Source organism: Bos javanicus, chromosome 15, assembly GCF_032452875.1.
Source record: "Bos javanicus breed banteng chromosome 15, ARS-OSU_banteng_1.0, whole genome shotgun sequence".
Classification (NCBI taxonomy): Eukaryota; Metazoa; Chordata; class Mammalia; order Artiodactyla; family Bovidae; genus Bos; species Bos javanicus.
The window spans coordinates 83,748,683-83,872,026 of NC_083882.1; the positions used below are offsets into that span (position 1 = coordinate 83,748,683).

General features: G+C 42.9%; 3 protein-coding genes and 2 long non-coding RNA genes across 10 annotated transcripts; 3 read left to right on the forward strand and 2 right to left on the reverse strand.

The window, feature by feature from the left end:
• The first annotated feature begins 5,639 nt into the window (after positions 1 to 5,639).
• Positions 5,640 to 32,781, forward strand: MS4A5 (membrane spanning 4-domains A5). 2 transcript variants are annotated; one of them, XM_061381646.1, is made up of 5 exons: positions 5,642 to 5,926; positions 14,962 to 15,090; positions 17,886 to 17,942; positions 18,815 to 18,967; positions 32,633 to 32,781. In XM_061381646.1, exons 1-5 carry the CDS (start codon positions 5,774 to 5,776, stop codon positions 32,753 to 32,755), a joined length of 615 nt encoding a protein of 204 aa, XP_061237630.1. In that variant the 5' UTR covers positions 5,642 to 5,773; the 3' UTR covers positions 32,756 to 32,781. The 2 variants fall into 2 exon arrangements, with proteins under 2 accessions (XP_061237631.1, XP_061237630.1); XM_061381647.1 differs by lacking the exon at positions 17,886 to 17,942 and having other exon boundaries at positions 5,640 to 5,926.
• Positions 32,782 to 36,980: 4,199 nt separating this feature from the next.
• Positions 36,981 to 52,534, forward strand: MS4A1 (membrane spanning 4-domains A1). Its single transcript, XM_061381648.1, has 7 exons — positions 36,981 to 37,438; positions 45,561 to 45,734; positions 46,148 to 46,267; positions 47,423 to 47,479; positions 48,977 to 49,213; positions 50,160 to 50,261; positions 51,343 to 52,534. The coding sequence occupies exons 2-7, from the start codon at positions 45,576 to 45,578 to the stop codon at positions 51,577 to 51,579; spliced, it is 912 nt and encodes a 303-aa protein (XP_061237632.1). The 5' UTR covers positions 36,981 to 37,438; positions 45,561 to 45,575; the 3' UTR covers positions 51,580 to 52,534.
• LOC133227175 (uncharacterized) lies at positions 48,815 to 51,740 on the reverse strand. Of its 2 annotated transcripts, XR_009729743.1 has the most exons (3): positions 51,653 to 51,740; positions 50,139 to 50,217; positions 48,815 to 49,368 (listed from the first exon to the last, which is right to left on the reverse strand). It is a non-coding gene; the product is annotated as an uncharacterized LOC133227175 (long non-coding RNA). The 2 variants fall into 2 exon arrangements; XR_009729742.1 differs by having other exon boundaries at positions 48,815 to 50,217.
• An 18,596-nt stretch (positions 52,535 to 71,130) lies between the features above and the next one.
• On the reverse strand, positions 71,131 to 71,828 carry LOC133227171 (uncharacterized). Its single transcript, XR_009729741.1, has 2 exons — positions 71,576 to 71,828; positions 71,131 to 71,301 (listed from the first exon to the last, which is right to left on the reverse strand). It is a non-coding gene; the product is annotated as an uncharacterized LOC133227171 (long non-coding RNA).
• Positions 71,829 to 85,670: 13,842 nt separating this feature from the next.
• Positions 85,671 to 110,497, forward strand: MS4A13 (membrane spanning 4-domains A13). Of its 4 annotated transcripts, none has more exons than XM_061381649.1 (7): positions 85,671 to 85,982; positions 89,312 to 89,433; positions 90,586 to 90,726; positions 94,105 to 94,161; positions 95,129 to 95,248; positions 106,111 to 106,206; positions 109,920 to 110,497. In XM_061381649.1, the coding sequence occupies exons 2-7, from the start codon at positions 89,377 to 89,379 to the stop codon at positions 109,977 to 109,979; spliced, it is 531 nt and encodes a 176-aa protein (XP_061237633.1). In that variant the 5' UTR covers positions 85,671 to 85,982; positions 89,312 to 89,376; the 3' UTR covers positions 109,980 to 110,497. The 4 variants fall into 4 exon arrangements, with proteins under 4 accessions (XP_061237633.1, XP_061237636.1, XP_061237634.1 ...); XM_061381650.1 differs by having other exon boundaries at positions 85,674 to 85,970; XM_061381651.1 differs by having other exon boundaries at positions 85,674 to 85,898.
• The last annotated feature ends 12,847 nt before the right edge of the window (positions 110,498 to 123,344 follow it).

A 123,344-nucleotide genomic window follows, 5' to 3' on the forward strand; every position in this document is an offset into this window, starting at 1 on the left:
CTCCCCTTCTCCTCCCACCTTCAATCTTCCCCAGCATCAGGGGCTTTTCCAACGAGTCAGTTCTTCACATCAGGTGGCCAAAGTATAGGAGCTTCAGCTTCAGCATCAGTCCTTCCAACGAATATTCAGGACTGATCTCCTTTAGGATGGAGTGGTTGGATCTCCTTGCACTCCAAGGAGCTCTCAGGAGTCTTCTCCAACACCACAGTTCAAAAGCATCAATTCTGTGCTCAGCTTTCTTTATAGTCCAACTCTCACATCTACACATGACTACTGGAAAAACCATAGCTTTGACTAGATGGACCTTTGTTGGCAAAGTAATGTCTCTGCTTTTTAATATGCTGTCTAGGTTGGTCATAGCTTTTCTTCCAAGGAGCAAGCTTCTTTTCATTTCATGGCTGCAGTCACCATCTGCAGTGATTTTGGAGCCCAAGAAAATAAAGTCTCTCACTGTTTCCATTATTTCTCATCTATTTGCCATGAAGTTATGGGACTGGATGCCATGACCTTAGTTTTTTGAATGCTGAATTTTAAGCCATTTCTTCTCTTTCATCTTCATCAGGAGGCTCTTTAGTTTCTCTTTGCTTTCTGCCATTAGGATGGTATCATCTGCATATCTGAGGTTATTGTATTTCTCCCAGCAATCTTGATTCCAGCTGTGCTTCATCCAGCCTGGCATTTCCCCTGATGTACTCTGCATATAGGTTAAATAAGCAGGGTGACAATACACAGCCTTGAAGTACTCCTTTCCCAATTTTCAGCCAGTCTGTTGTTCTATGTCTGGTTCTAACTGTTGCTTCTTGACCTGGATACAGTGTTCTCAGGAGGCAGGTCAGATGGTCTGGTATTCCCATCTCTTGAAGAATTTTCCACAGTTTGTTGTGATCCACACAGTCAAAGTCTTTATAGCATAGTCAATGAAGATGAGGTAGATGTTTTTCTGGAATTCTCTTGATTTTTCTATGATCCAACATTTGTTGGCAATTTGATCTCTGGTTCCTTTGCCCCTTCTAAATCCAGCTTGTGCATCTGGAAATTTTCGATTCATGTACTGTTGAAGCCTCGCTTGCAGGATTTTGAGCATTACCTTGCTAGCGTGTGAAATGAGTACAACTGTGTGGGAGTTTGAGCATTCTTTGGCATTGTCCTTCCTTGGGATTGGAATGAAAACTGGCCTTTTCCAGTCCTGTGGCCACTGCTGAGTTTTCCAAATTTGCTGGCATATTGAGTGCAGCACTCTCACAGCATCATCTTTCAGGATTTGAAATAGCTCAGCGTGAATTCCTTCACCTCCACTAGCTTTGTTCATAGTTCATTCTCTTTCATTGCTGGGCAGCATTCTATGTATGGTTGTATGCTTGTACCAGATTTCGTTTAACCATTCGTCTGCTGAAGGACATTTGGGTGTTTAATATAGTTTTCTCTTATGCATAAAGCTGTGAGAAACATCCACGTGCCGGTTTCTGTGTGAAAACAGTTTCATTTCTCTGGGGTAAATGCACAGGAGTGCAGTTTCTGGGTTGCATGGTAAGTGTGTGTGAAGTTTTGTGAGACCCTTCCAAACTCTTTTCGAGAGTGGCTTTACATTTTACATCCCCCCAGCAGTGTAGGAGAGGTCCTATTTCTCTGCAATCGTCACAAGTATTTGGTATTATCACTTTTCTCTTTTAACCATTCCGCTAAATTTGCAGTTATATCTCACTGTAGGTTTAATTTACCTTTTCCTTAATAACTAATGAACACGCTTTCATTTCACCTGCTGCCTTTTCAGAAACAGCACATGGGTGATAAAATTTGGGACTGTGCCTGTCTGAAAATGTTGTAATTTATATGCTCTCAATAGTTGGATGGTTTGGTTGGCGTGTAAAATTCTAGTTTAGAACAATTACTCTTCTGAATTTTTAAAGGCTGATTGTCTTCTCATTTCCAGTATTGCTACTGAAAAATCCAAATACTAATATTTCTAGTCTTTTATATGTGACTTGACTTTTCTTTCCTCTTGGAATCTTCAAGGATGTTTCATTTGTAGCAACTGTTCTGAAATTTAGTTATGTGGGTCTATTTTCATCAATTTTTCTGGGTATTCAAATGTAAATTTTTAAATTATTTTATACCTCTGGTTTCTCTTTTTCTCTTTCTGTAACTGCTATTGAAACTCCTGAATTAGACTTATTATTATCCTACTTTCTTCCTTATCCTATTCTTTTTTCTATTTTCTGTTTTATTGCTCTTCTTTTCTGCATTATGGTTAATTTTCTCTACTTCTTATCAAAACTGTCTACTGAGGTTTTCTTTCTGACTTTCATTTCTATTTTCAAGAGATCTATCAATATTTATTCTCTACTTCCTTTTTGAATAGCCAGTAACAGCAATTCTTGGAGGCAAATCCTAGGACTAGGCGCAGGGGCAAAAAGAACAGGCCAGCTTAAGGGAAAGAAATTACCTGGTCAAGAAGAGACTGCTGCTGCTGCTGCTAAGTCACTTCAGTCGTGTCCGATTCCATGCTACCCCATAGACAGCAGCCCACCAGGCTCCCTGGTCCCTGGGATTCTCCAGGCAAGAACACTGGGGTGGGTTGCCATTTCCTTCTCCAATGCATGAAAGTGAAAAGTGAAAGTGAAGTCATTCAGTCGTGTCCAACTCTTAGCGACCCCATGGACTACAGCCTACCAGGCTCCTCCATCCATGGGATTTTCCAGGCAAGAGTACTGGAGTGGGGTGCCAGTGCCTTCTCTGCAAGAAGAGGCTATCCAAGCTATTATCAAGTAGGATGGATTAGAGTCTGGAACTCTCTGCAAACTCATCAATAATTTTTATCTATGTTAATTCCTGAATGGTCAGATCTCATAAGACAGCTGCTCTCTTGCTCTCTGTCCAACCCCTGCCTAACCTGGCCCTGCCTCACAGAAGCCAATCTTCAAGCCAATCTACAAACAACCCAGATATTGAAACCAACAGAAGAGTTATTTTAAAGCACTTTACAGTAGCAATACTGGAAGTGAGAAGATAACCAAGCTTTAAACATTCAGAAAAGTAACTTCTAAACTAGAAATGAAAAAAAAAAAAAAAAAAAGCCACTTCTGGACTAATTCCGTGTGACAAATCCAATGTTCTTATAAAAACACATAGGACATTTGGCTGATGAATAAAGCAGACTTAACTTTGGAAAGAAAGCAAATGTAACATAAAACCAAGCATCTGGCCACCATGAGTAAAGTGGTAATAATAACAGAAACAACATTTACTGCTATTGTTTTTATTACAATTTATATAACACCCACTGCATGCCAGATACTTTATAATTCATTCTCTATTATCCTGAGAGTGAAAGTCGCTCAGTTGTGTCTGACTTTTGCGACCCCATGGACTCTACAGTCGATGGAATTCTCCAGGACAGAATACTGGAGTGGGGAGCCTTTCCCTTCTCCAGGGGATCTTCCCAACCCAGGGATCAAACCCAGGTCTCCCGCACTGCGGGCAGATTCTTTACTGTCTGAGCCACCAGCCACTTAATATCGAATCAGGGTCTCCTGCATTGCAGGCAGATTCTTTACCAGCTGAGCTATCAAGGCAACAATTAGTATTCCCATTTTTAACAAGGAATGAAATATTTTAATGAACATGTGAGTTAATATGAATATGTAAGTTAATATCACTTGGCCAAGACTCCATAACTAGTAAATAAAAGGGCCTGGAATTAATTCTAAATTTCTATGCTCTAAGGATTGAGTTTTCCACTCAATATATCTCCAGAATTAACTTGCATGAATTAAAGCATACTAAAACTCAGCTTCCGCAATTTAGATAGCTATTACTACAATGTTCCAATCATCATGCTTAGAGAAGTGGGTAGGGGAGAAAGAGAAACTGGAAAAGGTCCAGAGGAAAGCTAAAACTTGAGTGATGAGGATGAAATGGTACATTATAAAGTATCTGGAATAGAGTTTGCCTACTTTCGAGAACACTAACTCAGCATCAAAGGATTTTCATAGAGGAAGATCTTCATTAGGATTCTATGTCCACAGAAAATTGAATGAAAAAAGGTAAATTCAGAGAAAGGAATTTTAAGGAGTTCTAACTGGCAAATGGCTAGACACTGCCATAGCAGCATTTTCAAAGTAGGCAGACCTGATATAAACAGAGGATGCCAACACAGAATGTATAAAAAACACAGTTCTTCCCTCCCCTTCATGCATGCACTGAGAGCAGCTCCTTCTCTGAAGATACGGGAGTCCATTTTTCTGTCCCTTGAATCTGGTTTGTCCATGCCAGTGATCAATGGGACATTAGCACACGTGATTCAGGAGACTTTCGAAAACCATTTGAGACGCAAGAGTCCACCAACTGCCAGATATGTGACTCGTGCATGTGCGCTAAGTCGCTTCAGTTGTGCCTGACTCTTCGTGACCCCATGGACCGTAGTCTGCCAGGCTTCTCTGTCCAAGGGATTCTCCAGGCAAGAATACTGGAGTGGATTGTCATGCCCTCCTCCAGGGGACCTTGCCAACCCAGGAATTGAACCAGCATCTCTTTTGTTTCCTGAATTGGCAGGTGGGTTCCTTACCACAAGAGCCACCTGGGAAGCCCAGATATGTGATGGAAGTCATACTAAATCATCTAGCGATGGTCTCTCCACTAGCTAACCACAGATGCATGAGAAAGCCTGATAGAGAAGAGCTGAGCTGGACCAGACCAGTAGACTCACCCAACAGAACCCAAAGAACTGTAGCAATATCAAATTGCTGTTTGAAGCCACTGAGTCTTAAAGCGGGTTGTTCACAGCGAAGCTAATAAAGGTCTGTCTAGTCAAAGCTATGGTTTTTCCAGTAGTCATGTACAGATGCCAAGAGTTGGACCATAAAGAGAGCTGAGTGCCGAAGAATTGCTGCTTTTGAACTGTGGTGTTGGAGAAGACTCTTGAGAGTCCCTTGGACTGCAGGGAGATCCAACCAGTCCATCCTAAAGGAGATCAGTCCTGAATATTCATTGGAAGGACTGATGCTGAAGCTGAAACTCCAATACTTTGGCCACCTGATGGGAATAACTGACTCATTGGAAAAGACCCTGATGCTGGGAAAGATTGAGCACAGGAGGAGAAGGGGACAACAGAGGATGAGATGGTTGGATGGCATCACTGACTTGATGGACAGGAGTTTGAGCAAGCTCTGGGAGTTAGTGATAGACAAGGAAGCCTGGTGTGTTGCAGTCTATGGGGTCCCAATGAGTCAGACGCAACTGAGCAACTGAACTGAACTGAACTGAAGCTAATAAAGTCAGCTGGCAAAAAACAAGAGTGACAGGCTAGACAGACACAACGTCTGCTTCAGGATGCAGCCAATTAATTCCGTGGCCTGAGAGGTTTTGTTTTCTGCCTGTCTGAAGATAGAGAACTAGAATAAATGGCCATAAAACTCATTTATTTGAGAACTGAAATGTCTTTATAGACCATTTAGTCCAACCTAATAGGTGCACAGATAAGGAGGCTTAAACCAGGAGGGGGCTATGACTTGCCCAAGATCACAGCGAGTTCCTGACTGAATCGGGTCTACTGGTCAGATCCTCTGAACCCAGATCTGGGCCTTTTACTCACTAACTTTCTTGAGATCATGACCAGTCCTGAGATTCCATGACTATGACTCAGCGGTTCTATAATTCCAAGACAAAGCACAATGGCAGTGCTCCAGACAGCCTTGGTACAGAAGAACATGATCTAGGCTGAAGCATCAACTGAACCATTTTCTTTGTTTCACTTCAAAATCTCAACTACACCATCATGGATTCAAGAGCTGCACACAGTCCTGTGTTTCTAGTATTTCCTCCAGACATCACTATGCCTGAATTTCAGTCAGGGGATATTACAGGCACAACCTATGACTCTAGCATGCCCTTTCCAAAATTACTTGCTACAAGAATGAAAATCTTAGGGGTGAGTAAGATTTTCCCCCATGTAAATCCTACAGAGGGTATGTTAGAGGCTTAATGTTTGTTAGCCCCCAATTTGTATCTGAAATCCTAAGCTTAATGTGATGGTATTTGGAGATGGGGTTTTCGGGAGGTCATATGTTTCCGATGGTGGAGCCTGCATGAATGGGGGATTAGAGCCCTTGTAAGGAGAGGCCAGAAAGCTAGCTAGCTTTCTTTCAACAACAGCACTCTGCAACCTGGCAGAGGACCTCCTTCAGAACCCAACCATGCCGGGAATCTGACCTCAGACTTTGGGTCTTCAGAACTATGAGAAATACATTTCTGCTGTTTGTAAGCCACTCAGTCCATGGTACTTTGTTAAAGAAGCCTGAACTAAGACAGTGGGTAAGAAGAGAAGGGGGAAAAAAAAAATATATATATATATATATATATAAGGTAGAATGATGTTTATTAAATTTATTTTATTGAAGTGTAGTTTATTTACAAAGTTGTGCTACTGAGTTACAAGGGAAGACCTATATCTTCTCTATTTATCTGTTGATAAAACATTTAGGTTGCTTCTGTCTTGCCTACTGAAAACAGTCTGCTATGAACATTGCAAGGGCTTCCCTCGTATCTCAGCTGGTAAAGAATCTGCCTGCAATGCAGGAGATCCCAGTCCGATTCCTGAGTTGGGAAGCTCCACTAGAAAAGGGATAGGCTACTCATTCCAGTGTTCTTGGGCTTCCCTTATGGCTCAGCTGGTAAAGAATCCGCCTGCAATGTGGGAGACCTGGGTTCAATCCCTGGGTTGGGAAGATCCCCTGGAGAAGGGAATGGCTACCCACTCCAGTCTTCTGGCCTGGAGAATCCCACGGAGTGTATAGTCCATGGAGTTGAAAAGAGTCAGACATGACTGAGCACCTTTCACTTTTCATGAACATTGCAGTGCATGTATCTTTTTGAATTATAGTTTTGTATGGATATATGCTCACGAATTAGATTTCTGGATCATATGACAATACCATTTTTAGCTTTTTAAGGAACCTCCAGTTTTCCACTCCCATCAACAGTGTAGGAAGGTTTCCTTGTATCCACAGCCTCTCCAGCATTTATTTTTGTATATATTTTTAGTGATGCTCATTGTGACCAGTGTGAGGTGGCACCTCCTTGTAGCTTTTCACTTCTTAATAATTAGTAATGTTGAGCATCTTTTCATGTGCCTGTTGACCATCTGTATGTCTTCTTTGGAGAAATACCTATTTATAGTCTATACATTTTTTGATTGGGCTGTTTGTTTTTTTGTTGAATTGTGTGGGCTATTTGTATGTTTTGAAAATTAAGCCTTTGTTAGCTGCATCATTTGCAAATATTTTCTCCCGTTCTCTGGGCTGTCTTTTTGTTTTCTTTATGGTTGGTGACACCATGTTTCAAGGTAGGAGCCAGCTCCAAAGTTTATGCTCGTAAATTCAGGAGATGTTACCACTTCTATATCAATCCTGTGTAAGATGCTATGGAAAGGAAAACATTAAACGAATAAGCCAAAATCCCTGGACTCTTAAAAGTCACATAGTAAAAATCCCCAAACTGACTACCTGTACGATTTTTTTCCAGTCAAGTTCAGAAAAAAGAAAGGAAGGAGGAAATTGAATAGAAGTCAACACACTAAATTCTATATCCCAGGTTGTTCAGTTCTACAGTTTCATATTTTCCCAATGAAAAGTCAAAATTCAGTCTGACAACAATGACATGGTATTCATGTATGTGGAAACTTTTGCAGAAAATCTCCCTAATACTGTAAGTCTTCATCTATCCATCCATCTATCCACTTCATCAACATTAATTATCAATTATTTAGCAATCTTCTTTTCAGACAATGTGGGGATTCAGATATGTTTGAGGCTATGAAAGTGAAAGTGTTAGGAGCTCAGTTGTGTCCGACTCTTTGCGACTCCATAGACTATGGCCCACCAGCCTCCTCTGTCCATGGAATTCTCTGGGAAGGAGTACTGGAGTGGCCATTCCCTTCTTCAGGAGATCTTCCCTATCTAGGGATTTAACCCAGGTCTCCTGCACTGCAGGCAGATTCTTTACTGTCTGAACCACTAGGGAAGCCGTTTGAAGCTATAATATCGCCCAAATCTTAGAAAATATCCTTTCAATACCCAGACCTCTAAGAATAGAAATAAATCAATATTTTTTTTCAGGAAAAATAAAGAGATTAGTACATAAATATGGTCCACTGACATGAGGAATGGGGCCATCAGTCTAAACTGCATTAGCACCTATTCAAATATAATGACATCCAAACTTCTGCTGAAGAGTGAAAATTATTTTTGAAATACACATTATTAAACTACATGCAGGAAACTATGTTTAACATTATGGGGCCTATAAAAACAAACACAATCTAGTTTCTCTCACTGAGGAGAGAAAATAAATAATTTAAAACTAATAGAATGAAAATGTTAATAACTGCATTTCAATGTAGCATTTACTAAAACTCATAAATGGTGTTGGTGGTGGGGTAGAAGAACCCAGAGGGGATGAGACAACATCATGGCAAATCTGAACACTGAAGAAGTGATGCAATTTTAGAAAGCAGAGAGGAGGGAGGTAGAATATTCTAGATGAAGAAAGCATAATGGACAAAAGTTCACAGTGGCACAGCTATCATGAATGGCAAAGGAGAGCTGGGAGAAAAAAGCTAGGCTTGAAAGATGTGAGAGGATTGAAAAAGGACAAAATAAGAAACAACCAGGATGGATAAGTAAAGTGTGGTACAGCCACACAATGGAATATTATTCAGCAGTAAAAAGCAACGAGCCATCAGTCCACGAAGGGACAAGGAGGCCCTAAAGCACACACTGCTGAGCGAAGGAAGCCGGCTTGCAGAGGCCACCAACCATCACATGATGCCAACTATACGACATCCCGGAAAAGCAAAATTTCAGAGACGAAGCCATCAGCGGCTGCCAGGAGGCGAGGAGGGGAGGGCAGGATGAGCGGTGGAGGTGGGGGACTTTTAGGGCAGGAAAAACTATTGTGTACAATAGTAAAGGATGGGTACGTGACGTTGTACATTTCCCCAAAGCCCTGGAACACAACACAGAGACTGAAAGTGTAAACTATGATCTCTGGCTGACAGTCGTGTGTCGAAGTTGGCTCATCAGTGTTAACAAAAGCACCATCCGGTGGGAGATGTTCATGTTCGGGTAGGAGGCAAAGGAAGGGGATAGGGCGATATATGGAAACTCTCTCCATTTTCCACTCAATGTTTCTGTGACTCTAAAACTACTTTTAAAAATAAAGCTTACTATTTTAAATAAGATGGTAAATATGGTAAATTTTATATGTACATTTTACCATGGTGTTAAAAAGTACAAAAAAATAGATACTAAGTGGTGAGGAGAAGTAACCAGGAAAGCAATTTGGAGACCTAATTTCCAGGAACCCTGTAAACCATCCTTACTCAGATTTTATAACATAGATAAGTATTAATATTTTCCAGTCTGTAAAATCAATAAAATTATCTAAGGAGCTTTATAAAATACACACCAAATCTCCAGACCTTGTTCTAGAACTACCTAATTACAATTTTGAGGGGATGGGGGCCGGAGACCATTTTCAACACTTCTCTGAATGAATTTGATGACCGCTGTGTTTCAAACAATACTGAGAAAAGTAATGGGATTGGGCTTCTCTTTTACACTGTCAAACAGGGAAAATGGATGCTCGTACAGAAAGGCCAGTGAGAAAACAATTTAAATCGTTTAGATGAACAGTAGCAGCCACTGAGCTGAACTTAATCCCCAGATATCAAGCTTTCCCACTGCAGGAGCAGTGACTGCCCGAGAACATTTAGGCCTTGAGAAGCAGAAGACGATGTGTGCCTGCTGGAAGACCTCCCGGCAAGGAAGGAAGAGAGAAGGGGATCAACTTCCCAACCACAGATGGAGAAAAGCTGAGAATATTCGCACTCACGCACTGACACATGGGAGGGGCTTGGGGTGCGTGAAACAGGTGCCCCGACACTGGTGACGACAAAAAAACAGAAAAGAGCAAGGCCAAATATTTATGATTTTGAAAACAGAGGGAAGAGGAAAGCTTGGTTACTTTCTGATTGCAGACGGTCAAGGGACATTCGAAGAGCAGAAGATGACTTTAAGCCTCAGAAAAAGATGATGCTAAAAACAAAGAAAGAGAGGGCAGAAAGAAGACAAGGCTCAAAGGGAGAAAAGGGAACTTGGTTCTGGCATATGGAACGCAAGGTGGCAGTGGGAGACTCAAGCGGTGGTGTTTGACGAGAGCTCAACTCGTGAGTGTGGAGGTGAGGAAGACGGCACCGTTTACAATGGACCTTTATAAACAGTACTTGCTATGGAAGTAGTGACATTGTACAGGAGACAGGGATCAGGACCATCCCCGTGGAAAAGAAATGCACAGAAGCAAAATGGCTGTCTGAGGAGGCCTTACAAATAGCTGTGAAAAGAAGAGAAGCGAAAAGCAAAGGAGAAAAGGAAAGATATAAGCATCTGAATGCAGAGTTCCAAACAGTAGCAAGGAGAGATAAGACAGCCTTCCTCAGCGATCAGTGCAAAGAAACAGAGGAAAACAACAGAATGGGAAAGACTAGAGATCTCTTCAAGAAAATTAGAGATACCAAAGGGAACATTTCATGCAAAGATGGGCTCGATAAAGGACAGAAATGGTATGGACCTAACAGAAGCAGAAGATATTAAGAAGAGGTGGCAAGAATACACAGAAGAACTGTAAAAAAGATCTTCACAACCCAGATAATCACGATGGTGTGATCACTGACCTAGAACCAGACATCCTGGAATGTGAAGTCAAGTGGGCCTTAGAAAACATCACTAAGAACAAAGCTAGTGGAGGTGATGGAATTCCAGTTGAGCTATTTCAAATTCTGAAAGATGATGTTGTGAAAGTGCTGCACTCAATATGCCAGCAAATTTGGAAAACTCAGCAGTGGCCACAGGACTGGAAAAGGTCAGTTTTCATTCCAGTCCCAAAGAAAGGCAATGCCAAAGAATGCTCAAACTACTGCACAATTGCACTCATTTCACATGCTAGTATGGAGAAGGCAATGGCAACCCACTCCAGGACTCTTGCCTGGAAAATCCCATGGACGGAGGGGCCTGGTGGACTGCAGTCCATGGGGTCGCTAGGAGTTGGACACGACTGAACGACTTCACTTTATTTTTTCACTTTCATGCATTGGACAAGGAAATGGCAACCCACTCCAGTGTTCTTGCCTGGAGAATCCCAGGGACGGGGGAGCCTGGTGGGCTGCCGTCTATGGCATCGCACAGAGTCGGACACGACTGAAACGACTTAGCAACAGCAGCACATGCTAGTAAAGTAATGCTCAAAATTTTCCAAGCCAGGCTTCAGCAATATGTGAACCGTGAAATTCCAGATGTTCAAGCTGGTTTTAAAAAAGGCAGAGGAACCAGAGATCAAATTGCCAACATCTGCTGGATCATGGAAAAAGCAAGAGAGTTCCAGAAAAACATCTATTTCTGCTTTATTGACTATGCCAAAGCCTTTGACTGTGTGGATCACAATCAACTGTGGGAAATTCTGAAAGAGATGGGAATACCAGACCACCTGATCTGCCTCTTGAGAAATCTGTATGCAGGTCAGGAAGCAACAGTTAGAACTGGACATGGAAAAACAGACTGGTTCCAAATAGGAAAAGGAGTACATCAAGGCTGTATATTGTCACCCTGCTTATTTGACTTATATGCAGAGTACATCATGAGAAATGCTGGGCTGGAAGAAGCACAAGCTGGAATCAAGATTGCCAGGAGAAATATCAATAACCTCAGATATGCAGATGACACCACCCTTATGGCAGAAAGTGAAGAGGAACTAAAAAGCCTCTTGATGAAAGTGAAAGAGGACAGTGAAAAAGTTGGCTTAAAGCTGAACATTCAGAAAACGAAGATCATGGCATCTGGTCCCATCACTTCATGGGAAATAGATGGGCAAACAGTGGAAACAGTGTCAGACTTTATTTTTCTGGGCTCCAAAATCACTGCAGATGGTGATTGCAGCCATGAAATTAAAAGACGCTTACTCCTTGGAAGGAAAGTTATGACCAACCTAGATAGCATGTTCAAAAGCAGAGACATTACTTTGCCAACAAAGGTCCATCTAGTCAAGGCTATGGTTTTTCCTGTGGTCACGTATGGATGTAAGAGTTGGACTGTGAAGAAGGCTGAGCGCTGAAGAATTGATGCTTTTGAACTGTGGTGTTGGAGAAGACTCTTGAGAGTCCCTTGGACTGCAAGGAGATCCAACCAGTCCATTCTGAAGGAGATCAGCCCTGGGATTTCTTTGGAAGGAATGATGCTAAAGCTGAAACTCCAGTACTTTGGCCACCTCATGCGAAGAGTTGACTCACTGCAAAAGACTCTGATGCTGGGAGGGATTGGGGGCAGGAGGAGAAGGGGATGACAGAGGATGAGATGGTTGGACAGCATCACTGACTTGATGGACGTGAGTCTGAGTGAACTCTGGGAGTTGGTGATGGACAGGGAGGCCTGGTGTGCTGCGATTCATGGGGTCGCAAAGAGTCGGACATGACTGAGTGACTGAACTTCACTGAACTGATGGAAGTAGGGGAGCTTAGTGTCTGAGAAGGTGGACTGGGAATACATGAAGACAGAAGACGCAGACTCATATATTACACCTTCTAATCACTGCATCATTCTCACCAACCAAAACAGTACTTGGTGTTGTAGGGCATCACAAATGTGGCACAGAGAGAAAAAAAATAGAAAAATGTAGAAAAGATGGGGGTGCTCTGGGCCCTGGGAGATGACGGTACCTCCACAGGCTCAGAGGACTGGTCATCAGCAGATGGGTTTTCTGACTGTCCACTACTTGAGGCCAGGCTGGTATGGTGATTTATTATTTTTTTATTGGAGTATAGTTAGCTTCCCAGGTGACTCAGTGGTAAAGAATCCACATGCCAATGCAGGAGACATGGGGGGTGGGGTTGACCTCCTGGAGCAGAAACGGCATTTTACTCGTGTTCTTGCCTGGAAAATCCCATGGACAGAGGAACCTGGCAGGCTGCAGTCCATGGGTCACAAATGAAAGTGGAAGTGCAGTCGCTCAGTCGTGTCTGACTCTTTTCGACCCCGTGGACTGTAGCCTGCCAGGCTTCTGAGTCCATGGGATTTTCCAGGCAAGAGTACTGGAGTGGGTTGCCATTCCCTTCTCCAGGGGACCGTCCCTATCGAGGGATTGAACCCAGGTCTCCTGCATTGTAGGCAGACGTCACAAATAGTGGGACATGACTCGGCGACTGACACACACACATAACTGCTTTACAAGGGTGTGTTAATTCCTGCGGTCGTGAACCAGCCATATGCACCCGTTTATCCCCTCCCTCTTGAGTCTTCCTCCTTTTCCACTCACCTAGGTCATCACCAAGCAGCTAAGCTCCCTGTGCTATGGTGATTTAGAATTAGGTGTTTTTCAGACTCTATCACTTATATGACAAAGCCTTTGAGGTTTCTCCCCCAGCTTTACTGAGACATAATTGACATATAACATTGTGTAAATTTAAGGTGTACAATGTGATGATTTGATACACATACGTATTGCAAAATGTTTATACAGTAAGGTTAGTTATCACTCCTTCGCCTCATACAATTACTGTTTTTATTGTGGGAGTGGTGGCAAGAACATTAAAGCTTGGCTCTCACAGCAGCTTTTAGGTCCACAATGCTGTCTTGCTAACTGCGGTCACTACGCTGGACTCTGGATCCCCAGAACATAAAACCAAACATCTGTTCCCTTTGACAAGCATCTCCCCATTTCCCTGCCCCCCAGTCCCTAGCAATCACCATACTACTCTCCGTCCCTGTGAGTTTGATGTTTTTTTAAAATAATTTCATTTATTTTTGGCTATGCTGGGTCTTCACTGCTGTGCGGGCTTTTCTCCAGCTGCGGTGAGCGGGGCCGCTCTGTGGTCGTGGTGAGCAGGGTTCAGCAGCTGTGGCTCAGTAGCTGTGGTTTCCCGGCTCTACAGCACAGATCAATAGTTGTGGTGCACGGGCTCCCTTCGTCCTCGGCATGTGGGATCTTCCTGGACCTGGGATCGGACCCATGTCTCCTTCGTTGGCAGGCGAATTCTTTACCACTGAGCCACCAGGGAAACCCCGAGTCTGAAGGTTTTAGATTCAGCATATAAAGGCCATAACGTGGTATTTGCCTTTTCTTTTGACTTACTTCACTTAGCACAATGCCCACAAGATCCATCAATGTTGTTGTAGAGCAGGATTTCTTTTTGTGATTGAATAATATTCCTGTGTGTGTGTGTCTTTATCCACGCATCTGCCAGTGAACCTTTAGGGTGTTTCTCTGTCTTGCCTACTGTGAATAATGCTGCAATTACCTCGAGAGTATAGACAGCTCTTCGAGATAGTGACTCTGCACATATACCCAGGAGTGGAGTTGCCGGATCACATACCAGTACTATTTCTCACTGTTTGAGGAATCCCCACACTGTCTGCGCAGTGACACAGCCGCACCAGGAGTGCACAAGGGCTCTCTCTTCTCAACATCCGCTCTAGCGTTTGCTCCCTTGTCTCTTTTATGACCGCCATCCTAATAGGTGTGAAGTGATATCTATTTGTGGTCTTTATTTGCATTTCCCTGATGCTTGGAGAGTTTAAGACAGACTTCTCAGCCTCACCTGGAGAGTCTTTTTAGTAAGTACAGGATATGACCTGAGAGTCTGCATTTCTAATTCCCAGGTGATCCTAATGTTCCCAATCCATGGACTACATTTTCAGGAGCAGGGAATTCGATCATTTTACCACTCATCAATCACTGGACAGAGGGATCAAGAAAATATCTGTAGAAGCTTCTACCGTCATCATAAAGAAGCGCCTACCATACTTCCTTCATTTAAAAATGGGGGTAATTTCCTTTTAAGCAGAAGGAGATCTCCTAAATTCTCCCAGGAAGCCCGCCACTCTGGTCTCTTCTCACCAGGACGTTCTCCTCTGCTTGCAGGCTGTGCAGATCCTGTTTGGGGTGATGAACTTCTCTTTTGGAACCGCTCTCCTTTTCACCTTGGAAGATCCATTCCCAAGGTTTCCCTTTATATTTATTTCAGGATATCCATTCTGGAGCTCCGCTTTGGTGAGTATAAGTCAGTCAGATTCAATTTGAAGTCATGTCAACAGGGATTTTAAGGAGTTCTTAGTAATGAAATGAACTATGCTGAGTTGCATGATATGGTTTGAAAAATCAAAATCAAATTTAACTCTGTTGAAATGATTTCCCCATCAACTCATCAGTTACTTGTATTCCATCATTGGGTCTTGAGGTTCCTTTGGGAGTATTTGCTTGGGTCTTGACACCATTCGTCCACTCATCCATTCAAAATGAATTACTATTACAAGTCAGATATGGAAGACCCTGGTGTAGGAAATGGCAACCCATTTCAGTATTCTTGCCTGGAAAATCCCATGGACGGAGGAGCCTGGAGGGCTACAGTCCATAGGGTCACAAAAAGTTGGGCACGACTGAGCAACTTCAGTTTCACTAAGGAAAACAGCATAGAGGGTTCACAAAAAGTTATTAAAAATAGATTTACGACCCTGAAAGTCCACCTCTAGGAATATACCCGAAGGGAGTAACAGCACTTGGTCAGAAGCCTCTCTGCACTTCTGTGTTCACAGCAATGATTACAATAGGCAAGGCATGGTGCAACCTAGGCGTCCCGCGACGGACGAACGAAGAGGCGGTGGCACGCCACACACAGCGAAACACCACTCAGTCTTGTTCGTAAGAAAATGAGGATATTCTGCCACCTGTGACAACACGAATGGACTTCGAGGGCATTATGCCAACTGAAACATCAGACAGAGAAACACAAGTACCAGATGGTCTTGCTTACATGTGGACTCCAGGAAAGAGGCCAGGGGGATGGGCAGAGGTGAGCAGGGAGCTGAGTGAATCTGCTCTAAAGGCACACACTTCCAGTGTGAGACACGTAACTGCCGGAAATGCAGTGCACAACATTATGACCACAGTTAACACCGCCATGTGATACATGGGAAAAACTTTAAGAGGGTGGATCCTAGGAGTTCTCATCACAAGGAAACTTTTTCCTTTCTCTTTTCCTTTATTTGATACTTATACGAGACTATGAGTGGATGGTAACTAAATGTATGGGGTAATCTCATGATACACGTAAGTCAAATCATTAAGTTGGATACCCTAAACTGATGCAGTGCTATACTTCCATTATATCTCAATACATCTGAGTGGGGGAGAGGGGCAAAGAAAAAGAATAATGCGTGAGCCCTTCCCTCAGAGGGCTCTCACATCCAGCAAGAGAGAAAACATGCAAACAGGTCATTTCAAACTGGTCGATAGATATCACAGAGCCACAAAAAGTGCTTATGTAAGCAGAGAGGAAAGATCAATTTCCTCTTTAGAGAAGTGGAGAAGCAGCTAGGATTTCTCAGATGTGCCTTTGAGCTGCACAGAAACATTTAATCACATTCAATAAGCATTGTTTTAGCACCTATTCTAGTACCAGAAAACTGGCAGTGTCTGGGGATTCTGAGAAACGGCAGTCCCCGGTCTCAAGGTCTCAGCTGAGTAGTTAGTGTCAGTCGCTCAGACGTGTCCAGCTCTTTGTGACGCCATGGACTCTAGCTTGCCAGGTTAGAACACTGGAGTGGGGCTGCCATTTCCTTCTCCAGGGAATCGTCCCTGCCCAGGAATTGAACCTGGGTCTCCTGCGTCTCCTGCCTTGGCAGGCAGCTGAGTCAAGTGTCGGAGAATTATCGTCTGGTGTGATGGGTGATGATAAAGGACACACAAGGTGCTGCTGTGCTGCTGCTGAGTCGCTTCAGTCACGTCCGATTCTGTGCGACCCCACAGACGGCAGCCCACCAGGCTCCCCCGTCCCGGGGACTCTCCAGGCAAGAACACTGGAGTGGGTTGCCATTTCCTTCTCCAATGCATGAAAGTGAAAAGTGAAAGTGAAGTCGCTCAGTCGTGTCCGACTCTTAGCGACCCCATGGACTGCAGCCCACCAGGCTCCTTCGTCCATGGGATTTTCCAGGCAGGAGTACTGGAGTGGGGTGCCATTGCCTTCTCCACACACAAGCTGACTCTGCAGAACAGAGGGCAGGTTCTCCAGAGACATCTGCAGCTTGACTGACAGTCAAAGGATGAGTGGTTCACCTGGCGGGAAGGAAAGGAGTGGGGGCGGTCGGGCGTTAGAGGCAGTGCTGCCTTGCCGCATACCAAGGGAGAGTCACAGGCAAAGGCTTAAGGTATGGGAGGGCATCTTCTCTTCTGAGAACCCAGTCCAGCCCAGACAGCGAGAGTGGCAGGATGGAGCTGAAGACTCCAGTCCACATGACTAGAAATTTAAAACAGATACACTGTAATCAGACTGGAAGTTTCCACCAGAGGATAACAATACACAGCATGGCTCACCTCCATGGAAACTGCCAGGATTTTTCCAGAATTTCCAGGGTATTAGCTGCACCTCCATCTATGTTCTCATCCAAGAGAACACACTGGACTGCAAACGGTTCTGAAGGAGGCTTCTTGTAAGAATGGTGGAGTCCAGTCTCACTGGCTGTAAACCGATGGGACACCAGGCTCTCGTGGCGTCAGAGCTGAGTCCACAACAGCTACGAAAGGAAGACAGATGAGAAAACAAAAGAGCCCAGTAAGGCTGAAAACTTCTCATGTTCAAATAGGCAGGACCAAAGCAAATTTCTAGTCCCGGATTTCCCCCACTATACACTTAGGACAATCATTAAGGCATCAGCGCCTCTCACTGCCTTGGGGACTGTGTGAACTAGGAAGGAGGGATGCAAAGGAAAGGGACAGCGGTCTGTTAACCACGAGAATTCTTTAAGTCGGTTCAACGTGTCCGTCACTAAGATACGTATTCTTTTTAACAGTTTGTTAATTCTGGAGCCTTTCTAGTTGCACTGGAAAGAAAAACCACAGAAACTCTGGTGAGTTATACATCCCCTTTTCTAAAGAATTTTAATGTTAAACAAATCATTCCAGCCTTGAAAACGAATTTGGAAAATCATTAAGCCACTATAACTCCACAAACTGCCAAGTCCTGACACCGGTCAATGGCGTTTACCCCCTTTTTCACAGAATCACAGAACACCAGTGCCATTTTCAGGGCACCTAGTTGAATTCTTAGACGCTGAGGCTTAATAAATGACTTGCCCGCATTACTCAGTCATATGGGGAGGACGGGCTTCAATGTTCTGGTAACTTCCTCATCCATTTTCTGTAATTCAACCTTGTAAGCAGAATCTCAAAATAAATAACCGTGTTAATGAATGCGAACTTCTAATTTACAAGTAAGTTATAGAGTATTTTCACTTTTCCCAAAGAAGCAAAGGCATGCGATACTAATTCATAGGCCAATCAATTATTTTCAGCAAAGGACATCACCTGGGGGCTTGTAGTTCTAGAAGAAAATAAAAATTGCAAAGAAATACAAGGTTTCATTAAACAATCATAAAATGAAAATGTCGACAGGCCACGACTTTTACTAGAGCATCAAAGGCAAGGTGATGCGGCTGCCCCCTAACTGTTAACTCCTCTTTTGTCTGCTGTGTGCTGCTTCCGGCGATTAAAAGGGGGGCAACTTAGGTACGGCTTTGGGGGCATGGAAGGGTCATGCCCAGTTCTCTGGATCCCCTCCTTTCTGTGGACGAGGACCTGAAGCCCACAGAGGTCATGTGAAGGCGCCTGAGCCGCTCTGGGGCATCTCAAGGCTGTGAGAACAGCCTGTTCTGCCGTGTCCATGGCTCTGTCCCTGCGCTGCACTGGGCTGTCACCGCATCCCGGCCTCACTCTCTTTCAGGTGACGCTGAGCCGAATAATGAACTCGCTGAGCGCCGTGGCAGCGGCAGCTGGAATCATCCTCCTCATCATTGGTTTCCTTATAGATCGAGACTTCTTGTGCGGCTATTCTGGAGAAGTTAGTGAGTGCCATGCGGTTACCACCCTATTCATTGTAAGTGTGCTGCACTTTTAGGGCGAGGAGAAATGGGTCTACTCAGGAGGGTTTATTAGCACCCGATTGGCATCAGCTAAAAAACACTGCAAACATGGGTATTGTCTTTTATTCACAAACATCTTACTGAAATCACAGTATCTGATAGACTGTTATGTCAGGCACTGTAAAATAGAGAATGAAGGCATCATAACCCCCACTTTTAGAAATTCACAAATAAAGAGATAAAAGAAGCATACCAGTAAATATAATCCACAAGATAAAGTGATATATTAAAAGAAAAGTGTGCATATAGCAATATGGTAATAGTTCACTCCTAGATGTACATATAGTCACATATGGAATATTTTTATGGTACTGGTTTTAATACTTAGACTGGACTTCTGATAAAACATGGTAGATAGAAAACAGGCATTTATTTCTTCTCTTTCCAAAATACCACTGAAGTTAGTGTGAGGAAATGGAAAAAAATATGAATCTACATGGAGAAAAAAATAGTGAGACTCCCAAATTGCTGAGAAAGCTAGAAAAGGGAGATCCTAATAAAAGAAAAAAACTTCATATGGCACATTCTAAGAAACACTGAGTGTCTGTACGTACGACGACTACAGAAAGCAAGGCAGAAGAGAAGGAAATAGAGGCTGGTTCTGGTAATTGTTAACGGAGCTATTTGAATCAAACCTTCTCTGAAAACAAAGAAAAATGCTACATTAAAAAAACCACTTCAAAAACACAGAAGAGCTGAAGAGTCAACTGAAGCTCCTAGATCAATTTTTACACAAAAGCCTAATCTAAAAATCTATCAATGAGATGCCAAAGACCAACACAGCTGCTTCTCCTCAAGGCCTTTTCCACCTCTAGGAATATACCCAAAGGAAATAAAAGCACTTGGTCAGAAGCATATCTGCGCTTCTGTGCAACACAACAAGGCCAATGTTGTCTAGCTGGAATCTGATTCCCAGCCTAAACGTAGGGCAGGAGAAAGAGGCCACAGCCCAGAGTCCACTCCAAGTATGAAGACTTAGAAAAGATCTCCACATTGAGAATAAAGATCTGGGTCCTTGATAGATTACTGTACCCTTCAGGTAAGGGCAAAAAGACATACAAACTCCTCTGCCCCATAACAGCAGAGAGAACTTACTGAACAGAATAAAGAAAGAAAGAAATCTCCTTGAGAAACTGTGGCCCTATACCAGATCCCCTGACAACCTCCTCCCACCCTGCACCCCGACCAGGACGTGAACCTTTGGTTAAAACAAACTGGGTGACCCCTGCACTGTTGCTGGGAATGCAAACTGGTGTGGCCACTACGGGGAACCTGGCGGCTCAAAGGTAAAGAGCCCGCCTCCAGGGCAGGAGGCACAGAGGCGCAGGTTCCATCCCTGGGTCAGGAAGATCCCCTGGAGAAGGAAATGGCAACCCACTCCAGTGTTCTTGCCTGGAGAGTCCCATGGACGGAGGAGCCTGAGGGGCTACAAGAGACACGACTTGGTGACTAAACACCGACAACTATGGAAAACAGTGTGGAGGCTCCTGAAAAACTGAAAGTAGAGCTTCCATATGAAGCAGCACTCCCACTCTAGGCTTGCACCTGGGAGGAGCTATGGCTCAGAAAGGTACCTACACCACAGTGTTCATAGAGCACCGTCTACTGTACTCAAGGCATGTTGCTTTTCCAAGCAGTCGGCTCTTCACATCAGGTGGCCAAAGTATTGGAACTTCAGCTTCAGCATCAGTCCTTCCAATGAATATTCAGGGTTGATTTTCTTTAGGATGGACTGGTTTGATCGCCCTGCTGTCCAAGGGACTCTCAAGAGTCTTCTCCAACACCACAGTTCAAAAGCATCAATTCTTCGGTGCTCAGCTTTCTTTATGGTCCAACTCTCACATTCGTACATGACTACTAGGAAAACCAGAGTTTTGACTATATGGACCTTGTCTGCAAAGTGATGTCTCTGCTTTTTAATATGCTGTCTAGGTTGGTCATAGCTCTTCTTCCAAGAAGCAAACATCTAACTTCATGGCTACAGTCACTGCCCAGAGTGATTCTGGAGCCCAAGAAAAATAAAATCTGTCACTGTTTCCATTTTCCCCTCATTTATTTGCCATGAAGTGCTGGGGCCAGATGTCATGATCTTCATTTTATGAATGTTGAGTTTTAAGCCGCCTTTTTCACTTTCGTTTTTCACCTTCATCAAGAGGCTCGTTAGTCCCTCTTTGCTTTCTGACATTAAGTGATATCATCTGCATGTCTGAGGTTGTTGATATTTCTCCCAGCAATCTTGATTCCAGCTTGGGATTCACCCAGCCCAGCATTTCTCATGCAAGTACGTTAAATAAGCAGGGTGACAATATACAGCCTGGATGAACTCCTCTCCTCATTTTGAACCAGTCCATTGTTCTATGTCCAGTTCTAACTACTGTTTCTTGACCTGCATACAGGTTTCTCAGGAGGCAGGTAAGGTGGTCTGATAGTCCCATATCTTTAAGAATTTTCCAGTTTGCTGTGATCCACACAGTCAAAGGCTTTAGTACAGTTGTACTGCTGATCCTGTTCGTGACACCAATAGCCCTGCTGTTCACGCTGTCTGCACTGTTTGCTGAACCCAGGGTAGGCAAAGCGTGAGCCAAGAGGCTGGAGGAAGACTCCAGGGGCCTTAGGAATTGCAGACACATTTATCCTCTCCCGCTGACACAGCAGCCATAACGACATACTCTGTAGCTCTCCTCTCGTGGCTGACCGACGGACGCAGCCGTGGCGCAGCCATGATGCTGCCGCCTTGCAGGTGGAGCCCGTGCATCCCTACAGCACAAAGCAGCTCGCGGCCAAGCGAGTCCCTCATGGCTCGTGTGGGCAAGACTGTCAGTGATCTCAGCTGTTACATAACTATTATTTACAAAACATGGGGTGAGACAGTCTTCTTGGCTAATTTGCTTTCTCCCCTCACTCGTCAGAGAAGCAGAAGTAGATGTTTTGCTGTAATTCCCTTGCTTTTTCTATGATTCAACAGATGCTGGCACTCTGACCTCTGGTTCTTTCTTTTCTGATGTACATATGGAAGTTCTCGGTTCACATACTGTTGAAGCCGAGCATGAAGGATTTTGAACTCTACCTTGCTAGTATGTGTAATGAGAGCAATTGTGTGGGAGTTTGAACATTCTTTGGGATTGGAATGAAAACTGACCTTTTCCAGTCTTTTGACAACTGCTGAGTTTTCCAAATTTGCTGGCATATTAAATGCAGCACTTAAAGAGCATCATCTTTTAGGATTTTGAATATGTATATATGTATACACACACACTTCAGTCGTGTCCGACTCTGTGCGACCCCATAGACCACAGCCCACCAGGCTCCCCGTCCCTGGGATTCTCCAGGCAAGAACACTGGAGTGGGTTGCCATTTCCTTCTCCCAATGCATGAAAGTGAAAAGTGAAAGTGAAGTTGCTCAGTTGTATCCGACTCTTAGCGACCCCATGGACTGCAGCCCACCAGGCTCCTCCATCCATGGGATTTTCCAGGCAAGAGTACTGGAGTGGGGTGCCATTGCCTTCTCCAATACACACACACACACACACACACACACATATTTATATATATAATTATTTGTTGTTTAATCACCAAGTAATGTACAACTCTTTTGTGACCCCATGGGCTGTAGCCTGTCAGGCTCCTCTGTCCATGTGACTTCCCAGGCAAGAATACTGGAGTGGGTCATTATTTCCTTCTCCAGGGATCTTCCTAACCCAGGAGTCAGACCCACATCTCCTACATCCCCTGCATTGGCAGGTGCCTGCCAATGCAGGAGATGTGGGTTTGACCTCTGGAGGAGGAAATAGCAACCCACTCCAGTATTCCTGCCTGAAAAATCCCATGAATAGAGGAGCCTGGAGGGTTGCAGTCCATGGGATCCCGAAGAGTCAGGCACAACTGAGCACGCACGTGCTTATATGTATATAAAACGTCTTTATGCATGCACCTGTTTGTGGCCGTTTCAGTTGCCTCCGTGGCCTGCCCGTTGGAAACAGTGCTGCGGTGAACGCTGGGGAGCAGCATCTTTTTGAACTTCAGTTTTGTCTGTTAATATCCCGGGACTGGGACCCCTGGATCACATGGTAACGCTGGTTTCAGTATCTTAAGGAACCTTCATACTGTTTTCCGTAGTGGATGCAACAATTTACATTCTCACCAAAAGAAAACCACTGCGTCTTGATTATGGCAGTTTTGTAATAAGTCTGAAAAGGGGAAGTGCAAGTTCTCAAGCTTGTTTTTCTTTTTCTGAATTGTTCTAGCTGCTATGGGCCTCTAACTGCTATGGGCCCTCTTCCACATGAATTTAGGCTCATCCAGTCAATTTGGGGGAAAGAAAAGCCAATTGGAATCTTTATAGGTATTACATTGAATCTGTAGACCATTATTGACGCCATAATATACACAGTTGTTTGATCCATGAACCTCTTCATTTGATTAGTTCTTTAATTTCTTTGTCAATGACTTTCAGTATACAAGCCTGTACTTCTTTTGTTAAATTTATTCCTTATTCTTTTTTTATGCTATTACAAAGTTAAGGTTTCCCAGGTGGCACAACCCACCTGCCAACGCAGGAGACTTAAGAGACATGAGTTCAACCTCTGGGTCAGGAAGGTGCCCTGGAGGAGGGCATGGCAACCCACTCTCATATTCTTGCCTGGAGAATTCCATGGGCAGAGGAGCCTGTAAGGTTATAGCCCATGGGGTCACAAAGAGTTGGACACAACTGAAGTGATTTAGCACACATACATGCACAAATGGAATTGCTTTCTAAATTCTATTTTTGCAATATTCATTGCTACTGTGTGGAAATACAGTTGATCTTTATATTAATAGACGATATACTCTCACTCTAACTTATTATTTGTAATACTTATTAGAGGATTCCTTAGGCTATTTTATATACAAGAACATCAGTTCAGCGCAGTCGCTCAGTCGTGTCCAACTCTTTGCAAACCCATGAACCTCAACACACCAGGCCTCCCTGTCCATCACCAACTCCCGGAGTTCACCCAAACCCATGTCCATTGAGCCGGTGATGCCATCCACCCATCTCATCCTCTGTTGTCCCTTTCTCCTCCTACCTTCAATCTTTTCCAATGAATCTTTTCCAATGAGTCAGCTCTTCACATTAGGTGGCCAAAGTATTGGAGTTTCAGCTTCAACATCAGTCCTTCCAATGAACACCCAGGACTGATTTCCTTTAGGATGGACTGGTTGGATCTCCTTGCAGTCCAAGGGACTCTCAAGAGTCTTCTCCAATACTACAGTTTAAAAGCATCAATTCTTCAGTGCTCAGCTTTCTTTATAGTTCAACTGTCACATCCACACATGACCAGTGGAAAAACCATAGCCTTGACTAGACAGACCTTTGTTGGCAAAGTAATGTCTCTCTTTCTTAATATGCTGTCTAGGTTGGTAATAACTTTCCTTCCAAGGAGTAAGCGTCTTTTAATTTCATGGCTGCAATCACCATCTGCAGTGATTGTGGAGCCCAGAAAAATAAAGTCTGACACTATTTCCACTGTTTCCCCATCTATTTCCCATGAAGTGATGGGACCGGATGCCATGATCTTAGTTTTCTGAACGTTGAGCTTTAAGCCAACTTTTCCACTTTCCTCTTTCACTTTCATCAAGAGGCTCTTTAGTTCTTCTTCACTTTCTGCCATAAGGGTGGTGTCATCGTATGCAAATTCAGATAGCTTTCCTTCTCTTCCAATATGGATGCTTTCCTTTCTTTTTCTGTTCAACTGCCCTGGCTGGAACATCCAGCACAATGTTGGACTGAAGCTGCAGGAGCAGACAGACGTCCTTATTTTTCTCCTCTACTTTGGGAGAAAACATCTAGTCTTTCACCCTGAAGTAGAACGTTGTCTGAGAACTTGTTTCTGGTTGAGGACTTTCTCTCCTCTTCCTACTGTGTTGAATGTTTTTGTAATGGTGATAAATTAGTTACATGCTTTTTCTCAGCTTACCTATTGAGACGATCATGTGGTTTTGTCCTTTATTCTATTGATATGGTATATTGCATTGATTTTTTTACCCTAAATAAACCTTAGGTTCTTGAGATAAATCCCACGTGGTCATCGTGCAGAATCCTTTTTAAGTGTTGTTGGATTCAGCTTCCTAGTATCTTGTTAAAAGATTTCTGCATCTGTATTTATAAAAGATCTTGATCTATAGTTGTCCTTTTTGTGTGATGCCTTTGATTCTGTGTCTGGTTAAAACTGGCCTTACAGAATGAGCTGGGAAGTATTCTCTGCTCTTATATTTTTGGGGGAATTTGTGAAGCAATGGTATTGTCAGTAAACACTTGGAAGAATTCACCAACAAAGTCTCCTGGCCTTGGGCTTTTCTCTGTAGAAGTTATATAATTACTTGTTATAGATATACTCAAATGTTCTCTCTCTTCTTGGGTTAATGTCAGTAGTTTGTATCTTTTTAGGAGTGTGTCTCTCTGTTGGCATTAGTGAATGAAGAATACGCCAGTAACAATTTCCAAAGATGACCCTGGCGGTCCTATGTGTGTAGGACCATCTACCAATAATCGAGAACTCTGAACTAGCAGCGAGGGGAGGAAAGGGCCAAGACGAAGAGCACATCGCCATCAGCAGTGTCTGTCACTCTGAGCCAGGCGGGGGTGGGGGGAGCTTTGTTTCAATCATCTTGAGTGGAAGCAGTTTACTTGGTAATTCTGAGGCACTTGCACCCCCTGTCTGCGAGTTGTCCTGTCTTTTGGACCATTTACTTCTGGAGAAATGCTAGAAGAGTAGAGCTTAAGGTCAGGAAAGGTGTGTGGGGTAGTGGTGGTGGTTAGCAAGGTCTTACTGAACAAGGCTCAAGTGTATTCTTTCTCTGATGAAGTTTCTGAAATACCCAAGCTCCTGCCTAAGTTGGCAAAGAATGATAAATAGCTGTGAAAGGAAAGTAGTCTGTATCAGAGGGGAAAACTGACAAATTTATTATATCATCCATGTTCTCAGGATGGGAGTCAAATCCATTGAAATACTGATTGAAATATAACACAGAATTAATTTCTAAGGACTCACAATGATTAACTGGGAAGTAAGAAGTTTGAGGAATAGTGACAGCCTTGGAAAATCCATCCCTCCCTGCTGACAAAAGGAATCAGCTGCCTCTGACAGGTGGAATTTGTCAAAAGGAATCTATCCCATAGCAAATTTCTTACACATAAATAAAACTAAAAAAAAAAAATCTAATATTTTAAGGAGGAATCCAAGATAGTTGTTTCTAGAAGGGATATTGCTCAAAGAGACCTTTTACACATTAGTCTCTGTGGCTGGGTAAGGATGACAAAACCTGAAATGACTCCTGCCCTGTGACCTATTCTTACACACGTAGAGAAACACAGATAGGAGGCAGATGGGCAGACAGGATGGCTAGTGGCAAAGCTTGGGCAGGCCTTCACCGAGAAAAAAGAACACAAGAACAAATCTGGAGAGATAATGCAAAAGGACTCTGGGAGACCAGCGTCCTGGACAAATAAATAAACCCTGCTCGATGAAAAGGGCTACAGTCACCTCACCATCAAGGACAGTCAAACCCTGGGCAGGGAAGCTCACGGGATCCAGGGACAAGCCACCAGATGAGTCACAGGACCGTAATGGTGAGGGGTCTGGCCGGGCACCTTCCAAGATTACTAGCCAAATCTACGACAGTTAAAAGCTTAATTTGTTACATTTGTTAAGCAGAGGAGAGCACAGCTTCTCAGGCCCAACAGGCGAGAATAGAAAAGGGCGCCAAGAGCAACTTAACTTCCCTTTCACTTTTCACTCTCACGCACTGGAAAAGGAAATGGCAACCCTCGCCAGTGTTCTTGCCTGGAGAATCCCGGGGACGGCGGAGCCTGGTGGGCTGCGGTCTATGGAGTCGCGCAGAGTCAGACACGACTGAAGCGACTCAGCAGCAACAGCAGCCCCAGGGTTTCATCAGCTGGAGTCAGTCGTGGGGTGGTTTAAGGGACAGGACAGGAAACAGTTAGACTTGCAAAGCAGAAGAGTTGCAGGGACAGATGACAATCTTATTTTCGGAAAATACGAATTAACATAAAGTTACCATTAAAACAGTTCTCCGTGGGTTTATCTTGAATAAAATAATGAGGCTCTGAAAAGCCTTATGATAAAAGCTTGAATTTAGGCGGTAGTCCTTCTCATCAGACTGTGGCACACTTTAACTATTTGCTGAGTTATTTTCTTTTCACTTCTCAATTCTCAGCAATCATAACTAAAACTAAAAAATAAAAATAAGGATTCTGATAATTACAAAAAAGGAAAAAGTAGAAGCAACTGAATGGACAGCTAACTTTCCAAAAGCATCAATAAAAGAAGAAAACAGAACAACATCTTCAATATGCTGAATAAAATAACTGCCAACCTATAATCTATCATTATCCATTAGAATATCTTACATGAAGGTGAAATAAAGAATTTTTAGAGATACAAAAATTGATTTTGCCTCCTGTACACCCCCACTAAAGGAATAATGAAGGATGAATTCCAAATAGAAGGAAAATGATAGCAAATGAGGTACCAGAAAAAAAAAGGTCAAAGGACAGAATAAACACATGGACAAATGCAGTAATAACACTAATAATACACACTAGGACTAAAATAAAGCACTTAGAATACCAGGCAGCTTTAACACATGTGCAGAAATGGGGAGCAGTGGCACTTTTGCTGCTGCGTCTGCTGCAGGCTTTAGTTTTACAGGCTTCCCTGGTGGCTCAGACAGTAAAGAATCTGCCTGCAGTGCAGGAGACCGGGGTTCAGTCCCTGGGTGGGGAAGATCCCCTGGAAAAGGGAATGGCAACCCACTCCAGTATTCGTGCCTGGAGAATTCCATGGACAGAGGAGTCTGGTGGGCTACAGTTCATCGGGTCGCAGTCAGACACGACTGAGCAACTAACACTTTAGCTTTACCAGAGACGAGGGTAAAGGTTTGAAGAACTTGAGACTTTGGTCTGTTTTAATGCTTGAAAGTGAAAGTGTTAGTCACTCAGTTCGACTGTCTGTCTCTATCACCCCACGGACTGTAGCCTGCCAGGCTTCTCTGTCCGTGGAATTCTCCAGGCAAGAATACTGCAGTGGGCAGCCACTCTCTTCTCCAAAGGATCTTCCCCACCAGGGATCAAACCAGGTCCCCTGCATCGCAGGTGGGTTCTTTCCCTTCTGAGCCACCAGGGGGCCCTGCAGCTACACAGGGGCCCTTAATATTGCAGAGAGGGGCTCCTTCTACTTATTCCTTTCTAGGCCTGGCTCAGCTGTCCTATACCCTGCGCCGTTCCACAGAGATTGCAGAGCAAGCTTGTGCCTGTTTATCGATTTTGTATCTTGCAACTTCACGGAATTTTTGTTTATTAGTTTTAATAATTTTTGGTGGATTATTTATCAATAAACAAAAGTTAAGTGCATTCTAAACACTAATAACAAACTATCAGAAAGAAAAATTAATGAAACAATCCCATTTGAAATTATATCAAAAAAGATAAAATATACAGGAATAAATTTAACCAAGGAAGTGAAAGATTGGCATACTGAAAAATATGATATTGAATAAAGAAAATAAAGAAGACACAAAGAAATGGAAAGATAACCTCTGCTCATGGATTAAAGGAATTAATATTGTTAAAATGTCCATACTACCCAAAGCAATCAACAGCCAATCAATCCCTACCAAAACTCCATGGCATTTTTCACAAATATAGAAGGAAAAAAAAAAAAACACTAAAATTTGTATGGAACCACGATACACCACAAATAGCTAAAGTAATCTTGAGAAATAAAAAGCAGAAGATATCGCACTTCCTGATTTCAAAGCATATTACAAAGCTACAGTCATCAAAAAAGTACAGTATTGGCCTAAAAACAGAAAGATGCATCAGTGGGACAGAATAGAGAGCCTGGAAATAAACCCCAGATCAATAGAGAGCCCAGAAATAAACCCACACACACATGGTCCGTCAGTTTATGACAAAGGAGCCAAGAATATAAAATGAGGAAAGGACAGTCTCTCCAATAAATGGTGTTGGGAAAAACCAGGTAGTCACATGCAAAAGAATAAAACTGGGCCACTATCTTTTACACCATACACAAAAATAAACTCAAATGGATTAAAGACATGAATGTGAGACCTGAAACTCCTAGAGGAAGACACAGGAAGTAAGCTCCTTGACATTGGTCTTGGCAATGATTTTTTGAATTTGACACCAAAAGCGAAGGTGAAAAAAAACAAAAATAAACAAGTGGAACTACTAATATCAACCTAGAAACTTCTGTATGGCAAAAGAAACCATCAAGAAGATAAAAAGTCAACCTATAGAACAGGAGAAAATATTTGCAAATAATATATCTGATATGAGTCTAATATCCAAAATAAAGTTTAAAAACCATACAAATCAACAGCAAAATAAAGCAAATTAAAAAATGGGCAGAGGGTCTGAATAGAAATTTTTATGAAGGATACAAAAGGCCAATAGATACAAGAAAAGATGCTCAACATCATGAATCATTAGGAAAATGCAAATCAAAACCACAATGAAATATCATCTTACACCTGTGAGATGGTTATTATCCAAAAGGCAAGAAATAACAAATGTTGGCTAGAATGTAAAGAAAAGGGAACCCTTGTAAACTCTCAGTAGAAAAGTAAATTAGTGCCATCACTATGGAAAACAGTATGGAGGCTGCTAAAAAATTTAAAAATGGAACTATAATATGATCTAGCAAATCCACTCTGGTATTTAATCCAAAGCAAACTGCAACGCTAACTCGAAATATGTGTACCCCCCATGTTCACTGCAGTAAGATTTACAATTGCCAAGACATGGGAACAACTGTCCACTGATGGATGAATGATAAAGAAAATATGAGATACACATACACACATACATACACAGGAACAGTATTCAGTTATAGAAAAGAAACCTTACCATTCTCAACAAAATGGATAGACCTTGAAGAAATTATGCTAAGGGACATAAGTCAGATATTGAAAGATAAATGTTGTATGATATCACTTATACATGGAATCTAAAAAATCCAAATTTATAGGAACAGAATAGAATGGTGGTTACCAGGGGCTGGGCAGTGGGTGGTTTGAGGAGACGTTAGTCAAAGGGTTTAAACTTCCATTTACAAGATGAATACGTTTTGAAGACCTAACGCGTGGCATAGTGTTACTGTTAACACCACTGGATCACGTACTGCAGTGTCACTAGGATATTAGGTTGTAAATGTTCTCATCATAAAGAAGAAAGGATGATTACATGACGTGATACAAGTGTTGACTGATGAACATTATGGTGGTAATTCCACCGTAATATATAATGTGTTACATCAACATGCTGTACACCTTCAAGTTATACAGTGTTATATGCCACATATCTCAATTTTTTTAAAAAGTAAGTGAAAATGCCAGGCACAGAATGGGAGATAATCTCCTCAATACATGTAACTGATAGAGGACCCACATCCAGAATACATAAGCATTCCTGAAAATCAGCAATAAAAAGACCAAAACATACAAGTAAGGCCTGCACAAGCAGCTCACAAAGGAAGGCGTACCAATAACAAGGGAGCGTGTATCTGTTCAACACTGTTAATTACCAAAAAAATGCAAATTAGAATCACAAGTAAGATACCACTGCACATACACCAGAATGGCTTGAATTAAAAGAACTGGCAAAATTGAGTGCTGGCCAGAATATGAAGAAACTCGAATTCAACCACCTTGGAAAACCACTTGGCAGTTTTTAACAAAATTAAGCATAGACCTATTTATATATCAGCAATATACCCAACAATGTTCTTGGGAAATCTATTCATAGCAATTAAAAACTTGAAACAATTCAAATGTCTATCGGCAACAGAGAGGCCCAACCAACAGTGACTATTCGCAGAACGGGACACTGATGCCCGCAGCAACACGGCTGAGATGCAATCCATCTGCTGAACACTCAGATACAAAATTAGCAGGTGAATTTACCCAGCTGTGCTAGAACTCAGAAGAGTGGTTTCCTCTGGAGGGGGTAGGGGAATTGACTAGCAAAGGACACTAGAGAACTTACTGCATGATGAAGTGTATGGTTCTGATCTAGAAATCGCAGAAGGGCAAAGAAAACACATTTATGTTAAAACTCTGCAACGGTAAAAGAAATGGAAGAATGTTTTTAAAGCAGGTAACAGCGAAGTTTTAAGGTTTTTATACACAGAGAGAAAATAAAAGTGACCAGAAAGTCAAGAACACAAGGGAAAAAATAGACAAAAGTTTATGAGTAAGGACCAAACACGCGAATGTAGCAGCCAACGACACTCAGAGTGACACTCACGTCCACTGGCGGGAAATGCCAAGCAAATTAGCAATGGGAGAATCCCAGGGACGGAGGAGCCTGGTAGGAGGCCGTCTATGGGGTCGGACACGACTGAAGCGACTTAGCAGCAGCAGCAGCATTTATATACACTCGACTGGCAAAAATCAGAGTTATAAAAGTTATGACTGGCAAGGAAATGGTGAAACGGATGCTTTTGTGTACTTAAGCAGCAGAAATATGAAATGTTCCTAAGACTCTGGAAAGCAAGGAAACATTCACTTATATGAAAGATGCACACACCTTAACCCAGAAGGCAGTCCCCACAGCACTGAGTCCCCTGCACATAAGGACATGTGGGCAAGGGTGTTTATTGCAGCATTTTTCAGAATGGTAAACACAAGGAAAAAGACAAAAAACAAACAAAAAGCAGAAAAGAACAGGAGAAAGAAGAAATAAACTATTTCCAGTCACTAAAGAATAACAGAATCATAACTACGCCAAGAGATACTGTGCTTAGTCACGTCAGACTCTTGGCAACCCCATGGATTGTAACCTGCCAGGCTCCACTGTCCATGGGATTTTCCAGGCGAGAATGCCGGAGTGGCTTCCTATATGTGACCTGAGAACAATTTTTCAACCTCTAGTCAAAGCATGCAGACACAGACACTTGTAGCACAGAGTGTCAACCGCGCTAATCTTTACAGACCTTCACCATCGAAACACAGGTTGTGCCCAGCTACTCACAGGCGTGTGTCCCCACAGGCACTCTTAGTGGCCAGAATACAAAATATTTTAAAGGTCCTCAGTGGTAACAAAAAGAACACAAGAAGTTACTATTAGCGTTACATTAAAAGTGTCTTTTTCTGCATGTTCCTCTTTTTCTTAGCCTGTAGGTTTTTCCCCCCTTTTCTTTCCTTTTCTATTTTTGCTCCTTTTTTGTTTCTTAACCTTCTTTCTCTTTCAACAAGCCGCTTTTAAAATATCTCTCTGTATTGCATGTTTATGAAGTGGAGTCACATAATTTAGCATATAATTTAGAAAGCAGATGCATATCTACCTCTTGCATAACTTCCTCCAGGAGAACAATGACGCTGTTCTGTACGGGGCTCTGCTGTGCCTGCTGTGTGAAAACGCCCACACTTCCTCACAGCCCTCCAGCAGCTCGCTTCCTAAGCGTTAGACACACTCGAGACATGGAGGTCTCATTTCCCGCCCTACCACTGCTGCCCCATCAGCGTCGGAAATCTCTATTACATGAGCATTACTGTGCCAATACCGTAACCCTTCATATGTTTTTCTTCTGTTATAGGGAATTTTGATTATGTTGATGGCCTTCAGCATCATTGAATTTCTCATTTCCCTGTCTTTCTCCGTTATGAGGGGACCCACTGAGTGTGGTGACTGTGAGGAATGGGATGGAGCAGAACTGTGAGAATAAAGGCTTGATATACAATGTGACTGAGAGGCGAATTATGCTTGTGAGGAAAAGCCAGCAGGAACACAGACTCTTAAGGCCGGTAATTCCTGGAAGCAAAGGGCAGTGACTCAGAGAGTTGCTTGGTGGGCGGTGGGGGAGGGTAGTGCGGGCAGGGGAGGGGGTCTGGGAACTTTTGGCTGACAAAACACATCCTGCCTCTTTGCAAGACCATCTCCTCCTCTCCCCACATCACACAGTCGCCTGGTGTCACCTCCTCTGTTAGCGGTCCGTTCACTGAACTGAAGGATGCACAGTGCGGGGCTGGTTGAGAAATGAGCCAGAGCCAGGGTGAGCTGGGCCCGCGGTGCCTCCCGCTGACTTCGAGAGACTGAGCCTCGGGGCTCCTGCTCCACTCGTGTGGGAAGATGGGCTGGCCACAAGGACGGCTAGGCCCACAGGGCACACTGACCGACGTCAGCCACTTATAACCACTGGCAGGTGATGGCAGCAGGCACTGCAGCTTTCAGGCACCACGCCACCTGCTTCAGGGGCATTGCTTATTCAACCTCACACACACACAAATCTAAAAGGCAGGCCTTATTATTATACTCATTTTGTGGCCCCAGTGAAGCTGAAGCATACAGAGGGTAAGTCAAGTACCCAAGGGCACAAAGTTTGCAATGGCAAAGTCATGTCTCAACAGATAATCCAGCTCCAGAGCCCAAAGTCTTACTCTCTAGGCCAACACACTGACATCTTTTAGATCCTTGGTCTCAGAACCCCTTGACACTCTGAAAAAATATTTAACTGATCATTACACATTAATACAGGTAATATTTTTACTAAAATAACTCTATTTTAAAAAATAAGAATTAGTGTGGACAGTAACATTGATATAGTTTTGTAAATCTTTTTTTTAGGGTTACGTGAGATTCTTTTATTTTTAGCTTTATTGAGTTACAGTTTATTCACCAAAAAACTGCACACATTTATGTGCACATATGCCCGGTACCATCACCAAGCCGCTCAGCCTACCCGTCACTTCCAAAGTGGTCCTTCTGTCCTTTGTGGGTTTTGGTTTTAGTTAGATTTTAGTGACAATGCTTAATATTAGGTCTATCCTTTTAGCCTATTTTCAAGTGCACAATACCATATTATTAACTATAAATACTCTGCTGGACAGCAGATCTCTAAAACTTACTCATCTTGTGTAACTTTATATCCATTGAAAAACAAATCCCCATTTAATTTGACTGCACATTCAAGGGGAACTTTCAGAAACCCCAATGCACCACATACCACCTCGTACCAATTAAATCAGAATGTGGTAAGAGAAGGACATCAGTATTTTTTGAAGGTTCCCAGGTAATTGCAATGCAGAGCAAAACTTGGAAACCACTGCTTCGCTCTTGACGGAGACAGTTAGATTCTCTCGCTGCTCCTGCATTCGACCTGTTGCAGCGCCTCACGTCCTGCAGCCGGTGGAGAATGCTGCTGTACATCCATGAAGAGGGGACACAAGGCCTTAGTATTATGATGAAAATTGTTCTGAGGTCACAGGCCTCCTACCAGGGTCTCAAGAAACTCCCAGAGATTCCCAGACCGCCCTTTGATGGCAGCTGCCTGGGAAGAGTTGGGGTCTCACCTCTGTCATCACTCGCTTGTCACTGACACCCTGAAAGAGGTCTAACTAGCCCACATCACAGACTGAGGCTCCGAGTGGCTAACTCTCAGACCACAAAAGGGAGCATGATTTAGTTCAGGATTTGAATCAAAATCCCTAACATTAAATCCTGTTATCCTCTGCTTCTTTAGGCATGGGGAAAACAGCATGCCTCAAGAACAAACAAGCAGGTTTTCATTTCTGCTCTAAGCTGGAAGGAAAAGGCATAATTGAGGGCAGAGGGCGGGGGAGTGGGGTTCCGAGGAAAAGTAGATGGTAGCCAATGGGTAGGGTTCTGATGGGTAGGGTTTAAGATATATTGGAGGAGGAGGGGCCTGTCATCTAATACTAAGGCTTTTAAGTCAGGCGTTGGTTTTGACCTTTAAAGCAAAGTGACTTGAACACATTTAACCTTTGTGAGCTTTAAATTCCTACACTAAAATGTAATGATACTACCTAACTAACGTGTTTACTGGGAGCCTTAAATGAAATGTGAGTGCATTCTATGACTGCTTGGAATGTAAAAATCGCTCAGAAAATGGCGGGCTTTCTTTGAAACGTATGACTGCAGTTATCTTGCTTCCCAAACATCACTATCACTTACTCTGTGCCTCAGAGTCCGTTTCCCCCATTTCCTCTGGACTTTGGTTCCCACAGTTAATAAAACGGAATCAATACCATAGGTGTTACATGGACAGTGTTTGGCATATAAGCAGATATGCAACTAATGTTTTTTTTTTTAATATAAAGTAGTCCCTCAAAGCAGAAGGAAGGGGCTTTCCTGGTAGCTCAGTGGTAAAGAATCCACCTGCTGATGCAAGAGCAAAAAGAAGCCAAAGTGTTAGTGACTTAGTCGTGTCTGACTCTTTGCAACCCCGTGGACTGTAGTGGATCTCGCTCGAATCCTGTCTCCTGCATATCTGCAGGCGGATTCTTTCATCGCAGAGCCACCAGGGAAGGCCTGGAAGGCCTCAGGCCTCACAGTCCTCCACGACTTCTCCAGAACGACTTTTACTTGGTGTTAATCATCTGACAGATCACCAATTGAACTGACGTCAGGTTCAGCCGCAGAGCTGCCGTGAATCTGATGAGATAAATTAACTAAAAGTGTGAACATACTGTCAGCATGGACACTGCTGATTTTCTGCGGGAGAAATGCCAAATGTGGAAACTATCAGGGAGACGCTCATGGTCCCACTAGAACTCACAGAGAAACCAAGGACCATCCACACCTGTACGGCTTAGTGGTATCGGGAGCCTCCCAGACCGGTTGTGCTCCACTCATCCTGAGGGGAAAAGAGGTCTAACTAGCGGCCACAGACACAGATTTGCTGCTCTGTTTAGGCATTGTGCAGGGCTAAGCCCATGTGAGTGCATTCTATGACTGCTGGAAAATGGCGGGCAACGTAACTGCAAAAGTAGCTCAGTGGTAAAGAATCCACCTGCTGATGCAAGAGCAAAAAAAAGCCAAAGTGTTAGTCACTTAGTCGTGTCTGACTCTTTGCAACCCCGTGGACTGTAGCCCACCAGGCTCCTCTGTCCATGGGATTTCCCAGGCAAGCGTATTGGAGTGGGTTGCCCTTTGCTTCTCCGGGGGATGGATCTCGCTGACCCAGAGAGCGAATCCTGTCTCCTGCATATCCCGCACTGCAGGCGGATTCTTTCATCGCAGAGCCACCAGGGAAGGCCTGGAAGGCCTCAGGCCTCACAGTCCTCCACGACTCAGACCCTGGGACGTTGCCGGCTGTCGAAGCGCCTCAGCAGATACGCGCAGACCCGCAGCCGGAACGGACGGGGGTCTCACGTGTCCACCTCCCCACTCTGCGACGTCAGTGAGAGGCGGCCGCGTGGCTTCTACCTGTGTGTGCTCCACCGCAGCAAGTTCCCTGTTCAAACGCCAGCCTCCAGAACGACTTTTACTTGGTGTTAATCATCTGACTCCAGATCACCTTAAAGAAAAGAGGGAGAAATAGAGAAGAGAGAGAGAGCAAGAGAGAGGGCGTGAACTGACGTCAGGTTCAGCCGCAGAGCTGCCGTGTTTCGGCCCTTTAGACTCGGCAAACGACTGCCCAACTGTAGCCCTGGGTCTCTGATGAGATAAATTAACAGATATGAAAATGTAAAAGTCAGGGAGAATCCAAACTATGAACAAAAAGGTTGTATACTGTAGGGCAAGGGGCACAGCATCTTTGGACAAAGCTCTCTTTGCTTGCTGCTCCATTCTGATTTGGTCTGATCCATCTTCCATCTCGCTCTCCCGGCCATCATCCTCCTCCACCCCCTCTGATCCGGCTCTGGGCTCCGGAGTCACACGGCTCCAGCCCCTGCTGCAGAGAGGACACGGGGACTAGACAGGCGGAGGGAGACGGCGGGCGTGGAGGTAAAGGCGCTATTTCAGTGACACCCCAAATGTGGAGCTCCCACCTAAGGCTTCCGGGGGCTCGTTCTATAGCACCGAACAATATTTTTAGGCCATCTCTACTAAATTCAACATGAGACGCTCATGGTCCCACTAGAACTCTACGTATGGGCCAATGAGGGTGCAGAGGGCACACACCCCTTCCACTGGAAGGGCTAGGTGACCCCGCATCGCTCTGCGCGGATGCCTCCTCCCACAGCAAATGGAAAAAGGGAGAGTCCTAACAGCCCTCCTTGGGAGAATTTCTAGAGCCCTTCTTGCCCTTGGGGACCATCCACACCTGCTTGCAGGGCGGGGGTACACAGTCCTAATTAAGGCAGCGTGAAGTACGCCTGGCAGTCCCTGGGGTCTTTTTCAAGAAGTGAAACCTCCTGGTATGGCGGAACTTCTTTGTATATCCTCCGGCTCTCATAACTGTGTATTAAACCCAAGCCATCAGCACAGAGCCCAAGGCAGCAGAAGCCCCTGACTTCCTGTCACCTGGTATCCCTCGGCGCTCCCAGGCCTGGCCCCACTCACTCTGGCCCCCGTGTCCTGGGGAAACGAGCTGGTGAGGTGAACTCGGCGGCCAGAACCCACACATCAGCCCTTGAGCCTTGAGACCTCGGAGACTCAGGTAAGGAATCCATTTGCTCTGTTTAAGTGACTGTGAGGCAGTGATGGATAAGACACAGGACAGTTCATGAGACAACAGTCTCAGCTTTGATTCTAGGGCTTCCCTGGTCGGGTTTTCTGGCAGTGTCTTCATCTGAGGAGGGGCAAAACCAAGACGTGCGGTCCACCTACCATCGTAACTGCTCTCTCTCTCAAGAATGGCCTGGGCCAGTCAACTCTGGGTCATTCTACAAAAGCAGCAGACTGCAATATGTAGATTAAAGCATGCTTACTACCTGCTGGGCTCCAACCTGAGCTCCACCACCACCAAGTTACTGAACCTCAATATTCCTCGGTTTCCTTATCTGTAAAATGGGGGCAGCAGTAATACCCCTGCACTATGAAGAATAAACGAGCTAAAGTCCCGACGCTCCTAGAATGGCCCTGTACCAAGTGAGAAAATAATCAGGCACGGCTATTATGAAAACAACACGCCTCTCGCTTTAAATGCTTTTGTCTCCAGAGATATCGCACTAAATGTGAATAGCAGTAGGTGTTGGTAAGCCTCTCGGGCTAGAAGTTTCTGGAGGGGCTTGGTGGACAGCAAACTGAACACAAAACCCTGCCTCAAATCCATCCCAGCCGCTGCTGGTGGGGTGGGTGGCGGTGCGAGAAGGATCTAGTGAAGGCTGAAAGAGATGACCTAACCCTGTCATGGTTCTTTCCTGAAACCAGCAACACTCCCATAAAACGGTCTCAGCTCACTGATCAACAGGTGAGGGGAAATGGTTGCCTTTTGGTCTGACACCTGAGTGTGTGTAAAGCTGCCCAGGAAAGCGATTCAGTTTCTTATTTATTAGCTCACAGTGTGTAGAAAAGGGAGAAGGCAATGGCACTCCACTCTTGCACTCTTGCCTGGAAAATCCCCTGGATGGAGGAGCCTGGTGGGCCGCAGTCCATGGGGTCGCTAAGAGTTGGACACGACTGAGTGACTTCACTTTCACTTTTCACTTTCATGCATTGGAGAAGGAAATGGCAACCCACTCCAGTGTTCTTGCCTGGAGAATCCCAGGGACGGGGGAGCCTGGTGGGCTGTGGTCTATGGGGTCGCACAGAGTCAGACATGACTGAGCGACTGAACTGAACTGAACTGAAGGAATGCAAAGAGCTGGGGGTTTGAAGAATTTCTGCCCAGGAAGAGCCTTCCATGTGTGTGTGCTCAGTCTGTCTGACTCTTTTGCGGCCCCCTGGGCTGTAGCCCGCCAGGCTCCTCTGTCCATGGGATTCTCCAGGCAAGAACACTAGAGTGAGTTGCCATGCCCTCCTCCAGGGGATCTCCCTGACCCATGGATTGAACCCACGTCTCTTGTGTCTCCTGCATTGGCAGGCGGGTTCTTTACCAGTAGTGCTGCCTGGGAGGCAGGAGATGTGTCCAGACCAGTGGCTTTGTGGGCAGTGTACGGATGTGAGTTTAAGAAACCATGTTGAGACCACCAGTGTTTCTAAAAACCAAGAGATGGGCAATGCTTCTTAAGCCTAAACTCTTAGAATAAAGCAAAGTCTGAAACTGTAAAAAAAAAAAAAAAAAAGAGTCATGTAGAGTCTGTGAGCAGCCAGGTGGAGGGTTTCTCCAGCAGGCGATGATGGATCAGAGATGAGTTCGAGTGCAGGAAAAAGTATAACTTCAGCAGGGATTTAGAGAGCCTGCTCTAGTGGCCACACAGAGGATGGATTAGGAAAGAGAGATGAAAGTCAGAAAAGTAAGATTTTTGTGCTAGACCAGGAAAGGAAACGAGAATCTCACTCATGGGGTGACACTGGCAGTAAAAAGAAAAAAGAAAAAGGTCCACCTGCAAACCAGGATCCCTTGCAGAGGTAGAAAAGGCAGGACTTGGCCACTGGCTCCACGTAGAGACGAAAGAGCTGGAGAGGAATATGGCTCCAGCTTTCCAAGCCAGGGAGGCAGGGATACGGACATGAAGCTGTCTGAGGGCTGGTGCCTGGCTCAACAGCACACTTTTTATCTCTTGGAGCTGTCTCGCCCCCAGCTCGTGGCATGCAGGACCACAGTGACACGCAGGATCTCGGTTCCCAGACCAGGGATGGAACCCGTGCTCCCTGAGGTGGAAGCGCAGGGTCTTAAACCACTGGGCCTCTAGGGAAATCCCTGCAGCACAGTCCTTGAAAAGAGCGGTTTCAGCCGAGTGGCTCCGGCAGGAACTAGCCGCGGAGTGTCGAGGAGTAAGTGGGTGGTGAGGCGGTGGAGGGAGACAGGAAGCGCTTGAGCCGCTGGGGCACAGGACTGGGGTGGGGCTGGGAAGTGGCCGGGGCAGGCCCGGGGTAGAGGAAGGGGCTTTGGGGCTGGGGGACACTGCAGTACCTGCTAATCCTAACGAAGGTTCTTCGTTCTGTTCTGAATGTTGTGGACATCGCGGGGGAAGGAGAGGGCGGGACGAATAGAAGCGGTAGCACTGGCGTATACACACGAGCGTGTGTACGCAGAGCAGACAGCTAGTGCGATGCCGCTGCATAGCACAGGGACGGGAGGCTCAGAGGGAGGGCATGTACATCTGTATACGGCTGGTTCATGCTGCTGTGTGGCAGAAACCAGCACAGCACTGTAAAACAGTTATCCTCCAATTTAAAAAAAATTAAAAATTAAAAAACAAAAACAAAACAAAAGGTTCCAGTGACAGTTATCCTCTGAGCGCCTTACGTTGAAATTATCCCATGTTCTCAAAACAAAACGCTGACTGGAGAGATCAGATCACCAAGGCAGCAAGCAACAGAGCTGGGGCCCACAAACAGCAGAGCTCTTTCCGCCTTATCCTCCATGAACAGAACGAGAGCCGGAGACGCGAGGGCAGATCTCTGAAGAATTAGACCGCAGTGAAAGGAGACGGGCGGAGGGGCACCGGCAGCAGGGAGGAAGTGAGGTCACGCTTCCTCAGAGACAGGCGCTCCGGAGGCCGCGAGGGGAAAAGGAAAACTATTTTGAGTGGCAAAGGAGGAAGCTGAGGTAACAAGAGCTGTGCAGCTTTGAGCTTCTGAGTAAAGGATGGGCTTATTGGACCTAAAAGTCATTATTCAAACCAAAACCCATAAAGGCTGTGGGATGGTCTTCAGTATAGATGGACAGGGGAACCGTGTGGGCGCTGTTCACAAACCCCAAACGATTTGCAGAAGTTGCTCTAATAACACAGGGCAGGGTCTGATCAACACAGTCCTGCTTTTAGTATAGTTCAGTGAGAATAAAACCCTCTTATGACCACATTTGACCAATGTGATCAGTCATCGCTACCAAGTGTACCCACTGGTCTCTGAGCCTAACCGTGTGCTGGAAAAGACACCGGCGGGGACAAAAAGTCACAGTGAACAATTAAAGAAAAAAGTGCACAGGGTAAGGCTGCAGGAATCTACAGTATTCTGATGAGCGCGTGGCCCAGTTTCATATATCCCCAGAGAATAAAATGAATAAAATCTTTTCAGTAGTCAGTCTACAATAACCTGCTATAAATATATATATATATATATATATATATATATATATATTTATATGGGCTTCTCTGGTATATATATAGTTATTTCCATGAAAAAATGAAGTAGCATAGAGAAACAAGTATGTCTGTGTTTATAAATTACCATTTACAGTAATATATGTGTTGAAGGTTTTGTAGAAATATACTTGTCAGAGTGAGACATCATTCTAAGAGAAACAAAATATTCCCCTCCAAAGTCATTAGTGCCATCAGTCATTGCTGACACAGCCCTGGCAGGACTTGTTCACATAAAAGGTTTATGTCACCAATAATATAACCTTAAGCAGCTGAGAAATAAGGAGACATTAAAACAACAGTAGTCCAGTCATCGCCTTCTGTCCAGATAACTGATGACCTTGGCTCTGGAGAGAAGCAAGGAGACCCCGGCTCACTCCATACTTGTTATTCTTGTTTAGTTGCTAAGTCATGTCTGACTCTTTGTGGCCCCGTGGACCCGCCAGGCTCCTCTGTCCATGCGGTTCCCCAGGCAAGAACCCTGGAGTGGGTTGCCATTTCCTACTCCAGGGGATCGTCCCGACCGAGGGATCCAACTCACACTTCCTGTATTGGAAGGCAGGTTCTTTACCACTGGGCCACCAGGGAAGCCCCTTCCATGCTTAACCGTGGGAGAATTAACTAAGTTCTCAGAACTCCCATTTCCATGCCCGCAGAAAGACAAAACGCCCAGTTAGTAGGAAAGGTGTGGGAGAGCTGGAGCCAGGTACCCAATATCCCTGGCACGGAGCAGGCGCTCCGTGAACAGCTCCATGTGGTCCAGCCTGCAGTGCAGAGAAAGGCACCAGCCTAAGGGCCCTGGGTTTGGCTCTGTCACTACATGCAAGGTCTTTTTTTAAAAAACGTGTCCATCATTTATTACTCATGGTAATTATGGGAGTACGTCAACATTTTTTTTGGCTGCACTGCACACAGCCTGGGGGATCTTAGTTCCCCAAGGGATCGAACCTGCACCCCCTGAATTGGAGGCACAAAGTCTTAACCGCTGGACCACCAGGGAAATCCCAAGGGCAAGGTCTCCAACAAGGCATGTCCCATCCCCGCGCCACAGTTTCCTCATTTGTCAAACAAACAGAATGGTTTCTGAGGTTCAGACTGGCGCTGAAAACTCCGCCTGCTCACCAGAAATGACTTTGTAAACTCCTTTAGTGGTCTATGTTAATATATTGCCTTTTGTTGGCGGTCTTGTGGGGAGGTTTGTGGTGCAAAGCAGGTCCCTGAGACCACCTGGCATCTGGCAGTCTAGAGACGGGGCAAACATCAGGTGTGACAAACCCACAGCCTCTCCTCGTTCCTTCAACCACGGCTCAGACAGCTATTCTGCTTTCAACTGATTTATAATCTCCCAAATCGTACATTTATATGAATTAGAAGGAAAAGCTTCACAAAGGAAAGGCTAAATTCCTGTTCCCCACGGGAGACAAAGCAGCCTGGTATCATAAATACTGTGTTGGGTAGGTCTTAGCCCTCATTTTCTAAAATTTTTATTGGCGTGTAGTTGCTTTAAAGTGTTGTTGTTAGTTTGCGCCGTCCATCCAAGTCAGCCAGCTATTACATAAACACACATCCCCCTCGTTTTCGGATCTCCTTCCCGTTTACATCAGGGAACACTGTGCGGGGCTCCCTGTGCCACAGCAGTGGCATTAGTCAGCTCCTTCACGCCTGGGCGTGTGCAGACGTCAGCCCCAATCTCCCAGCTCATCCCTGCGCCCTTCCCCAGCTTGGTGATTCGTATGTTTGTTCTCTGTAATGATGCCTCTATTTCTGCCAAGCCCTCATTTTCAATCCCTGGTGGCTGTGACTTTGAACAAGTTACTCACGCCTCTGTGTCCTTGCTGCCGTTTCTGCACAAGCGAGGCAATGCTTCCTCCCGTCTCCCCCGTGAGGCTCAGATGAGGTGCCAGACCCAGAATGTTTGTGTTACTGGGAAGTGGGCACAGGACGGGGCCTGGGAGGCTCCCGACACCTGTCCTCAGCACCCCGGCAGGCGCCCAGAGATAAGCACGCGGGATGCACAGCCTTGGCCTCCAAGGCCACTCACGTGACTCAGTCAATGAGGACAACACGAACTCTGTGTCCCTAAAGGAAGACTTCCAGGGCCCAGGAAAGGCTCCGCGGAATTCATGCCAGTAACTGACCCAAAGAAATGAATTACGAAGGGGGTCACACGATGAAGAAGGTAGAACAGTCTTAAAGTGTCAGAACCGGAAAGGGACATTTCTGTTCAGAACCCAGAGATCAGACCACATTTACTTTCTCCTATGTACGGGGCATTTTCACTTACGTTAACATACTTATTTATCACAACCTGTCTGTGAAAGGTGTATCGGTCTCATTTTTCAGATGGGAAAAAAAATAGAAACAAATGCTCCTAAAGGAAATCATGGTAAGGACAGGAGCAAGAACAAAAGAAGCGAAGGCTTCAGACATGGGTGCTTCACCTGCATCCACTTCTTCAGTTACCTTCACGAGGACACTTCTCAACCCAGGCTCACTTTCATTACTTTTAAACGTACTCGCTTACTTGGCCGACTATCTCCGGGTCTCGGGGCGGCACGAGGCCCCTCCCTCTTCACCGCGGCATGCGGGGTCTCTGGTGGCATCGTGCAAACTCTTGGTTGCGGCAGATGGCTCATCCCGGATGGGACCCGGGCCCCCTGCAGTGGGAGAGTGGAGTCTTAGCCACTGGACCTCTGGGGAAGTCCCAGGCGTGCTGTGAATAGTAAAGAAGAAACGCAAGGGATGTATGCTCTAGTAGGGAAAGACAAACGATAAAGAAGCAGGCAAACACAGCAGCTACTCACAGTGAGTGACCACGAAGCAAAGAAAGGGAGCAGCTGCGGGAGAGTCATCGGGAGGCCGCGCTGTGGACTGAGGGCTCGGGGAAGGCTTCTTCGCGATGCTGAGGTCTGAGCTGCCCCCGGCTGAGGCACACAGGCCATAGGGCCACTGAAGTCTTAAAGCAACCGTACGAGACCGGAATTATCACTGCCCCTGTTTTATGGCTGAAGAACTTGAGGCCCAGAGTTTGAAGAACTTGCCCAAAGTTTCACAGCAAACAGGGAAATCATGATCTGAACCTAGGCAGTCTGATGTATGATTCAGGAGGCCACCGTCTTACACAGCACCTTCGAGAACCTCCCTGAGGTGACGTACTCAAGATTGCAGAGTTAGTGGGAGCAGGGCAGACTGTACTGGCCCCTCCTGACTGCAGGCACAGTCTTCACCATCTTCCACCACGGTGACTCTGGCCCATCACCACGGACAAAAGCAGATAAGCAGAGGACAAGGAGAAGCCCGTGAAAAGTACATTTTCTTGTATTAAAGCACAAGAGAAGCAGCCACGGGTGACGGACGCACAGAACACACAAGTTAACGAGTGTGACCTTCTCCACAAAGAAAAACCGTGACCCTCGTGTGGGTGTCGAGAGTGCTGGCAGGGGGCCCTGAGCCAGACACCTGTACATCTAAAAACAGGCTCAACCTAAAGGTCGAGGATGTTCTTTTATTTGGCAGAAGTTTTTAGGACTTAAGCCCAGGAAGCAGCATCTCAAGGAATCCTGAGAGAACTGCCCTGAAGAGCCGAGGGAAGGCGCCAGGTCATTCAGAAGTTTGGAAGCAAAAGGCAGGTAGCCTGAACATCAAGATGTTACTGTTAATTAAAGGAAATCAGACCTTCCAAGTTAGGGAATTCAGTGCTTTTCTATGTATGGGAAGATGTAAGAGTCTGGCCTCATGGAAATCATTCCTTTCATATTGTTGTTCAGGCGCTCAGTCGTGTCTGATCCCATGGACTGCAGCACACCAGGCCTCCCTGTCCTTCACCATATCCTGGAGCTTGCTCAAACTCATGTCCGTCGAGTCAGTGATGCCATCCAAGCATCTCATCCTCTGTCGTCCCCTTCTCCTCCCGCCTTCAATCTTTCCCAGCATCAGGGTCTTTCCAAATGAGTCAGTTCTTCACATCAGGTGGCCCAAGTATTGGAGTTTCAGCTTCAGCATCAGTCCTTCCAATGAATATTCAGGACTCATTTTCTTTAGGATGGACTGGTTGAATCTCCTTGCTGTCCAAGGGACTCATAAGAGTCTTCTCTGACACCACAGTTCAAAAGCATCGGTTCTTCGGTGCTCAGCTTTCTTTATGGCCCAACTCTCACATCCATACATGACCACAGGAAAAACCATAGCCTTGACTAGACGGACTTATGTTGGCAAAGTAATGTCTCTGCTTTTTAATATGCTGTCTAGGTTGGTCATAGCTTTTCTTCCCAGGAGCAAGCGTCTTTTAATGGGTGCCCTTAGGGCTCAGAAATTCACACTGCAGGGCCAGAATCACTGATGACTCTGACATCCTCAATTACTGATCAGGCAGGAAATACTCCACTTGTCATACCTTGTCTGAGATGCTCCCCCAGACCCTGTCTCAGAACGTGGAAGGAGGCTTTGCCTCAGATCCAAAGCCAGTAGGAAGAGGCTCTGACTGTCTTCAGTGACGCCTTGCAGAGAACACAGAGGAAACTATTCAGATTCACGACAAGGTAGAAGTTAGCTAACAGTCCTGTTTCCTCTCATTTTATTACTTATCTTCAGGAGTCTGAGGGTGAAATGACGACACCCAGGAATTCAATGGTTGGAGCCTTCCCAGCAGAGCCTCTGAAAGGTCCCATTGCCATGCATGCTGCTCAGAAAGTGGTTCCCAGGAGGGTGCCTGTGGTGGTGGGCCCCACACAGAGCTTCTTCATGAGGGAAGCGAAGGCTCTGGGGGTAAGTCAGTCACCCTGCATTCCACATCCTAGGGACTCTCTGGCCTCTAAAAGCAGCTGCTACAGGCCAGGTACAGGATTCAACCTGACTAGAAGGTATTTGATCCAACATGAGGTGTTCTTTATGTCTGACATGGGCTGTGGGGCGGGGGGGTGGTCAAACCAGGGATGCAGAGATTACTGTGGTTTATGCTCCCCTGCCCCGATCCTGAGACTTGCACAGTTAGGGGCCTCCATCCCAATTCATCACCAGTATCCCAGTATACCTGCCATGGAAATGCCGGGGTGGTGGGGAAAATGAATCTGAAGATGACAAAGGTCTTGGGGCCCTTGAACGCTTGCTCTGGACATCTCACACCGCCCTTCCGCCCTCCTGCGGAAGTTCCGCCGTCAGCGCCCCTCTCCTCCCCGCAGGCTGTCCAGATCATGAACGGGCTGTTCCACATTGCCCTGGGCAGCCTCATGCTGATCCACATGGACGTCTACATGCCCATCTGTGTAACCTTGTGGTACCCTCTCTGGGGAGGCATCATGGTGAGTAAAACCTAGTAACCTTAATGGGGAGTGATGCAGACAAAAAAGTTCAAAGCAGCTCCACAGGAATATACCAGATCACCTATGTGTTGAGGAAAGCATAGGAGTGGGGAACAGGTTGTCTGGTTGAAGTGATTTAGAGGAAAAAGAGGCTGAGTTGAGCCCGAGTCTCATGGTTGAGTCACTGGTCACACTTCTTGGGAATTCAGAGAACGGGGCCCGACGTGGATGTCCACAGCGGGGGAAGACCGCTCCAAGGACGACCTCTCCAAACTCAACGGCCGGGTGGAGCTGGGTGGGTCCTAGACTGTACGGGTTTGGTGTTTCAGAAAGCAAGAGTGGGCAGGGGCATTGCAGCTCCTCCCACCTGGCCCTTCTTCCGGACGATTCTCTTTAGTTCCTGTCTCGTGTGGTGAAACAGTCTCATGCCAAGTAAACCCCCCTCGCCTGTCAGCGGAGCAGTAATCCTCATGGCTGCTCCACGTGCAGCTTTCCAAGTCTGCCACCCTGTGTGCGTGAGGTGTGAGGCAGTGATGTCTTTATCCCCATTACACTTTCACAGATGAGCTCTGAAGACAGGTTCAGGACTGAAATTTTCAGGGCAAGGAGAGATCGACTAGAGCCAGAGTTTCCTCCATTTTACAGCTTGAAGAGTAGAACAGGAACACGAGAAACAGTGATCACTTCCGGTAGCAGCCCACATTTTAATGATGCGCCTGCTACGTGAGGCCAAGTGCCTCTTCTGCGTCAGTTCACTCATCATTGCCATCAGTCATTGAAAACACGGTGGACTCCAAAGAACAAGTCCCCAAATTGTTTTAAAAAATGGAAAGCTAAAAATAAAACTTTTAAATTCACAGTGTGAGTACCAATTGACATGGAAATGTGAGTTCTGCCTCTGGTTTTACTAAGTGCCTAGTCACAGATCCCCAGCTGGTTGAATGAAAGGCATGGATTTAGTGTGGTTGAGCCTGAATAGTGGAGAAATATGTGCTGAAAAATAAATGAGTCCATTAAAAAGGGCAGGGAAAGTGGTTGAAAGGGTGGACAGCTTTTTCACAATCGCTTCTCCACATTAAAAGGTGATCTTCCTCTCTGCCCCTCTCCCTGCTGCTTCTCCCATCTCTCCCCACCCACCACCTCTCTTTTTTACAGTTCATCATTTCTGGATCACTGCTGGCAGCAGCGGAGAAGAACTCCACACAGAGCATGGCAAGTAACACATGCCCTCCTTTCCCGCACATCAGAGCAGTGTCTGCTTTCTCAGCTGGAAACAAGGACCCTGGAAGACCCTTGGAGTCACAGTAGCAGTTACCCCTCAATCCCCAGAAGTGAAAGATCCTCTATGATGCTACTGTGACTGGTTCATAACAAACGTGAAAACGGGATGTCCGTGGAAACAGAGGCAGATCGATGAAGAGCAGGCTTATGGTCTCAGGAATGAGAGATGCTGCAAGAGACTGAGATCTCTTTGAAAGTCGTGTCTGTTCTCTCAGATCAGCATTGAGGAAAATGGTCTAATCAAGACCGTGGTTGACTCAAGTCTTAGTTAACCTTGAGCTGTAGCCTTGGGCAAGCCAGCTTCCCCCTACGTACCTCTAAATTTTCACCTAAGAGATGGAGATAACAGTCCTTGCTACCATATGAAACTGTCCTGAGGATAAAACAGAGTAACGTATATGCAGGATAAAGTATATGAAGGTGCTTCAGGGGCTATAAGGAGCTAGAGGGGTCTTGCTCATGGAACTCCTCAGGACACATTCACACCCAGGTAGACCCCCTGACTCTCTACAGGTCAAGAGTTTACCAGCAGGCTTCCTTCTTCAACTTTTCTACATTTACTAAGGTCTTCCTAATTTAAGTCACTTCCGAAGTCCATGAGAGATTGAGATGGCTCCCCTCTAGAGGTGGTCTGACAAACTCACTTTGTGGGGAAAACAACTGTTTATGAAGATGAAGTTGTATTTAAAGTACAGCCCGTCGTACTGACTTGATCTGTAGGTCACACAACCAGGGATGAAATGTCCGTGTTGTAAGATAATCTTCAGTAACCACACGTCATTGTGGTGCTTGTTGCGTGAATCGTCCTGGTTTTGACCCTTCGTCATCCCTGCAAGGTGGCGAGCCCTACCCAGGACGCCAGCCCTAAGTGTGTTTGTTTTGGGAGGTGGCTGGCTGACCGGGGCTGACTGCAGCCTGTGTCCACAGGGAGGAGGAGGTGCATTACTACTTGTGTGTCTCCACCCGATGGCGCAGACCTGGAGGGGCCAACCTGCTCTCTCCCTGCCTGTACCCACAAGGCATCCTGCTTCACTGTGACACACCCTGAATACTACTTACTTCATTTGCTCAACAGCTGTGCACTGAACGTCTACTAGGATTCCAGGGGGCGGGGGGGAGGGGGGAAGGGGTGGGCCCTGGCAGCTAAAGGAAGTACAAGGATCGCTTTAGAACATTTTCTCGATGAACTGATTGGATGGGTGGCATAAATGAGGTGAGGAGGACCGAGAGCGAGACAAGGTGTAGACAGGAAGGTGTTTATTTTACAGTGACAAAGACGCTAAAACAGCCAAGAGAGACAGGACTTAGCAGGATTTAGATGTAGTACCTTTATGAGTCAGGAAAATAAGATCTGGAACTCTGTCCTAGCTCATATTGTCCAATTGGAAATTAGACTCAATTAATAAGTATCTGTGTCTCTTATTTCAGCTTACAGGAAGACTAATAATGAACTCTTTGAGCCTCTTTGCTGCTATTTCTGGAATAATTTTTTTGATCATGGACATATTTAATATGACAATTTCCCACTTTTTTAAAATGGAGAATCTGAACCTTATTAAGACTCAGGTGCCGTATATTAACATCAACAACTGTGAGCGAGCTAACCCTGATGAGAATAACTCTCAGTCCGTGGAATATTGTGCCAGGATACGGTTTGTGTTCCTGGTGAGTATGAAGTGGGATTTACTTTCCGGAAGGAAACACGGCATTTCTCTTACGATCATCAACTCTGGGTCCAGGCTGTCTGTGCCTGTTGCTTAGTGCCTACGTGCTTTTGAGCAGAATTCTGGCCACATCGCACTCTGTCTCATTTTCTTCCTCTGTAAAATGGGAGATGGTGACAGTATTTATACAACTGTTCTGAGGGATGCGTTAACATGTGAAAAGCACTTCGAACAGTGTCTGGTACACAGAAAGTGCTATTTAAGCCTTTGCTTTAACATTTATTAGTACTATTAATGGAACTAATCTTTATTATTAAGATGAACATTGAAGAACCTAAGTTGTAATAAATGCCATTTGCCTCAAGGGCTTCCCACGTGGCTCAATAGTAAAGAATCCACCTGCCGATGCAGGAGAGGTGGGTTTGATCCCTGGGTCTGGAAGATCCCCTGGAGAAGGAAATGGCAACCCACTCCAATACTCTTGCCTGGAAAATCCCATGGACAGAGGAGCCTGGCGGGTTACTGTCCATGAGGTCATAAAAGAGCTGGACACGACTTTAATGACTAAAACTTCACTTCACTTGAAGGAAAAAAAATACATCTCCCAGGTGTGGAGAAATTTCCTTGGTGTAACACTATACCACCTAAAGCTGGATCCAGTTTCATGTGGAACTCACATTAAACTGTTCTTACCTGCACGGAATTGATTCTTCAACTAATTATTACTGCCTTACTTTCGGTCAACAACACACACTCTCTGTTATGTGCCAGGAGCTGCACTAAGGGTTAGGGTTATGCAGATGCCAGCATTTCTCACAGTCAGTCACATTTCCCTCCAGAGCTGGCCTTTTAATCATTTACTTTTAGTCAACGGTCATGTGCTGTGCATTAACCATATTCTCGTATCTTCATTAGTACATTTTTACCCTCATTTTTCTGTTCTTCAGAGCAATTTCGCAGTGATGATGATCTTTGCATTCCTCCAGAAACTTGTGACAGCTGGCACTGTTGAGAATGAATGGAAAAAACTATGCTCCAGACCCAAAGCTGTAAGTAGAAGCTGTACTATTCACAACCTCCCTTAGGAAAGTCTCACCTGCAAAAAATCATCTATGGAGGGCGTAATCTGATGAGTCTGGAGCATCATGAAAAAATGATTCTTGCATATTTCTGGGAAGCAGAAAATACCAGTAATGTTCAGCGCATTTGAGAAATGGCTGACCGGGGCTGACTGCAGCCTGTGTCCACAGGGAGGAGGAGGTGCATTACTACTTGTGTGTCTCCACCCGATGGCGCAGACCTGGAGGGGCCAACCTGCTCTCTCCCTGCCTGTACCCACAAGGCATCCTGCTTCACTGTGACACACCCTGAATACTACTTACTTCATTTGCTCAACAGCTGTGCACTGAACGTCTACTAGGATTCCCAGGGTGGGGAGGGGGCGGGGGCATGGCAGTTAAAAGAAGTACAAGGGTCCTGTGCTCCGTGCATCCTCTTACTAACCTTGGACTCTGCTAGACTTCAGTCGTGCCTCCTGATTTCAGGTTTCCATACCTAGAAGGCTGAAGGCTGATTACAGCCACTAGTTTTTCCAAACCCAATTTTGCAGTACTCCCTTCTCCCCTCTTCTTTCTACCTAATCTCTCTTCCAAAACAGCAGGTTCAAAGAGGCCCTACGGTTGAGAGATATGAATATCCCAGTGACAGATCAACTGTCGACGGCTTCAGAACCATAGGATGTCAGCTTTGCAACAGAATTTAGAAATCAGTGTTAATGCCTTCATTTTGCAAGTGAGGAAAACAGGACTAGAGACAGCAAGCTAATACTTTCCTGAGGTTATCTCCAATAAAGCCCAATCAAAACCGAAATATAAATTCCTCTGTTATCGCAGTGTTCTTTCCCGAACACTGTGAGTTCATTCCAGGTAAGGTGGCAAGTATTTGCTGGCCTTGAGGATAAGCCTTGACTAGTGGTTTGGTGAGGATCTGAACACCTGGGATACCAATCCTGGTATGCAGAAGCATTTAGAAAACAGCATAAAAACCAGGAGATACCAATATTTGTGCAGATTGTTGAGAAATGTGCCAGTGATCAAAGTCGAGAAAAGTTTGCTCAATTTTGTGTTCCAGAACGTTGTTCTCCTGTCAGCTGAAGAAAAAAAGGAGCAGGCGATCGAAATAAAAGAAGAAGTGGTTGAGCAGATTGAAGTGGCTGAGCAGATTGAAATATCTTCCCTACCAAAGAATGAAGAAGACATTGAGATTATTCCAGTCCAAGAAGAAGAGGAAGAAGAAGCAGAAATGAACTTTCCAGAGCCCCCCCAAGATCAGGAAGACTCACCAATAGAGAACGACAGTGTCCCTTAAACCGCTTTTTTCTTTTGCTGTTTTCTTTTCTCTTTCAGCGTTAGTGTTCACAGCTTCCCAGAGACTTACTCACCCGCGTTTCTGAAGGCGCTCTGCACGTGGCCTCGAGTCTTCCTCTGGTCTTGGCGTGGAGTGACCACAGACAGCTCCCTTCTCCCCATCCTCATCAGAGTATGAACACAGGCCCCTGCAGCAGACTGTCGCACCGTGCTTCTCGCTTAGGCAGCCTTCTTACAGTGAAAAGAGAGAGGTCCGAATAAGGGCTGTGGAGTGTGATTTGTCACTGGCCTGACTCTTGGACAAGGTGTAGCAGAGTAGTCACAGCAGCAGTAGCAGCAGCAGAAGTTTGTTTTTTCATTTTTCTCTCTGCAATAGGCAGACTCTGTATCAGATGAAAAATGTAAGTGACTGCTCCATGCCATCCTTAAGCTATCTTTGATTTCTTCCACATCTACATTTGTGCGTGTGTGTGTGTGATCTCTTTTGTACCACTGTTTTCAGGAAAGTAAAAAATAATAATAATGAGGCACGGTAAAGAACCTATCCCATCTGTCTTTCTTTGGGGCTGACACTGTTGCCTTTGCGTCTCACTGGAGGAGCTCTAAGGGGCCAGTCCTCAGCCCTGTCTGTACAAACAGCACCGCTTATGCCTGGATCTGTCTCCTTCCGTCTTAACTTTTCCTAGCTCCTCCTCTAGGCTCTTGGCTGCACTGTCTATGTTACATACTTTTCCCCTTTAGGCAAGAGAAGAAAGGATGACGGAAACAAATGCCGTAATGAATGCCCAAGTCGCAAAGGATGATCAGTGCTTGCATTTTTCAGTGTTTTCCAGTTCACAAAACATTTTATCAAATAATTGTCATTGATCTTCCATGATCAAGGAAAAAAATTCCTATCTCTGTTTTACAATGTTCACACAGTAAGCAAATAAATCAATGTAACTTGTCAATAGTCACCGCAAGTAATTTTGAGAGTCTTATTTCATACTCAGATCTTCTTATTCAAATACTGTAATGCTTGAAACCACAGAATTGCCTATCCAGTGTCTACATAAGAGCCGAATCAACAGGTTTATCAAGCAGCTGCTCTCTGACCAGCATGAAAGAGGTGTTGAGAAAGACACAAAAGAATCAGAAATCATGTTTTACCCCTTGGGGACAAAAAACTTAAACATTCAGTCTTCAAAAACTCACTAACATACAATTCGCTGTCAGATTATAAAATGCAGATACTAAGTGCTAGAGACATTCTGAGAAAGATCATGCTCGAAAATAACACAATTACTTACAATGCCAGATCTCAGGGACTGTTTACCCTACCTCTAGATTCTTGTTCAGAGAGGTTACTACCCTACACAGAGAGAGCGTTAACCTAGGAAGATATCACTAAAATCTATCAACCATGTTTGAGCATTTGCTGCATGGTAAATGCTGCCAGACCCTGACGGGTATATAGATGATGCAATTTGCACCCTCAGGGACACTTCCACTTTGTTAAGGACCACGGATAAAAGATATTTGTGGTGATTAGAGAAAAAAAAGTAGGTGGGGCATTTCTCTGTGTAAAGTTCTTGAAAATGGCTTTAAATGAATAAAACACTATGTGTGCTCAGCTGCAGCAGCTGATTCAAACAAGGTGTTCCTCTAAGCTTCTCTACTCTTGTTAACATCCTGGTCACAGGAGCCTCCAACATTCTCAAGTTCGTATTCACGTAACCCTAGTCTGGGTTTGAACCGTGAGATGTCAAGACATTGACTATTCGTGTCAATATATTCTAACACACACACACACACACACATTCCCAAGGAAAATTCTCCTGGAGTAGGTCATTAATAACACATTCCTTTCTGTCTTCACCCCAGAATGTGCCGGGACTATGGGGCGGTGAACTAGGACCAGCCCCACCTTGGACTAGGGGAAAGGGAAGAGGTGCAGCTATGACTAACTCAAGGCAAAAACTGGTGAGAAAACCTCCAAAAAAGACAAGATCTTGGGACCTCCCTGGCTGTCCAGTGGTTAAGACCGCATTTCCAATGCTGGAGGCATGGGTTTGATCCTTCATTGGGGAACTAAGATCCTACATGCCATGCTGCATGGCCAAAAAAAAAAAAAAAATTAAGGACAGGAGTTCTTATTTCTATCTCATTTTCTCAACTTCTTAAATATATATGAGGATCCTTCTCCAAACACATGGCTTCCTTAAGTATTTTAGTTTCTTTTATTCATTTTTTAAAATAGGGCTTCCCTCGTAGCTCAGTCGGTAAACAATCTATCTGCAATACAGGAGACCTGGGTTCAATTCCTGGGTTGGGAAAATGCCCGGGAGAAGGAAATGGCAACCCACTCCAGTATTCTTGCCTGGAGAATTCCATGGACAGAAGAGCCTGGCAGGCTACGGTCAATGGGGTCGCAAGAGTCGGACTTGACTTAGTAACTAAATCAATTCATTTTTATATTTTCAAATAGTTTTTACTGAGCCTACATTAACTCCTTATCACAAAACACCACTGATGTCTACTCTTAGAAAATGAAAATCCTTGCTATGACTTTCTTTCCAGTTATCTCTTTGGCAATTTGTTCACTGACCACCCCACTCTGCTCAGGATTAAGAGATTTCTTGGGATGCAGGAAGTTTAGTGCTAAAACCCAGATTGTCTGAGGCAAACCAGGATGAATGGTTGATCACCCTAGTTCAAGACAATACATGATTTTACCCAGATGCAATCACTGCGTAATAATATAATATTTTATACTTAAATTTATATCATAAATATATTTCTTTTGTTGTTGTTGTTTAGTCAGTCAGTCGTGTCTGACTCTTTGCGACCCCATGGACTGCAGCATGCCAGGCTTCCTTGTACTTCATCATCTCCCAGAGTTTGCTCAAATTCATGTCCATTGAGTCGGTGATGCCATCCAACCATCTCATCCTCTGTCATCCCCCTCTCCTCCTGTCCTCAATCTTTCCCAGCATCAGAGTCTTTTCCAATGAGTTAGCTCTTTGCATCAGGTAGCGGAAGTATTGGTGCTTCAATGAAGCTTCAGTCCTTCCAATGAATATTCGGGATTGACTTCCTTTAGGATTGACTGGCTTGATCTCCTTGCTGTTCAAGGGACGCTCAAGAGTCTTCTCCAACACCACAGTTCAAAAGCATCAATTCTTCAGTGCTCAGCTTTCTTTATGGTCCAGCTCTTACATCCATATATGACCACTGGAAAAAAGACATAGTTTTGACTACATGGACCTTTGCTGGCAAAGTGATGTTTCTACTTTTCAATACACTGTCTAGGTTTGTCATAGCCTTTCTTCCAAGGAGCAAGCATCTTTTAACTTTATGGCTGTAGTCACTGTCTGCAGTGATTTTAGAGCCTAAGAAAATAAAACCTGTCATTGTTTCCATTGTTTCCCCATCTATTTGCAGTGACGTGATGGGACCAGATGTCAGGTCTTCAATTTTTGAATATTGAATTTTAAGCCAGCTTTTCAACTCTCCTCTTTCACTTTCACCAAGAGGCTCTTTAGTTCCTCTTTTTCTGCCATTAGGGTGGTGTCATCTGAATGTCTAAGGTTATTGATATTTGTCCTGGCAATCTTGACTCCAGCTTGGGATCCCTCCAGCCCAGCGTTTCTCATGGTGCAGTCTGCATATGAGTTAAATAAGCAGGGGACAGTATACAGCCTTGACGCACTCCTTTCTTGATGTGGAGCCAGTCCGTCGCTCCACTCCAGTTCTAACCGTTGCTTCTTCACCTGCATACAGGTTTCTCAGGAGGCAGGTAAGGTGGTTTGGTATTCCCATCTCTTTAAGAATTGTCCACAGTTTGTTGTGATCCACACAGTCAAAGGCTTTAGTATAGTCCATGAAGCAAAAGTAGATATTTCTATACTGTTACATAATTTTTTTATTGGTATATAATTTTCTTAAGTATTATTTTTAGTTGCAACTTAGTACTTCACTGAATCAATATAGGATAATTAACCATTCCTCTATAATTGGGTACTTAGGGTATTTCCTTGTCTTTTTGGGTTTTTTTGCAAATCACTTTTATAGCTGCAGAAACCATGAGCAAGAAAAAACATATTTCCTGTTCTCATTATTCAAAATGTGGTTTCACATGTCAGGCCTCGTCAATTCCACCAGCAGGAAGCACTGGCACTTGTTAAAAGCCAGGGAATTAGTTTTTATCACACTTTGAGAAGAGAAAAATCCAATACACAGAAAAGGTAGCTTGGATTTGATTTGTTTTTAAACTCTTGGTACACAACCTACAACACCAATCAGAAATCGTCATAAGTCTGTAAACCTGAAAGGTTATACATTCTCAGCTAAAGAGAACCAAGCAATATAAGCTGAATATGGTAGAATCATTTAGTGGCAAAGCTGCAGCTAAGCTAGGAGTTTCCCATGGAATTATGTTTGCCCCTGCTCACCTCTTCCACTGATGACTTACTGTAAGAAAGTTACTCTTACCTAGTATGCATTCTGCTGCAAGGGAGAACAAACATTCTAAAGTAAGAACTAATCATTGGGGAATCATTAATTATCCAAAAGTACTTACTGATGCCAGCCTATCAGTAAGCAAAAATAAGCAGAGTCCCCTCCTTGTAGAGCTTACTATCTGGTTAGACAGAGATCAGTAATATACTCATTAGGCACTTACTATGGGTATGACATCCTGTGAAGAACAGAGTGGTATACTTCGAGATAAGAAAAGTCCTCTGCCCTCAAAAATCAGAAAAACCCCCGCCCCCAAAGCTCCCTGCCCTGAAAAAAATAAGAAAAACCCCTGCTCTTTAGTGCCCAACTGGAGATGATAAAAACCATATGCATTAGAAGATAATCAGTACAGATACAAGAAAATTCAGTGGAAGAAGAATAATCCTTCAACCAGTTGGTGGATAAATTGGACAGTCACGTACAAAAAAGAATAAAACTGGACACTTAGCTCATATCACTCACAAAAATTAACTCAAAATGGATCGGAGGCCTAAACATAAGAGCTAAAACTATAGAGCTCTTAGAAGAAAACAGATAATAAATTCATAACTTTGGATTAGGCGATGGTTTCTTAGACACTAAAAGCGTAAACAAATAAAAAGAACAGATCATCAAAATTAAAAACTTTTGTGCTTCCAAGGGCGCTATACAGAAAATGAAAGCAACCCACAGGAGGGGGTAGAATATCTGCAAATCATATATCTGATAAGGGTCTAGTATCCAGAATGTGAAAAGACAGCTTACAATTCAACAATAAAAAAGACACAGAGCCCAATTAAAAATTGGGCAAAGGATGTGAATATATATTTGTCCAAAGAAAATATGCAAATGGTCAATAAGCATATGAAAAGATGCTCCTCACCAGTCCCTAGGGAAATGCAAATCAAAACCACAATGAAGGAACTTCCTTGGTGGTGCCCTGGTTAACACTTCACCTTCCTAAGCAGGGGGTGTGGGTTCCATCCCTGGGCAGGACAGCTGGGATCCCACATGGCATACTGCCAAAAAACCAAAACATAAAACAAGCAATGTTGTAACAAACTCAATAAAGACTTTAAAAATGGCCCACAGCAAAAACATCTTTAAAAAACAAAAAACCACAATGAGATATGACTTCACACCCACACAGATGGCTATAATCAAAAAGAAAGTAATGAGTTTAGTGAGGATCAGGAGTGATTAGACCCTCATACACTGCTAGTGGTAATGTAAAAGGGTGTAGCTGCTTTGAAAAACTGTCTGGCAGTTCCTCAAAAAGCTAAACATATGAGTTACTCTAAGGCCCAACTAAGATCATGGCATCCGGTCCCATCACTTCATGGCAAATAGACGGGGAAACAGTGGAAACAGCGACAGACTTTATTTTCTTGGGCTCCAAAATCAGTGCAGATGGTGACTACAGCCAAAAGACTCTTGCTCCTTGGAAGAAAAGCTATGACAAACCTAGACACCATATTAAAAAGCAGAGATACTCCTTTGCTGACAAAGGTCTATCTAGTCAAAGCCACGGTTTTTCCAGTGGTCATGTATGGATGTGAGAGCTGGACCATAAAGAAAACTAAGTGCCAAAGAATGGATGCTTTTGAACTGTCGTGTGGCAGAAGGTCCATTGAGAGTCCGTTGGACTGCAAAGAGATCCACCAGTCCATCCTAAAGGAAATGAGTCCTGAATATTCATTGGAAGGACTGATGCTGAAGCTGAAACTCCAATACTTTGGCCACCTGATGCGAAGAGCTGACTCATTGGAAAAGATCCCAATGCTAGGAAAGATTGAAGGTGGGAGAAGAAGGGGATGACAGAGGATGAGATGGTTGGATGGCATCACTGACTTGATGGACATGAATTTGAGTAAACTCCGGGAGTTGGTGACGAACAGGGAAGCCTGGCGTGCTGCGGTTCATGGGGTCGCAAAGAGTAGGACACAACTGAGTGACTGAACTGAACTGATACAGTGCAGTAGTCTCCTACTATGTATATACTTAAGAGAAATGAAAACACAGGATGACACGGAAACTTTAATACAAATGTGGACAGGAGCATAATTCATAATGAGCAAAAAGTGAAAAACAAGCCAAACGTCTATCAACTGATAAACAGGCAAAGAAAAAGTGGTATATGCATAAAGTGAAACATTATTCAGCCATGAAAGGAATGAGGAACTGGTGCATGTTATAACATAGATGAGCCTTAAAAACTCCATGTTAAGTACAAGAAATTAGATACAAGAAACCATACACTATATGATTCCATTTATATAAAATGCCCATAAAAGGCAAATCCATAAAAACAAAAAGTAGATAGAGGCTGGGGGTAAGGGGACAAGAGAAATGGAATGAGTGTTAATCAATTAGGTTTCCTTTCTGTGTGCTCAGTCAGTCATCTCTGACTCTTGTGATTCCACGAACTGCAGCCTGCCAGGCTCCTCTGTCCATGGGATTCTTCTCAGGCAAGAATACTGGAGTGGGTTGTCGTTTCCTCCTCCAGGAGATCTTCCTGACCCAGGGTCTGAACTCTTGTCCTTGGCGTTGGCTGGCAAATTCTTTACCGTTTGAGCTACAGGGAAGTCCTTATACAATGGTACAAAGATGGTTATAAAATTTTGTGAATATATTTTTAAAAATCTATAAAAGATGTGTGAATTATATTCCAATAAAAATAAAAAGAGATAGTAAGTGATCTAAGACAGCTAGGAAGGACTAAGTAACAGTAAAATGCTCTAGTACCTAGCAAAAAATAACTGCTCCATAATATTACAGGAATGAGCCAATGAAGGCTAATATATTAAAAGGAAACCTCATGAAATAGGAGACATTTGAGTTGAGTCCTAGAGAGTAAGTAGAAATTATATAATAAAAAAGGAAAAATCATTCCAGGTAGCAGGAAAAATACCTATGCAGGATGAAACAGAAACATTCTAATTGTGTTCAGAGCCAATAATGATAACCCAGATGGTTCACAGTAAATCAGGGTGTGATCAGACCTAAGGTAACAACGGCTGAAACCACACTTGTGTTCAGAGCCAGTAACGATACCCAGATAGGTGTGATCAGTAAATCAGGGTGTGATCAGACCTAAGGTAACAGACAGAGGCTGAAGCCACACTACGCAGGGTGTCACATGCCCACGGCATCTGGACCTTAATCCGTAAGCATCAGAGAATCACTGGAGGTGAACTCAGTCGGGAAGAAATAAATTACAATTAATGGTTTAGAAAGTAAGTGAGACAGTAGGCGTAAACAAGGAACTAGACTGAATTAAAAACTAGAAATAAGAAGGGGGATTATATTTTAGAGATATTTGAGGGTAGAAAAGATTTAATAAATGTGAAGGAATTTATTAGATATAAAGAGTGAGAAAGAGGAAGAAATCAAAGACACCTCTCAGCTCCGAGTCTGAATGATGGGAAGCGGGAAGGGCTTTAGATGATGGTGATGCTGAGAGAGAGACAGCAAGCTGACAAAGCAGAAGCATGGGAGTTGGATCAGGAGCTCAAACTGGACCAGTTCTGTGAGCTGACACTATAGACTGAAGATTCATTACGACATGCATTGCAAATCTCTGGAAATGCAAGGTGGCAAGTCAGACAAGAGAACAGGATTGGACGCACACGGCATCGCGTGACAGGTTCACCTAAATCTGATGTTATGGGAATGGATGAGAGTTCCAAGGGAAGGTGACACCTTGTAAGGAATGGGCATATTTGGCTGAGAAAGTGAAATTAATGAAGATGAACTTGAGGACATCGAAGAAATTAAGAGAGGGCCTCAGGAGCGTCCTGTTCTGGAAGCTAAGGAAAGACAAGCATCTCACAGGGCCAGGAGGAAGCAGAGCAATGCGGTTGAGAGATCCCGAAGGATGGGGACTGAAACCACCCATCGGAGTTAGCCAGGAGGTTGTTACTGGTGGTATCAGGGGAAACAATTTTAGAAAAGCATTAAGGAGAGAGGAAAGACTGCAATTCACTGAAAAAAAAATGAATGCAACATGAAAACATTTAAACTGTGAGAATAAAGCTCTGCTTTGGGAACGTCTGGTTATAGAAGGAAGGCGAGAGTGACTGACGGTTTGCTGAGAAGTAGGCAAGGAGTCACTCGGAACACTTGTTCAGTCGCTACGTTGTGTCTGGCTCCTTTGCGACCCCGTGGACTGTAGCCCACCAGGCTCCTCTGTCCATGAAATTTTCCGGGCAAGAATACTGGAGTGGGCTGCCATTTCCTCCTCCAGGGAATCTTCCCGACGTAGGGATCCAACCCGAGTCTCCTGCATGTCCTGCGTTGGCAGGCATATTTTTTTTTTTAACCAGAGCCACCAGGGCAACCCATTCAGAAGAGTGTGTGATGTAAAACCTGCAGACATAGATAGGCACAGGGCGATTCCTGGGTTGGGAAGATCTCTGAAGGAGGGCATGGCAACTCACTCCAGTATTCCTGCCTGGGGAATCCTACGGACAGAGAAGCCTAGCAAGCTACAGTCCATGGGGTCACAAATAGCTGGACACAAGTGAAGGGACTTAGCATGCACGCACTTTAACAAATTCAAATATTTACTGCTCTTGGGACTATCTCTAAGTGATGAGGACATAAGTAGTGGACAACACAGACAAAAATTCCTCCCTCTGTGGAACTGACATCTTTCATATGCATTCAGCAGCGGTCCCGTTTCTTTTCACTGAAGAGCTAGGTTTCAGGTCTTCAGTTCCAACTCACTGACATTCTCGTAACTTACTGATGTTCGGGTGTACTGTTACAATGCTTTTGATTTTCAAAACAGTATTTGCTCAGCTTTGACAGGAACAACCACAACAGCCAATATAGTAAAAACAAATCTGTGGGCTGCAGCATCAGACAGACACAGTATTACTCCAGGGACCGAGGGGATCAAGGAAGGGAGAAGTCACTGGCCCCCGAAAATGTCAAGAAGTACTCACAGCGTAATTATTGGGCACCAGTTTTCATCAGCTTCTGCAGGGGAAGAGCTGCCCAGAGCTCTATCAACAATGCCCGGTGCTTTTATCTGTATAGGAAACGAAACTTGTTAAAGTTACACTTTTGCATTTTGCAGGAAACAGCTGCAGTGAGCCTATGCTTAAGACAGAACAATCCAAGTCATGAGATGGTAGAAAACTTTATTAAAACTGATTCAGAGAAGTCAGACCACATACATTTTATTAAGAAAACTTAAATTCTGTTAAACTTTTATGTGATTCTAATGTGCAGTAATCTGAGGACCACTATTTTAAATTATTTCTATAGAATTCAAATAAGATTTAAAAAAAAAAAATAGGTAACGAGTTATCACCTTAAATATTGGGCTGGCCCAAAAACTCGTTCAGGCTTTTCCCTAAGTTGTTACAGAAAAACCCAAATGAACTTCTGGGCCAACCCAATAGCTTCTGAAACATACTTTATATGGAAAAAAACACTTCAGAATTTTGCAGACATGACAGGGAAAAAATAAACAACATAAAACCACCCAATTGCACCTTATTCTCCCGACACTCCCTCCCAGCTCATCTTTGTTCTCTGCCTGACACTCACTTATCACAACTGGATACTTCCATCGTTTATTTGAGTGTTTGCTCCTCCTGCCTAGAAGACAAGTTTCTGAGGCCTAGGACTTGCCTACTGTGCTTACCACTGAAACCGCAGCATCTGAAAGAGTGTGACACAGACTGGGTCCCCAAACAGCATGTGTTAAAGGATGATGGTTAAAGATCAGTTCTGTTTATGGCTACTTGCAATGAAACTGATCAACCGACATATTCTTTTCCCTACATAACCTTTATAATGGGTTTTCTGTATGTAGCTTTAGCTCTCCATGTTCTCATTTTCATGGCTGCGTAAGAGTCCATCATGAGAAAGCCCCAAATTATCCATTTACCTAGTTCATGAACTATCTCTACCTGGTTGATTCTAACTGTATATATCTACCTGAGAGTGTGCTCAGTCACTCAGTTGTATCCAACTCTCTGCGACTCGCCAGGTTCCTATGTCCATGGGATTCTCCAGGCAAGAAAACTGGAATCGGTTGCCATTTCCTCCTCCGGGGGATCTTCCCCACCAGGGATCGAACCTGGGTACCCTGCACTGGTGGGCGGACTCTTAACCACGGGCCACCCGGGAAGCCCATGTGTGTCTACCATGTATCTTCCTGTCTTTACATTTATCGATTAAAATAGGACCATTCAGTTTTATTCTTCTTTCATCCCTTTATGAAAGTTTACATTAGAAGTCAGTGAAATGTTGAATCAAAGGGATTTCACTCATTTTTTTTTCACGTGTGGTGATTTTTTCTATATATTAATAGTTTTAGGTTAAGATATGCAGTTCCCTTAAAAGACAGGCGTGCCCTATTCACTAAATTTAGACTAATTTTAATAAATGACCACTCTCTCTTTCACACCCTCCTCAATTCATTAAACAGAACATTGTACCATCTTGATAACTTCTTATTGCAAGTAAATAGAACAGCATTCTCATATACTAACTGAATTTCTTTTTATTTTCTGTTCATATTTTCTGCCCACCACCATGTGATTTACCTTTGTTGACACTTTTACTAACTTAATGGTATCAAGTAGTCAGAACACGGAAGAATGCAAGACACACCAAACCACGAAACTTGACAGTTTGGAGCAAAGTCGCCTTCCTTCCTGCTCCCTTCCTTCCTTCTTGTTTTCTTTCTCTGCTTTTCTTTGCTTCTGTTTTCTGGAGGGAGCACCTTTAAAGAGGCGGATGCTATAATTTCTGAAGAACTGAAAAACTGAATCCCTTTGAAGAGATCATCTCATAAAGACACATAAAGTAGAGTTGGTAAAGAAACAGTGAAGTTAGATGAAGTCAGAGAAGACACAATGAGTTACAGAGAATATGGTTAGAGTATTACTGGAGAAGAACCAGAGGATGAAGAGGCAGCATCAACAACAGTCTATGGTAGTATGCAGGTGGAAGACACCAGATACAGGGAGGGGCCTTGCTGAGCCAAGCTACCTTCCATACTAGAGGAAATGAGAGTTGCTTTTCTGGTGATCATATATGGCTGTTCAATCGAGCATAAAATTGGGAGTCCACAAAAGATTTCACAGGCAATCTGAGATGAAGATAGAAGCAAAAGGGGGATTCCGTGGCAGTCCAGCGGTTAAGACTCGATGCTTCCACTGCAAGGGGCAAGGTTCAGAACCTGGTGGAGGAACTAAGATCCCCCATGCTACACAGCAGGGCAAAAGCAGGCAAAATCACAGACTAGATGAGGTGTCCAGAGGCAAGTGACTCCCATCCTGCACATGTCTGGGTAATAACTCACTGAAGGCCACATTTCCACCAGCAGGGTGGGAACAAGGACAGAGACCAGGGAGACAGATATGGTGAGAAAGCCATGCTCTGTTCTAAGACTTCTTGGTACAAGGCATCTCCACATGGAACCATGCCTGCCCACCAGAGGACTGAGACAACAGGAAAGTGATCGAAGTTAATACAAGAAACAGATTGGTTTAAGTAAGAGGAAGAGAAACTAATTTCTGTTAAATATACACCATCTGTCAGGCATTGGGGCAAAAGCATTACACCCAATAAGTTTCTTTAAAAAGGAACCAAAGCATTTGCTAGGTTCTCATGAGTTGTGTGTTTTATACAGAGGACCAACAGTATGTGTGTGTCAATCTCACTCTCCCAACTCATCCTGCCCGTTTCCCCCCATGAAGTCCACACGTTTGTTCTCTAAGTCTGTGTGTCTATTTCTGTTTTGCAAGTAAGACCATTTTTCTAGATTTCATACATATGCATCAACATGATAACTGTTTCTTCTGACTTCATTCTGTATTACAGTCTCCAGTCCATTCACATCTCTACAAATGATCCAATTTCATTGCTTTTATGGCTGAGCAATATTCCATTGTGTACAGATACCACATCTTCATCCAGCCCTCTGCTGGTGGCCATTTAGGTGGCTTCCATATCCTGGCTATTGTAAACAGTGCTGCCATGAACACGGAGGTGCAGGCACCGTTCTGAATTATGCCCAGTACTGGGATTGCTGGGTCATATGGTACTTCTATTTTTCGTTTTTTAAGGAACCTATACTGTTCTTCCGGAGAAGGCAATGGCACCCCACTCCAGTACTCTTGACTGGAAAATCCCATGGATGGAGGAGCCTGGTAGGCTGCAGTCCATGGGGTCACTAAGAGTCGGACACGACTGAGCAACTTCACTTTCACTTTTCACTTTGATGCATTGGAAAAGGAAATGGCAACCCACTCCAGTGTTCTTGCCTGGAGAATCCCAGGGACGGGGGAGCCTGGTGGGCTGCTGTCTATGAGGTCGCACAGAGTTGGACACGACTGCCGAGACTCAGCAGCAGCAGCAGTTCTCCATGGGCTTTGCTGGTGGCTCAGATGGTAAAGAATCTGCCTACAATGCAGGAGACCTGGGTTCAATCCCTAGGTTAGGAAGATCCCAGGGTTGGGAAGATCCCTGAGAGAAGGAAATGGCCATCCACGCGAGTATTTTTGCCTGGAGAATTCCATGGCCAGAGGAGCACAGGTCATGGGGTTGCAGAGAGTTGGGCACAACTGACAACATGCACACACCCTTCCCCACAGCGGCGGCATCAATTCACACTCCCTCCAAGGGTGCAAGACGGTACGCTTTTCTCCACAAGCTCTCCAACATTTACTGTTTGTAGATTTTTTAATGATGGTAAACTGTTTGTGAGGTACAGGGAAGCGACCTAAATGTCCATCAACAGAGGGACAGGGAAGCCTGGGCATGCTGCGGTCCGTGGTGTCGTGAAGAGTCAGACACGACTTGGCAACCGAACAACAGCAACAAACTGCTTTTCACCTCCAGCTGAGGTGAGCGTGATTCCATTTTACAGATTAAAAAAAAAAAAAAGGAGTGCAAAGGACTGTCACCTCCCAGAATTACAAAGCTAAGAGAGAGGGGGTGAGATTAAACTTCAGCCTAACCACGAATCCCTCATCCTTCCTCCTATGGTCTCTTTTAAGACTAGAAAGGAACATTTCTGTCTTCCATCTAAAGATACACCATCTTATATCAATTCTATGAGTCACTATTTTTTTACATAATAACATCTGTGAAATCTCAGGGTGTCATAGGTTAAGGGTGCTTGTTTTCTTGCACAAGTTTCATGGTTTCGAGTGCTGCATTTAAGTCTTTAGTCTATTTTGGGTTTAGTTTGATACATGATGTGAAAAAATGATGATCTTCTTACTTGCAGTTGTACAGTCTTCCTACTGCTGTTTGTTGAAGAGCCCGTCTTCTCCCCACTGCTCAGTTGTACAGTCTTCCTACTGCTGTTTGTTGAAGAGCCCGTCTTCTCCCCACTGCTCAGTCTTACCTCCTTCATTGCAGATTGACCGTGGAAGTGTGGGTTTCCTTCTGGGCTCTCTCTTCTGCCCCACTGATCCGTGTGTCTGGTTACGGACCATACCATACTGTCTTGATTACTGTAGCTTTTTAGCATAGTTTAAAGTCAGGGTGCATGATACCTCCTGCTGTGGTCTCCTTTCTCAAGATTCGGGGTATTTTTGTCTTTTGATACAAATTTTAGAATTATTTGTTCTAGTTCTGTGAAAAATTGGTATTTTGACAGAGATCCAGGCTGCTACTTTTAAACTGAAGCTTGCTCCTTAGCCCCAGAGATCCCACAGGTCCTCTTATCTCAGAAGAGGTCCTGCTCAAAGGGAGCTTCGAGGACAGCATCTTCTGTGAAGCCTTTCCCCATTCAGCATTTTAAGTTCTTCTCTCATGGACTGTCATAATTTGTATTTCTTTGACTTTTATTCACTGATTCTTTCATCAGGATATGAGCTTTTTGAAGGTTAAAAACCACTTTTTTTACTCATCTCAACATCCCCATTTCCTGCTAACTTAATACTTATTTTAATTGGTAAAGCCATTATGGAAAACAGCCTGGATGTTTCTGAAACTAAAAATACAGCCACTGTATGATCCAACAATTCCATTCCCGGGCATATACATGCACAAAACTATTGTTCATAAAGACCCATGCAACCCAGTGCTCAAACCAACACCGTTTACAATAGCCTGGATATGGAAGCAAAATAAACGCCACTGACATGAATGGATGAAGAAGATGTGGTACATACACACAGAATATCGCTCAGCCACGAAACAGAAGGAAACAGTGCCGTCTGCCGCAGCGTGGGGGACCTAGACTGCCACACTGAGTGAAGCCAGTCACAGGGAAGAGGAGAAAATATGACATTGCTTCTATGTGGACTCTGAAAAAATGGTACAAATTAACCTATTTAGAAAACAGAATAGAGTCCACAGATTAAAAAAAAAAATTATGGTTACCGGTGAGGGAAAGGGGAGAAAGAGGGATAAACTGGGAGACGGAATCGACATATACACACTACTACATATAAAACAGGTAACTAATAAGGACCGGAGGCCTCCCAGGTGGCTCACTGGTAATCTGCCTGACAATTCAGGAGATGCAGGCTCGATCCCTGGGTCAGGAAGGTCACCTGGAGAATGAAATGCAACTCACTTCAGTATTCTTGCCTGGGAAATCCCACGGACAGAGGAGCCTTGCAGGGGTCACAAGAGAGTTGGTTATAACTTAACGACTGAATAACAACAAAATAAGGACCTACTGTGTAGCACAGGGAACTGTACTCAATACTTTGTAGTGACCTATGTGGGAAAAGAATCTTTAAAAGAGGGAATATACGTATAACTTATTCACCGTGCTGTACAGCAGAAACGACATTGTAAGTTACCTATATTCCAATAAAAGTTTAAGGATAAAAATACAGCATTTAAATAATTAAGTCAGACTTTATTCTTTATGAGCTCAGTGAAATCATCTCTGACAAAGTTTCCACCAGCAACACTGACTGCTCGATACACTACTTTCTTCCAAATATTCCAGAGATCAGCTTTGATTCTGTCGGCTCCAAACTTTGTTCCAATCACCACTTTCAGGAAACCGTCTTCTCTGTATCTCCTGGAGTCCTGTCCCCAGGCCAACCAGGAAGGCCCGCTGTGTCTTCCACAGGTCCCACAACCTCCCCAAGGACAGCGCCCCTGCCCGAGGCTCTCCGTAATGATTCTGCTGCCGCTCTGGGATCTGCCCTTGTCCCTCCCTTCTCCCATGCCCTGGAACCCAAGCCGTGATGATTCTTTCCCCACATCTAAGCAAATGAGGAAAGTTTTTTTAGTCTTTCCCATACATGAAGCACCACACTGTTTCACATACATATTTGCATATGCCCTTCACGATAACCCTTTTTTTTTGCCTAGATGCTGCTATTTCCCTATTTCAAACACAAGCTGACTAAAACACAGAGGTTAACTAATCCACCCAGGGTCTTGTGTAGTGAGAGGCGGAGTGGAAATCTGAACCAGCGTGTAGATTCCATCTACGGGCTCTGCCTCCCTTTCTCTTTTTCAAACACCATCTTTGATCCTTACATTTACAACCTCACATCTGCCTAGGTTTGTTCTGTGGTTGGCTGTTTTATTGTTTGTTTGTTTGCTTTTTACTTTGAAATGATTTTACATTCACACGGAAGTTGCTAGCATAGTACAAACTCTCCTGGGTACCCTTCTTCCCGTTTCCCTGATGTCTGTATCTTACATAATCATAATGCGGTTACCAAAACCACAATTCTGCTATCCCCCAAAATACGCCCTTGATAACACAGAACCCTTCTATAACCACAACGAAACCCCCTCGGATGACCCCTTCACACTGGCAGCCCCATATCTGCCCTCTGGGAACCTCCGTCATGTATTTCGCCACTTTAAGAACAGCGGAGGGACATCCCTGGTGGTCCGGTGTTTAAGACTCTGGGACCCTACTGCAGGGGGGTCCCTCATCAGCGAACTAGATCTCACAAGCCACGGCCAAAGATCCTGCGTGCCACACTAAGACCCTGTGTGGAGAAAGGAAGGACGGGAGAAAGGAATGGAAGCGGGAGGGAAGGAGGAAGGAAAAGAAAAGAAAGAAAGAATAATCAACAGATACAACTGTACAGTGTGTAGCCTCCTGAGATTGGCTTTTTTCACTCAACCTAACATCCTTGCGATCCACCACTGTAGTATCAATTGTTTGTCACTTCTATTGCTGTGTACTATTCCATTTAGTGAGTATATAGTTTGTCTGCTGCTGCTGCTGCTCCTGCTAAGTCGCTTCAGTCCTGTCCGACTCTGTGCGACCCCATAGATGGCAGCCCACCAGGCTCCCCGTCCCTGGGATTCTCCAGGCAAGAACACTGGAGTGGGTTGCCATTTCCTTCTCCAATGCATCAAAGTGAAAAGTGAAAGTGAAGTCGCTCATCGTGTCCGACTCTTCTCGACCCCATGGACTGCAGCCCACCAGGCTCCTCCATCCATGGGATTTTCCAGGTAAGAGTACTGGAGTGGGGTGCCATTGCTTTCTCCGATATAGTTTGTCCACTTACCACTATAATTTTTTTCCAGACTCCTCTGCTTCTACTCGAATAATCTAGTAATTCTCAAAATATGGTGGGAGGCCTTTCTTAAACTGGATATGATTGCTAAAAATGCAGAATTATGGACCCCATTTAAGACCCATTCTATCTGCATGTCTGTGAGTAAGGCCTAGGGTTACAATATCTTCAACAAATATCTATTTGTTGAAGTTCAAATACTTCAACATAGCACAATTCTGGTTACTTTTTAGTTGCACTAAGTTCAAACCAATGTTCAGTTCAGTTCAGTCACTCAGTCGTGTCTGAGTCTTTGCAACCCCATGAACCACAGCACACCAGGCTTCCCTGTCCATCACCAACTCTCGGAGTTTACTCAAACTCATGTCCACTGAGTCGGTGATGCCATCCAACCATCTCATCCTCTGTTAATCCCCTTCTCCTCCCACCTTCAGTCTTTCCCACCATCAAGGTCTTTCCCAATGAGTCAGTTCTTCACATCAGGTGGCCAAAGTATTGGAGTATCAGCTTCAACATCAGTCCTTCCAATGAATATTCAGGACTGATTTCCTTTAGGATGGACTGGTTGGATCTCCTTGCAGTCCAAGGGACTCTCAGGAGTCTTCTCCAACACCACAGTTCAAAAGCATCAATCCTTCAGTGCTCAGCTTTCTTTATAGTCCAACTCTCACATCCATACACAACTGGTGTAGCGACCATTTAAATTAGGAATGGTGACGGTTAACTGGTCTTCTAATTATAAACCATTCTCCAGAGGCAATTAGTATCAGACCCTTGGCTAATGAGAATAAACGTCAGAATTTGTCTTGAAAGTGAGTGGCTTATTACATAGCATGGTCATATTAGAAGTGTTACCCACTGGTGACATGGAATGTATTAACATTTTAGGAACATCCTCTACCCTTGCATGTATAGGATGTAAGTATCTGACAATGTATGTAGCCTTTAGCCTTATGTGCTGAACTAATGTCAGGTCTTCTGCCCATCCATGAACTTGGTAGACTGATGACAAGACCTTATCTTGGAAGACTTGGCTTGCCTGCTCAGTTGAGGCTTTCACACACAACGGCAGAAAGAGAAGCACCTAAAGAACACAGAACCTTGGGCTGCAATGAGCACCTTCCGTCTCGGTCACGCGTCACAGCCGAGGACAGCACTTAACACCAGGGTGGGCCTCCGTAAATGTTTGGTGGATTTTAAAATGCGCTCTGCTCTTTGGTACTTTCCTTGCACTGACTAGGGTCACAAAACCAGTTAGTCCTTAATTCAAGGTCTTCAGTAAACAAACCTTTTTTTTTCCCTCCTTTTATGAATTGTGCTTTTGGTGTGTAATCTGAGAATTCTCCACTAACTCTAGATTCTTAAGGTCTGTGCCTCTCTTTTGAAAGCATAAGTTTACAGTAAATTTATTTTCATAGTAATATATTGTACACATGTACAGTTTTACATTACAGTCTGACTAATTTTCAGTTAAATTTTTATATAAGGTGTGAGACTTAGGTTTGAGTCCTTCCTTTTTTTATGGTGCCACTAGACTTCCCTGGTGGCTGAGACAGTAAGGAATCTGCCTGCAATGTGGGAGACCTGAGTTCGATTCCTTGGTTGGGAAGATCCCCTGGAGGAGGAAATGGCAACCCACTCCAGTATTCTTGCCTGGGAAACCTCATGGACAGAGGAGCCTGGTGGGCTGCGGTCCACGAGTTGCAGAGTCAGATACGACTGAGCAGCTAAGACTTTTACTTTCACTTTCACGGTGCCACTTGCTGCAGCACCTTCTGTTTAAAAGGTTACCTTTCCTCCGCTGAGTCACTCTTGCACCTTCATGAAAACTTAGGCATATTTGTGTGCTTCTGCGTCTGGGTTCTCTATTCTATTCCACTGATCTACGTGTCCCTCTCCAATACCACATTGTCTCGATCATTGTACCTGCATGAGAAAAGTGAAGTCGCTCTGTTATGTCCAACTCTTTGTGACTCCATGTACTGTAGCCTGTCAGGCTCCTCTGTTCATGGAATTCTCCAAGAAAGAACACCGGAGTGGGTGGCCATTCCCTTATCCAAGGGGACCTCTCTGATCCAGGGATCAAACTGTGTCTCCTGCATCGCAGGCAGATTCTTCACCATCTGAGCCACCAGGGAAGTCCTGTAGCTACACCAGTTCAGATCAGTCACTCAGTCGTGTCCAACTCTTTGCGACTCCATGAACTGCAGCAGGCCAGGCCTCCCTGTCCATCACCAACTCCCGGGGCTTGCTCAAGCTCATGTCCATCAAGTCAGTGATACCATCCAACCATCTCATCCTCTGTCAGCCCCTTCTCCTCCTGCCTTCAATCTTTCCCAGCATCAGGGTCTTTTCTAATAAGTCAGTTCTTCGCATCAGGTGGCCAAAGTATTGGAGCTTCAGCTTCAGCATCAGTCCTTCCAATGAACATTCAGGACTTCCTGTAGCTGCATAGTGAACCTTAACACTGCACAGAGAGCATCCTTCTACTTTATTCTTTTCTAGGATTGTTTCAGGTGTTCTTTATCCTGTGCCATTCCACAGAAATTTTAGAGTAAGTCTGTGCCTGTTTAACAAAAACCTCGTTGGGGTTTTGGTAGGAATTTTATTAAACTTTCTGTCAGTGTGGGTAGAAGTCACACCCTCGCTGTATCGAGTTGCTTTCAAACGCTTCCTCCTCAACTTCCCCAGCAGCGCGCCCTTCTCGTTGTCTCTCTTTTGCTGCTAACTCTATCCTGTCTCCCACCTTCATCTTCCTCTGCCTAGACATTAAATATTCGACAAACATTTTCTTTAGGTTCAAGTCACTTGACCCACAGACACATACTGTCCAAGTAACATTATAAGATCCCCAACTCTCTGTCACTTTCTAGAGTTGCACAGTGCCCAGGAGCAGAAAAGGCGCACATTTTCCCTGGCCTCTCCAAGATCCAAGGTAACTTCTTGGTGCCTCGTAAAAAGAATTAAAAGCGTCCTTGCTCAAAACAGGCAAGAAAGTTAAAGGGGTATAAAGCAAAAAAAGAGGCAAAGATTAACCATGAAGGACATCTGGTGGTGAAATCTGTCACCGTCCTGTCAAGGCTGCGTCTCGGGACCGCACAGGCCACTAGAGGGCACGACTCAGCCGTGGCTGCCACGCAGGATCCCTGTCTTGGGGAAAGCTCCACCAGGGAAGCCCAGAGCCTTCATTTATTCTGGAGTGCCCTCTGCCTCCGTCTGACGCCACTTTTCCCTTGGCTCGTGGGAGCCTGCAGACCCGGTGAGACGCAGCTCCTGGCAGGTGCCCCGCTTCAAGACAGAGCCTGGCACCTGCGGACACAGAGCCCAGAGCCCTGACACATAGTCCCTAACTGTGACCTCAGTCAGACTGCTTACCATGCTACGATGCACTGTCCCCCTGTTCAAAGCGGCAGTTAAACTTATCACAGGGTTTTCATGAGAATAAATAACAGAGGTGAATGTAAGACCAAATAGTGTCCAATAAACAGCATGTGACGTTATTTCTAAACTAATTCATGTGTGTGTGTGTGGAGTCGTTCAGGGACGTCTGGCTTTTTGTGACCCCATCGACTGTAGCCCACCAGGTTCCTCTGTCCATGGGATCCTTCAGGCAGGAATACTGGAGAGGGTGGCCATTCCCTCCTCTAGTATCAAATATACTACCGTCCTTTGACCACTAGAGACTGAGGTTTAGAATCTGCCTTCATTCCACATACTTTCTAGGAGCCCTAGGCATCTCTTGCCTCCTCCTCCCCTTATTCTTAGCCAGTTTATATCACTGGGCCTTGGTTTCTTTACTGAGACCTCCAGCCCCAAGAGACCAATCCCTCACCACATCCCTTCCCAGGAAACTGGATCTGGCTCCCTGCACCTCTGGTTACAAGATGGAGTCTGCCTGGCAAACACGGAGCCACCGTGCCTGAATAGGCTGGTGCCCCTCAAACCACAGAAGGCACACCGGTGCTGAAACCCTCTTTAAAAAACAAACAAACAAAAATCAGCGAGAAGATAAATACAGGAAAAAACCAAACGGTAAAGCACTTAGTGATTCTCGCCTCACTGGATGAGGGACAGGCCCGTCTGGTTATTTTGAAACCTGTGTATGTGGCTGCATGTGGTGTGGCCACGTGGATCGTGCCCTGCAGGCGCGACATGACCACGTGTGATGTGTGACGGTGGACCGTGCCCTGCAGGCGCAACATGACCACGTGTGATGTGTGACGGTGGACCGTGCCCTGCAGGCGCAACATGACCACGTGTGATGTGTGACGGTGGATCGTGCCCTGCAGGCGCAACATGACCACGTGTGATGTGTGACGGTGGATCGTGCCCTGCAGGCGCCACATGACCACGTGTGATGTGTGACGGTGGACCGTGCCCTGCAGGCGCAACATGACCACGTGTGATGTGTGACGGTGGATCGTGCCCTGCAGGCGCAACATGACCACGTGTGATGTGTGACGGTGGACCGTGCCCTGCAGGCGCAACATGACCACGTGTGATGTGTGACGGTGGACCGTGCCCTGCAGGTGCGACATGACCACGTGTGATGTGTGACGGTGGACCGTGCCCTGCAGGCGCAACATGACCACGTGTGATGTGTGACGGTGGATCGTGCCCTGCAGGCGCCACATGACCACGTGTGATGTGTGACGGTGGACCGTGCCCTGCAGGCGCAACATGACCACGTGTGATGTGTGACGGTGGACCGTGCCCTGCAGGCGCAACATGACCACGTGTGATGTGTGACGGTGGACCGTGCCCTGCAGGCGCAACATGACCACGTGTGATGTGTGACGGTGGATCGTGCCCTGCAGGCGCCACATGACCACGTGTGATGTGTGACGGTGGACCGTGCCCTGCAGGCGCAACATGACCACGTGTGATGTGTGACGGTGGATCGTGCCCTGCAGGCGCAACATGACCACGTGTGATGTGTGACGGTGGACCGTGCCCTGCAGGCGCAACATGACCACGTGTGATGTGTGACGGTGGACCGTGCCCTGCAGGTGCGACATGACCACGTGTGATGTGTGACGGTGGACCGTGCCCTGCAGGCGCGACATGACCACGTGTGATGTGTGACGGTGGATCGTGCCCTGCAGGCGCGACATGACCACGTGTGATGTGTGACGGTGGACCGTGCCCTGCAGGCGCAACATGACCACGTGTGATGTGTGACGGTGGACCGTGCCCTGCAGGCGCAACATGACCACGTGTGATGTGTGACGGTGGATCGTGCCCTGCAGGCGCAACATGACCACGTGTGATGTGTGACGGTGGATCGTGCCCTGCAGGCGCAACATGACCACGTGTGATGTGTGACGGTGGATCGTGCCCTGCAGGCGCAACATGACCACGTGTGATGTGTGACGGTGGACCGTGCCCTGCAGGCGCAACATGACCACGTGTGATGTGTGACGGTGGATCGTGCCCTGCAGGCGCAACATGACCACGTGTGATGTGTGACGGTGGACCGTGCCCTGCAGGCGCAACATGACCACGTGTGATGTGTGACGGTGGATCGTGCCCTGCAGGCGCAACATGACCACGTGTGATGTGTGACGGTGGATCGTGCCCTGCAGGCGCAACATGACCACGTGTGATGTGTGACGGTGGATCGTGCCCTGCAGGCGCAACATGACCACGTGTGATGTGTGACGGTGGATCGTGCCCTGCAGGTGCAACATGACCACGTGTGATGTGTGACGGTGGATCGTGCCCTGCAGGTGCAACATGACAACGTGTGATGTGTGACGGTGGATCGTGCCCTGCAGGTGCAACATGACCACGTGTGATGTGTGACGGTGGATCGTGCCCTGCAGGCGCAACATGACCACGTGTGATGTGTGAAGGTGGATCGTGCCCTGCAGGTGCAACATGACCACGTGTGATGTGTGAAGGTTGGTTTATCAGCTGCAACCCCTCCTCCCCCCAAAATATGAAAATCTGAGAAAACGTAAGCATTAAAATGTAAGGTTTCCCTGGTGGCTCAGATGGTAAAGAATATGCCTGCAATGTAGGGGATCTGGGTTCAATCTCTGGGTCAGGAAGATCCCATGGAGAAGGGAATGGCTACCCACTCTAGTATTCATGCCCGGAAAATTCCATGGGCAGAGGAACCTGGTGGGCTAGGGTCCATGGGTCACAAAGAGCTGGACACAGCTGAGCAACTAACACTTTCACTTCTTTATCATTTTCAAGCATTATTTATAACTTACTATTCAATGAGAAAATTCTGTTGAGAATATCTGAAACAAGGAGTAAACTGTGTTTCCCCAAGAACACAAATGTGCACACAGCACTGCCCTTAATCCAATTTAAATGAAACACGTTAAGCAAAAGGGGAAAAAAAGGTCATCAAAATGTGAAACTTTATAGAGTGGCATACACAATGTTCATTCCAAGTGTGAGAGAGGCTTTTAACATGGAATCGTCTTCCTTTGTAACTTTAGGTTATTATAAATATAATCTAAACAAATATAACTTGGGGAAAATAGAAAACAATCACAAATTTTAAAATGCTGACTAATAGGAAATTAATATAATTATATTACACACAACTTTACGTCCTCTCAAAACTGTAGAGAAACAAAAAATTACAAAGGAAGAACAAACCAAATTTCATGCCTACTAACTCTAACAAAAGAACTGGACTTGAATTGTTGTCTTTTTAATTTTATTTTCCCAGTACGTTATTTTTTTTCATATTTTACAAAAGCATTGGCCCACAAAGGACTCGTAAGATTTTTAACGGCCTTTCTTCACCGACAGCCTGTGAATCACAGGGCTGGAGGCCGGTGATCCTGATACAGGACTCGGTGTTGAACCAGGCAAGCTGCCTCACACCTGCAGACAGCAAGCTCATGGACCACACCTCTTGGGATGCTACCTGAAATCTGGACTCTTGATTTGTTTCTTAGGAATCCGGCTGCACAGTTAGGCCAATTTCCCCAGATTTGAAACTTTCTAAAAGAATGATTTCCTTCTCAGGAAAGTTAACTAGAGAAGTATTTTCATTGTATTTGAATTGTAATAACAGATCTGATGGCTGTACAACAGAGTATTAATAAGTTTATACACACAGTAAAAATTCATTGCCTAAAAGAACAAATCATATGCTTCCATAATATTTTCCCAATATAAATTCACTCAGCTGTCAGCTGAATTTATATGGGAATTTACTCAGCTGTCAGCTGAATTTATATGTGAAAAATATTATGGAAGCAGAGCAGTCTAAGACATGGACAGAACGTGGGTGCCCCACACATGCAGCAGCGGCTCAGCAGAGGCCTGATAAGCTAGAGAACAATGTGGAAATTCTGGGGACTCCCAGAAATACTTTGCAAGTGGAGATGTGCAAAGAGCTGAGGTGTATCTGGCAGCTTCGTTCATCTGACAACCTTCAATAGGACTGTGTGGGTGTGTGTCAGCTCACTGTGACCAGTACGTTCTCTTAGCAAAACTCTGCTAGCCTTGTCCTGCTTCATTTTGTACTCCAAGGCCAAATCTGCCTGTTCCTCCAGACCAGAGAACAAACTGCTCATAGCAAACACCCTCTTCCAAAAACACAAGAGAAGACTCTACACAGGGACATCACCAGATGGTCAATTCTGAAATCAGATAACCACGATGGTGTGATCACCAACCTAATGCCAGACATCCTGGAATGGGAAGTCAAGTGGGCCTTAGCAAGCATCACTACAAACAAAGCTAGTGGAGGTGATGGAATTCCAGTTGAGCTATTCCAAATCCTAAAAGATGATGCTGTGTGAAAGTACTATACTCAATATGCCAGCAAATTTGGAAAACTCAGCAGTGGCCACAGGACTGGAAAAGGTCAGTTTTCATTCCAATCCCAAAGAAAGGCAATGCCAAAGAATGCTCAAACTACCGTACAATTGCACTCATCTCACATGGTAGCAAAATAATGTTGAAAATTCTCCAAGCCAGGCTTCAACAGTACATGAACCATAAACTTCCAGATGTTCAGCTGGATTTAGAAAAGGCAGAGGAACCAGAGATCAAATAGTCAACATCCGTTGGACCACAGAAAAAGCAAGAGAGTTCCAGAAAAAAAAATCTATTTCTGCTTTATTAACTATTCCAAAGCCTTTGACTATGTGGATCAAAACAAACTGTGGAAAATTCTGAAAGAGACTGAAATATCAGACCACGTGACCTGCCTCTTGAGAAATCTGTAAACAGGTCAGGAAGCAATAGTTAGAACTGGACATGGAACAAGAGACTGGTTCCAAGTAGGGAAAGGAGTACATCAAGGCTGTATACTGTCACCCTGCTTATTTAACTTATATGCAGAGTACATCATGAGAAACACTGGACGAGTGGAAGCATAAGCTGGAATCAAGATTGCCAGGAGAAATATCAATAATCTGAGATATGCAGATGACACCTGCTTTATTGCAGAAAGCAAAGTAGAAACAAAGAGCCTCTTGACAAAAGTGAAAGAGGAGCATGAAAACGTTGGCTTAAAGCTCAACATTCAGAAAACTAAGATCATGGCATCCGGTCCCATCACTTCATGGCAAGTAGACGGGGAAATAATGGAAACAGTGAGAGACTTTATTTTTCTGGGCTCCAAAATCACTGCAGATGGTGAGTTCAGCCATGAAATTAAAAGACACTGGATCCCTGGAAGAAAACATATGACCAACCTAGACAGCATATTAAAAAGCAGAGACATTACTGTGCTAACAAAGGTCCGTCTAGTCAAGGTTATGGTTTTTCCAGTGGTCATATATGGATGTGAGAGTTGGACTGTGAAGAAAGCTGAGCACCGAAGAATTGATGCTTTTGAACTGTGGTGTTGGAGAAGACTCTTGAGAGTCCCTTGGACTGCAAGGAGATCCAACTGAAAGGTTGTTGCCGAACGAAAAGACACTGGGATTCTTGGCCTCCGGAGGAGAAGAATTCAATCCGGGGCCAGAGATGAGGCTTGATCGCTCAGAGCTTTTGTGTAATAAAGTTTTACTAAAGTATAAAGGAGATAGAGAAAGTTTCTGACATAGGCATCAGAAGGGGGCAGAAAGAGTGCCCCCCTGTTAGTCTTTAGCTGGATGTTATATAGTCACTAGCAGTCTGTTAATGAAAGAAAGGAATGTCTTAAAACTCAGAATGGCACCAGGCCCCATAAGATGCATCTTGGGATAATCTTGGCACCAGATGATTCATCCTAGTCCATAAAACGATTGACTTGAATCTTATAGAAGGGCAGATTACCATACAAATAGTCTCGCTTACATAGATTAGGGGAACAATATCTGAGTATAACATACTGGTTTGTCAAGTCGATTCTGAGCCATTAGGTGGAACCAACTTGAAGACAGAGTCTGGGGTAAGTGCATAGTACGTTAACGTAGCTTAAGACAAACATTTCCATAAGAAAAATGCATTGGTTAACTCAAGGTTTGAGAATAGTTAACTTCAGGTGAAACCAGGTGTCATTTTGGCAACACAGTATTTTAAGAGAAACCTCTTTTTAAATTTGTACAGAGAAGGGGAAAAATATCGCTAGTTTGTTTCCTCCTGCCGCTTAAGAGAGAGATAAAACAATGTCTGACACTTGCAGCCTATTTCCTCCATTTGGAGACCCCGGGCCTTCCTGTCTGTTACCCTCTCACAACCAGTCCATCCTAAAGGAAATCAGTCCTGAATATTCATTGGAAAGACTGATGTTGAAGCTGAAACTCCAATCCTTTGGCCACCTGATGCAAAGAACTGACTCATTTGAAAAGACCCTGATGCTGGGAAAGACTGAAGGCAGGAGGAGAAGGGGATGACAGAGGATGAGATGGTTGGATGGCATCATTGACTCAATGGACATGAGTTTGAGTAAACTCTGGGAGTTGGTGATGGACAGGGAGGCCTGGCGTGCTGCAGTCCATGGGGTCGCAAAGAGATGGACACGACTGAGTGACTGAACTGAACTGAACTGAACTGAACTGAGTTAAAGCTTTGGTTTTGCAATAGTCATGTATGGATGTGAGAGTTGGAACATAAAGAAAGCTGACTGCTGAAGAATTGAGAGTCCCTTTAACTTCATGCAAGGAGATCCAACCAGTCCATCCTAGAGGAAATCAGTACTGAATATTCATTGGGAGGACTGATGCTGAGACTGATGGTCCAATACTTTGGCCACCTGATGTGAAGAACTGACTCATTAGAAAAGACCCTTACGGTGGGAAACAATGAAGGCAGGAGGAGAAGAGGATGGCAGAATGTGAGATGATTGGATTGCATCATCATTGCATCCACGACTCGATGGACACGAGTTTGTGGAACTCTGGGAGTTGGTGATGGACAGAGGAGCTTGGAATGCTGTAGTCATGGGGTCTCAAAGAGTCGGACAGGACTGAGAGACTGAACTGAATGTGTGTGTTCGCTGCTTACTTGTATCCAACTTTTTGGAAAACCATGGACTGTAGCCCTTTAGATTCCTCTGTCCATGGGATTCTCCAGGTAAGAATGCTGGAGTGGGTAGCTTTTCCCTTCTCCAGGGGATCTTCCCAACCCAAGGATCAAACCTGGGTCTCCCACATTGCATGCAGATTCTTCAGTACCTGAGCCACCAGAGAAGCCCTTGCCTGGGCAGGCAGGGGTGCAAGCCAGGCTAGTGTGGCCACAATGCCAGGGTGTCCTAGTTCCCACAGGCTGGAGAGGACTCAGACGTCAGTGTTTCCCTAAAACTGCCCATCACGTTGTAAAGAAAAGAAAGCCTTCCTCTGTGCAGAGTGTTCTCTACAACTCTATGCAGACTGTTCCTACATGAAATTCCTCTCCACAAATTCACCTTTTCTCAATGTCTCAGGATCCTGTCGTTCACTGCTGTTTAATTGCTCAGACATGTCTGACTGTTTTGCAACCCCATGGACTGCAGCCTGCCAGACTCCTGTCCATGGAATTCTCCAGGCAAGAATACTGGAGTGAGTTGCCACTTTCTTCTCCAGGGGACCTTCTGGACCCAGGGGTAGAACCCATGTCTCCAGCTTGGCAGGCAAATTCTCTACCACTGAGCCACCTGGGGAAGTCTCAGGACCCTGACTTAACTCTAAAGATGGACAGCTCTTCACTCAATTCCATCATCGCAGAAGCACTCAGCCAGCTTCACTAATCTCTCTCTCCACATATGCTCTCCATCCAGTTTAAGCCTGACTCACAACTTTATTTTTCACAACTCCTTTCACTCCCCCGAATATTTAGCAACACTTTAAAATATGGCATGCAGGTTGTTCAAGGTGGTGGAGTAGGAGGACATGGAGCTCACCTCTCACCCCAAACACATGGAAAATACTTCTACACATGAAAAGATGGTCACAAACCTTCAGGGAAATACAAATCAAAACCACAGTGAGATATCACCTCACATTTGTCAGAATGGTTATCATCAAAGAGTATACAAATTATAAATGTTGGTGAGGGTGTAGAGAAAAGGGAACCTTCGACACTGTTGGCAGGAATGTAAATTGGTGCAGCCATGGTGGAAAGCCATATGGAGGCTTCTCAAAAAAGTAAACTAGAACTACCATATGATCCAGTAAGTCCACTCCTGGGTATATAAACAGAAAGCAAACAAACAAACATCAATTTGAAAAGATATACGCATCCAGATGTTCACAGCAAGATTATTTACAACTGCCAACATATGGAAATAACCAAAGCATCCATCAACAGATGAATGAATAAAGATGTTCTATATATACACAAAAATATGCCAGCAAATTTGGAAAACTCAGCAGTGGCCACAGGACTGGAAAAGGTCACTTTTCATTCCAATCCCAAAGAAAGGCAATGCCAAAGAATGCTCAAACTACCGCACAATTGCACTCATCTCACACGCTAGTAAAGTCATGCTCAAAATTCTCCAAGCCAGGCTTCAGCAATATGCGAACCGTGAACTTCCTGATGTTCAAGCTGGTTTTAGAAAAGGCAGAGGAACCAGAGATCAAATTGCCAACATCTGCTGGATCATGGAAAAAGCAAGAGAGTTCCAGAAAGGCATCTATTTCTGCTTTATTGACTATGCCAAAGCCTTTGACTATGTGGATCACAATAAACTGTGGGAAATTCTGAAAGAGATGGGAATATCACACCACCTGACCTGCCTCTTGAGAAACCTATATGCAGGTCAGGAAGCAACAGTTAGAACTGGACATGGAACAACAGACTGGTTCCAAATAGGAAAAGGAGTACGTCAAGGTTGTATATTGTCACCCTGCTTATTTAACTTATATGCAGAGTACACCATGAGAAACGCTGGACTGGAAGAAGCACAAGCTGGAATCAAGATTGCCGGGAGAAATATCAATAACCTCAGATGGCAGAAAGCGAAGAGGAACTAAAAAGCCTCTTGATGAAAGTGAAAGTGGAGAGTGAAAAAGTTGGCTTAAAAAGCTCAACATTCAGAAAACTAAGATCATGGCTTCTGGTCCCATCACTTCATGGCAAATAGATGGGGAAACAGTGGAAACAGTGTCAGACTTTATTTTTGGGGGCTCCAAAATCACTGTAGATGGTGATTGCAGCCATGAAACTAAAAGACGCTTACTCCTTGGAAGAAAAGTTGTGACCAACCTAGATAGCATATTCAAAAGCAGAGACATTATTTTGCCAACAAAGGTCCATCTAGTCAAGGCTATGGTTTTTCCTGTGGTCATGTATGGATGTAAGAGTTGGACTCTGAAGAAGGCTGAGCGCTGAAGAATTGATGCTTTTGAACTGTGGTGTTGGAGAAGACTCTTGAGAGTCCCTTGGACTGCAAGGAGATCCAACCAGTCCATTCTGAAAGAGATCAGCCCTGGGATTTCTTTGGAAGGAACGATGCTAAAGCTCAAACTCCAGTATTTTGGCCACCTCATGCAAAGAGTTGACTCATTAGAAAAGACTGATGCTGGGAGGGATTGGGGGCAGGAGGAGAAGGGGACGACAGAGAATGAGATGGCTGGATGGCATCACTGACTCGATGGACGTGAGTCTGAGTGAACTCTGGGAGTTGGTGATGGACAGGGAGGCCTGGTGTGCTGCGATTCATGGGGTCGCAAAGAGTCGGACACGACTGAGTGACTGAACTGAACTGAATGCTTAGTGTTGTCAGAACCCTCTCTTCTCACAACAGGTAAAGTGCAAAAGAAAATACAAATGTTAGAAAACAAAGTGCCTCATTACATAAGAATAAAATACCCTCATCTTTGCATAAAATGTTCCCTTGGAATCTTTAATTTTCTTGAAGAGATCTTTAGTCTTTCCCATTCTATTGTTTTCCTCTATTTCTTTGCATTGATCACTGAGGAAGACTTTCTTATCTCTCCTTGCTATTCTTTGGAACTCTGTATTCAAATGGGTATATCTTTCCTTTTCTTCTTTGCTTTTCACTTCCCTTCTTTTCACAGCTATTTGTAAGGCCTCCTCAGACAGCCATTTTGCTTTTCTGCATTTCTTTTTCTTGGGGATGGTGTTGATTCATGTCTCCTGTACAGTGTCACAAACCTCCATCCATAGTTCATCAGGTACTCTGTCTATCAGATCTAGTCCCTTAAATCTATTTCTCACTTCCACTGTATAGTCATAAGGGATTTGATTTAGGTCATACCTGAATGGTCTAGTGGTTTTCTCCACTTTCCTCAATTTCAGTCTGAATCTGGCAATAAGGAGTTCATGATCTGAGCCATAGTCCACTCCCAGTCTTGTTTTTGCTGACTGTACAGAGCTTCTCCATCTTTGGCTGCAAAGAATATAATCAGTCTGATTTCGGTGTTGACCATCTGGTGATGTCCATGTGTAGAGTCTTCTCTTGTGTTGTTGGAAGAGGGTGTTTGTTATGATCAGTGCATTTTCTTGGCAAAACTCTATTAGCTTTTGCCCTGCTTCATTCTGTACTCCAAGGCCTGTTACTCCAGGTGTTTCTTGACTTCCTACTTTTGCATTCCAGTCCCCTATAATGAAAAGGACATCTTTTTTAGGTGTTAGTTCTAGAAGGTCTTGTAGGTCTTCATAGAACTGTTCAACTTCAGCTTCTTCTGAGTTACTGGTCGGGGCATAGACTTGGACTACCATGGTATTGAATGGTTTTCCTTGGAAACGAATAGAGATCATTCTGTCGTTTTTGAGATTGCATCCAAGTACTGCATTTCAGACTCTTTCGTTGACAATGATGGCTATTCCATTTCTTCTAAGGGATTCCTGCCCACAGTAGTAGACATAATGGTCGTCGGAGTTAAATTCATCCATTCCAGTCCATCTTAGTTCACTGATTCCTAGAATGTCGATGTTCACTCTTGTCATCCTCCGTTTGACCACATCCAATTTGCTTTGATTCATGGACCTAACATTCCAGGTTCCTATGCAATATTGCTCTTTACAGCATCAAACCTTGCTTCTATCACCAGTCAGATAATCACAATGGTGTGATCACTCACCTAGAGCCAGACGTCCTGGAATGTGAAGTCAAGTGGGCCTTAGGAAGCATCACTACAAACAAAGCTAGTGGAGATGATGGAGTTCCAGTTGAGCTATTTCAAATTCTGAAAGATGATGCTGTGAAAGTACTGCACTCAATATGTCAGCAAATTTGGAAAACTCAGCAGTGGCCACAGGACTGGAAAAGATCAGTTTTCATTCCAATCCCAAAGAAAGGTAGTGCCAAAGAATACTCAAACTACCGCACAATTGCACTCATCTCACACGCTAGTAAAGTGATGCTTGAAATTCTCCAAGCCAGGCTTCAGTGAACTGTGAACTTCCAGATGTTCAAGCTGGTTTTAGAAAAGGCAGAAGGACCAGAGATCAAATTGCCGACATCTGCTGGATCATTGAAAAAGCAAGAGTTCCAGAAAAACAGCTATTTCTCCTTTATTGACTATGCCAAAGCCTTTGACTATGTGGATCACAACAAACTGTGGAAAATTCTGAAAGAGATGGGAATATCACACCACCTGACCTGCCTCTTGAGAAATCTATATGCAAGTCAGGAAGCAACAGTTAGAACTGAACATGGACCAACAGACTGGTTCCAAATAGGAAAAAGAGTACGTCAAGGGTGTACATTGTCACCCTGCTTATTTAACTTATATGCAGAGTACATCATGAGAAACACTGGGATGGAAGAAGCACAAGCTTGGAATCAAAATTGCTGGGAGAAATATCAGTAACTTCAGATATGCAGATGACACCACCCTTATGGCAGAAAGTGAAGAGGAACTAAAGAGCCTCTTGCTGAAAGTGAAAGAGGAAAAAGTTGGCTTAAAAAGCTCAACATTCAGAAAACGAAGATCATGGCATCTGGTCCCATCACTTCATGGCAAATAGATGGGGAAACAGTGGAAACAGTGGCTGACTTTATTTTGGGGGGCTCCAAAATCACTGCAGATGGTGATTGCAGCCATGAAATTAAAAGACGCTTACTCCTTGGAAGGAAAGTTATGACCTACCTAGACAGCATATTAAAAAGCAGAGACATTACTTTGTCAACAAAGGTCCATCTAGTCAAGGCCATGGTTTTTCCAGTGGTCATAAATGGATGTGAGAGTTGGACTATAAAGAAAGCTGAGCACTGAAGAATTGATGCTTCTGAACTGTGGTGTTGGAGAAGACTCTTGAGAGTCCCTTGGACTGCAAGGAGATCCAACCAGTCCATCCTAAAGGACATCAGTCCTGGCTGTTCATTGAAAGGACTGATGTTGAAGCTGAAACTCCAATACTTTGGCCACCTGATGCAAAGAGCTGACTCATTTGAAAAGACTCTGATGCTGGGAAAGATTGAGGGCAGGAGGAGAAGGGGACGACAGAGCATGAGATTGTTGGATGGCATCACCGACTCAATGGACATGGGTGTGGGTGGACTCCGGGAGTTAGTGATGGACAAGGAGGCCTGACGTGGGGTCGAAAAGAGTCGGACATGACTAGGCGACTGAACTGAACTGAAAATACCCTAAATGACATATCGACCAAAGGAAAATGTAAAAGTTTTGGGAAAGCCTGCAATATGTTTTTCTTTTGAATGAGGAGACTTTAGAGTCACAATGTAAGAAAGCTGGCCATGGGGCTAAAGGCAAAGTTACTGAGTTTATAATCCATTTTCAGGCTTTACAATAATCATAAAAGATCTTAGCACCTTTAAGACATACCTTTTGAGGTTTGGCAAAGAGTACTAGTGGCACTTAGGCAATTTCTGTGTAAAAGAAAAGTCAGTTTCTCTTTCTGAATGTTTTGCTCACTGGCTGTATCTTTCAGTAAATATTTATACCCCAAACCTGAATTTTAACTTCCAAAATGCCAAGATAAACTTTCCTGGATTATATCACAGTCATAACATTCAGGAGTTGCAGGCCATCTGCTCTCCAGGTATTTTAATGCCTCTGTAAGTCCTAATGGTTGCTTAACAAGGTTATTTGTACTTGTCAGTTAATTCAAGACGACTGCTCTTTTTCTTTCCACTTCCCCATCCACCTTTCCAGAACTTCTCTATTTTCGAGCTGGTACCCCCTACTTCTTTACATGGTGGTGGTTAGTCGCTCAGTCATGTCCAACTCTTGCGACCCCATGGACTGTAGTCTGCCAGGCTCCTCTGTCCATGGGATTCCCCAGACAAGAATACTGGAGTGGGTCGCCATTTCCTTCTCCAACTTCTTTATGTGTCTCTTCATAAACACTGTTTTAACTAAAACACTGCTTTAGCCCACACGTAATAGAGAGCTGATGCCAGGAATAACCTGAAAGCTAAACTCACCTCAGCCGGTCAATCAAAAAGTCATTCCAGTGTCTCGCTAAATATTCTCTCAATTTAATTTCCTTCTTTAGCTACTTACGTTTCTCATGAGTCAATGACTCAGCTACTCACCTTTTTCAGTATGTTTGTGGCCAAAATTATTCTTTGAGAAGACAGCAGGTGAAAGACGGGCTTTTCCTCAGAGATTCTAGTTGCTTTGCAGTGGATGTACATATGAAAAACACCCCAGGAGGGAGAAGATAACAAACGGAGGTGTGGAGAAGCCCTCACCGGAGGAGAAGCCCTCACTAGAGACACAGAGAGGCAGTTCCCAAGACAGCACATGGCCGGCCAGGCGCCAGGAGTCTGCGCATGCGCTGTCCCTCTCTCCCGCGCCCCGCTCTCGCGCAGGCGCAGGAGGGTCCAGGATCGCGTGATCAACGAGGCTGCCGTTGGAGCCTGCGCTGCCTGAGGAGCCTGAGGGCCGGCTGGATCCCGGGCCCCTTGATCTTTCCAGAATGCCGGCTTGGCGGGGTCTGGGGACCTGGCCCTGAGGGCGCAGCTAGCAGAGACCCGCCCCCAGAGCCGGGCCAGGATACTGGCGGGAGGACCCAGTCTGGACAACCGCTCCGGAGCAGGGTGACCTGCCGGCGCCGAGACCCCCGCCTTAGCCAGGGCCTGGGCCAGGGAGGGCGAAAGGACCGTGAGCAAGTAAAATGAGGGGTAATGATGTCACTTTGCCTTTGAGCTTTGTTAAGTGTTAAAAGCCCTAAGGAAGGACGGAGACAGAATTCAGTGCCTCGCCATGCCCACCCCCTATTCTTGTCTCCTTCCCGTTGCCTGCAGAGGCTGGGACTCACCCCCCCGCTCTGCCACCCGCAGAACCAGTCTCTTTTTTTTCCTTTTAACTGTAGTTGGTTTATAATATTGTGTTGAGTTTCACGTGAACAAGATACTGCACTTCCATCCCTTTGCTGAAAAGTGAATCTTCGTTTATCTATTTTGTGTATAGTGTCATCTGTCTGTAATTCTGCACTCCTCACTTAACCTTCTTGCTCCTTTCCCCCTCTGGTAACCATGAGTTTCCCCCTTCCCCCATGTCTGTGAGTTTGTTTTGTAAATAAGTTGATTTGTACTATTTTTTTAAGATTCCCCTGAGAAGGGATATATATGTCTTTCAATATCTGACTTGCTTAACTTAGACCAATAATCTCTAGGGCTTCCATGTTGCTGAAGATGTATTTTATTATTATTTTTTATGGCTGAGTCCTGGTGTGCTGCAATTCATGGGGTCGCAAAGAGTTGGACACAACTGAGCGACTGAGCGACTGAACTGAATATTCCCTTGCATATATATATACATATTTATGTATATATACGTGTGTTTAACATCTTCTTTATCCATATCTTTGTTGATGAACACTTAGATTGTTTCCATGTCTTGGCTACTGTATATAGTGCTGCTATGAACATCCTTATGAATTAGTTTTTTCTCCAGATATATGCCAAGGAATGGGATTGCTGGATCATATGATATCTTGTTTTTAGTTTTTTAAGGGAAGTTCAGACTGTTCTCCATAGTGGCTGTACCAGTTTACATTTCCACCAACAGTGTAACAGGGCTCCCTCTGGAACTGGGTTTCTCCACACCCTCTCCAACATTTGTTATTTGTAGATTTTTTGATGATAGTCATTCTGACTGGAAGGAGGTGATTAATATCTCATTGTAGCTTATTTAATAAAGTCTGAGTCTCTTGATCACAGTGCAGGACTGGCCCTGGACAGACAGAAATTAATTCCTGGACTTCTGGGAGCTCACACTGACCTTGGGAACCAGTCCTGAAAATCAGAAGTTAAGACTACATGGTGATAGGAAGTATGCACAGAATGTTAGGGAATCAAGGAGAGGGATATCTTAACAGACTCATGAAGCAGAGGCTTCCCAGAGAATACTGCTGCCACCACTGTTAGGGCTCAAACTAAGGGAGTGGCCATGATGAGGCTGAGAAGGTGAGCAGAGAGCAATTCATGCAGGCCTTTATGAGCCCTGCCAAAGAATTTGAACTTTATTCTGAAGACCGTTAGGAGTTGCGGCCCTGCTAAAGGCACTGGAGATGGAGAAATGGTTTCTCCACATGAGCTCTCTGTGATTGTTCCCGAAGTTCTGTGTAGCACAAATTTAAGGGGTGAGAACGGGGTTGAGGATAATGGCTAGGGGCTTTCCTGTAGCTGCTTTTTGGCTTAGTGATGGATCACCAGAAGATAAAAATAAATAAATCATTAATTTTTTTTTTATATTCTACTTTTAGTTTTTAACCACATGTAGAATTTTGTCTTTAATTTCTAACCATCATGTATTACAGGAGTACATTGCAGCATTTCTTACTCTCTTCCTTCAGTCAGTTAAGCTGAGGATTTTTAACACACATAATTTTTTTCTTGGTATTTTAATGAATACTTCATTTGGAGTGGTTTTGGTAGGGGCCCGATGGCAGTTATAATGATGCTAAATGTTCTACTTCCCAAGTCACTCATGGTGCTTCCACTATAAACTGTGAAAAGACTTTTTTCTATACATAGAAAAAGGCTTACTATTTTTATTATCTTTCTTTTATCTAAAACGTGGCAAATAATAGCAGTCTAGATATGACTTTTCTTCATTACCCTATACATGAATTCTATAATTCTGTCTTTAATTTAAGCATGATAGAGTAATTGATCTTCATTGCCTATAGGCTTATACTCTTTAACATTTCTCAAAAGTGATGTTTTAATATATAAAGCTTAGTGGCTATAATTCAGCTATTAAAATACTATTTTCTCTATTTGCTCTCACAGTTCTTGTATTCTTACCTGGCTTTTTCTGTTTTTGTACTTTATAGAATTAAGAGACATTCAGGAAATCAAATTTAGAAACCGGAGTTTCATTAAAATAATCAATTCATGAGATTTTAAGGGTGCAGGGAATGACAGATCATTTAGTCAAACTCTTCTCTCATTTCTGGAAGGTCCAAGGAAAGTTTTGAGATCATCTGTTAGGTGATCACCTGAGTGGCTAAGTGACATAACTCATGTTTTTGACATAAGTATGCCATGTTAGAAGATATTAAGCAGTGTTATTCCAGGTCCTCAAGTGGGTGAAATCTCAGAAGGAGATGCATTTAGCTAGGTTTTTAATGTTCATATAAGTAAGAAAGTGATTTAAGCACAAGGGGAAGCTGCAGGAATAACAGAGCATTTAGGATTGTGGAAACAACTTTAATAAGTTGTCTGATGGAAGAAAAATCCATCTTATAGAAATAAGAACTAGGTAGCAAATATATGTCAAGGAAAAAAAAATCACAAGCCCATGATGAATTTAAGTCCAAGAATTTGGTTTTAAAAATGCAAACATGGCATTATGAGTTACATTGAATTGATTATGAATTGCAAATGAGCTATTAAAAGCTTTACTAAGATCCTCTAGTACTGGTCCTATTTCCTGCTGTTGCTGCTGCTAAGTTGCTTCAGTCGTGTCCAACTCTGTGTGACCCCATAGACCGCAGCCCACCAGGCTCCCCCGTCCCTGGGATTCTCCAGGCAAGAACACTGGAGTGGGGTGCCATTTCCTTCTCCAGTGCATGAAAGTAAGAAGTGAAAGTGAAGTCGCTCAGTCATGTCAGACTCTCAGCGACCCCATGGACTGTAGCCTACCAGGCTCCTCCGTCCATGGGTTTGTCCAGGCAAGAGTACTGGAGTGGGCGGCCATTGCGTTCTCCAGTCCTATTCCCTAGGTTTTCTTTATACTTCATAACCCAGAGAAGCTGTTCACTACTCAGAGAAAATATGTGTAATATTGTATATATCAACATTTTTTAGTCAAAGGGAAGCTTTTCAGTTCTGGAGACCTAACTCAAAACAGGTGAATGCAAATTCCTTCTAAAAAAGCAAGGAGAGAAGAAAGTGATTGCTTCAGAGTGTGGGAAAGTAATTGCAAAACAGTAAGAAAAGAAGTGACCTTAAGTGTTTTCTTTTGAGCAAAGCTTGTGTTTGTGTTTTGTACTGTTTTGTAGAAGTTTGCTAATAGAGATATCACCAGAGATTAGAGACACAATCATCTAGAGGAGATGCTGGTAGTATGGCTATATGTACGTGTTGTTCAAAAGTCTCTGAAGCAGATTCTCTTGTTATAGCGGTAAGTAAGACTTATTTTAACTAAATTCAAGATCATGCACTATTTCTATTTAGTAATGGTAAAGAATCTGCCTGTAATACAGAAGACCAAAATCTCAAGGATTTTGAGATCTAGCAGAGGGTTTTCTCCCAGTCAAATCCAAAGAATCTTTGAAAATGATGTTGTTCTTCCAAATCTGATGCAGAGGAAACCTTGAAGTCTGAATCTAAATGCATAAGATTGTTATCCCCCAAAAGTGGGTTTTCTATGAAAAAATTTTTCTCTAAAACACAGCTTTAATATTAATCAGTTGCATTTAAGTACTTCATAGATCACTTGCTTTACAAAGAAACAAAAGAGCTGAAACTACTCAACTTAAAACATTAAATAGCTTCCTATTAATATTAGGAATATTAGCTTTCTTTAATATCAATCAGTTGCATATGTGTTTCATAGATCACGTGCTTTGCAAAGAACTGAAACTACCAAACTTAAAACATTAAATAGCTTCCTATTAAAGTTTATATGAAAATGAAAGTGAAAATAATGTATCCTCTGACATTTTTAAAGAGTGATTAAAAATGTGATTTAGTATTTGAAATATTAAGTTTACATATAAATTCAGAAATTTACTGGTACATATTTCCTGGGATTATAATTGCCTTTTTACAAACTGAAGTTGAGTAATAATTCTCCCCAACCCTAACCTGTCCCCTATCCAACAGAAAGACCTCGGGCAAGTTAGTCTACTTTGGGTATCTTTGTATGTCTGTGTTGACTCTACCTCATCTCAGCATCTTGTGAAAAAGATCCATATCAAGTGTGCCTTGAATGAAAAGAAGTCCCCTCAGTATTCTCCTGACATGTCATTACTTGATAGAGAGGATAGCCAGCAGTAGAGTCAGATTGCCAACTTTCTTATGGGAGAATTCACCAGAATGCCTACTGAACAGTCTGATGCTCCAAGTATGGCTCATTCCTCTTGGGTAAACCTCAGTACTTCCTGGTTAGGGCCCTCTTTTTAGACTAACCAATCCAGGAATTTCATGGTTACATGCATTTCTATTTTACTTCCATCTTTTGTAAAAACTTTGAATTTTTTTTATAGTTAACACTTATTGGAATTGTTATAAATTACATGGTTTCAATACTAATAGCATTCTCTTCCCATAGGCTGTCCAGATTATGACTGGCATCTTTTGTATTTTCATGTGGTATCTCGTATTGATTTTGTATATGGGACAAATTAAAGGAGTCTTTGGGACATATGAACCGATAACTTACAAAACAGGATGTTCTTTATGGGGAATTTTTGTGAGTAGAATACATTTTTTTATTTAATCGTTCAGTAAATAATGTTCATGCCACTAGTAGAACATAGGAAGAGTTTCTGAAGTTTTCAGGAGAGTTAAGTAACTAAATCCCATATTGATAATTCAAAGTCAGATCCCTTATTTGTTTAAATAAAACAAATATTTATTGAGCACCTTTAACTTACCAGTGCTGTTATAAGAGACATTGATATAGGACTGAATACACAATGACAACCGTAGGCTGGATTGTCCTTGGATATGTTCACATATCCATACAATTACAGAATTGTAAGCATAGTCTCCATTTATGGTTACTTTCCATGTTGGGTCCTTGCCTTAGGGTCCTCACGCAATGAGTCTATATTCACACATTTTTAAAATCTGTCCTCACCTGCGCTCTTCTGTGGTTTCCTATAGCCATAAAGTAAGAGGAAAGTCTGGAGAGCGTGACATCCTGGAAGTCAAGTAAACAAAGAATAGCAAAAGACCAAATGTATTAACTCTGTTTTGTTGTCAAATCAGAGAAGGGCTGAGAACTGACCATTGGATTTAGCGATACGAAGGCCAATGGTAAGCTTGACAAATAATTGCAGTGGAAGGTGGGGCAAAAGCCTAACTGGAACTGGTGTAAAGAATAATGAAAGGAGAGGAATTAGAGACAGTAAATACAGACAGTTTGTCTAAGGGTTTTGGTGTCATGTGGTGTAGAGTGATGCGGCTGTTGAGGGAACCTTGAGTCAGGAGAGGGTGAGCTTATTTGTTTCAGTACGTTGTTCCACGTCTTTTGTTGAAGGCACTGAACCAGAAGAAAGTGAGGATACATGAGATAAGTGATGGGGGAGATTATTAGAATCATGGACTTAGACGCAAGAAATGAATGCCTTTTAATACACAAATAGGAGCATGGATACTTCTCCTCTAGTAGCGGTTCTCAGCTAGAGGTGATGTTTCCCCTCAGAGGACATTTTGTGGTAACATTTTTAGTTTTCATAGCTAAGGGGTATACATCCAGTGGGCAAATCAAGGATGCTGCTGAACATCCTATAATGCAAAGGACAGCCCCCAACAAAGGATTATCCACCTTTAATGCAAATAGTTTCAAGGCAGGCAACAGGAAGGAAGGTAGAGGAACAGAGAAAATGGACAACTTTCAGGCCATTGGGTATTGGGAGCTTGTAGAACTTTCCTTCTAATGGCCTCAACTGTTTCAGTGAATTAGAAAGTAGGATCATGCTCTGAGAGTGTGAATGGAGAATGGGTTGGTTGCTTGATGTGAGAGAAAAGAATGAGGAAATGGTCACCTAGGAAAAATGAGAATGTGCATGGATTGTGGAAAAGTAGTGTGACTTTGATGAAGCATTAAAGACTCAAGCTTTTGGAACATGATTACACAGTGAGATGCATCAAGATGGTTATGTACATCTGTCTCAGGTCATGTTCAGCGCATGGGTGCAGGCATGTAATAAGAAGGAGAACTGTGTTTAATCAAGATTCTGGCCTATCCATACAACTGTGAAAAGAAAGGTGCAGAGGAGTTGAGAATGTAAAAAAGTGAGCGTTTTTAATAGCTGGTCATAGAATTTAAACTGGTAAAGGAGAGAATATAACAAAGAAGTAAGGGGCTCAGATTACAGATCCACATGGGGTCAGTGGATTATTAGAATTGTAAAACTGCAGGTCATGAGTTGGTGGACAAAGTGGGATAATTAACATGGAGATTTGAAAGGTGTTACTATTCCCAGGTGGCGCTAGTGGTAAAGAATCCACCTGCCAATGTAAGAGATGTGGGTTGGATCACTGGGTTGGGAAGATCCCCTGGAGGAGGGCATGGCAACTCACTCCAGTATTCTTGGATTCTCCTGGAGAATCCCTATGGACAAAGGAGCCTAGTGGACTGCAGTCCATGGGGTCGCAAAGAGCTGGACACAACTGAGTGACTAAGCACGCCCAAAGAGTGACCAAGGTAGGGGATCAGTAGATGACTTCAACCAGAAGGGACAGTGGGTGATAGCATCTGATGACATCTGATTCAAAGCTGGAGGAGAGAGCATGGTTGGAAGGAACAAGGAACAAGGGAACCACTTACCGTGCTTAGAACCAGTGGTAGCGGGCAGTAGGAGATCAGACGCCACCATTTGCTAGGGCTCTAAAGGAGCAAGACGCCTTTAGGAGCCTCTGCTCTTGTATGTTGGCTTACAGATGTCCAAGCATTGCCTTGGAAAACAATAGGAGAAAAATAGTGCATTTGCGGGTAAAATCTAGATAAATGATTGCTGTCCTTCAGTGTTTCTAATCATGTTATAAAAATATCATAGTTATCGCTTACATTAAGTTATCTAAAATTTCAATTAAGTATAGTTTAATTCTAAATTTCTCACTTAGGTCATAAACTTTGAAAGGCCTTTTGTAAAGCTCATAGTTTGGTAATCCAGTTAGCACTAGTTTAAAATTCTCAAGGTGTTTTCACTTTGTATTCTGAACTAGTTGTTACCTGTACTTTGTCTTCTTGGAAATCTCAATTTTGCTACAGAATGAAGTGCTGAGTATGTACACTTAAGAGATCCTCCAGTAGTTAGTAAACCTCAAGTGTGGCCTTCCTGTATATGGGGTGTAGTATGAATACTTTTTCCCTACAAATTAGCCTTTAACTTAGATCTTTGTCAAAGCCATTAAAACAGAAAAGACAAAAGGAATATTTCAAAGGGATTGTGTAGCCCACTTTCAAACAATATGGCATAGCTTTACACTTCTGGGAAATAGACAAAGTAGCCTGGTATGAAATAATGGAACTTCTTTTTATAAAATAAAGGCAAAAATAGGAATAACATCTGTTACCTTAATAATGGCTACAGTCTCAGTTAAGAGAGAGATTTTGTACAAATACTAGTTGGAATATAGGTTCATGGACTGCTTTTCCACATCTGGATGTATACACAGTAATCATAATCAGTAGTAGCATTTCAGCCAGAAGTATAGCATTAGAAGTAAGAATTAGAAGTAAGAATCAGTAGTAGCATCTCAGTCAGAAGTACAGCGTTAGAAGTGAGGATTGAATGAGTTTAGAGAGCATGTGCAGGTACAAGCAAATTTGGTCCCTGATTCAGGACTGCGTAAGTCATCCTTGGCATATTCTGCATCCACTGTCTGAATTATGCACACTGTCCCCTATATGTTTCTATTGTTAGTGATCCTACTGTTACTGATCCTTCATTACTATAGATGTAAACCTGTCCTAACCCCTTCTACTGAAACTTCTTTATATTATTCTACTCTGACTAGTCTAAAAATAATTGACTTAGAAGAGGGAATTGTTTAAAATATATTTTAAGGTGATGAGCATTATCAATGAGTATTTATAAATATATGTTTTTATATTCAGTTTATCATTTCAGGAATCTCCATAATAAGAGCAACATGGTATCCGTCTCAACGCCAGGTAAGTTAAAATGTTCACTGTACCCTAGAAACCACTTGTCACAAAGCTAAGTAGGTTTTAGTGAAAACATAGTGGGCATCTAAACAATAAAGGAATCTGCCCTGTCTGTAAAATAAAGGAAGGAGTTAAATGAAAACCTAGGAGCATGTAGTTTAATGTAGACAGATGTGCTGTATTAGAGTCATACTATGTAAAGGTTTCTAAGTTTAAGTATAGAGCTCTTTTGTTTTTTTGGTTTGGTGTTATACCTTTTTTTAACCTTATATGAATTTTACTGTTAGCAAAAAATTTAATAGAACTCAATGAGTTTATAAATAGACATAATACTGTTGTAAAACTTCATTTTCCTAACTCTAATTTGGAAACACAACTGTACCTTGTAACAAAATAGAAAATCTGTTCAAAATAAAGATCCATCTATATTATAGGTAGAAAGATATTGGGAAGGAAAATAATCTTAGAATCTCAGAGCTAAAAGATACCTTAGAGGTGAATTAGTCTACTCTTGTGATTGTAGAGATAAAAAAACTAATATCCAAAGATGTTGATGGATTTCCCTAAAGAATTAAAACCCTGGATTAAAATTAATTGAATCTATTTGGCCTGTTTCTCCAAGCAGTCATTTTCCATCTTTTTTCTCTTTTTGATGTGGAACTCCTTTTGTTCAAATAATATATTATAAGGCTTTCTTCCAAATGACTCAGAAGATTGTAAAATATAATATTTTTGAGCCCAAATGGAAGATTTATGCTTATTGGTATGAAGATGTTTTGATATTTACTCCAAATTAATCAGGTTTCATATAAACCAGAGAAGGGTTTCACGCTAATGGCAAGCGTACCAACACTTCTAAAGATTTAGAAGCGAGATTAAAGTTTTAACTAGATCGCTTTTTTCAGTAATACAAACTATTTAACAATATCATTTATTCTGAGTATAATAAATTTACTCTATGTCTTCTTTTTAGCTTACCTGTGCTATGCTTGTGAACATCTTATGCATGATTCTCGCAATTATTTCAATGATTCTAACAATAGTTGAGTTGTCTACTTTTAAGTCTGTGTCATACAGGAATTATGGACAAGCGGTAAGTGACCAATTCTGTGGGAACATCTTAATTTCAAAATTATTCTTTTCAGAGGTTTTAAAACCTTAGGAGGTAAAATAAAGCTTTAATTCATATCCATGAAATTCTTTGATTTAGTAGTAAGCTCTTGACTGAAAGTTTTAATTAAAAAGTTACTCTTAACATAATTTTTTGTACATACTAATAGGATGTTTGAATTCCTGACATACCCAATGAAAATTCAGTAAAAATTGTAAGACTTAAGTGACACACACACACACGTTAGGATGATTCTCTTAAAGAAAGAGAAGTATAATCCAAGACTTAAAACCTTTCCCAAAATCAGCAAAAGAATTCTGCTATTGATGCATATGGTTGGTATTGTATAAAGCTACTCATTTCTAGTTTAATGTAGATATTTTCATTTATAGCCTGTTTTTTGTATCTCACATGAATTTTACTTTAGGCCCTCAAATGCCAAATGTGCATGAATCTGCATTGTTTCCATTTAATTAACTGTCTAATCACATACTTTGTACTAGAGAAATAACCGTATTTCTAAGATAGTAACATTCTCCAATAAATATGAATATCTTTACTGATACTATAATAGGTTTATTTCAGTTGTGTTGACTTTAGATTCAGAAGCACAGAGTATTAGTGCTGCAAAAGACTTTAGTAATAATTATAGCAATATTCCATTTAAAATGAGAACAGATTGGAGTGGAGCTCCTCTTTGTTACTTAACAACGGAACAAAACAAATAACAATTTGGAAATTTTAATTTAAGATAATCTGAGTAGAAGGGTCATTACAGATAAGGGATAAACTTCCTCCTCCCCTATATACCCTCTCTCCATACCTGCAGTATATCATAAAGTAAGAATGGAGGAATCAGATGAAAGAATCCAAACATGAAATACAAAAGTCTAGAAGACAATAAGATAGTGAGAGGAGACACAGTAATACCTCCAAATAGATTGTCAGTCATGAATGATGTATTGATTTAAATAAGCATGTATTAGATTTCCCCTGTAAACTATAAGAAAATTTCCATTGGCCCTGGAAATCCAAATCTATAAATCTTCCATTCTAACTTCAGGGGCAGAGATGGGGGAGGAATAGAATTAGTAAGTATGGAATTGTTTCAGGTTACTTCAACTTACCCCTCTTACTCATAAGCTTATAATCTTAGTTTAAGATACGGCATAATTGCCAAGACTTAGAGAATCCACCTTCTATACTGGAGACCTGGGTTCGATCCCTGGGTTGGGAAGATTCCCTAGAGAAGGGAACGGCTACCCACTCCAGTATTCTGGCCTGGAGAATTCCATGGACTGTATAGTCCATTGGGTTGAAAAGAGTCGGACACGACTAAGCAACTTTCACTGACTAACTCACTCACTACCTTTTGCAAACAGTATTACAAACTGTTGTATATTGAATTTATCTGACATGAACTCAATACTAATGATCAGTTTCACAATCTCCCAAACATAAAAATTTCAATTTTATTTGCTGTAATTACACAAAATGAACTTAAACACAGTATCTTTTCCTAGAGGCATTATAGAATTATATACCTACATTTTCTATCTTTTTTTGCCTTTTCATACTGTTCATGGGGTTCTCAAGGCAAGAATACTGAAGTGGTTTGCCATTCCCTTCTCCAGTGGACCACATTCTGTCAGAACTCTCCACCATGACCTGCCCATCCTGGGTGGCCCCACATGGCATGGCTTAGTTTCATTGAGTTAGACAAGGCTGTGGTCTGTGTGATCAGATTGGCTAGTTGTCTGTGATTGTGGTTTCAGTCTGTCTGCCCTCTGATCCCTTTCTCAGCGCCTGCCGTCTTACTTGGGCTTCTCTTACCTTGGATGTGGGGTATCTCTTCAAGGCTGCTCCAGCAAAGCCCAGCCACTGCTCCTTACCTTGGGGTGGGGTAACTCCTCTCAGCTGCCACCCCTGACCTTGGACGTGAAGTAGCTTCTGTCGGCCGCTCCTGCACCGTCACAGCCTCCGATCCACAACACCCGGTTGTGGATGGGACTGGTGATAGAAGCAAGTTCCGATGCTGTAAAGAGCATAGGAACCTGGAATGTTAGGTCCACAAATCAAGGCAAATTGAAAGTGGTCAAACAGGAGATGGCAAGAGTGAACATCGACATTCTAGGAATCAGCAAACTAAGATGGACTGGAATGGGTGAACTTAACTCCAATGACCATTATATCTACTACTGTGGGCAGGAATCCCTTAGAAGAAATGGAGTAGCCATCATAGTCAATGAAAGAGTCCAAAATGCAGTACTTGGATGCAATCTCAAAAACAACAGAATGATCTCTGTTCATTTCCAAGGAAAACCATTCAGTATCACGGTAATCCAAGTCTATGCCCCAACCAGTAACTCTGAAGAAGCTGAGTTGAATGGTTTTCTGAAGACCTACAAGACCTTTTAGAACTAACTCCCAAAAAAGATGTCCTTTTCATTATAGGGGACTGGAATGCAAAAGTAGGAAGTCAAGAAACACCTGGAGTAACAGGCAAATTCGGCCTTGGAGTACAGAGTGAAGCAGGGCAAAGGCTAATAGAGTTTTGCCAAAAGAATGCACTGATCATAGCAAACACCCTCTTCCAACAACACAAGAGAAGACTCTACACATGGACATCACCAGATGGTCAAGACTGAAATCAGATTGATTATATTCTTTGCAGCCAAAGATGGAGAAGCTCTATACAGTCAGCAAAAACAAGACCAGGAGCTGACTGTGGCTCAGACCATGAACTCCTTATTGCCAAATTCAGACTTAAATTGAAGAAAGTAGGGAAAACCACTAGACCATTCAGGTATGACCTAAATCAAATCCCTTATGACTATACAGTGGAAGTGAGAAATAGATTTAAGGGACTAGATCTGATAGACAGAGTACCTGTTGAACTATGGATGGAGGTTCGTGACATTGTACAGGAGACAGGAATCAGGACCATCCCCCAGAAAAAGCAATGTGAAAAAGCAAAATGGCTGTCTGAGGAGGCCTTACAAATAGCTGTGAAAAGAAGGAAAGCGAAAAGCAAAGGAGAAAAGGAAAGATATAAACATCTGAATGCAGACTTCCAAAGAATAGCAAGGAGAGATAAGAAAGCCTTCCTCAGCGATCAATGCAAAGAAATAGAGGAAAACAATACAATGGGAAAGACTAGAGATCGCTTCAAGAAAATTAGAGATACCAAGGGAAAATTTCATGCAAAGATGGTCTCAATAAAGGACAGAAATAGTATGGACCTAACAGAAGCATAAGAGATTAAGAAGAGGTGGCAAGAATACACAGAACTATACAAAAAAGATCTTCACAACCCAGATAATCATGATGGTGTGATCACTCACACTCACCTAGAGCCAGACGTCCTGGACTGTGAAGTCAAGTGGGCCTTAGGAAGCATCACTATGAACAAAGCTAGTGGAGGTGATGGAATTCCAGTTGAGCTATTCCAAATCCTAAAAGATGATGCCCTGAATGTGCTGCACTCAATATGCCAGAAAATTTGGAAAACTCAGCAGTGGCCACAGGACTGGAAAAGGTCAGTCTTCATTCCAATCCCAAAGAAAGCAATGCCAAAGAATGCTCCAACTACCGCACAATTGCATTCATCTCACACGCTAGTAAAGTGATGCTTAAAATTCTCCAAGCCAGGCCTCAGCAATATGTGAACCGTGAACTTCCAGATGTTCAAGCTGGTTTAGAAAAGGCAGAGGAACCAGAGATCAAATTGCCGACATCCACTGGATCATTGAAAAAGCAAGAGAGTTCCAGAAAAAAACATCTGTTTCTGCTTTATTGACTATGCCAAAGCCTTTGACTGTGTGGATCACAATAAACTGTGGAAGATTCTGAAAGAAATCGGAATACCAGACCACCTGACCTGTCTCTTGAGAAATCTGTATGCAGGTCAGGAAGCAACAGTTAGAACTGGACATGGGACAACAGACTGTTTTCAAATAGGAAAAAGAGTATGTCAAGGCTGTACACTGTCACCCTGCTTATTTAACTTATATGCAGAGTACATCATGGGAAACGCTGGGCTGGAGGAAGCACAAGCTGGAATCAGGATTGTGGGGAGAAATATCAGTAACCTCAAATATGCAGATGACACCACCCTTATGCAGAAAGTGAAGAAGAACTAAAGAGCCTCTTGATGAAAGTGAAAGAGGAGAGTGAAAAAGTTGGCTTAAAGCTCAACATTCAGAAAACAAAGATCATGGCATCCAGTCCCATCACTTCATGGCAAATAGATGGGGAAACAGTGGCTGACTTTATTTTGGGGGGCTCCAAAATCACTGCAGATGGTGACTGCAGCCATGAAATTAGAAGACGCTTACTCCTTGGAAGGAAAGTTATGACCAACCTAGACAGCATATTAAAAAGCAGAGACATTACTTTGCCAACAAAGGTCCATCTAGTCAAGGCTATGGTTTTTCCAGTGGTCATAAATGGATGTGAGAGTTGGACTGTGAAGAAAGCTGAGTGCCAAAGAATTGATGCTTTTGAACTGTGGTGTTGGAGAAGACTCTTGAGAGTCCCTTGGACTGCAAGGAGATCCAACCAGTCCATCCTAAAGGAAATCAGTCCTGGGTGTTCATTGGAAGAACTGATGCTGAAGCTGAAACTCCAATACTTTGGCCACCTGATGCAAAGAGCTGACTCATTTGAAAAGACCCTGATGCTGGGAAAGATTAAGGGCCAGAGGAGAAGGGGACGACAGAGCATGAGATGGTTGGATGGCGTCACCAACTCAATGGACATGGGTTTGGGTAGACTCCGGAAGTCAGTGATGGGCAGGGAGGCCTGGCGTGCTGTGGTTCATGGAGTTTCAGTGAGTCGGACACTACTGAGCCACTGAACTGAACAGTTTCTAAGGCAGCCAATATTTCACAAGATTTTCTAAATGCCAGCTTTTCTAACATAAATCAGTGGCTTGACTAAATTCACAAACTCAACAAGTCATCAGTGTTCTCATGTAGGTTCAGCTGTCCCCAAAAGTTCATGTCTCTGAAAAATACTTCTCATACAATAAATCCAAAACCAATAAACTGCCTTTATTTAGACACTACCTTTCATACTTACTGTATGTAACCCCTTGAACAAGTTTAACTTCCCTGTTCCTAGATGTATAAGTGGAGAAAATGCTATCACATATCTGTTAGTTAAGTGCTCTGTCTCCCCCAGACACCACGCCTGTTGTTCTAACATTCTAATGACTTTTCTACTTGAATTTGTTTCTGTTGCCATCATCTCAAACTCTGCATACATAAAATAGAAAATATTTGCCTCTGAAAAAATACTGTATTGCAAGACTCCCTTATTTCGATATCCTAGTTTCAAAACCTTGAACTAAACCTCACCCTTAGCTTTACACTGTCTTCCCAGTTACCAACTACTGTGTATCATTTAGTTAAATTTTTACTAATTAAGGATCACTTTGTTGAGACAAGAAATACAACCCAAATTGACTTCCAGAAAAGGGGCACTTACTGACTTAAGCTGAATTTAGAGGCTTAAATCATATGCTGAGAACTCAAGTCATGCTTCCTATTGTTTTTCTCAGATACACAACTTTCCACTTTTAGGAGAAGACTTTGTCTGAAGTTAAGGAGTGAGGGCAAAATTACTTTCTATAGTCTTGCCAGCTAAAAGGTCACAAGTACTTTCCAGCTAAAATGCTATGACTATGTTTGTCAATAAAATTAAATGAGAATTCTTTACTTTGCTATTTCAAACCCACTATAGCCTTTTCTTTATTTTCCTGTTAATATCATCTTGAATGAACACTTTACTTCTGTTAAACTTGTTTTATAATTTTCTCATAAAATGTTATGTTCATTCTTGCATTCAGTTTTTTGCTCACATTATCAAACTGTAGGCCATATGATATATAGTTTGGGTTTATTTTTTAATGTCTCCATTTCTTAATTATTTTTGTCCCAATTTATGTTAAACAAAATAGGTTACAGAGAAACAAGTAAAGCTGCCTGGACTATTGCTTTCCTCCTTCAGTTTTCTTAGTCCTTATTTCAAATGTCCTACCTCTCTATGAAGCCTTCCTAGATGTGGATGACTTTAAGATGAGTCTCCTATCCCCTGTAATTACTGATCAAATTTTTAATCCATTTGACATCTTTAACCTTATCATATATAACCTTATATTATCCTTCTGTATTTTCTGCTGGAATATAAGCTGAGAAATCAGGAACTTTGTCATTTCATTCTTACCATCTAATGGCTACCAACCAATAACTTCTTGCATATAAAAGGTATTAAATAAACCCAGAAAAAGAGAAGGGGAAAGGTGAAGGAATTGAAGGAGAGAGAATTGTGATGTTATTTTATCTAGATCAGTATTTCATTCTTATCTTTTCACAGCCAGCACAAGCACTACGTTTATTTTCAGGCTTAGTACGAAATCATTCATCCTCATATGTAGTTGAAAGTATCTTTCCAGTAGCAACAAAAGGGATCTGCTGTATTTATCTCAGAAATCACAATCACCTTATACTTCTAAGTGAAGTGTTTTTTTTTTTTGAATTTACTCATTCTTCTATCTATGGGAAAGACTGAAGGCAGGAGGAGAAGGGGATGACAGAGGATGAGATGGTTGGATGGCATCACTGACTCGATGGACATGAGTTTGAGCAAGGTCTGGGAATTGTTGATGGACAGGGAGGCCTGGCATGCTGCAGTCCATGGGGTCGCAGAGTCAGACACGACTGAATAGCTGAACTGAACTGATTCTTCTGTTGGATACTCTAGCAATTTCTATGTGAGATTTTTACACATGTAAATTTAGTGTTTGTAATAATAGCTGTTTTAATGATAAGAATTGCTTGATGGTCAATAAAATCTCTCAGTAGTCTTTTTATCATTGAAGACATGAGCCAAATCTTGTTGACTGATGAGTTTGGATAGTGAGCTATACCAGAGACTGTAGTGAACAGAATGAGAGTGAAGAGTTGCAAGAATTGAGACAAGACTGCTGAGTGACGAAGATCAAGACTTAAAGCTGTAGATAACTAACTGGGGGGCGGGAGGTGAAAGCTAGGAAAGTGAAGTGGAGGCTACAGGAGTAGGAATGCCTGGGGAATCAAATAGTGAAGGAAGCTTATTTATTCTTGTTTCCCTCCTTTTCCTTGACTGTCATATTAGGAGCTCTTTCTAAGAACATCTCTGCACTTACTAAAGATAATAATACTAGTAACGTCACTGCATCCACTAGGCTTTTCTGTGACTTGAGCAAAGCACCAATCTTCTTGTGCTTCCTGTCTGCTTCTTCAGGTTTGCCCAGATTCTTAGCTAAGAGAACTATATAAGGACTGAGCACTTTTCTGGTGCTGTGATCTGGCTCAAGACTGGATCTCACTGCAGATCTCTGCCATCCCTACACATTTAAACATAGTTTTCAAGATCTTTTAGGTGTCTTAAAACTTTAAACTTGAAGGAGACAAGATGGCAGAAGAGAAGCAACTTGAGCTCACCTCCTCTCAAAAGCACACAAAAATGACAAAATCACAGCTGAACAACTATGGGTAAAAAGCAGGCTGCTGCTGCTGCTGCTGAGTCGCTTCAGGCGTGTCCGACTCCATGCAGCCCCACAGACGGCAGCCCGCCAGGCTCCCCGTCCCTGGGATTCTCCAGGCAAGAACACTGGAGTGGGGTGCCATTTCCTTCTCCAGTGCGTGAAAGTGAAAAGTGAAAGTGAAGTCGCTCAGTCTACTCTGCATCCAAAGACATACAGAAAAAACCTCAACTAGACCATAGGAGGGGCATACTCACAATGTAATCAGATCTCACACCTCCAAGGTGAGCAGCCCACAGACTGGAGAATATATCACAAGTTCTTCATAGGAGTCAGAGCTCTAAGCCTCACATCAGGCTAACCAGCCTAGGGGTTGCATCAGGAGGAGGAGCCCTCAGAGTATTTGGCTTTCAAGCCCAGCAGGGGTGCTTTCAGGAGCTTCACAGGACTGGGGAAAACATATTCCACCCTTGGGGGGAACATGCAAGGCCTTGCAAGCACCAGGACCCGGAAGAAAAGCAATGACTTCATAGAAACCTGGGTCAGACCTACCTGCTGGTCTTAGAAGGTCTCCTAGGGAAGCAAGGAGTAGCTGTTCCCTCTGAGGTCATAAGAGTGGGTGGCAGACATCTCAGAGTATTCATCTGTATGAACTCTCCTTGAGGCAGACATCTTGCTTGGGTCTTCAGCACCAAGACCTGGCCCTGCTGAACAGCCTGTAGGCTCCAGTGTTGGCACACCTCCAGCCAAACAGCTAAGTAGGCTGACACACAACCCCAGGCTTCCTAAAGACATTCTGAGCCCATAGCCCTTTGACACAGTCCTACACAGAGAGCCAAAACTTAGCTCCACCAACCAGTGGGTAGATACCAATGCATCCTGCCAGGAAGGCTGCATGAGCCTGTAAACCAGCTTAACCCACCAAAGGGCAGACACCAGAAGCAAGGAAACTGATATGCAGATGTTACCACTCTAATGGCAGCAAGTGGAGAGAAACTAAAGAGCCTCCTGATGAGGGTGAAAGAGGAAGAGTGAAAAAGCTGGCTCAAAACTCAACATTGAAAAAACTAAGATCGTGGCATCCAGTCCCCATCATTTCATGGCAAATAGAAGGGGGAAAAGTGGAAGCAGTGACAGACTTGATTTTCTTGGTCTCCAAAATCACTGCAGATGGTGAATGCAGCTATGAAATTAAAAGACACTTGCTCTTGGGAAGGAAAACTATCACAAACCTAGGCAGTATATTAAAAAGCAGAGACATCACTTTGCTGACAGAGATCTGTATAGTTAAAGCTCTGGGTTTTCCAGTAGTCAGGTACAGATGTGCGAGTTGGACCATAAAGAACTTGAGAGTCCGTTGGACTGCACGGCAGTCCAACCAGTCAATCCTAAAAGAAATCATCCCTGAATATTCATTGGAAGGACTGATGCTAAAGGTGAAGATCCAATACTTTGGCCACCTGATGCAAAGAGCCAGCTCTTTGGGAAGGGACCTTGTGGCTGGGAAAGATAGAAGGCACAAGGAAAAGGGGATGTCAGAGGATGAGACGGTTAGATGGCATCAGAGGACTCAGTGAACGTAAATTTGAGCAAACTGGGAGATAGTAAGCATGGCATAGGGGGCGTGGCATGCTGCAGTCCCCGGGGTCACAGAGAGTCAGACACGACTTAGAGACTGAACAACAGCAAGAAAAAAACTGCGAAAAACACAGACGTGGCGGCTAAACAATATTCTGTTGAACAGCCAATAGATCACTGAAGAAATAAAAATACCTAAGAGACAAATGAAAACAAAATCATGATAATCCAAAAAACCTATGGAACAAAGCAAAAGTAGTTAAAGAGGGAAGCTCATAGTGATACAAAATTGCCTCAGGAAATGAGAAAAATCTCAAACAACTAACCTTATGCCTAAAGCAACTAGAGAAAGAAGAACAAATAAAAACCCAAGGTAGTAGAAGGGAGGAAATCATAAACATCAGAGCAGAAATAAATGAAGTAGAGACTAAGAAAGCAATAGAAAAGATCCATGAAATGCAAAGCTAGTTCTTTGAAAAATAAGCAAAATAATTGATAAAACTTTAGCCAGACACAACAAGAAAAAAAGGGAGAGGGCCCAAATCAACAAAATTAGCAAAAAAGAGAAGTTACAACTGATACCACAGACATACAGAGGCCCATAAGAGACTACTACAAGCAACTCTATGCCAATAAAATGGACAACCAAGAAGAAATGGACAAATTCTTAGCAAGGCATAACCCCCCAAGACTGAAAGAAAAATAGAAAATATGAACAGACCAGTTAAAAGAACTGAAATTGATGCTGTGATTTTAAAACTTCCAATAAACAAGTCGAAGACCAGACGACTTCACAGGTGAATTCTAACATTTAGAGAAGAGTTAACACCTAGTCCTCTGAAACTATTACACAAATTTCAGGGGAAGGAACACTTTCAAACTCATTCTATGAGACCATCATCACCCTGATACCAAAACCAGACAAAGATACCACAGAAGAGAAAATTACAGGCCAGTATGACTGATGAAAATAGATGCAAAAATCCCCAACAGACTAACAACTAGCAAAGCAAACCCAACAATACATTAAGCAGATCATACACACGATCAAGTGGAATTTGTCCCAGGGACGCAAGGATTTTTGAATATCTGCAAATCAGTCAGTGAGACAGTACATTTAAAAAGTGAAGAGTAAAACAAAAATAGACTTACAGACATCAAAAGCAGACTTAGAGTGCCGGAGTACCAAAGGGAGGAGTGCAGGGCGAATCAGGAGTTCGGGACTGACGTATATTCACTACTGTATATGAAGTAGGCAGCAGGGACCCACTGTGGAGAATGGGTACCTGTACTCAATGTTTGTAATAATCTATACGGGAAAAGAATCTGAAAAATAATATGTATATATGTACACCACTTCCCAGATGGTGCTGGTGGTAAAGAATCTGCCTGCCAGTGCAGGAGATGCAAGACATAGCTTCAATCCCCAGGTCAGGAAGAGCCCCTAGAGTAGGAAATGGCAACTGGCTCCAGTATACTTGCCTGGAAAATTCCATGGACAGAGGAGCTTAGCAGGCTACAGTCCATGGAGCTGCATAGAGTCAGACACCTCTGAGCACACACATGTACATATATACATACATATGTGTGTACATATATACGTACATATGTGTGTATAATTGAGTCACTGCTGTACACCTGAAACTACCACAACATTGTGAATTAACTACACTTCAATCAAAATTTTTCTAAGTTTTTAAAAAGATAATAATGCAAAATGTCTATTTTCTGATTTCAGAAACTTGGGAGACAAATTTCACGTGTTTTACTGAGCTTCTACCCATTGGAAGTGTCGATGGCACTCACATACTCAATCTTCGGCTGTGTTGGTTTGGTAAGTGTTTTATCTAACTCAGTGGCAAAACTAGAGATGTAATTTCTAGTAAGTACACTTTATGAGGAGATAAAGTGTTCTGATATGTTTGGTACTAATAAAAATATAATTTCACTTTCTATTTTTTTCTGTTTATAAAATTAGAAAAATAATACATGAAACAATATTAAAATAAAAATAAAGCAAGATCAAACCAGTCAGTCCTAAAGGAAATCAGTTCTGAATACTTACTGGAAGGACTGATGCTGAATCTGAAGCTCCAATAGTCTGGCCACCTGATGCAAAGAGGTGACATTATTCCTGATGCTAGGAAAGATCGAGGGCAGGAAGAGAAGAGGGTAACAGAGGAGGAGCTGGTTGGAGGGCATCACTAACTCAGTGGACATGAGTTTGAGCAATGGTGGTCAAGGACAGGGAAGTCTGGCATGCTGCAGTCCATGGGGTCACAAAAAGTCAGACACAACTTAGCGACTAAACAACAACACAACAAATTGAGAAGCGTTGATTTTTAAAAACTTACTAAACCTTGGGTAAGAGCAGCGGATGTCTGTGACAGTTTAACTTGGGGCTGCTCTAATTCCTTCCAACTTGTCCCCTCAACTCCAGGTTCCATTTTGCAGAAATTTATCTGGGTGAGTCAGACTGTGAGGACCACTGCTGCAGAGGCCTGGTTTTATTTGGAGTAGAGCAAAGGAATTTTTATGACTAAGGGTATTATTAAAACAATGGTGATCTCAGTTGCAAACAGTCTGGAAAAGCCAATCTAATGCCTGGCCTAACTAAGATTACAATACTATTGGGGCAAGAAATTGACAACCAGCCAGACCTGAAGATGCACACTTCAGTTCAGTTGCTCAGTCGTGTCCGACTCTTTGAGACCCCATGGACTGCAGCATGCCAGGCCTGCCTATCCATCATCAGCTTCCAGAGTTTACTCAAACTCATGTCCATTGAGTCAGTGATGCTATTCAACCATCTCATCCTCTGTCATCCCCTTCTCTTCCCACCTTCAATCTTTCCCAGCATCAGGATCTTTTCAAATGAGTCAGTTCTTTGCATCAGGTGGCCAAAGTATTGAAGTTTCAGCTTCAGCATCAGTCCTTCCAATGAATATTCAGGACTGACATCCTTTCTGAAATGAAAAACCCAAGGGCAAATCTGAGTCAACAGAAAACAAAATCTGCAAACACGATAGAACAGTACAGATCATCCAGTCTGAAGAACTGAAAAAGAAAAATAAACAGCCTTAGAGATTTGTGGGGGACCCCATCTACTGCACTCACATATGCATAATAAGAATACCAGAAAGGAGGGAATGAGGGAAAAAATTGAAAAATAATGGCCCAGAATTCCCCACATTTGAGGAAAAACATTATTCTGTCCATCTAAGACACAGGTTCAATCCCTGGGTTGGGAAGATCCCCTGGAGAAGGAAATGGCAATCCATTCCAATATTCTTGCCTGGAGAACCCCATGGACAGAGAAGCCTGGGGGGCTCTAGGTCCTAGGATTACAGAGTCAGACACAACTGAAGCAACTTAGCATGCATCCATCTAAGAGGTTCAGTGGTCTCAGAATAAACACAAAGAGATGCACTCTTAGATTATTCAGAAATAAACTAATAAAAGAAAGTCTTGGAAGCAGCAAGAAAAAGTGACTTCATGTGCAGTGTAAGTGTAACCCATAATAAGATTAACCGCTAACTCATCAAAAACAATGGAGGCCTTAAAGTGGTAGGAAAGCATATTACAGTGCTGGAAGAAAAAAACAGTCAAGCATGAATTCTGTATCCTTTAAAACTATCCTTCAAAAATGACTGTGAAATAAAGACATGCAGATGAACAATGACTGTTAATGTGTGGCTGGCAGAACTTCCTTACAAGAAACATCACAGGAAGCTCTTTAGACTGAAAGGAAATAATACCAGGTGGAACTCAAATACACATGAAGAAATAGCATCAGTAAAGGTGATTATGCAGATAAGTATTTTAAAAATAGTCTAAATATGTCATTTGTTCTTTGTTAACTAACTTAAAAGACAATTGCATAAATCACATTGAGCTCACCCAATTAATCCAAGATAATCTCCTTATTTTAAGTTCACGTTTATTATCAACATTAATTCCATTTGTCCCAGCTACTCAGTTTTACTTAATAACATGAAAGCAGCCATGGACAGTGTTTAAAGGAACAGATATGGCTCTGTTTCGATCAAACTTTATAAAACAGATAATGGGTCAGATTTGGTTCATGTGCTGTAGTTTGCCAACTGTTGGTCTGTAAATATATTTTCTTTTTTTATATGAAATTTTAAAAGAGATAAGATTATAAAAGCAAGGATTATAACACTGTATCATTGGTTACACAACATGCGCTCACGTCTGACACTTTGCGGCCCAGGGACTGTAGCCCTCCAGGCTTGTCTACCCATGGCATTCTCCAGGCAAGAATACTGAAGCGGCTTGTCATTTCCTTCTCCATGTCACGTGTGTAGATGTAATACATGTGGCAATAATAGCACAAAGGAAGGGGAAGGAATATAGCCACATTAGAACAAAGTGTCTGTATTTTACTGGAATTAAATTAGCATTCATCTGAAGCAGATTGTGATAAGGTAAAATGCACACTGTAACCCCTGACCAGTGACTAAGAAAATTCCCAAAATTGTAGTAAAATAAAATTAACAACGAAATTAAAATAATACATAGATAGTATTTTATTTCAAAAAACAAGTAAAGGAGGACTATACAACACATGACACATATAGAACACACACAGCAAGCAGTCAGGCATAAACGCGGCCCCTTCAGTAACAACATTAAAGTAAGACTACAAGGAGATACTAACTACCTAACAGAATGACTGAATTTCAGAGGACAGATTTAAGTGATGGTGATGACCGTATAAATGCAATTTCGCACTCCTAGTTGGAGTATAAATTACTGCAACAACTTTGAAAATCTTTGGGGCATTATTTACTGAAGGTTAAGATATGCATACCCTATCAGTAACTTATTATGTATTCAACAGAAGTGTGTGTACACATGTAGCAAGATAAACGTCTAGGGGAAAAAAATAAACATGTAGATCAGTATTATTCATAATGGTCATGAAGTGCAAATGCATTCAGTGCGTGGTGAATATATTGAGAATAAAATTCTACATGTTAATTAAAATGAGGAATAACTACACTTAACAACACAGATCAACCTCATATAATAATCTTGACTATTAAAAGGTAAATGCAAAAGAATGCATACTTTTTTATTCTACTCACAGAATATTTGAAATTGGGCAAAACTAAATCTAAACTATAATGTTTAGCGGGAGGGCTGGAAGCTATTGGTAAAATTAGAAAGAAAAGAAAGGATGGATTACCTGTAAGTGAAAAGGGCATTACTTTCAGAGGAAAGGAAAGGAATAATTGGGAATGTCACGACAGGGTGACTTCTGGAGTGCTGGCATTTGTTGATGTTGTAGAAGACCATGAATATTTTATTTTAAAAGTCTGGGAGTATACCAAAAGTTATATGTGATTCAGTAGCAATTAAGAGAGTGGGTTGAGATAGAGATGAAACCAAAAGAGGACAAATGGCATTTTAACATTTTGTTCTATAAACATCACGATTGCTTGTATTTTTAAAAACTAAGTATTTACTACATGTATGATTTTAGGAATCATAATGTGATTTTCAATGCTAATTTTTTTTCAGTGTCGCAAAAAAGAAGATGCTCGTACAGCTGACACAGAAGAAGTTGAGGATGCTTTTTAGAAACCTTAGAAATGTGAGAATTTTCCTGGTGCTCTTACTGATGTGGGCCCTAATGATATATCTGTGTAACAAAGCTGCTACAAAGTCCACAGATTTTGTGCAAAAGAAAATATGAAACAAGTTGAATTTTCCTTTTCAGTATTCAAGAAAATTCTTTGCACATATTTTTGTAGGCTCCAGTTGGAAAGCTTTTTCCCCGATTAAATATAATACTATCACAAGGAAACACTTACTCTCTAGGTCACGTGAATAGCTGTCAGCTCTTCCTAACGGAGCTCTTGTAAGAGACCATTTAAAAGATTGCGATTGGCTCAGGCTTGGCCCATGATATGGTGTGACTCTCACGGAAATTTTAGATAACTTAAGAGTCTGATTCTATGAGTAAAGGGTACATTTCAGTCTGAGTTCTTCTACCTGAGCTAGCTAGCTACCTGAACAAAGTATAAATCAAAAGGCATCCAATTCAGCCGCTTCACTGACTGCTCCTCTCCTCATTAAAATTCCTTTCTGCCCTAAAAGTGTCTGCTGTCTTTCTTCCCTTTTGTTCCCCCTCGCTTCTTATTCTTTTCATTGCTCGGATCACCTGTTCAATTGCTCTTCAAAGTAACAGGCTGCTCTCTTCCATACTAAGAAATATTTCCCAAGGATCTGTTGTGATTTCAGTCATCCTTCCTTCAAATATGGAAACGAATTTCAGAAAGCCTTGTTCAGCAGTATCGATCACGCCAGTGAGTGTATGGAGCTCCCTTTTAAGTGCTGCTGGTTTTTATTTGTTCGTCTTCTACCTTGTCTCTCAAGAAGTTTCATCAATTGTTATCTAAGAACACAAATGAAGATTTTGTTGTTCTAAGAATTTTAGTGCTTATCTTACACACATTGAGTGACTACAATGTACCAACAAATATATTAAACTTTGTAGTATCAAAAATTAATGAGGTACCTCATCACAAAGAATTTTTATTTTAAGGAAGGAAACAAACAGTTAAAAAACCAGTACTGTAGTGTGACACATTATTAACATAAGTGTGAGAAAAACATAAGAAAAAAGATAATGATTCCTTTATTGGGAAATAGGAAGGAATAAAGTTGAAGACTATGACCTCTGAGAGGACTGATCATAGTTTACCGAGCAGATTGGAAGGTGACAGACATTTGAAATGAAAAGATTAGTTCATGCAAAAAAAAAAAAAGATGCGAAAAAGATCACAGCATATCCTAATAGCTAAAATATGTATCATTAAAACATAATGACAGGGAGAAACAGGTCAAGAGTAAAAGTTTGAAAAGTAGGAAGAGACCAGATGATAGAGTCAAATTATCAAAGATTTATGACTAAAGTGTTGAAATATGTCTTGCAGATTGTGCAAAACCACTGAAGAGCTTTTAAGGAGGAAATAATAAGCTTGTAATTACACCTGAGAAAAAAGTAATAAATAGAGGGAAATGCATTAAAAAGGAAAATTTTGATAAGATCAAGTAGACTGTGGGTAAGAGTAATGGATAATTACTGCAATGACTCAAGCAGAGGAAAAAGGACAAGCTTTAGTTTTGTTGACTGATTAAAAATAAGGTATTGAGGGGAAAAATAATCTAAAATGACCCTCAGTTTCTGCATACAAAACGCAGAAGACACAGCAGGATTGGATAAAGTGATGAGTTCCATTATGGATAGTTGAGTTTGAGATTGATATATTAAAGTGGTGATGTCTCTTGTGCAGTTGAAAATACACAATTGGAGGCTGGGGAAAAGGTTAGCTATATAGAAGGAGAATGATTTTGATGGAAATATGGAAGTAGGAGGGTTTCCATTTCCAGCAGTTAAAAACTAAGTTCTTGAAGTCCAAGCATCCTACAAAGAATAAACAGAAGCAAGCCAAAATTTTAAAACATTATCTGTTTGAAGGTACTGGAAATTGAGGACTTAAGGGAGCTGGGATTTAAGGAACCAAGATTCCAGAATTGAAACCAAGAGATGATACGGACTTTTAGCATAGCTTTTCCTGCAGATGTATTTTCTGAATTGCAAGCAACAGATAAGTGTTAAGAAACTTAAAAGCTCCTCATATTCTTAAAGAATTATGAAGGCAATAATTGGAATTCGCGCCTGCCAGAAGCTCATAGACACCCAGGACTTCCTATTATGATCCTTACGAAAGCTATATCCTATTTATGGCTGAGTAATATTCCATTGTATATTAGCTCATATATATGGAATCTAGAAGAATAGTACTGATAAACCTATTTACAGGGAAGAAACGGAGACTCAGATGTAGAGAACTGCCTGATGGACACAGCGGAGGAAGGCAGGACAAATTGAGAAAGTGGCGTTGACGTGCGCACCACCATGCGTAGGATGGAGAGCCGGCAGGGAGCTGCTGTGTGGGACAGGCGGCCTGGCCCGGCGCTCTGTGATGACTTAGGGGAGGGACGGTGGGGGAGGGGGAGACTCAAGGGGGGGGACATCTATATAAGAGGGAGGGACGGTGGGGGAGGGGGAGACTCAGGAGGGGGACATCTATATAATTAGACTGATTCTCAGTGATGTACGGCAGAGATCACCACATCATAAAGCAATTGTTCTCCAATTTTAAAAAAAAAGTTAAATTTACAGAAAAAAAAAGAACTATATCCTAACAGTAAAGGTGAACAGAAATGAGCCATCCCTCTCATAGACTGATGCTCAGTTCAATTGCAGATTGTATGAAAATGAGCTTCCCCAAAGCAAATATAAATCATTTCAAGAGGAAGATAGCATTATCCAAAGCATCAAGTTATCACTACAGTTTTTCATACCCAATGTCTGGAATTCAAAGTAAAACAAGAATTAATTGAAATCCAATAAAAAAAAATACAGATCCACAATAGATCGAATATCAGAACTATAAAACCTTAAATGACATGATTTCAGCAGAGAAGTGAAAATTGTAAGAAAAAAAAAAGAAATGAGAAATAGCACTACAACTGAAGTTAACATATAAATATATGAATGTAACAGCAAGCAGACGTAACTGACAAGAAACTAGTAAGCTGGAAGAAAAAGCAAAAGGAAAAATAAAACTGAAGCATTGATAAGATGCTGGAAATGCAATAATGGACAAGGTAAGAGGCCTGATGCTGGTGAAGAGTCCAAGACCATGTATCTGGAAGTTCAGAAGGAGAGTAGAGAGAAGAGAAAACAGTAATACCTAACGAAATTATATCTTGGAATTTTCCCTTTTATTTTTAAAAATGACTTGCTATAGATTCAAGAAGAGTTACAATCCTAAGCTAAGTAAATATAAAGAAACCCACATCTAAGTACAATATAGTAAAACTGCCTAAAACCAGCCACAAGGAGAAGTCATAAACGTAGACAAGGTAAAAAAACTTTTACCTTCAAAGAACAATGATAAAAAGAATGATGTCTGGCTTGTTAACCAAAACCAATAAAAGCCAAAAGCCTTCAAGGTTGAATTAAACTTTCAGTAAGTGTTCTTTAGACAAATGGGCAATGATCTCAGATGGAAACCTGAAGAAGCAGAAAAGGAAAAGATGCACAAATTTTTTTTTTTATGTATGTTTTTATTTTTTATTTTTTTATTATTTTTTTATTTTATTTTATTTTTAAACTTTACATAATTGTATTAGTTTTGCCAAATACCGAAATGAATCCGCCTCAGGTATACATGTGTTCCCCATCCTGAACCCTCCTCCCTCCTCCCTCCCCATACCATCCCTCTGGGTCGTCCCAGTGCACTAGCCCCAAGCATCCAGTATCGTGCATCGAACCTGGACTGGCAACTCGTTTCTTACATGATATTTTACATGTTTCAATGTCATTGTCCCAAATCTTCCCATCCTCTCCCTCTCCCACAGAGTCCATAAGACTGTTCTGTACATCAGTGTCTCTTTTGCTGTCTCGCACACCGGGTTATTGTTACCATCTTTCTAAATTCCATATATGTGCGTTAGTATCGTGTATTGATGTTTTTCCTTCTGGCTTACTTCACAGGATAAAGGTCTGAGTAAATACAGTGACCATACACATGGTCCTTGCTAGGCACGCTGAAATGTCTTTAAAGAGAGTGCAGTTGCCCAAGGTGGGTGATACATGTAGTTAAGGTGTTCTGAGGTTTTGCCTTGTCTGTGAAGCAGTAAAGAACTAATTTACAACAGCCCTTGATAAATTGAGGTTGCATGTTATAACCTCTAAGGCAAACACTGAAAGAATAATAAAAGACTATAATAACTAAATAAAATGAAATAAAAATATGTGAAAAATTCAAAAGAAGGCAAGAAAAGAAACAGAAGAGAGGTAAACAAAGTATTTTTAGAGAAAATATTAAAGCAAGAAAAACTAAGATGTAAAGGAAATTCAATCAAAAGTGTCACTCTGTTAGGAAGATATATTTCTATATTTGTATGTGAATAATATTAAAATACATAAAACAAGTTGAAAGAACTAAAGTAATCATAATTATACTGAAAAAATTTTAGCAACTTTTCTCAATAATTGATGGAATAAGCAGACAAAAATCATTAAAATGTTGAAGATTTTAATAAAACATAACACTACTCACACACCTGAATGGCAAAAAAATTTAGCAGTGATAATACCAAGTCTTTGGAATCATGTATAGAATCTGTAATTTACATACCCTGCTGGTAGACATATAAATTGCTTAAACCACTTTGGATACCAATTTGAGAATATCCAATATGGAAACTTCATTCCTAGATTCAAAGTGTAAAAGTTAGTATATATGCTCTTAACAAAAGACAAGAATATTCATAGAATAGTCCTAGAATCTGTATTCCAAACCCCAATTGGAAAAAAAATCTAAAATTCCAAATCCAAATGCTTATCAGTGGTAGAATAATTTCACTAAATATATTTAGTGTTGAGCAAAAGTATCAAGCATGAAGTATTACATACTTTATGATTCAATTTGTTTGATGATTAAAAACCAACAAAATACCTATTGGAAGTCAAGATTGTGGTAACTTTTCAGAAGAAAAGATGGAAATTAAACAACATAATTCTAAATAATTCCCAGGTTAAAGAGGATGTCTTAAGGAAATTTTTAAAAATGTTTCACAGCAACCCACTCCAGTATTCTTTCCTGGAGAATCCTATGGACAGAGGAGCATAGCAGGCGGTGGGCCACAAGGAGTCAGACACGACTGAAGTGACTTAGCATGCATGCAAGCAACATGATAATAAAAATGCAACATACCAAATTTATTGCGATACAGCTAAAACAAAGAAATTTATAGCATTTAATGTTTACATTAGAAAATAGGAAACGCCTTAAATCAGTCTAACCTTTGAACTCAAGAAACTTTAAAAAAAAGGAACCAAAAGCAAGCAGAAAGAAACAGAAAAATAAATCAATAAAACTGAAAACAGAAAACTAGAAAAATCAAAATCAGAAAAAAAACTAATTTTTGAAAAGATTGATGATGAAACTAAGTGATGAAACTGATGAAACTGACTTAGGAAGACTAAGGAAAAGAAGAAACACATTGCTGACATAAGGTATGAAATGACAGATGTCATAAAAAGCCTACAGACACCAAAAGGACGGTAAGGGGTCCCAAAGAAAGCAAACTCAACCCGTGATGGCTGCGGCAACAGGTACATGTTCACCTGCACTTTGCAGATTTGGGCAAACCTTTCCTGGTCATGGTGGCCCATGACTGCTCCATGGCCGCCCCGCCGCCATGAGCTCCAGCTCCGTGGACTGTTGGCTCCGGTGTGTGGACTCATGAAAGCCCTGCACTCCTTAACACAGAGACGAATGGTATTGCAGCTGTCCTCCTATACAGACTTGAAAATCCCCCATTTTTTCTGTAAAATCAAACAGGTGACATGTTTCTTCGTCACATGGTGATGTACTTTGAAGCTGTAGTGCTCCTGGGGGCTGGTCTCTCATTTGGGATCCTTTACTCATGCCCTAAGATAGTTTCCACCATGTGTAGAATATCATCAGTTCAAGGGAAATATAAAGCATTTTCCACCTGTGGTGAGGGGAAAGGATGCTAAGGGAACACTACACACAACTCTATGCATAAATTTGACAATTTACTTGAGATGGATCAATTCCTTGACAAGTGCAAGCTGCCACAACTTGCTAAAATGAAATAGAACTTTTGAATATTCCTATAGATATTTTTCAATCTAATTTATACTTTAAAACTACCTGCAAATAATTTTCCAAGCCTATGTGGTTCCACTGGAGAATTCTATGGAATATTTTAAGAAAAAGTAATACCAATTCTACATCATCTCTTCCTGGAAATAGGACAGGCAAAACACTGTTGCCATGATGGTGAAACAGTAAGAAAGCAAAACCAAAAGGAGGGGATTGCAGACCATAGCCTTCATAAGAATGAAAAAAAAAAACTATTCTTAACAAAATGCCATTAGCAAATACAGTGACTTGAATGGATCCCAAGAGCATTACTCTGAGTGAAAGCCAAAAAAGGTCACGTATTGTATCATTCCACATTTTTTTTGTTTTTGGACTTCCCTGGTGGCTCAGACGGTAAAGAATTGGCTTGCAACGCGGAAGACCTGGGTTTGATCCCTGGGTTGGGATGGCCCCTGGAGGAGGGCATGGCAACCCGCTCCAGTATTCTTGCCTGGAGAATCCCCATGGACAGAGGAGCCTGGTGGGCCCTGGTGGGTCTTGAAACCAATCCCTGATGTTGCTCAAGGGTCTACTGTCTAAATATTCTTGAGTGACAAACACGGAGATAGCGGGAAATGGATTACTGCTTTAAGGGTGGTAGGCTGGGTGTGGCTGCAAAGGAGCAGCTTGAGGGCCATCTTTGTGGTAAGGAATAGTTCTGTATCTGATCGCTTTAGACGTCACACGACTCTGCAGGCATGCCCCGCTTTTTAAAAGTTCACTTTATGTTCATGTTTATGAAAGACTTATATTAGAACCTGTTTTCACCTAACTGAAAGAAAGCTGAAGAGTTTTCAATTTTATGAAAGAAAAAAAAAAGGCAGAAAGCGAAAATAGCCTCCAGCGTTTAGTTTGCAGCAAGCTCTTATAGAGGCAGCAAGCGCTTCAAGCAGCAAGAGAGGTGCTGCCAAGCTCCCTCTCCAGAGCTACACTCAGCATCTCAGCATCAAGTCACCATGGCTTTGAATTGTGTCTCTGAGCATCTGTGCTTTACCTAGATTTATTTTGTGAATCTGTTAGTAAGATGTATCCTAAGGTAATTGAGTCTTCACTTGACGCTGTTTCAGCTGCAAACGGTTTCATTGGAACACTCTGCCTTCAGGTGGCAGAGGAAATCTGTGCATACCTGGTAAAAGGGCAGAGGACCACACACACAGGGCCAGCGTGAAGTGCCCAGTTTGAACACTGCTGTACTGCATACGACGTAACCCCTGGGATACTGGTGAAGACTCCTGGGACCTCTCTGCACTATAAGCCTTACAGAAGTTAAAGACAGAAAAGATATGGGTTGTGATGCCACAGAGCCAGTGAGCGATTCTCAAGGGACAGTATGTCTTCTTTATTAAACTGCGTGAAGGCCACGTGGACTTTCAGTTTGCTTAATTCATCTAACTGTATACTTGATATGGCTAGCCTCTGGGATATTTAATTCAGCCCAATTATTTTTAAGGGCTTCCCTGGTGACTCAGACAGTAAAGACTCTGCCTGCAATGCAGGAGACCCGAGTTTGATCCTTCGGTTGGGAAGATCCCCTGAAGAAGGAAGTGGCAACCCACTCCAGTATTGTTGCCGGAGAATTCTATGGACAGAGGAGCCCAGCGGGCTGCAGTCCATGGGGTCTCAAAGAGTTGGACATGTCTGAGCGACTAACAATTTCAGTTGTTTTTAAAAGTATGAGGATGGATGAAACCAAAGAGGATGGAAGTATTGAGTGAATAGTTAAGAATACTAAGGGAAGAGCTCTGAAAAAAACTAGCTTTAAGATCATGACCAGAAGGAAGATGCAGCAGAATCTGGGAAGTGGTCATAGGGGAAAAAAAGAAAATTAAGGAATTATAGTATCATGAAACCAAGGGAGTTCCAAGATAGGGATTCAAGTTAGTCAAATAAGTCAGTAATGGAAATGGCAAATAATAAAGTCTCAGTACTCATATCTTGGGCCAAATTGCAGGAAGTTAAAAATACTTAACAGGATATGAAAATGTAGACACTAGAGCATATGCTAATATATGATTTATGCTCTTAGGTTAGGGGAAAGTTAAGTTTTCATACAGGCCGAGAGAAAGAATATAGAGAGAACTGGTAAGTGGTATGCTGCACAATGATCACAAATCCTTCACATCCCCATTTGCATGCTCCTCTGAAGTGTGACTTTGAAGTTCCTGAATCTATTAAACATCATTAACAGATCTCAAGGCAAAAACAGACAGCAATGAAATTAATAGCAATAATGGATAGATTATCCAGACAGAAAGTCCATAAGGAAATAATGCACTTGAACTATAGAACAATTGAGCCTAACATATATATACAGAAGATCATATCCAACAGCAGCAGAATACAATCTCAAGGGGGCATAGAGCATTTTCCAGGATAGATCATATTCTGGGTCAAAAAAACTAGTCTTCACAAACTTAAGAATATTGAAACATACCAAATATCTTTTCTAATCACAATGGTATAAAACTACAAAGAAATTGAGGAAAGCTGGAAATTTTACACAAGATGAAAAAATGCTTCTGAGCAAACAAAGTGTCAAGAAATCAGAAGAAATCAAAAAATATTTTGAGAGAAATAGAAGTGTAAATGCAACATGTTAAAATGGATGCAGTGAAAGCCACTGTAAGAGGCAAGTTCATAGAAATGAATGCCTGCATTAAAAAGGTCTCAAGTACACATCTGATTTTACAACTCAAGGACAGAAAAAGAACAAACTAAACCCAAAGTCAATAAAAAGAATATAGTAAAGATTAAAGCAGAAATAAATAAGAGGCTAGAAAGACAGTAGAAAAGATGAACAAGACTAAGATTTTTGAAGAAACTGACAATTTTTCTTAGTCTTAGCTAAACTAAGAAAAAAATAGATGCTTCAAATTAATAAAATTATAAAAAGACATTACAGCTAATACCAATTATAAAAGATTATAAGAGAATACTATGAACAATCACATGCCAACAAATCAGATAGCTTAGAAGAAATGGATAAAGTCCCAGAAACCTGCAGATTACTAAGACTGAATCATGAAGTAATAGAAAATCTGAGCAGACCAGTAACAGGCAAGGATGTTGAATCAGTAATCGAAAATCTCCCAACAAACAAAATCTCAGGACCAGATAGCTTCATTGATGAACTCTACCCTGTATCTCAGATGGTAAAGAATCTGCCTGCAATGCAGGAGACCCAGGTTCAATACCTGGGTCGGAAAGATCCTCTGGAGAAGGGCATGCCAACCCACTCCAGTATTCTGGCCTGGAGAATCCCATGGACAGAGGGGCCTGGCGGGCCACAGTCCATGGGGTTGCAAAGAGCTGGACACGACTGAGTGAGTAACGCTACTACTGCTATCCAACAGTTAATTTCCATGTCAACTGTTTTTAAGGCTCGTGTCACAGACTCACGCTTAACGGACAGTCCAAAGGCAATGCCAGGGTCCAGCAGCGAGAGCATATCTTCTCAAAGGAGTATGGCGGTTAGGAACTTACGAGAAAAATTCTGGCACCTGGGAACATTGGAACTGAAGGAAGGGCTGAGGGTTGGGCCTTTGGGCAGCAGAGGGGATTAGGATGAGATTAACCAGATGAGAAAACAGGCCTACTTTTAGGTAGAGCATGCACGTCTGGATCAAACCACAGTTCCCCCAGACAGTCATTATTTCTAACCCTAGGTTCTCACGGGAATAGACTAATAGCAGTCCCAATTCTGAAATTCATTCATATAAAAGCACAAATAAACAATACTAGGCTATCCATTCTAGTATTCTTGGGCTTCCCTTGTGGCTCAGCTGGTAAAGAATCTGCCTTCAATGTGGGAGACCTGGGTTTGATCCCTGGGTTGTGAAGATCCACTGGAGAAGGGAAAGGCTACCCACTCCAGTATTCTGGCCTGGAGAATTCCATGGACTGTGTAGTCCATAGGGTTGCAAAAAGTCGGACACGACTGAGTGACTTTCACTTTCACTTCAAAGCACAGTGATTGATAGAAGATAGGATGTAAAAACAGTTAACATTTTGTGAAGAAATAAAATTATGAGTTTTAGTCTAGAAGAATAGGATATCATACTCACCAAGTTAGGCCTAAGACTTCAGTTTTACTCATAACAAATGTATCAGGTAACAGGGATAGGCATCAATAAAGATGATAGTATCTGGAATATGAAAAAACTTCCCAGAGAGACAATTCTATACAAGAAACCAATAAAGGAAAAGAAAACACACGGAAAATTTGACCATAATACCTCAGTTTATTAATCAACCAAATGTTTAAGAACTCAAACTATCTGAACTGGCATTAAGCACACACATTTTAAGAAAACAAAATGCTTTCGGTCATTAAAAATTATGAGCCAGACCCTGAAATTGAGTGAAAAAGGAAAATAATGCTGCGCACACACACACACGAGTTCTAATGTCTGATAATGGCATCTCCCTACTTACCAGACTTAACCAAATTCATTCAAAAATAGAGATTCGGTCAAAATGAGCTCATATTCAATGGCTGCTTGACCTGCTCTGACCAAAGGAAGCAGGCATGGCCTATCTGTAGAACGGAAAGTGGTCTGATAATGAACCACGGTGTCTGTGGAGAGAAGGTGGGAAGTGAGGCTGCACAGTCAACAAGGGGAAAATAAAATATGATTTGAACGACATGCTAAGGCACTGAATTCCAGCTGGTCCGTGATGGAGTACTGTGCAAACAGACTTTTGGTTAGTTCTTGCAGTGGGAATGTGAAGAATGTAACTGAGGTGGCTGTTGTACTAAAAATGGGATATCTAGGTTAGACAATTACTACAATTTTCTAGAGGAGAGATGATGCATATTACAGCTAGAATATGGGAGATGAAGACAAGGAGCAAAAAGTTTGTGATGTATATGAAAGAAAATATCAAAAGAATTTGGAGATTGGTTTTATTTGCAAGTGATAGCAGTGCTGAGGCTTGGGAGTTAGCTGGAATAGATGGGAAAGAAAAGGTTTATCACAGCAGATGATGCATTTAGATTGGACTGTTTTTTATCCAGAGTGCTTTTGGAAAATCTATGTAGAAGCATTTATTAGGAATTTGGAAATATGAGACTAGGAATTCAGTAGAGAATTCTAAAATGGTAATTCAGCTTTGGAAGCTATTTATAGGATTATGGTGCACTCCATATATGCAAATGGCATTTCTAATCAAGAAAGCCCAGATTCAGCAATCAAATGTCCACAAGAAACCAGGTATGAAATGCTACAAAGACATTACTTTGCCAAAAAAGGTCTGTCTGTCTAGTCAAGGCTATGGATTTTCCAGTGGTCATGTATGGATGTGAGAGTTGGACTGTGAAGAAAGCTGAGTGCCAAAGAATTGATGCTTTTGAACTGTGGTGTTGAAGAAGACTCTTGAGAGTCCCTTGGACTGCAAGGAGATCCAACCAGCCCATCCTAAAGGAGATCAGCCCTGGGATTTCTTTGGAAGGAATGATGCTAAAGCTGAAACTCCAGTACTTTTGGCCACCTCATGCAAAGAATTGACTCAACGGAAAAGACTCTGATACTGGGAGGGATTGGGGGCAGGAGGAGAAGGGGACGACAGAGGATGAGATGGCTGGATGGCATCACTGACTCAATGGACATGGGTTTGGGTGGACTCCGGGAGTTGGTGATGGACAGGGAGGCCTGGTGTGCTACGGTTCATGGGGTTGCAAAGAGTTGGACACGACTGAGGACTGAACTGAAGTGAACTGAACTGAACTTGCCCCTAAAACTATTGGCAAGGACAGCAGTGACCTCCATACTGCAAAGTCTAATGAGCGATGCTCAATCCTCATCAATTGACTGTCCAGGAGGCTCTTAGCATAATTTTACATTTTCTTCTCTTAGATTCCAGGGCTCTTCAGGTACCTTTCTGGTCACTCTTCACCTCCTACGCTGGATCCAGTTCACCTCCATGACTTCCTAACACTAACATTCATCACTTCCCTTCACCCTGAACTGTCTCACAAGGTAAGCCCCATAAGGTGCAGGAATATATTTTTTTTCACTGCTTTTATCAGCAATATGTAGGATAGTACCTAACATTTATTGATGCTTAACAGGTATTCATAATTTGTTTAATAAATTATATAATATATAAAATATCAAGCACCTAAAGCCTCAACAAATGTTAATTACATTCCCTACCATAATGTTATCTTTAGTTAGCCATCAAAGCAAATCATTTATATTCTTAAGCTGGAGCTCAGCATAAACTGAGGGAGTTTGAATAGAAAACATTTTGGTTCATTTATTCATTTCTACTATGGCCTTTACAGAGTGCTGAGTTTTTTGTTTTTTGTTTTTTTTAAAGTTCTCCATGGTACCATCTTGTTGGTAGAAAAGTTATGACCAACGTAGCATATTAAAAAGCAGAGACATTACTTTGCCAACAAAGGTCCATGTAGTCAAAGCTATGGTTTTTCCAGTAGTCATGTATGGATGTGAGAGTTGGACTATAAAGAAAGCTGAGCACCAAAGAATCGATGCTTTTGAACTGTGGTGTTAGAGAAGACTCTTGAGAGTTCCTTGGACTCCAAGGAGATCAAAACAGTCAATCCTAATGGAAATCAGTTCTGAATATTCACTGGAAGGACTGATGCTGAAGCTGAAACTCCAATACTTTGGCCACCTGATGCAAAGAGGTGACGCACTGGGAAATACCCTGATGCTGGGAAAGACTGAAGGTAAGAGGAGAAGGGGACGACAGAGGATGAGATGGTTGGGTGGCAACACAGACTCAATGGACATGAGTTTGAGCAAGCTCCAGGAATTGGTGATACACAGAGAGGCCCGCAGTCCATGGGGTGACAAAGAGTCAGACACGACTGAGCGACTGAACTGAACTGATGGTACCCAGTTTCATGGCATCATGGAGATGGCTCTCAAGCTAGGATTCTAATATATTAGTTGTTGGGACCTGTTTACAGCATATTTTAAACTTGTATAACCCTATTTCAGTTCTCAGAGTAACTTAGTGTGAGCACGGGAGGTACACAGAAAATATATTATCTCATTGTACAGAAAAACAACCGAAGGAACAGGAAAAATAAATATTTTGCTGAAGCACCCATGCGTCTAATAAAACCTGGAACCCAGCTTTGCTGAGCAGTTCTCTTCCCGGTACAGCTTGTGAAGATTAAAAGCAGAAAGACTGTTGTCAATACAAACCTAGCAGAAGAGGG

What these genes read in the sequence shown, in the direction of transcription:
- MS4A5 (XM_061381646.1), top strand. Translation starts at nt 5,774, where the DNA reads ATGGATTCAAGAGCTGCACACAGTCCTGTGTTTCTAGTATTTCCTCCA. An exon ending in CAAGAATGAAAATCTTAGGG is followed by an intron (nt 5,927 to 14,961) that starts GTGAGTAAGATT and finishes CTCTGCTTGCAG; the next exon opens with GCTGTGCAGATCCTGTTTGG. An exon ending in GAAAAACCACAGAAACTCTG is followed by an intron (nt 17,943 to 18,814) that starts GTGAGTTATACA and finishes ACTCTCTTTCAG; the next exon opens with GTGACGCTGAGCCGAATAAT.
- MS4A1 (XM_061381648.1), top strand. Translation starts at nt 45,576, where the DNA reads ATGACGACACCCAGGAATTCAATGGTTGGAGCCTTCCCAGCAGAGCCT. An exon ending in GGGAAGCGAAGGCTCTGGGG is followed by an intron (nt 45,735 to 46,147) that starts GTAAGTCAGTCA and finishes TCCTCCCCGCAG; the next exon opens with GCTGTCCAGATCATGAACGG. An exon ending in GGATACGGTTTGTGTTCCTG is followed by an intron (nt 49,214 to 50,159) that starts GTGAGTATGAAG and finishes TCTGTTCTTCAG; the next exon opens with AGCAATTTCGCAGTGATGAT.
- MS4A13 (XM_061381649.1), top strand. Translation starts at nt 89,377, where the DNA reads ATGGCTATATGTACGTGTTGTTCAAAAGTCTCTGAAGCAGATTCTCTT. An exon ending in CAGATTCTCTTGTTATAGCG is followed by an intron (nt 89,434 to 90,585) that starts GTAAGTAAGACT and finishes CTCTTCCCATAG; the next exon opens with GCTGTCCAGATTATGACTGG. An exon ending in TCTTCGGCTGTGTTGGTTTG is followed by an intron (nt 106,207 to 109,919) that starts GTAAGTGTTTTA and finishes ATTTTTTTTCAG; the next exon opens with TGTCGCAAAAAAGAAGATGC.